Source organism: Oncorhynchus masou, chromosome 12 (assembly GCF_036934945.1).
Source record: "Oncorhynchus masou masou isolate Uvic2021 chromosome 12, UVic_Omas_1.1, whole genome shotgun sequence".
In the NCBI taxonomy this organism is placed as follows: Eukaryota; Metazoa; Chordata; class Actinopteri; order Salmoniformes; family Salmonidae; genus Oncorhynchus; species Oncorhynchus masou.
Genome location: NC_088223.1, coordinates 69,399,724 through 69,543,902, shown reverse-complemented (window position 1 = coordinate 69,543,902; position 144,179 = coordinate 69,399,724). Strand labels below are relative to the sequence as shown.

Here is a 144,179-nt window from a genome sequence, read left to right as displayed (position 1 = left end):
AAGACAGTCTGACTTATGATGCTGATTGTTATAGTATGTGGTTGTTTCTGCCCATTTATTTGACATATTGTAAGACACCCTGGATAAAAAGATTAAAGTTTGTGTGTGTGTTTGTTTTTGTTTTTTCAAACATTGACCAAGTGGATTTCTGGATGTTTATCTATGCCCTGTGCGTGTGTACAGAGATCGACATCACATGCTGGGACACAGACCCTGTAATGGAAGACAGCGACTAGACCGTGGCGAAGTCGTCGGGCCCGGCGGTGTGAAGCAGAAACACATGCTGGGACACAGACCCTGTAATGGAAGACAGCGACTAGACCATGGCGAAGTCGTCGGGCCCGGCGGTGTGAAGCAGAAACAACGCATCATCAACAACGAAACAGACTTTTTTTTAAAGTAGTAACAACAACAAGTCTTGCATTAAAAAAAATTGTAAAATGTTCTAGAAGGGGGAAAAAAAACTGATGTTAGCCACAGAAAAGGTTTTTGAGTTATTGTTAAAGATGCTAATGGGTTAATAAGGAGCTCTTGGTTTTGTGTTTTTTTTTCTTTGATTTCTCCTTTTTTTTCCTATGCGGAGTAAATAGTGGGGAGTGGGGAATACTTTCTTGAGAATGTATGTGTCTTCTACAGCAGACTAAACACCCTGTACCAGACAGGTAGCCCATTAGAATGTATAGCAACCCTCCCCCTAAAATGTGGTGCCTGGTGGGAAGAAGGGAGAGTGGGATCGGAGAGGAGTGGTGCCTGATGGGAAGGAGGGAGAGTGGGATCAGAGAGGAGTGGTGCCTAGTGTAATCCTGTAGTCTTTGATGTTTCAGTTTGTGGGGGGGGCAGATGAAGGCGTGGCGGACATCAGACTACAGGCTGGGATAGCAGTACCGTTGTACTACCCCATAATAAGACCCTGATACACACAAGGGAGGTATAACGAAATACTTGTTTTGTGCTGTACAAGTCACTTTGAAACGGAATATCTATTGTAGTTTGTTATCGTTGTGTTGGTTGGCATCTCTCCCAGCAGAAAGTCTGACATGGGGAAAACAAGTATGATTTTTCTACCAATTAGAAGTGTTCTATAAATTGACATTCAGGATCTTTGAATCATGGCAATAGCGGTAGTCTCTTGTTTTGTCTTCAGTGTTAACTAGGCAATGACTGTATCTAGAGCACTCAGATGGGAATGAGGACGTTCGTCACACATTGTGGCACTATGAACGGAACAGTGTGTCTTGTGCTAAGGTGGTTCTAGAGCTGCGACAGTAGTCTCTGCTTTGTAACACTACACCTTCTTTGCAGTAGATGACACAAATGCACCCTTTTGCTTTCCATGTGTATTTATTTTCCTTGTCCGTCTTTTAAAATGATGTCGTTCACATGCACGTCCCTAGATGGCCTCAGCACCGTTTTGTGTACTATTGTAATTCTACTGTTGGACTAACTCTGTGTTATTTTTACACAGATCTCATTCTCTCACCCAGTTATCTTGGTTCTGATTTCACTGTTAACAATCTAAATGAGAACCATTCCGGTGGATTAGTTTTGCCAGGAGCCCTTCTAAATGCTTTTGATCATCAAGCCTAGTTTTAAACGGTATTATTGCTCTAATGTTTAGAAACAGGTTTGAGCTTCTTTATGTAACCCTCTCCACATGGCTTATAGACCAGTCTTCCTTTATTTGATCTACAGGAGGTTTCATATCATTACTGTTCAAGGTTATAGTTTCATTCCTGAGATGCCACTCCTTAGATCTGATTCTATATCAATCCAGGCATTCTTACCCATAGATATAGAACAGTTCTATAGCAGGTATATGTTGTTATAGCTATGTGCTCTTACCACAGAATTCTGAGTGGGAACCAACAAGCAATAAGAAAATAAACCAATCTAGTATTTTGTCCTGTAAATAGCGTTTGTTTTTTAGAAATACACAACTACAACTAATGAACGTCTCACATTTTGTCATTGTGGCCCTTATGATTATGGCACTTTGAATTTAGGCTTGTTATGGGATTGAATGAGATGTTTAAATAAAGTTTCTTTGAAGCGAAATATGAAATGTGATTCCATATCCCTACCAGCCTTTTTCTGTATATGAGAATCAAATAATGCTTAGTAAGAGCCGACCAACCCGCATCTTTAGCAGTAACTGACACCCTTTCTACATGATTTCAATATATACTTCTTCACCCTGATAACCTCCTGGGTAGTAATTATTATTCTCTCCCGATCACACTACTAGGAGACTACTACTACTATACTACTACTCTACTACTACCCCTCTTTGCCCCAAAGCAAGGCTTAGCTGTTCCTTGTCTTATCTCTCTCTTTTCATTAAAAACATATTTTATTTATCTTCCCTCTTTTCCATCCGCTTCTCACACGCTCTGTTTTTTAAATAAGCACAAGATCTTTTGTGACATGCTAAGTGCTGATGTATGTTAATAAAAGACTTAAAAACCTCCAAATGATGACTTCAGAGTGTTTTTGATTTGACTGTTTTTCTTGTGGCTGTATCACCCCAATCTAATGCATCCTTGAATACTTCAATAGTATCACGAAATGCTAGCATCATGGAATTAAGTAGAACACTAAAATTAGCATTGACATCCCGGCAACATGACTAAAATCACGGCCATCTTGGTCAGAGAATCTCATTATATCATTCATTATATTGTAGGATAGAAGTGCACTTTTTTTATATTGATCATATCATTTATCATCTTGAAGTACTGGATTGCTCCAGGCCGCTCACTGATGCATTTCAAAGCTTTCTCGGCAAACAAATATATCAGTCATTCAAAGCTGAAATGAACACAAAACATCCAACAAAATTAAAAGTCTGTCACTACCACTTGTCATGTTTGTTTTAATCTATATTTTATTCAACTGCATTTTATTCAAGAGATGTTGGCACTGTTGACTTAGTAATAGTCCAGGTGTGGTCCTGTGTGGCTCAGTTGGCAGAGCATGGTGCTTGCAATGCCAGGGTTGTGGGATTGATTCCCACTGGGGACCAGTACAAAAATGTATGCACTCACTACTAAAAATGGCTTTGGATAAGAGCATCCGCTAAAATGTGAAATGTTCTGTAAAGACCCTTTCTCCTCACAGGTAGACATGGAACACATAGGCTGCATCCCAACGGCACCCTGTGCCTGCAGAAAGTATTCACACCCCTTGACTTTATCCACATTTTGTTGTGTTACAGCCTGAATTTAAATGGATTCAATTGAGATGCTGTCACTGGCCTACACTGTCATGCCTTGACCGTAGAGAGCCTTTTAATGTCTCTATTTCCATCACTTCCCTGATTACCTTCCCTATATATGTCACTCCTTTTGGTTCCTTCGCCAGGCTTTGTTTCTGTTTCAGTTTGTGTGCTGTTAGTGTTTCTTGGTTTGTATTACGTTCCATTTATTTGATTAAAACACTCACTCCCTGAACTTGCTTCCCGACTCTCAGTGAACATCGATACAACCTCATACCTACAATTATCTGTAAGGTCACTCAGTCGAGCAGTGACTTTCAAACACAGATTCAGCCACAAAGACCAGGGAGGTTTTTCCAATGCCACGCAAAAAAGGGCACCTATTGGTAGATGGATTTAAAAAAGGCAGACATTGAATATCCCTTTGAGCATGGTGAAGTAGTTAATATCCCAGTCACTACAATGATACAGGCATCCTTCCTAACTCAGTTGCCGGGGAGGAAGGAAACCACTCAGGTATTTCACCATGAGGCCAGTGGTGTCTTTAAAACAGTTACAGAGTTTCATGGCTGTGATAGAAAACTGAGGATGGATCAACAACATTGTAGTTACTCCACAATACCAACCTAAATGACAGACTGAAAAGAAGGAAGCCTGTACAGAATAAAAATATTACAAAATATGCATCCTGTTTGCAAGGCACTAAAGTAAAACAATAAAAATGTGGCAAAGAAATTCACTTTATGTCCTGAATACAAAGCATTATGTTTGGAGCAAATCCAACACAACACACCACTGAGTACCAGTCTTCATATTTTCAAGCATGGTGGTTGCATCATGTTATGGGTATGCTTGTCAATGGCAAGGAATAGGGAGTTTTTCAAAAATAAAAATAAACTAAATAGAGCAAAGCACAGGCAAAATCCTTGCTCAGTCTGCTTTCCAACAGACTGTGGGAGATAAATTCACATTTTAGCAAGACAATAACCTAAAACACAAGGCCAAATATATACCAGAGTTTCTTACCAAGACGACATTGAATGTTCCCGAGTGGCTTAGTTACACCTTTGACTTAAATCGGCTTGAAAATCTATGGAAAGACTTAAAAAAGGCTGTTTAGCAGTGATCAATAACCAACTTGACAGAGCTTGAAGACATGAAGACAAGCTCGGCATTTAACACCATAGTATCCTCCAAGCTCGTCATCAAGCTCGAGACCCCGGGTCTCGACCCCGCCCTGTGCAACTGGGTACTGGACTTCCTGACGGGCCGCCCCCAGGTGGTGAGGGTAGGCAACAACATCTCCATCCCGCTGATCCTCAACACTGGGGCCCCACAAGGGTGCGTTCTGAGCCCTCTCCTGTACTCCCTGTTCACCCACGACTGCGTGGCCACGCACGCCTCCAACTCAATCATCAAGTTTGCGGACGACACAACAGTGGTAGGCTTGATTACCAACAACGACGAGACGGCCTACAGGGAGGAGGTGAGGGCCCTCGGAGTGGGGTGTCAGGAAAATAACCTCACACTCAACGTCAACAAAACTAAGGAGATGATTGTGGACTTCAGGAAACAGCAGAGGGAACACCCCCCTATCCACATCGATGGAACAGTAGTGGAGAGGGTAGTAAGTTTTAAGTTCCTCGGCATACACATCACAGACAAACTGAATTGGTCCACCCACACAGACAGCATCGTGAAGAAGGCGCAGCAGCGCCTCTTCAACCTCAGGAGGCTGAAGAAATTTGGCTTGTCAACAAAAGCACTCACAAACTTCTACAGATGCACAATTGAGAGCATCCTGGCGGGCTGTATCACCGCCTGGTACGGCAACTGCTCCACCCACAACCGTAAGGCTCTCTAGAGGGTAGTGAGGTCTGCACAACGCATCACCGGGGGCAAACTAGTACAGGTGCATCAAAGCTGGGGCCGAGAGACTGAAAAACAGCTTCTATCTCAAGGCCATCAGACTGTTAAACAGCAACCACTAACATTGAGTGGCTGCTGCCAACACACTGACTCAACTCCAGCCACTTTAATAATGGGAATTGATGGGAAATGATGTAAAATATATCACTAGCCACTTTAAACAATGCTACCTAATATAATGTTTACATACCCTACATTATTCATCTCATATGTATACGTATATACTGTACTCTATATCATCTACTGCATCTTTATGTAATACATGTATCACTAGCCACTTTAACTATGCCACTTTGTTTACATACTCATCTCATATGTATATACTGTACTCGATACCATCTACTGTATCTTGCCTATGCTGCTCTGTACCATCACTCATTCATATATATTTATGTACATATTCTTTATCCCCTTACACTTGTGTGTATAAGACAGTAGTTTGGAATTGTTAGTTAGATTACTTGTTGGTTATTACTGCATTGTCAGAACTAGAAGCACAAGCATTTCGCTACACTCGCATTAACATCTGCTAACCATGTGTATGTGACAAATAAAATTTGATTTGATTTGTTTTAATAATAATGTGCAAATAAAGTTGTAACTACTCTGTAGCCTACAGTAGTTACAGCGTTGACTGAAATCGTCTTGAAAATCTTTGGCAAGACTTGAAAATGGCTATCTAGCAATGATTGACATGGATTTTTTAAAGAATAATGTGCAAATATTGTACAATCCAGGTGTGCAAATCTCTTAGATACTTACCCAGAAAGACTCACAGCTGCAATCAATGCCAAATTTGCTTCTACAAAGTTTTGAATACTTATGTAGATTTGATATTTCTGTATCTTATTTTCAATACATTTCGAAAAACATGTTTTCACTTTGTCATTATCATGGGGTATTGTGTGTAGATGTGTGAGATTTATATTTATTTAATCTATTTTGAATTCAGGCTGTAACACAACAAATTGTGGAATAAGTCAAGGGGTATGAATACTTTCGGGAGGCACTGTCATGCCTATATGGGCCCTGATCAAAAGCAGTGCACTATATAGGGAATAGAGTGCAATTATTTACACATCCATACAGTACCGTAGTAGCAGCAGATGTCAGAGTGACTAACAGAGAACAGCTCCTGCAGTCAGATTTATAGAGAATACTTTGCATGCTACATGTTGTATGTACATTCATTCACAGCAAAACAGTTTGTATATTCACAGTATGTGTGGGATGTCAGTCACTGAGAGTCCATAGTATAGCAGGGCCATTTCTTGCTTTAGGTCAAATCAATCTGTAGCCTATCTGGACAGATATGCTCCCTTGGATGGTATTTGGATATATCCTCAAATGATGGATCTCCCACAATGATGTCAATCCAATATTGGAGGAACTCCACTCCATCAGGGCATTTTATCAATTTCCTCAAAATGGCTGTCACATTGACAGCTAGACAGAAAGTTCCAGTTCCAACTGTGTTTAGTGAGCCCTGGGAAGGGAAACCCTGTGGATGTCAGTCGTCAGACACTACTGACAGTCCCAGTCCTACACTAGTAGATAGAAGCCATGTATCCTAGCCATGTGCACCATCCCCAATGTGCTCTGAATGAGTATGCTCTGACTGGCCACACAGCTGATGTTCCCTTGCACTCTAAACAGACTAGCTGGCTAGAGCTCTGGCCTGGTGGTTACCTAGCAACACGTATGCCACTGGAGGATGGAGGACAGAGTCATACACCTCTGTCTTTTCCTTCTCCTGTTGTGGGGGAGAGGAAAGACAGAACATAAAAACAGCACCAACAAAACAAATGTGGTACAATGAAATAAACTGGAATCAATGCATGACAGCTCAGGGAGGCAATTGTCGGTTAATATAGAGTTCTGTATGTGACAAGTTGTGTGATTAAACAGACAAAACCTTTGTCAGAATAATATTCAACATTACTTCAAGCATGGATAGAAACACATCAAATTAAATAGTGTTCATTTTCAGTTACACTTAAAGCATGAATTAGTACATTCAGGAGCCATGATAATCAGCTTCACTTGTTTGTTTTGATTGTTCTGAAAAAGAAAAGCATGTAAGTTCTTCAAATGATTGTCTCAATGCAATTTTCTATATACTGTAGATCAGTGGTTCCCAAACTTTTTATAGTCCTGTACCCCTTCAAACTTTCAACATCCAGCTGCGTACCCCCTCTATAACCAGGGTCAGCACACTCTCAAATGTTGTTTTTTGCCATCATTGTAAGCCTGCCACACACACTATACAATATGTTTAATAAACATAAGAATGAGTGTGAGTTTGTCACAACACGGCTTTTGGGAAGTGACAAAGATCTCTTATAGGACCAGGGCACAAATAATAATATAATAATAATCAATCATTTTGCTCTTTACTTAGCCATCTTACATATAAAACCTTATTTGTTAATCAAAACTTGTGAACAACTCACCACAGGTTAATGAGAAGGGTGTGATTGAAAGGATGCACATAACTCTGCAATATTGGGTTGTATTGGAAAGCGTCTCAGTCTTCTTCCACACACAGTCTGTACCTGTATTTAGTTTTCATGCTAGTGAGGGCCGGAAATCCAGTCTCACATGTACGTGGTTGCAAAGGGCATCTGTGTCTTAACAGTGTGATTTGCCAAGGCAGGATACTCTGAGTGCAGCCCAATCCAGAAATCTGGCAGTGGCTTCCGATTCAATTCCATTATCGATTGCATTTTTGATGAGGCTCTCGTGTTCAGATATCGGTAAGTGGACTGGAGGCAGGGCATGAAAGGGATAACGAATCCAGTTGTTTGTGTCATCCATTTCGGGAAAGTACCTCTGTAATTGTGCACCTAACTCACTCAGGTGATTCACTATATCACATTTGACATTGTCTGTAAACTTGAGTTCATTTGCACACAAAAAATCATACAATGATGGACCTGTGTGTTGTCCTTGTTAATGCAGACAGAGAAGAGCTCCAACTTCTTAATCATAGCCTCAATTTTGTCCCACACATTGATTATAGTTGCAGAAAGTCCCTGTAATCCTAGATTCAGATCATTCAGGCGACCTCACCCAGATAGGCCAGTTCTGTGAGAAACTCGTCATCATGCAAGTGGTCAGACAAGTGAAAATGATGGTCAGTAAAGAAAACTTTAAGTTCGTCTCTCAATTAAAAAAAATGTCAATACTTTGCCCCTTGATAACCAGCGCACTTCTGTATATTGTAAAAGCGTTATATGGCTGATGCCCATACCATTGCATAGTGCAGAAAATACACGAGAGTTCAGGGGCCTTGCTTTAACAAAGTTAACCATTTTCACAGCAGTGTCCAAAACGTATTTCAAGCTGTCAGGCATTCCTTTGGCAGCAAGAGCCTCTCGGTGGATGCTGCATTGTACCCGAGTGGCGTCGGGAGCCACTGCTTGCACGCGCCTTAACACTCCACTATGTCTCCTTGTCTTAGCTTTTGTGCCATCTTTACAGATACCAACACCTCTTGACCACCAAAGTCCATTTGTGTCACAAAGCTGTCCAGTACTTTAAAAATATACTCTCCTGTTGTCCTGATTTCCAGTGGTTTGCAGAAGAGGATGTCTTCCTTTATTGAACCCCCATACCAGGAGCTGACACATACCAGGAGCTGACACATACCAGGAGCTGTGCCAGGCCCGCGTCGGTTGACTCATCCAGCTGTAATGCATAGAATTCACTGGCTTGGATGCAAAGCAGTAATTATTTCAGAACATCTCCTGCCATGTCACTGATGCGTCGTGAAACAGTGTTGTTTGATGAAGACCTTGTCTCTATAGTTTTTTGGGCCTTTTCCCCCAGCATTGTCTCAGCCATATCTGGGGCAGCAGGAATTAAGTCCTCCACAATAGTATGGGGCTTGCCTGTCCTAGTCACTCAGTAGCTCACCATTTAAGATGCTTCTAGACCATTCTTATTAATGGTGTCTGTTGCTTTTATACATGTCTTAATACTTAAAAGTCATCTTAATTCTTGCTCAAAAAAACTCCTGTGGCTTATTTTTAAAATGGCCATGTTTTGTTTCTAAATGTCTGCGCAAGAGTGAAGGTTTCATTGAGTTGTGAGATAGTACTTTTACACATATAACACACTGTGGCTACTCCCAATATAAGTGAACCTCAAATCAATGTAGTTCTCATCTTATTTGTGCCTCTTTGATGGTCCCTGTCTATTGTTTGGTGCTTTCCCGGGTAATGGGGCAGTAGCTCTTCAGCTGCAACAGATTCACAACTGTCAGTGTCCATGCTAGCTGGGCTAACAACAAATGTAGAATTACTGACGCTAGCATTGGATGTGCATGTGGAAGCGGAACAACTTGTCGTCGACAGGTGCAGGTGTAGTACTGCTGGTAGTAGCAGTACTACCAGTAGAGCTGGCACGTGTCTCTATGGACGAGGGCCTTACTTTTTTTAACCATTTATCAATTTTCGAGCAAACGGAATGAGCAGCAGCTACGTTTGGCTACATACGGACCGTTAGTGGAATACCCACGAGAGAGTAATGGTTAATGTGATTGGATGTTAATTATTTGACTAGACTACCTGTATTTGACATTGTGTTGTTATTTCGCTGAACACTAGATGGTTAAAAAAAAGACAGTGTAACGAGGCTACTCAGGCGATAAAAAAAACCTCACCCAAATATATAGCCAAGTTGGAAAATATAAATGGACTGTTTGAAAATGTGAAGAAAATTATATTTTTTAAATGTATTTAAATAAAATGCGGAACACATTTTTTTGGCGTACCCCCGATAGCATTGCCCCAGTTTGGGAATACCTGCTGTAGACTATACTTTTGGTAAAAAATATCTTAAATATCAGCATCTGTCACGCCCTGACCTTAGAGTTCCTTATTATTTTCTATGTTTGGATAGGTCAGGGTGTGACTCGGGTGGGAAAGTCTATGTTTTCTATTTCTTTGTTTTTGGCCGTGTGTGTGTGTGTGTGTGTGTGTGTGTGTGTGTGTGTGTGTGTGTGTGTGTGTGTGTGTGTGTGTGTGTGTGTGTGTGTGTGTGTGGTTCCCAATCAGAGGCAGCTGTCTATCGTTGTCTCTGATTGGGGATCACATATAAGTTGTCATTTTTGTGGGATCTTGTTTTCTGTTTAGTGTTTCTGCCTGACAGAACTGTGCGCTTTCGTTTTCACGTTTGTTATTTTGTTTGTGTGTTTTTTTAAATAAAATAATCATGAACACTTTGCACGCTGTGCTTTGGTCCACTCCTTTCGACGAGAGCTGTTACAGCATCCAAAATAAACTTAATGCTATGTTACACAGAACAACAAACTACCGTAATATGTCAATAGAACCCAGGACAAACTGTGACATTGTCTGTATAGATTCAAACTGAAATACTTTTTACCTCTCAATAATAACATTATCTCATGGCCTCAAGTAGTTCTCTCATTCTCTCCCTCTCCCTCTCATCTCTCTCTCTCCTGGCTTTGGGTACTGTATGTTCCCTATCTCTACATTTATATAAGCTCCTTGAGGACAGCACTTCAGCTTTGCACTGACAAGCTTCCTAATTTGTCCGAGCATCTCAAGGGTACTGCCAAGTAAGCCCAGGCCATCAAATACTCCATTAATTTCAGTGGATTATGTAATGTGATTGAATTGGGTTACATAACAGCTAATAACAAAGCGGTGGACCTTGGTGGTAACACTGTTCCTAACAGGCTTAACAGGGTAGTAAGGGAGGTCAGGATTGGATAGATTCCATTCCCCCTGCAAAAGCATTTCATAGCTGAATAAACCTTTTTTTTTAATCAGGAAAAGGAACAGAAATCCCATCTCTGCAATTGCTTGGTGCATGGTGATAGCTTTGTTTTTCTACCATGACAGATGACATTTTCTGTGATGGTGTCTGCTATATGTACTGTAGCACCCCCATGGCAATGCGAAGGAGAGCGTCTCCCAGCGACATCTAGCCTGATGAGTAGCTTGAGAGTAAGGCAGAGGGATAATGACAGGGAGAGAAAGAAAGAAATGGATTTACAATCACAATCTTGATAAAACACTTCCCTCGTGGACAGATAGCAACCACATACACACACACACACAGACAGACACACGCAGGCACACACTTACGCACACACGCAGTTGCTGTACACTGAGGAGCAACAATCCCCAGCTGGGGGTTATCAAATTGATATTCATAGTCCACTTCAGAACATCTTGAAGATGTTATGACAGTAATGCTGAAGAAGAGCTTTTTCAATCCAAAACAGAGTTTCCATTGCACATTGCAATGCTCCGAGCAGGGCGATAGTTACTTGGGCTGAATGCCCCAACATGTCTTTCTTGGTCCTTCACTGTACATACTATACATCAAGAGAAAAAGCAACACAGAGCTACTGCAGGTCATTAAAGAGTTCCCCCTCTTTCAACCTGCAGTCATACAAAGAAAGGCTATGGAAATGTCTTTAGAAACTCGGCGAGGAGGAGAGGTCGCTAGGGGCCCAAGGTGTCATGGGCAACAGACAGTTCCAGGGAGCTATGGCAACAGCAGACTCATATAATAGCTGCTCTGCATCAGGCTGCGACGCTGCAGAGAATAGAGAGATCAACACAACTACAGAGATATAGAGAATAGAAAGAAATGGAGGGAGAGAGAGAGACAGATAATGGAGGGAGGATGAGAGGAAAGCTGGGAAGAGAGACCATCTTTAGAAAGGGTGTCCCATCTCACTCTGTCAACACCTCTGGCTGCTGGGAGTCTGAAGGACATTTCTCCTCCTCTATCCCCTTCATCATTAGTCCAACTCTACAACCCAGATGCAACTCCTCAAACCCAACCCAACGCCTCTCCACCTCAACCAAGTGTCCTTAGCTCCAGTCTGACCCCCACCTCCAGGAGGGTTAGTCAGGCCTACACGGCTGTGCTGCGACCCAGAAGAGGGAAGGCTGTGGGTAAGCCACAACTCTGCTCTAGCCCCGTGAGCCCCTGGAGCCCATGGATACTTCTCAGCCCTAGCTCTGGGTGTGTGTGAGTCCGGCCCTCGCGGGGCATGGTGACGGTGGCCTGGGCCTGCAGAGAGAGGGGCTCCGTGGGGAGGGTGTTGTGGTTGAGGTCCATTGTGGAGAGCAGGTGACCCAGGGAGTCCCAGCGTCGGGCGGGGGGCAGGCGGATCAAGGAGGAGTAGCCCCGCTCAGAGAACACTGTGACAGGGGCAGTCTTGGAGGTCTCAGGCTCCTGCTGCTGCAGCCTGGAGGCCTGGGGGGTGAGCTTGGTGTAGGTGCCCCCCCGGCTGTCAGCCAGCACTTCACAGTAGGGGGGAGGGGGGTCCTCCATCAGAACAGCCTCCTCGTAGCAGGGGGGCTTCCCAAACACGTCCATCTCTGGAGAGAAACAGACACTTGTATATTAGTTCCCACTTTCCCATCGACACAGTAAGGGTTCCTGTGGACAGGGTTGTGTGAGAGATCATCATTGGTAAACTGACCGGCTATTACATAATGTTAATGTAACTCCTTCGACGCCTCAGTCAGCTCAAATGACTGACTTTACATCTGGAGTTACTGATACCACTGCCAAGTCCTACACTTACAGCTTTGCCTTTAAACTGTGAATCAACATAAGTTGAGCGGTGAGCATTCCATTGATTACTACAGTTGATTACTACAGTTGATTACTACAGGTGATTACTACAGTGGCCTACAGTAAAGGCTTCTTTGATGACTCAATTCTGACAGTTTTTTTATAGTGCTAAATGGCTTCACACACAAGCGTGCATGTGCACACACACACACACACACACACACACACACACACACACACACACACACACACACACACACACACACACACACACACACACACACACACACACACACACACACACACACACACACACACACACAGTGTGAAGAGAGATTAATGGGATATTTGTCTGACAGGAACACTCAAGCACAAGTGGGAGGCTAATTTACTGATGTATTAAAGCACAATCATCTGTCTTCAATCCCTTTACAGCTCACAGAGAGAAAACTCAGAGGAAGAGAAAAGGTGGGAGTAGAGGAGATTAGAAGAGAGCGGGTAGATTTTTTTCCACATTTTGTTATGTTACGGCCTTATTCTAAAATTGATTAAATAAAACATGTCCCTACACACAATACCCCATAATGACAAAGTGAAAACAGGTTTTTAGAAATGTTGGCAAATGTATTACAAATAAAAAACAGAAATACCTTATTTACATAAGTATTCAGACCCTTTGCTTTCAGACTCTAAATTTTGCTCAGGTGCATCCTGTTTCCATTGATCATCCTTGAGCTGTCTCTACAACTTGATCGGAGTCCACCTGTGGTAAATTCAATTGATTGGACATGATATGGAAAGGCACACATCTGTCTATATAAGGTCCCACAATTGACAGTGCATGTTAGAGCAAAAACCAAGCCGCGAGGTTGAAGGAATTGTCCGTAGACAAGCATTTCGCTACACCCGCAATACCATCTGCTAAACACGTGTATGTGACAAATAAAATGTGTTTTGATTTGATTTAGAGCTCTGAGACATGATTGACTCGGAGCCTCTGACCACACCTGGTACTTCCTCTAGTGTCATCATTCCTCTAGTAATGTGTGGAAACCCAGCCTGGTAAAGAGAGAGGTACTTGTGTGCGCTTAGACATGGTCATAACATGGATAACATGGTTAATCATAAACTCCATTTCCCAGCCTCCATTTCTTTCAAAGCACACCCACAGTCTGTCTGTACTACTATTTATTCCAAGCAGTGAGCGATACCACTTTGCACTTCAGAGTGTTTTTCCACTGGAAGAAATGTTGCTGCTCACTAAAAACACAACAACCAATTGATGTTGAGGATATAGAACGTCTGATCTCCACAACATGTGTTGGAAGTGACATCATGGAGACAGTAATGTTTAGATCTGCTGTCTGCGTATGTCTACATCTCCACAACCAATTACACCACTGTTGTTATGATCCCTTTTCCACCACATGTTCATAACGCCCTGCTCTGGCCTCCTTTGTAATATTAGCCCCAGCCTCTATATGTATAAATAAACACTAAGCAAGCTTCGATACAGTAACAACAGAGGCCCAGAGCACTGGAGCTATTTCCACTGGGAGATGAGAGGAATGTTTCATGAACCAGGTGGTCATGTTTGTTTCCCGTGTCAGCAATGCCTCTGGACAAAGAGAGGGCCAACAAGAGCAGAGGGGTGGCAGGGCTGTGGAGGGTGGTGAAAGGGGGGACATGGCTCAGGGACAGCCCAGAGCGGAGCCACCTCCCCTAGGGATATGATTGCTGATCTCAGCCTCAGTGGCCCTGGGGCCCCGGGGCCCACCACTGTCGCCAAGGACATGACGTAAGCACAGCAGCAGCTGCAGGGTGCAGGGTGGGAGGTATTATTGGAACATGCCCTCTCCAATGCTGCAGGCCGATGGATCTCTGCATGAGAAAATTGCAATTAAAAATGTAAATTAAGCTTGTTCAATTACATTTCTGAACACAAGCTGTGCCTTGAATATCAATCATTTTGTGGCCATTTTATTTCTTGGCGCTATGTCATTTGGGGGAGGGGATCGCAAGTGGCAGAGTGGTCTAAGGCACTGCATCTCAGTGCTAAAGGCATCACTAGAGACATCACTAGAGACCCTGGTTTGATTCCAGGCTGTATAACAACCAGCTGTGATTGGGAGTCCCATAGGGCGGCACACAATTGGCCCAGCGTTGTCTGGGTTTGACCGGAGTAGGCCGTCATTGTAAATAACAATTTGTTCCTAACTTACTTGCCTTTATAAATAAAAATCTGAATTTCCTTTCCCTTTATAAGCGGCTGTCTTCCCAATGAGCAGATTCCTCCTACTTTAAGGTGTTCGCCTTAACCACCCTGTCCTGCTGCCCTGGTACTGAGTTCCTCTATCTGGCTTTTGTGCTTGCTCGCTCTCTGTCTATTTCAATGGCTAGTTTACCTTTCACTCCACTGACTGACTGCTATGCTGTTGGCGCCTACTAAATGTTGAGCTGCTAGCAGTCTGTCATTGCGCTGGCTGCTGTGCTGCTAACTCTGTCACCGCTCTGCCCACGCACTGCCTACTCTACAGCGCTAACTGTCACCATGTCACCCACAAAGGAACGCAGAAAGCTATGATGAAAGCCTACAGCAAAATGCCTTTAGAGTCCCTGCTGTCACTGCTGTAGCTTGTAATGTACAGAAAACTGCAGGTGTCTTCTGGGTTATGCTCTTTGTATATTTATGTTGCGTTCATATTGAACTGGAAATGGACAATATGTGAAAGCTGTCAAGAGTTGCATACACTCTTAGAGAAAAAGGTTTCTTATAGAACCAAAAAGGCTTCTATTGCTTGATTAATATATGGAACCCCTAAAAGTTCTATATTGAATCCTTTTATCTTTGATCAGAACCCTAGAGGTTCTTCTTGAGTGAACTAAAATGGTTCCATATTGAACCCTGCATGGTGCCCTTTATGAATGACTACTACTATTGAATAGTTATATTTTGAGCTAAGAATATAATTATATTAATGAAATAGTGGCCAAAAGAGTACCAACATAGTTTTTGGAATTTATTATCATTATATGCTACCATAGTTTGGATATGCACTGGTGGCCAGGGAGGTATCTCTTGTTTGAATGATGGCCCACATCAACTCTGGCTGACTTCTCTACAATACAATGCAATACAATATACTTTGTCCATTAGTTACAGTGAACAACAAAAATGTGTCTTCTGCTCCCATCTCAACTCGAGGTTGACCGATTATGATTTTTCAACGACGATACCGATACCGATTATTGGAGGACCAAAAAAGCCGATACCGATTAATTGGCCAATTTATTTTTTTTGTAATAATGACAATTACAACAATACTGAATGAACACTTATTTTAACTTAATATAATACATCAATAAAATCAATTTAGCCTCAAGTAAATAATGAAACATGTTCAATTTGGTTTAAATAATGCAAAAAAAAAGTGTTGGAGAAGAAAGTAAAATTGCAATATGTGCCATGTAAGAAAGCTAACGTTTCAGCTCCTTGCTCAGAACATATGAAAGCTGGTGGTTACTTTTAACATGAGTCTTCAATATTCCCAGGTAAGAAGTTTTAGGTTGTAGTTATTATAGGAATTATAGGACTATTTCCCTCTATACCATTTGTATTTCATTAACCTTTGACTATTGGATGTTCTTATAGGCACTTTAGTATTGCCAGGGTAACAGTACAGCTATCGTCCCTCTATGGGCTCGAACCAGCAACACAACGACAACAGCCACCATCGAAGCAGCGTTACCCATGCAGAGCAAGGGAAACAACCACCTCAAGGCTCAGAACGAGTGACTTTGAAATGATATTAGCGCGCGCTAACTAGCTAGCCATTTCACTTTGGTTACACCAGCCTCATCTCGGGAGTTGATAGGCTTGAAGTCATAAACAGCGCAATGCTTGACGCACAATGAAGAGCTACTGGCAAAACGCACGAAAGTGCTGTTTGAATTAATGTTTACATGCCTGCTTCTGCCTATCCCCGCTCAGTCAGATACTTAGATACTTGTATGCTTGTATGCTCAGTCAGATTATATGCAATGCAGGACACACTAGATAATATCTAGTAATATCATCAACCATGTGTAGTTAACTAGTGATTATGATTGATTATTTTTTATAAGATAAGTTTAATGCTAGCTAGCAACTTACCTTGGCTTACTGCATCCGCGTAACAGGCAGTCTCCTTGTGGAGTAGTTGCAAGATTGGATCCCCCGAGCTGACAAGGTGAAAATCTGTCGTTCTGCCCCTGAACAAGGCAGTTAACCCACCGTTCCTAGGCCATCATTGAAAATAAGAATGTGTTCTTAACTGACTTGCCTAGTTAAATGAAGGTATAAAAAATACTAATTTAAAAAATACTAATAATCGGCATATCGGCTATGAAAATTGAATTCAGCCCTAATTAATCGGCCATTCCGATAATCGTCGACCTCTAATCTTAACCCCCCTAATTGATCTTCAGTCAATCCTACCCTCCACACCTGTTCCTGTTCAGCGGGCCAGTGTGTGTGTGTGTGTGTGTGTGTGTGTGTGTGTGTGTGTGTGTGTGTGTGTGTGTGTGTGTGTGTGTGTGTGTGTGTGTGTGTGTGTGTGTGTGTGTGTGTGTGTGTGTGTGTGTGTGTGTGTGTGCGTGTTTGTGTGCGTGTGTTCGTGCATGCGTGCGTGTTATAGAACATTCTAGTAAAAAAGTAGTGTTGCAGAATGAGTACCTTACCTTGTTGGGAGGCCCAGCTGCCCTGGGGGAGGGATCGAGGAATGTGCAGCGGTGGGGAGAGGGTCAGCGGGGGGCAGAACTGGAGGGGCTCTCTGGATGGAGGGTACCCAGCCAACCCCGCAGTGCCCAGGCACTCCAGTGACTCCATCTCCAGGGCCCTTAGACACTGCTCCCTCAGCCTCTCCTCCCTCCTCCTCTTCAGACGACGCTGGACAAAGCTACAGAAGCAGCACAGCATGACGATGAGAGCCCACACCAACCAGAACCCAGCGAAACAGGCCAGGAAGGTGTACGTGCCCTGGGACATCACCATGGTGATGAGGAACTAGTTGACTTGGAACTACCGAGGTGCGTGAAATGAGGAGCCAACTAGACTTGGGAAGATACGTTAAATCAAATAGCACTGGCTGCCACTGAGGAGACAAGGGAAAACATTCAAAAGAAAGATAGGGCTCCAGTCTCCTGAGGAGTTTGGTTGAATGTGTAGTCTTCTGTTGAGTTGTAATCCTCTTATATCAGTGTGACAGAACAGCCCTGATTCTGTTAAGAGGACTGGGTGTCTAGTGTGCTTACACACACACACACACAACAACAGCACTGTCTCAGAGGCTCTTCTCTAGTCCAAAGGCCAGGTATTATCAGTTGTTTTCCAGCCTGCAGGTCACTTCAAATCAGATGTCCTGTTGATCTTCAGAGGTAAAACAAGGTGATCTTCTACATTCTCACTCCAGTCTCACTGCAAAACTCAGTCTAAATCACATCCACCGTCCAGGTATCCTGAAAAATCACTGCTTAGGAAACTCTGATCACAAAAAAACACAGAGCACTACTCCTCCTTCCCACTGAGGTTGAGGGCCTGCTCCTCTCCACACCAGGCAGACGGAGTGGGCCCTCTGAGGGGTGAGGCCTGGAGAGGGGGTCAGGCAGAGCAGCGCCACGTGACGTGCCAGTCTGTCCCACAGCTGCCTCCTCCAGGACACAGGGCCAGACCCAGGGGTTCCAAACACTCACGCTGGGTTCTGCGAGGTTCCGAGGCGTTCCGAGTCCCCCCCTCTGATGCGCTGTACCCCAGACGATGGATTTTAGCACCTTTATGGAGTACTACTGACGTTACGCTGCTCAACAAACAGGGAGAGGAAAGAGGGTGGAGGGGACCATCATTATCAATTATGAAATAGGCAATATTTTCAAAACACGACGCTGCAATATCAGAAACATGGACACGGGCCTGTCTAGTAAATTATCTCAGCTGTTCAAACATCATTATGATGGTGACCTCAAAGAGTGAGTATCAGTTTCACACATCAGAGAGGATGGATCAGAACAGTACATAGATCTCTTTGGGAAAACAGGGCCCTTTATATGGGTGCTAAATGGGACCCAATCCTGCTAATCGTTCCCAGATAGCTAGTGCAGAGCGATTAACCAACATGTTGGTTATTTTTGTTTTTTTAAACAACTAATGAACCAATGTCGGTTCAATTATTTGAATTCCATTTCGTTTTGTTTTATTCTGTGAGCTCGATGCGCACATCGCAGTTTTTCTGGAGATAAAGCAGATCCAGCCTGAACTGTGCGATGTAGTAGAGGGTGTTTTAGTTTCCAACAGGCCAATATTCTAGATAGTTTAGTTCATAAAATGTGGTAATTAACTACAATGACCATAATCCATTGCGAATGTACTTGTCCGGTCTGTGTTTCTTTTATGCCTTCTACTGAATAGAGAAGAATGCTTGACCATGAGGTGATATAGAAAGGAGCTGTTGCTTCGCGAGATGCCTCACATGGAAATACATGATCTAAGTGATTGATAGTTGGTATTCAGCAGTCATAAAAGTATGCCTTATTTACTTTGAAGAACTAAAAAATAGTGATATTGTCAGACAGCATTGGCAGCAGCTCTATAGAGATGAGATGATGACTTGGTATGAAATTATAAAGTCATCAAATAAAACAAATGTAAAATACACAACGACTTAAATATTTTATAAAAGTAAAATAATGTGAATAAATGATGGTTAAGTGATAAGCAGTAATGGGCAGTCACTACCATCACGGGACTTTTGTTTTATTCTGTGTTTTTACAGCATTCAAACAACATCATGCATAGTGCACTTAATTTATTTTTTAATAAACGGAATCCGTGATATAAAAAAATACATATATTGAACAGAAACTTAACCGACCGAATCACAAATTGCTAAGCACTTCAGCTAGCACATAACATTCTGAGAACCATATGGGGTTGTCCTATGCTTATTTTGCATACAACCTTCCCAAACCTGTTAGCAATGGGTGTGACTGAAATAGCCAAATCCACTCATTTGAAGGGTTGTATATATAGTGTAGGTTCCCAATCAACCAACCCCATAATTGTTATCAAGCCATTTTGGGCTATCAATCAAGATAGAGTAGCTCATCCTACCAGCTTAGCTAAAATAACCTGTTGAAAAATAGACATAGCTTTTACATAGAATGATTGTGGCTCTAGATGGGAGGAAAAATGTGTTTCATGTGTTTGAAAAATGCAAAATTCTTCTACTTATGTGCCCCCCACACACACCATCTTCATGTAGCCTACTTCAAGCCCCCTCTAAAATAATGGGTGCATGACGCCCCTGAAACAATACTTATTTCGCATGCGCACCTGATGAATGTCAGGTTGTGAGATACAGCTTCCATTTCCATAACATCTGATCATGAAAATGTGAATGCAACTCGTTGTTTACCTTTGTTGCCAGTGCGTCTCCTTGCGTCCTGATAGGTTATCCTGATGAACTGAACTCAGAGACAGTACTCGCTCCGTTCCATTGAAATGGCGTGAAATGGAGCTCACAGATTAGGGAAACAGATGAACCAAGGTGTTTCGGATGTATTTATCAATAAAGTAAATACAGATATCATAAAGTTTTTGATCTGTTGCCTTGAGCGCAAATTGCTTCCTCTCCATCCACACAGCATGCAGCCATTCAGTGAGTGATGCTACGCCTCCGTTCCACGCGAACATCCTCTGGTTCCTTGGTATCGCCTTTCATGAACGACGAGCGGCAATTACGAGCGCTATTTGGTCATCAGGGCTAGAATAACGTAGTCTACATTCACCTTGGCAACCTGTCTCCTCCCTTTCTAGCTATCATATATTCAATCAATCTCCTCATTTCGCTCCATCGTAATCATCGTGACATTCAAGGGGTGTAGTTTATACGGCCACACAATCAATACAGATAGGGGTTTTCCAAGGACGTTACCTGAGAGGAGCGCAAATACTGTAGCCTGCTCTTGAAAAGGTTAGAATTCCTTTGATAGCAGGGCATGATTATCTCTCTTTTTTGCTTTCTCACATTTTCTTGCTGTGTCATTATCCAGACTTGCAAATGGTACACATGATATTATATATATTCGAATAGCATGCATCATAATACTTCAAAATATATCAAATGTAATCGATTTACATCCAGGTTCAACTGATCCTGTAAAAGGCTGACTACACCACCAGCTTTGCAAAATACATTTTGAAATCAATATTATTTAATTAATTGCACCCACACTGCTCGCGGCGCCAACTAGCGTCTGCGTTGCCAAGGGCTAACACGGATCCCAAACCGGCTGCGCGCCTGCGCATCGTGCTCCATCGTGCATAAAATGATTTTGTCCCCCCAAACCAAACGCAGTCACCACAGGCAGGTTAAAATATCAAAACAAACTCTGAACCAATTTTATTAATTTGGGGACAGGTTCGAAAAGCATTAAACATTTATGGCAATTTAGCTAGTTAGCTTGCACTTGCTAGCTAATTTGTCCTGGGATATAAACATTGAGTTGTTATTTTACCTGAAATGCACAAGGTCCTCTACTCTGCCAATTAATCCACACATAAAACAGTCAACCAAATTGTTTCTAGTCATCTCTCTTCCTTCCAGGCTTTTCTTCTCTTGACTTTATATTGCGATTGGCAACTTTTATAAATGAGATGCATTACCGCCACTGTCTTTCAGTCACCCACGTGGGTATAACCAGTGAGGAGATGGCATGTGGGTACCTGCTTCTATAAACCAATGAGGAGATGGGAGAGGCAGGACTTGCAACGCGATCTGCGTCAGAAATAGAACTGATTTCTATTTTAGCCCTTGGCAACGCACATGCTCGTTGGTGCGCACAAGCATTGTGGGTGCAATAATTGAATAACATAGATTTCTACATTTATTTTGCAACATGAGCGGTGTGGTCAGCCTGTAAAATAGAAATCATGCAGATTGTGCTGCAAGTCCTGCATGAAAGATTAATTGGTGGAGTAGAGGACCTTGTGCATTTCAGGTAAAATAACTAGCTTTTTGACCTGTCCCCAAATTAATATAATTGGTTCAGAGTTTGTTTTGATATTTTAACCTGCGTGTCGTGATCGCGTTTGGTGTAGGGGGACAAAATACATTTATGCACATGAGCTGCCGGTTTAGGTTCCATGTAAGACAGCTCAAGGCTGATTGTGTATCTGCTCCAACAAATTAAATATTCAAGATCCGCTTGTTGAGAAGAGAGCAGGAAACCCTTGACAACCAATTAGACATCATTTTTACACACTTTTCACCTCATTAACACCTGGTTTACTTGACAAAAGACATCTCGATGGGGGGTCCAGGTTAGTCATATAGTACAAGTATGTGGAGGGGGCTTGCCTCTTTTGTTCTCTATTGCTCCTCAATTTGTTTTATCAATCAAGGAGGGAGGCCGATGGCATCACAGATTCCCATCAGAACAACTCCTTTTTTATTTAACTTGGCAAGTCAATTAAAAACAAATTGTTATTTACAATGACAGCCTACCCCAGCCAAACCCAGACGACACTGGGCCAATTGTGCGTCACCCTATGGGACTCCCAATCACAGCCGGATGTGATTCAGCCTAGATTCAAACCAGGGACTGTAGTGACACCTCTTGCACTGAGATGCAGTGCCTTGGACCGCTGCACCATTCAGGAGCCCATCCTTGAATGTCCTACTCCTTGAAGTTTGAAATTGTGTCTAAAAAACACTATTTTGCTGAAAGCGTGTGTGTAGGCTACTTTACAGTATTTATACAATAAAAGTACAAATTAATCGCTGGAGGACATTTCCCTATTAGGAAAGAGAACATGCTCTGTCCAATGACTGTATGGCTTTGTTTTAGGATTGTGTACTTTAGGGAGTTTAAAGACAAAGTTGTGAGCCCAATAAAAAAAAACTTGATATTGCCCATCTGCAATAATGGCACTGCTAACCTGTGTAACTTGCCATTGGAGATTTCCACTTTTGCTCACTGACAGAGAGCCAGCCTGTCACATTGCTCACCATATCCACTCTCTCACAGTACAGCTATTGTGTGTTTATTGATCATTGTTTGACAATAGAGGGTTAGATTGAGAGGTAGACCACACAATATATCCTCAATAGCCTCAGAACAATACAAAGAATCATCATTCAATTGTTATTCTTTGTCAATACAAGGGAACTCGTGTTGCCGTAAACTTCTGGCAAAGGGCGGAGGGGAGAGGAGGGTTTGACACGTTGTATGTAGATGGCTCTCTTTCAGAGAGCTGTCTTTTCCTGTGGTCCTGTCAGAAACCAACCTCTGTGGCCTCTTTTCCTTCTCCCCCCTTCCACTCTTGGCAATCCAACATTTGATCTCCTAATAGTCTCCAGCTGTTCTGCAGTCCAAAGAGATACTATACACTAGAACTCTTGGCTTCTCCATCATACGATGCATTTGTTTCCCAAGAAGTGGACTCTTTTCCTAGCTCAATTGGACTATTTTCCTTGCCCCTGGCTCCGTTCATTTGAGAAATGCTCTCCCATATTTCAATGGGTCGTGTAGAGCTGGCTCTGAAACCTACATGTCAGAAAAGTCTCCAAGACTGTGTTACTGGGTAATTCATTATTAAGGTCATGAGAGAGAGATCATTCTACACAGCCTGCTAAACATTTGAGGTTGACTATGATTTAACATTGAATGTCAAACGTTGAATCTTCAAAACTGTGAAAATCTTGACTGAAAACAGCATTTTGTCAGATGGTCTGCTGTGCAAACTCAACTTTAAAAGCCTCTACACTCTTAGAAGAAAAGTTTCCAAAAGGGATCTTCGGTTCTCCAATGGAATTGACAACTGTTGACAATTGACAATTCATTCAGCAAATACAGTGTCCATATAAGGATACCCAGATTATATTTTGTGTAAATGATTTAAAGGATGTAAAGGATTCATGTAAAGCATGTAAAGGATTTATGCATTTCTTACAGGGACAGCTAGGATCTCTCCCCTGTTTAGTGTTCAGTGACTTATGTGTCAGACGCGATCTGTCTGTCACCTAGGCTGCCAAAGCACTGGACGACATATAATGAATATTCATTTACTTAGTGTCCTCTACCACATGTACTGTTGAATGGAATGACTAAGGCCAGAATTCAATCCAGTCATGCTTTGTGGGCAATTCAGCTTTTAAAGGCAATGTCCCCGCGTTCACAGACTGTATTCACAGTAAACGCTGCATATATCGACTCATTTGGAAAATACCTTTATATGGTGTATTGTCGACAAAGCATGATCGTATTGAATCCCTAAATCATTTTGGTCAGAAAGAGACAGGTGTTGTTGTTGTTTGAAATGTACCTGGAGTAGACCGCTAGATTCCATTCCAGAACATTTTATTCCAAAGTTGGGGAAACTGGCTACTATAGCAGTTTTAAACATGGTCAAACAGTTGTCTAGCTCTAGACTAGCTTTCTGTGATTGGGTGACCTATCACTCTATATTTGGAATCTGTACAACATTATCACTATGAAACAATACAGACATTGCTATGACAACACTCACAGCGAAGGGATATTGTAAAAATGTCAAATGTATGCAAATGCAATGAATGTAAAATGTCTGCACGCATGACTAAGTCACTTTGGACAAAAGCATCTGCTAAATGGCGTATAGTATTATATATATTATATATTCCAGTACAAAAGGCTGTGAACGATCTCTATCACTTCGCCTTTGTTTTTGTGCATTAAGAGATAACAAACACATCAGAGATCATGCAGAGCCAAGAGTAAAGATCACTGGCGCCGCGGGACCATGAATACGCTGTACGTTGCCTCATGGTGCTTTAGTAATAGAAACGATATACAACAGTACTGTCGTTCTCTGTTTTTTACTGCATTTGCATTGATTCCTCTCATCACTACAAGGGGAGCTAAATATAAACCCTGGCACACTCACATACTATTGTTCTGTGTTACAGTGTTCATCTGAGAAGAAAGCACTGTCTCTTTTCCAAGTTGTGAAGTAAGCCAAGAGACATCTTGTTTATAACAGTTTCTTCAGACAAGTTGTTCCACATGCGAGCTGACTTTGTGTTTGCGAGCTGACTTTGTGTTTATAGGTCCCATGCCTAATTTGAACACACACACACAGGTGCGTGAACACACATACACACAGTAACATGCACACACACACATGCTCTTACTTAGCTCCTTTGTTGTTCACTTGTGAGGTGCACTGTGCTTGGCGTACATCAATGCCTCTCTTGTTTTTTAGGACCCTGGGCTCCTTGAAATGGTATTTTTGATCTGAGCTGAAAACATGTATTCTTCTTGTCGGCTCTGAGCTTCGCATTGCTGAGAGAAACCAAAGTTCACAGGAGAGACTTGACATTTTCTTATTAGAGGCCTCATTATAGGAGGATACTAAAGCAATATAAGCAGTTCATAGATACTTTTGACAAGGCTTATAATGCATTAGGAACACATCATAATGCTTTTTACTGTAACAGTATGCCTTAAGTCAAGTGTTATCCAGTATTTTGTTAACATAAACATCTAAATCAGTACAGCACGTTCACAAGGAATCACGACCATCAGCTGCTGAGAGCTATAATTTGTTGCTTCATTCCCATGGGTTTGATAAAGGTGGGTAGTAAGCACGAATCATGGTATAGTGCAACCAAGAGAATTCAAAAACACATTTAATCAAAAATAATGATAGTGTCCCATCTCATGTAGAATTACTAGAACGAATCATTAGAAGCTATCATTTGTCCCCTCATCATTCCCTGTGGTGTACTCAAGACCTCGAACAAGATGTCGCCGAAAGACATGGTTGCCTTGTTTCTAGCACCTAGTCAACTTAGGTAGAATGACACACCCCTTTTTCAAAAATGGCCTTTTTCCCTTTATCCAGATTACAACCTCTCAATTTCAGTTAATTGAAATGGTATGTTTTTTAAATATCACCCTTTCTACAACAAGCCTTACAAAGCTGGTTGCAATTCCAGTTTGATCCTCCAGAAAAGACAGAACAAATATTACAACAAATAATGTTTACATTCAAATATACTAATTGATTAAAAAAATAATAACAAAAAATCTTTGTTAATGAAATTCTGAATATGAAAGGTGGAGTTATGTGGTGGAGTTATGCGGTGGAGTAGGTCAGGGCGTGATAGGTTTTTTTTAAATGTACTGATAGCCAAGGGCACACTCCAATTGTAGGTGGGATGGACTGAGAGTAGCTGAGGGGTGGGTTTAAAAGCGCATGTTCTATAATAGTTGTAACTGAAAACACAATGTACAATGTATAAGTACTATCTAGATTTAAAGTATTTTTTCTTTATTTTACTAGGCAAGTCAGTTAAGAAAAAATCCTTATTTTCAATGACAGCCTTGGAACAGTGGGTTAACTGCCTGTTCAGGGGCAGAATGACAGATTTATACCTTGTCAGCTCAGGGATTTGAACTTTCAACCTTTTGGTTACTACTCCAACGGTCTAACCACTAGGTTACCCTGCCGCCCCAGGGCTTTTGGAAAGTATTCAGACCCCTTGACTTTTTCCACATTTTGTAAGTTAAAGCTTTATTCTAAAAATTAATTAAATAGTTTTCTTACCTCAATCTTTTTATTTTATTTCACCTTTATTTAACCAGGTAAGCTTGTTGAGAACAAGTTCTCATTTACAACTGCGACCTGGCCAAGATAAAGCAAAGCAGTGCGACAGAAACAACAACACAAAGTTACAGTTGGAATAAACAACTGTACAGTCAATAACACAATATAAAGAAAAAGAAAGTCCAAATACAGTGTGTCTAAATGGAGTGTGTCCAAATACAGTGTGTCTAAATGGAGTGTGTGCAAATACAGTGTGTCTAAATGGAGTGTGTGCAAATACAGTGTGTCTAAATGGAGTGTGTCCAAATACAGTGTGTCTAAATGGAGTGTGTCCAAATACAGTGTGTCTAAATGGAGTGTGTGTGTCAAATAAAATAGTGTGTCTAAATGGAAAGTGTGTCTAAATAGAAAGTCCAAATACAGTGTGTCTAAATGGAGTGTGTCCAAATGGAGACAGTGTGTCTAAATAGTGTGTCCAAATAGTGTGTCTAAATGGAGTGTGTCCAAATACAGTGTGTCTAAATGGAGTGTGTCCAAATACAGTGTGTCTAAATGGAGTGTGTCCAAATACAGTGTGTCTAAATGGAGTGTGTCCAAATACAGTGTGTCTAAATGGAGTGTGTCCAAATACAGTGTGTCTAAATGGAGTGTGTCCAAATACAGTGTGTCTAAATGGAGTGTGTCCAAATACAGTGTGTCTAAATGGAGTGTGTCCAAATACAGTGTGTCTAAATGGAGTGTGTCCAAATACAGTGTGTCTAAATGGAGTGTGTGCAAATGGAGACAAGGCAATAAATAGGCCATAGTAGCAAAGTGATTACAATGACAAATTAACACTGGAGTGATAGATGAGCAGATGATGGTGTATAAGTAGTGATACTGGTGTGCAAAAGAGCAGCAAAGTAAATAAGAGCAATATGGGGATGAGGTAGGTAAATTGAGTGGGCTATTTACAGATGGACTATACAGCTGCAGCAATCAGTTAGCTGCTCAGATAGCTGATGTTTAAAGTTATTGAGGGAAATGTAAGTCTCCAGCTTCAGCGATTTTTGCAATTCGTTCCAGTCACTGGCAGCAGAGAACTGGAAGGAAAGGGGGCCAAAGGAGGTGTTGGCTTTGGGGATGACCATTGAGATATACATACCATACCCCATAATAACAATGCAAAAACATGTGTTTGGACATTTTTGCTAATTTAAATAAAATAAAAAATTAAAATGTCAGATTTACATAAGTATTCAGACCCTTTACTCAGTACTTTGTTGATGCACCTTTGTCTCCGATTACAGCCACAAGTCTTCTTGGGTATGACGCTACAAGCTTGTCACATCTGTATTTGGGGAGTTTCTCCAATTCTTCTCTGCAGATCTTATCAAGAGCTCATCCCTCAAGGACGCTCAGAGTCCCGAAGCCACTCCTGCGTTGTCTTGGCTGTGTGCTTAAGGTCATTGACCTGTTGGAAGGTAAACCTTCGCCCCAGTCTGAGGTTCTGAGCGCTCTGGAGCAGGTTTTCATCAAGGATCTCTCTGTACTTTGCTCCATTCATCTTTCCCTCGATCCTGGCTAGTCTGACAGTCCCTGCCATTGAAAAACATCCCTGGAGCATGATGCTGCCACCACCATACTTCACTGTAGGGATGGTGCCAGGTTTCTTCCAGATATGACGCTTGGGATTCAGGACAAAGAGTTCAATCTTGGTTTCATCAGACCAGAGAATCTTGATTTGATAGGATCTTGATAGGTTCCTTTTGGCAAATTCCAAACAAATTGTCATGTACCTTTTACTGAGCAATGGCTTCCGTCTGGCCACTCTTCCATAAAGGCCTGATTGGTGGTGTTGCAGAGATGGTTGTCCTTCTGGAAGGCTCTCCCATCTCCACAGAGGAACTCTGGAGCTCTCTGAGTGACCATTGGGTTCTTGGTCACCTCACTGACCAAGGCCCTTCTCCCCTGATTGCACAGTTTGGCTGGTGGCCAGCTCTAGGAAGAGTTTTGGTGGTTCCAAACTTCTTCCATTTAAGAATACTGGAGGCCACTGTGTTCTTGGGGACCTTCAATGCTGCAGAAATGTTTTGGTACTCTTCCCCAGATCTGTGCCTCGACACAATTACGTCTCGGATCTCTACATGAAACTGTCTCAGAGCTCTACGGACAATTTCTTTGACCTCATGGTTTGGTTTTTGCTCTGACATGCACTGTCAACTGTGGGACCTTACACAGACAGGTGTGTGCTTTTCCAAATCATGCCCAATCAATTGAATTTACTACAGGTGGACTCCAATCAAGTTGTAGAAACATCTAAAGGATGATCAATGGGAACAGGATGCAACTGAGCTCAATTTCGAGTCTCATAGCAAAGGATCTGAATACTTATGTAAATAAGGTATTTCTGTTTTTAATTTTTAATACATTTGCAAAAATTTAAAAAAAACTGTTCACTTTGTCAGTGTGGATTATTGTTAGTAGATTGATGAGGAAATGATTTAATCCATGTTAGAATAATTCTGTAATGTAACAACATGTGGAAAAAGTCAAAGGGTCTGAATACTTTCCGAATGCACTGTACATTAAGAATATTTTGGAATATAACAGACCATTTGAGTTCTTAGAATAAAAACCTTACAGTGTTACAACAGTTTTAGTAAGTAACTATCTACGGTCCAGTTACAGCTTCTTCTGAAACAAAAAAAAGTGTACTGTCTTGAGAGTGCGCACAGAACAGAGGAAGAGCAATTCTTTGTCACGTTGTTCGTAATAATGATGGTCGGACCAAGGTGCAGCGTACGTAGAGTTCCACATACTTTTAATGAATAAAGTGAAACTTAAGCAAAATACAAAACTATAAAGAACAAACGAACCGTGACGACAAATACTGTGCTAACAGGCAACTAAACATAAACAATATCCCATCACCCACAGGTGGAAAAAATGATACTTAAGTATGATCCCCAATTAGAGACAACGATAACCAGCTGCCTCTAATTGGGAATCATACAAATGACCAACATAGAAAATCAAACCTAGAAACCCACATAGAAAAAATAAACTAGAACAAAAACCCCTATCACGCCCTGACCTACTCTACCATATAAAATACAGGTTTTCTATGGTCAGGATGTGACATTCTTACATTATTGTTCTACAGTGCCTTGCGAAAGTATTCGGTCCCCTTGAACTTTGCGACCTTTTGCCACATTTCAGGCTTCAAACATAAAGATATAAAACTGTATTTTTTTGTGTAGAATCAACAACAAGTGGGACACAATCATGAAGTGGAACGACATTTATTGGATATTTCAAACTTTTTTAACAAATCAAAAACTGAAAAATTGGGCGTGCAAAATTATTCAGCCCCCTTAAGTTAATACTTTGTAACGCCACCTTTTGCTGCGATTACAGCTGTAAGTCGCTTGGGGTATGTCTCTATAAGTTTTGCACATCGAGAGACTGAAATTTTCCCCCATTCCTCCTTGCAAAACAGCTCGAGCTCAATGAGGTTGGATGGAGAGCATTTGTGAACAGCAGTTTTCAGTTCTTTCCACAGATTCTCAATTGGATTCAGGTCTGGACTTTGACTTGGCCATTCTAACACCTGGATATGTTTATTTTTGAACCATTCCATTGTAGATTTTGCTTTATGTTTTGGATCATTGTCTTGTTGGAAGACAAACCTATGTCCCAGTCTCAATGTCTTTTGAAGACTCCATCAGGTTTTCTTCCAGAATGGTCCTGTATTTGGCTCCATCCATCTTCCCATCAATTTTAACCATCTTCCCTGTCCCTGCTGAAGAAAAGCAGGCCCAAACCATGATGCTGCCACCACCATGTTTGACAGTGGGTATGGTGTGTTCAAGATGATGAGCTGTGTTGCTTTTACGCCAAACATAACATTTTGCATTGTTGCCAAAAAGTTCAATTTTGGTTTCATCTGACCAGAGCACCTTCTTCCACATGTTTGGTGTGTCTCCCAGGTGGCTTGTGGCAAACTTTAAATGACACTTTTTATGGATATCTTTAAGGCCATAAAGGCCAGATTTGTGCAATATACGACTGGCTTGTGGCCTCTTGGCTGCAATCAGTCTTCTCCTTGTATATGAAAGGCATACTTTATGGATATCTTTAAGAAATGGCTTTCTTCTTGCCACTCTTCCATAAAGGCCAGATTTGTGCAATATACAACACTTTTTATCCGGAGGATAATAATTTTGCAGCTGAAAGTCCGTTACAAAGTATTAACTTTTTTTGCAGTTTTTTCAGTTTTTGATTTGTTAAAAAGTTTGAAATATCCAATAAATGTCGTTCCACTTCATGATTGTGTCCCACTTGTTGTTGATTCTTCACAAAAAATACAGTTTTATATCTTTATGTTTGAAGACTGAAATGTGGCAAAAGGTTGCAAAGTTCAAGGGGGCGAATACTTTCGCAAGGCACTGTAAATTCAATCACTCTCTTCTTCTTCATCCTCTTCATTCAGTTCATTAATATTCAATGGTAATATATTTTGTCACTCCCGTTCAACAACTCCAAATCTCTTTTGCATGTGCTGCAAAGGGAACACTTGAAATAACATGATAAAGATTAATTTAATAATCGAAAGGGAAAATGTGATTATTTATTAGCCTAGTGGATGGATATAAGTATTTTAGGCATATCATGTGAATTAGGCCTCATGTGAAATCATTGTCAAAAGCGCAAGAGGTAGTGTTGCATGACAAACAGGTGCAATTATATTTTTCTGCCCGTTTGGAAGTGTGAACAATACTAAATACATTTTAGGTAATGCCAGAGAGTTTGTTCTAATGGATTTTTTTGAAAGCCTTTCATGCAGCATACCAAAGTTTAAAAACAGCCCGATTTGTGAAATTGATTTATCCGACATTTTGCGGTTGCATGAGGCTTGGTGATGACAGAATCTGTAGGATATTAAACATACACTCAAATAAAATGAAATGAAATAAAATAATATTTATCACATGTGCCGAATACAACAGGAACTTACAGTGAAATGTTTACTGACAAGCCCTTACCCAACAATGCAATTCAAGAAATCAAGTTATTTATATTTCGTAAATAAACTAAAGTAAAAAATAAAAAAATTCAATCAAAAAGTAACACAATAAATGTACATAACAATAACGATAATAAATAGCAAGTAGCATCAGTGTAAAAACAAAAGAGTGGCCATTTGATTAGTTGTTCAGCAGTCTTATGGCTTGGTGGTAGAAGCTGTTAAGGAGCCTTTTGATTGTAGACTTGGCGCTCTGGTACCACTTGCTGTACAGTAGCAGAGAGAACAGTCTATGACTTGGGTGAAAATTTGACAATTATTTGGGTCTTCCTCTGAAACCGTCTAGTATATACGTGTAGGTACTGGATGTCAGGAAGCTTTGCCCCAGCCTTATGGTCAGATGCCGAGCAGTTGCCATACCAGGCATTGATGCAACCGGTCAGGATGCTCTCGATAGTGCAGATGTAGAACTTTTTGAGAATCTGGGGACCCATGTCAAATCTTTCCGTCTCCCGAGGGGGAAAAGTGTTGTCATGCCCTCTTCACAACTGTCTTGGTGTGTTTGGATCATGATAGTTTGTTGGTGATGTGGACACCAAGGAACTTGAAACCTTCGACCCGCTCCACTTCAGTCCCATCAATGTTAATGGGGGCCTGTTCGGCCCTCCTTTTCCTATAGTCCACGATCAGTTCCTTTGTCTTGCTAACATTGAGGGAGAGGTTGTTGTCCTGGCACTACACTGCCAGGTCTCTGACCTCCTCCCTATAGACTGTCTCATCATTGTTGGGGATCTGACCTACCACTGTTGTGTCATCAGTGGTGTTGGAGTCATTCTTGGACACACAGTCATGGGTGAACAGGGAGTACAGGAGGGACCCCCGAGGGGCCCCAGTCTTGAGGATCAGCGTGGCAGATGTGTTGTTGCACTTCATGGCTACCGATGTGAGTGCTACGGGGCTGAAATCATTTAGGTAATAATTTAGGCAGGTTACCTTCACACAGGGACTATGGTGGTCTCTGTGAAACATGTAGGTATTACAGTGTCGGCCAGGGAGAGGTAGAAAATGTCCGTGAAGACACTTGCCAGTTGATCCGCGCATGCTTTGAGTACATGTCCTGGTAATCCGTCTGGCCCCGCGGCTTTGTGAATGTTGACCTGTTTAAAGGTCTTGATCACATCGGCTACGCAGAGTGTGATCATACAGTCGTCCGGAACAGCTGGTGCTCTCATGGATGCTTCAGTGTTGCTTGCCTCGAAGTGAGCATAAAAGACATTTTGCTCGTTTGGTAGGCTTGCGTCACTGAGCAGCTCACTGCTGGGTTTCCCTTTGTAGTCTGTAATAGTTTTCAAGCCCTGCCACATCCGAAGAGCGTCAGAGCCGGTGTAGTAGGATTCAATCTTAGTCTTCTTTTGACGCTTTGCCTGTCTAATGGTTCGTCTGAGGGCATAGCAGGATTTCTTATAAGAGTCTGGATTAGTGTCCTGCTCCTTGAAAGCGGCAGCTCTAGCCTTTAGCTCAGTGCAGATGTTGCCAGTAATCCATGGCTTTTGATTGGGAAATGTACTTACAGTCACTGTGGGGATGAAGTTGTCGATGCACTTATTGATGAAGCCAGTGACTGAGGTGGTATACTCCTCAATGCCATTTGATGAATCCCGGAACATATTCCAGTCTGTGCTAGCAAAACAGTCCTTAGCATATAATCTGTGTCATCTGATCACTTCCGTATTGAGCGAGTCACTTGTACTTCCTGCTTTAGTTTTTGCTTGTCAGGAGGATAGAATTATGGTCAGATTTGCCAAATGGAGGGCGAGGTAGAGCTTTGTATGCGTCTCTGTGTGTGGAGTAAAGGTGGTCTAGAGTTTTTTTTTCTGGTTGCATGTGACATTCTGGCAAAAAATTAGGTAAAATGGATTCAAGTTTTCCTACATTAAATTCCCCAGCCACTTGGAATGCCGCTTCTGGATGAGCATTTTCTTGTTTGCTTATGGCCTTATACAGCTCATTGAGTGCGGTCTTAGTGCCTGCATCGGTTTGTGATGGTAAATAGACTGCTACGAATAATATAGATGAGAACTTTCTTGGTAGATATTGTGGTCTGCAGCTTATCATGAGGAATTCTACCTCAGTCGAGCAATACCTTGAGACTTCATTAATATTAGACATCCCGCACCAGCAGTTGTACAAATGGACACACAACCCCGCTCCTCTTACCAGACGTAGCTGCTCTGTCCTGCTGAAACACGGAGAAGCCAGCCAGCTCTATATTATCCATGTCGTCGTTCAGCCAAGTCTTGGTGAAACATATATTACAGTTTTTAATATCCCGTTGGTAGGATAGTCTTAATCACAGGTTATCCAGTTTGTTTTCCAATAATACCAAGTGTAGTGGTGGTTTACCTTCTCGTCTGCAAATTCTTACAACACACTACGCCCTCCACCCCCTTTTTCTCCGTATTTTCTTTACGTTGATGATGGGGATTTGGGTCTTGTCTCGCCAAAGCAGTATACCCTTCGCGTCAGACTCATTAAAGAAAAAATCTTCATCCAGTTCGAGGTGAGTAATGTTCTGTTCTGATGTCCAGAAGCTCTTTTTGGTCAAAAGAGATGGTAGTAGCAACATTAGGTACAAAATGAGTTACAAACAATGCAAAAAAACTAGCAAAATAGCACAGTTGGTTAGGAGCCAGTAAAATGGCAGTCTCCCCATTACATCTGCATTGAAGGAGCGCCGCTTCTGGATGAGAATTTTGTTGGCCTATGGCCAAATACAGCTCACTTATGGCCTTATACAGCTTTTTTGCTTATGGCCTCAGCGAGTTGTATAAGGCCATAAGCAAACAAGAAAATGCTCATCCATAAGCGGCGCTCCTAGTGGCCGGGGTCTTTAATCCGGGCGCTTATAAGACTACAGGCAACAGAAGCAAGAACAGAAGTATAAGGCTGAGTGACTCACTCATTCCTGGCTTTCATTCAAAATAAGTTATATTATAATGCAGGGTTAAAGACACATTCTTTCTGAATGTCTTTAGCATGCAGTCTCTCCTCTCGCTACAGCTAATGTTATTTGAATAATTATGTAGATTAATATATTTGTAAGGGTTGATGCATTTTTTGTTAGGGCAAATCTGGTCTGTGATATTGAGTAAGAAATGTAAAACTTAAGCCTAGAGTACTTAAGCCTTGAATACATTGCAAGTTTGCTCTTTTTTGACCATTAGGCTACAATAGGACTCAACTCTGACTGACCGCAGCATCTATCAGTAGTCAAACTATGGCACAAATTGTGGGATTTTAGGATCCTAGGAAAAATAGGATACTTGTGCCTTACAGTCAATTACATAAACGAAGAGTGGATGTTATCCATCACACAGTGGGACAGTGCAGCTCAAAACTACAGATAACAGACAACAGCTGTTGTGAAACAATACTTGTGGTTCTTCCTCTATCGCTTCAAGAGGCCTACTGTCCTCCTGGTAATTGTGTGGTTTCAAATGATAAAGCATCACCTACAGATGGATGTGTGGTTTCAGAGAGAAGCCAGCTGCAAGCCTACAAAAAAATATAAAATCCTGTTTTTGTTTTGTCATTATGGGGTATTGTGTGTAGATTGAAGAGGGAATAAAATAAAAAAATCTGAATAAGGATGTAACGTAACAAAATGTCGAAAAAGTAAAGCGGTCTGAATACTTTCTGAATGCACTGTAAATGAATATCACCCAGTAGCACTCACTCCTGAGCAAGGCAGTTAACCCACTGTTCCCCGGGCGCCAAAGACATGGATGTCGATTAAGGCAGCCCTCTGCACCTCTATGATTCAGAGGAGTTGGGTTAAATATGAAAGACGCATTTCAGTTCAAGGCATTCAGTTGTACAACTAACTATCTCTTACATCTTACCCGATAACTTAGACCCACTACAATTTGCATACCGCCCCAACAGATCAACGGATGAAGCAGACGTAATCGCCATCGCCCTGTGCACTGCCCTATCCCATCTGGAGAAGAGGAATACCTATCATAGTGCCCTCCAAGCTCATCACTTAGCTTGGGGCCCTGGTTCTGAACGGCGCCCTGTGAAACTGGGTCCTGGACTTCCTGACGGGCCGACCCCAAGTGGTGAAGGTAGGCAATAACACCACCGCCACACTGAACCTCAACACAGGAGCCCCACAAGGGTGCGTGTACAGCCCCCTCCTGTACTCCCTGTCCACCCATTACTGTGTGGCCACGCACGTCTCCAACTCAATCATCAAGATTGCAGACGACACAACAGTGGTAGGTCTGATTACCTGCAACGACGAGACAACCTATAGGGAGGAGGTGAGGGACCTGGTGGAGTGGTGCCAGGAAAATAGCCAGTCACTCAATGTCAACAAAATGAAGGAGCTGATCGTGGACTTCAGTAGACAGCAGAGAGAGCACGCCCCCATCCACATCGATGGGGCCGCAGTGGATAGGGTGAAAAGCTTCAAGATCCTCGGTGTGCACATCACTGACAACCTGAAATGGTCCATTCACACAGACAGTGTGGTGAAGAAAGGGAAAGGGGGATATCTAGTCAGTTGTACAACTGAATGCCTTCAACTGAAATGTGTCTTCGGCATTTAACCCAACCCCTCTGAATCAAAAAGGCGCAATAGCGCCACTTCAACCACAGGAGGCTGAATTTTTTGGGGCTTGGCCCCTAAGACCATCATCAAGGACCTCAGCCACCCGAGCCACGGCCTGTTCACCCCGCTACCATCTAGAAGATTATCAAGGACCTCAGCCACCCAAGGCATGGCCTGTTCACCCTGCTACCATCTAGAAGGAGGAGACAGTACTGGTGCATCAAAGCCTGGGACAGAGAGACTGAAAAATAGCTTCCATCTCCAGGCCATCAGACTATTAAATAGTCACCACTAGCCTGCCTCTGCCCAGTACCCTACCCTGAACCTTAGTCACTGTTTCTAGCCGGCTACCATCCAGTACTCTACCCTGCACTTTATAGACTTTAGTAATGTTTGCATACTGTTTAACCCACTTCATATGTATATGCTGTATACCTCTAGTCAAGGCTGATCCTATATAATTACTGCTGTACACACCTTCTCTATTCATATACTGTCCATACTGTCTATTTCACACCATTATACACATATGTTGCATATTTATATTCCAGACTCTGACATAGCTCATTCTGATATTTCTGATATTTGTGTGTAATGTTTTGTATTGTTAGGTTTTACTGCACTGTTTGAGCTAGAAACATAAGCATTTCGCTGCACCTGCGATAACATCTACAAGATATGTGTATACGACCAATACAACTTGATTTCGGTCTATTATTGAGGGGACCCCCCCCCCCCCACATGGATTGTGTTTTGCTAGGCTGACTTACACTGTGGCCTCAGTGGTCGGATGCAGTGTCAGGCTGAGATGAAGGAAACCCATTTCCCACATATTGAGGAGGAGTGATATTTTCATTTCACAGCAGGGGTTAACCATTATGTGTGTGGGAAATCACAGTGCTATGTGACCTTCGCCTGACTAAACATCCATAAAGTGTCCACGCAGCAAACTAGCGACACAGGATATTTCCAGTATCGTCCTATGAGGAATAGGAGAATGTGGCTTGTATGTGTGTGTCTGTGTGTGTGTGTGTGTGACTAACGTGACCTAGTGAGTGAGAGCAATAAAAAGTGTAACTTCCCAGTCAGAGACGCTGATCATGTGCTCACTGGTGTGACATCAAAGTCATTATAACTGTCCATTGTGATTGGTTGTTGTGACTGAGTGTGACTGTGACACGTGGCACATGGAGGTGTAATTCAGATAGATACTATCAATGACACAGCAGCATCAGGGAGGACAGGCCGGGGCACAATGGAAAGCATTGTGTCGTGACGTTGGGTCCTGCTCACTCTCTCTCCTCCTGCACTTTATTCATGGGTATTTCCCTGGAAGTTGACTCAGGTGAGGTTCTAATTTCCCAGTAAATGGAGAATACCTCAGGGTACAACATGCGGTCTTCCCGAATGTCACCCTATTATCTATTTAGTGCATTACTTTTGACCAGGGCCCACAGGGTAGGGGCCACTTGGGACGCAGTCATAGAGAGTGACTCAGAAGGCTAATGAAATGTAGTGTCTCTTCCATAGACATGAAACGCTCAGTGGTTTAAATTTCTTATTATTTATTGGTTGCAAAGAGACTTGATGCACACTAAGTGAATCACACTAAGTGACATAGTCTGAAGAAGAGTCGCCACCGAGATACATAGGTCTCTAAGACAATCCCTAGCCTTGCCCCATCCACATGATGGAACACTGTTGGTTTCGGCAGCCCTCCATGGCCTTGGTTAACGCACAGACACCAAATATCAGTGTGAGCCATAACCAGCTCTCTTATCACCCTGATAGGAGGGTGATAAGGGAATGTGTTTCTCATGCGTTGTTGTACCTACAATAACAATGTGGACATATCCCAATCAAAAACACTGGATCAACAGAGATATCCGTACAGCGCTGTGAGCCCGTACCGCAGCGGTCAATGTCAGCAGAACAAACTCTGATGACTCGGTGTAATACTATCGCTGCACCATCAAGAGTGACTGGTTGCATCACGGACTGGTACGGGAAATAGTTCCATCCACAACCACAAGGTCCTCCAGAGGGTGGTGAAGTACATCACTGGGACCGTGCTACCACCCATCCAGGAAGGCACGCAGCATCTTCAAGGACCCCACACACCCGAGCCATGAGATGTTTTCTCCCTTATTGTAGGGCAGACGGTATTGGAGAAGTCTGCTACCAACAGGCTCAGAGACCATTTCTATATACAAGCCATCAGACTGCTGAAAACTTGAACTGGACTGACCACCTGCTTGGATTCTGTGCACCTTAGCACACATGCACTCACTCAAGCACTCACCCACACAGACATAGATATATACAATACATGATCAAAAGTATGTGGACACCTGCTCGTCGAACATCTCATTCCAGTTGCAGATAGCACAATGCAGATTAATGAAACATTTAAGTGTGACAAATGTGCAAAAAATTAAGAAATCAGGAAGGGGGCAAATAATTTTTCACAGCACTGTAGGTGATACAGATGAACGTGATTGAATGGAGACAAACATTTGAATTAAAAGGGTTTGTTCAAAAACGTTGTTCAAATGCTGTAAAATCTTTAAGGTCTCTATACCTGAAGGGACCGCAGCTGTGCCTAAATATGGGTTTTGCTGCGCTCTACATCACCATAGTCATCTGCTCTAATCACTAACTGACTGACTTCACACATAAACATTCAACGTTGAGAGGGGAGGAGAGTTGGGAGACGGGATAGATAGGGTGGTTCTGGTGTTATACTGTATGCTTCAGGGTTGTTGTGGAGAGAGAAATAGAGAGACTAAGAGAGAGAGAGTGATTAAGTGGAGTAAAAACAATACATTCAACGTCCTTGATGATCCACAACTGGGAGAGAAAAAGACAAAAACATTGTATTGCATAGGCTCTCTCTCTCTCTCTCTCTCTCTCTTTCTTTCTTTCTCTCCTGATGGGTACAACACGAGCAACACCCCAGCCTACCCTGATGATACATTCATGCCATAAAGACAGTCTGCACCAGGCCTCCTTTCAATATTAAAAAACAGAAGTCTATTTCAAGCATTTATTTATTTTAGATCCCTCTTACAGAGGGTTGCCTGGCAACAGTGGGGAGGCTGGTGAGGAGTGAGAGAGAGGAGAAAGAGAGAGGTGTGAGGGTGGGAGGGGCACAGATGATGGTTTGGAGAAGAGGAGAGCCAGACAGATGAAGGCTTTATCAGTACTGTATTGGTGAAAATAAGTGCTGGGACAGAGAGGCTCTCTGGTGGAATAGCATGCAGTGATGTGGGAGCTACACAATATACATCATGATCCTACGGGGAGAAATGGTTCAAATGGACGGTGCGTACCAACACCTGAGCAGCCTGACGCTTATAATGTCAGGTGATGCACCTGCGGCACCAATGAAGTGCAGCTTTACTCCAAATGAATTATCCCTCCAACTTTTCTCGAAAATCTGATGCCCAAATGAATGCAGGTGCAGCGGAGGTCATTTGCAATCACGCTCTTGTGATTGGTAGCCCTACCTGAGATTCATAAGCCCAATAGCTGCCCTCAGATCAGAGGGATTTTCCTTTGGTCTAATGGTTAAAACTTAATTTTGGTTCTCGAGCGAGAGCTACCGGTTACAAATCCCACCTGTTACACAGGCAACTGTCATCTACACTGAACAAAAATATAAACGAGACATGTAAAGTGTTGGTCCCATGTTTCATGTGTTGAAATAAAAGATCCCAGAAATTGTCCATATGCACAAAAAGCTTATTACTTTCAAATGTTGTGCAGAAATGTGTTTACATCACTGTTAGTGAGCATTTCTCCTTTGCCAAGATAATCCATCCACCTGACAGATGTGGCATATTAAGAAGCTGATTAAACAGCATGATCATTACACAGGTGCACCTTGTGCTGGGGACAATATAAGGCCACTCTACAATGCGCTGTTTTGTCATACAACAGTGCCTCAGATGTCTGAAGTTTTGAGGAAGCATGCAATTGGCATGCTGACTGCAGGAATTTCTGTCTGTAATAAAGCACTTATGTAGGGAAAAATGTATTCTGAATGGCTGGACCTGGTTCCCCAGTGGGTGGGCCTATGCACTCCCACTGGGGAGCCAGGTCCAGCAATGATTGCGCCCCTGCCCAGTCATGTGAAATCCATAGATTAGGGCCTAATGAATGTATTTGAATTGACTGATTTCCTTATATGAACTGTAACTGAGTAAAATCGTTGAAATTGTTGCATGTTGGATTAATATTTTTGTTCGTTTGCAAGATTGAATTACACAAGACACGCCAAAGCTAAAGAAAAAATGTTTTATTGAAGTAAAATACTTTGTTACATGGAGGTCCAGTTTGACTGGCCATGACTAATGTACATTTTCACAGGCACCTACGGAGACAGGTTAGAGGCAGACAGTATGAGTTGATAGAAGGGAAAGAGAGAGAGAACAAAAGAGCTCAAACAAACATCACATCAGAGTGATACATAGTATGTACATGGCACATGTTCACATCTTCCTCATTATTATCGTCAACAAGTCCACTTTCATCATTATCAATATATGATCTTGATCATCATCATTATCCTCTCGGCTGCTTCCATTTGGCATGTAAACACAGTAGGACAACAGAGACCTACGTACTGGTCTCTAGTGACACACAGTACGACATTTGGCCTTGCAGAAGACAGTGTGGGAAGGCAATGGAGTCAGAGGAAGTTAACACGAATAAAGTCTCCAACCTTCCTGAGCTCAGGGAGGTATCACACATGCAACGTTACAAAAGTGGGGAAGTGGACTTAGATACAATAGATCAGACAAAGAATACTAAGTGCTTGATTTAATATGGTATTTAAAGGATATACAGTGGGGCAAAAAAGTATTTAGTCAGTCACCAATTGTGCAAGTTCTCCCACTTAAAAAGATGAGAGAGGCCTGTAATTTTCATCATAGGTACACTTCAACTATGTCAGACAAAATGAGAAGAAACTTCAGATGGGCCTGGACATGTACTGGCTTAAGCAGGGGGACACGTCTGGCACTGCAGGATTTGAGTCCCTGGCGGCGTGGTTGTGTTACTGATGGTAGGCTTTGTTACTTTGGTCCCAGCTCTCTGCAGGTCATTCACTAGGTCCCCCCGTGTGGTTCTGGGATTTTTGCTCACTGTTCTTGTGATCATTTTGACCCCACGGGGTGAGATCTTACGTGGAGCCCCGGATCGAGGGAGATTATCAGTGGTCTTGAATGTCTTCCATTTCGTTATAATTGCTCCCACAATTGATTTCTTCAAACCAAGCTGCTTACATATTGCAGATTCAGTCTTCCCAGCCTGGTGCAGGTCTACAATTTTGTTTCTGGTGTCCTTTGACAGCTCTTTGGTCTTGGCCATAGTGGAGTTTGGAGTGTGACTGTTTGAGGTTGTGGACAGGTGTCTTTTATACTGATAACAAGTTCAAACAAGTGCCATTAATACAGGTAACGAGTGGAGGACAGAGGAGCCTCTTAAAGAAGAAGTTACAGGTCTGTGAGAGCCAGAAATCTTGCTTGTTTGTAGGTGACCAAATACTTATTTTCCACCATAATTTGCAAATAAATTCATAAAAAATCCTACAATGTGATTTTCTGGATTTCTTTTTCTCATTTTGTCTGTCATAGTTGAGGTGTACCTATGATGAAAATTACAGGCCTCTCGTCTTTTTAAGTGGGAGAACTTGCACAATTGGTGGCTGACTAAATACTTTTTTGCCCCACTGTATGGACTTTCAGATACTTTTTCCCCCTCCACCTCATACTCAAACATGTTCTCCAAGTGAAGTGTAACACAAAGTGTGCCTCCAAGGTGTGAGGGCTTAGTGCAGTCTGAACATAGTTGGCAAAATGTCAAGCGTATGGCAACACACCAAAAACATTTACAGAACACAGAATACTGAAAGCAGTTTGGAAGCGAACACATAGGTAAAAACATTGAGCACATGATAAAAAAATAAATAACTGAAATAAAATGTAGAGGTATTATACAGGTAGATAAAGATGGCAGGATAATGTTAGGAAGGAAGCACCTTACTAAAGACACGACCAGTTTTACTGCCTAGCATTAGCATAGCCTAGCATTTCAGTTCAGCAAATGGTGCACCAAATAGCTTTTTACAGCTGCTGTAGCTCACCAGAAAGGCTTGTAGAATCATAGAAGGTGTGTAACACAATATAACAAACACACAGATAAATATTAAAAGCGTAAGTAAATGTCCCTGAACCCTTTGAAGTCAAAGTAAGGTATGTGACACACGAACTGGACAAGGCCATGACTTGACTGTCTGGCACTAACAGACGTTAACTGCCATTTTCACTTCACAGATAGTCTTTTCACATAGGGAACAGCACTATAGTATTTAACTGACATTCCAAACATTGAACAAGCATATCTCCTGTCCCGTTTGAGCTTGAATTGTTGTTACTAATTGGCCCAAGGGGGTGCAGCATCATTAGTGGGGACAACATGTTTACTGTTGCCTTGTTTTGATTTACATTTGATTGAGTTGTCAAATAATATGAATTCAATGAGAAATCAACAAAAAATGTCACCATGTCATTGGATTTAGATTAAAAAAGTTTGGGGGAAAAAAATACAGAATTCCCTGACGTTGCTGACTTCTTGCAAATCCAATCAGTTTCCACGTTGATTCAACGTCATCACATAGATTTCTTTGTTGTTGTTGAATTCAGTTATTGCCCAGTGGGTCTATTCCATTCTTTACAGAGTTAAAAATCAAGTATATGTTTGGTAAATTGAACTGTTCTCATACCCACTGTCAAAACCTGTTGCCTTGTGCTCTCCTGTTGGAATACTAACAGAGATTTAGACATCCTCTTGACGTTCCCGAGAACGCTCCAAGAACTCCCTTGTACAGTAGCACGTTCACTCATCATGACCAGGACAGAGCCTAGTACAGGGTTTCTCAAACTAGGTCCTGGGGATCCCAAGACAATCTCGTATGGGGTTTTGCCCTTTTTGCCCTACACAGCTGATTCAAATAATCAACAAATCATCAAGCTTTGATTATTTGAATCAGCTGTGTAATGCTAGAGCAAAAACCAAAACATGTAACCCCGCTGGTCCCCAGGACAGAGTTTGTGAAACACTGGTGTAGTGGTTATGGTAAAATATGGACACACACAAAACATCAGTGCATTGCAAGAAGAAAGTGTCAGAGGTGTGACATGGATGCAGACAGAGGCACTCCCTCCTCTCTCAACGTGTAAGCCTGACTCAGGATCACATTGTAAAGAAAAGTCATAATAATCGGACTAGGAGTCCTGCCCTCGTATCACGGTGGAGCTGTTGTTGTTGTGGTTTTAACTTTACACCGGTTAAAAAAAGTCATATTGCTAAACAAAGCATAACTTTACACAGTACAGTACGGTATTGACTGGAATGTAGGCAAGTTCATCTGAGAATCACACACAATAAAACACAATTCAATGAGAGATGGGGATGGTAAGAGGAGTTTTGGACGTCTCTTTCACTTCCGTTGGGAGTGCCGAGGTTTCCATGGAGATGGCTTAACCTCTCCGTAACCTATCCCTTCCCCTTTGACCCCTCTTCCTCAGTCTGATAGAGTCTCTGGTCAGGAGGGTTCAGCGGGGGATACCATAGTCTGTCAGGGAGCTCAGTCCTATTATAGTCCCACATCCACAAGGAGAATCCCACTGAGTGACATAATGCACAGACACACATCAGCATGGCAAAGAAACACATGAGGTACAACAGCGGCAGAGGAGACAGGAGAGAGAGAGAGAGAGAGAGAGAGAGAGAGAGAGAGAGAGAGAGAGAGAGAGAGAGAGAGAGAGAGAGAGAGAGAGAGAGAGAGAGAGGCAGCATGGTCTGAAGCACCTTAAATGGGAAGGACTTAATTATTCAAATATTTTGAGGATTAAAACAAACCAGTTTGGTCATAAGTGCACCGCTAAATTAAACTCAGGAGCTCTGTGACAAAAGTGTAGCAATCTAGAGGATGCCATGGTAGAGGAAACTCCAAGGCCATTCTCGGCTATCCACGTGTAACGAAAAGGTCCCTTTTGGCAATTGAATTACTGTACTATTACTGTACTATAACGCAGGGCGTTTTTAGAAAAGACCCTTCTCTAATGTGGTTGGGAACTAACATGCTTTTCCCCTAAACTCAGATTCTTAGGAAGACGCATTTAGGACTTTAGAGGTCACATATATGGTACACTTCTTTGCACTTGTGCACTTACATATGCATCGTTCAGTCATATCTATTTGGCTTACATCAAATGTCTCTAGATAGAACCCTAAAATGTACATATCACCTCATACTAAGAGTTCAGTCTTCAATTTCCTTTTAAGCCTACGCTTCACACAAATATCCTAATTTGATTGTCTAGAATTGCACGAAGTACATATTAATAATATATATTTTGAATATACATTTCAAATAAAATAGAAATGGTTCGCAATCTGAGCCCAGTCGACACTTTTTATAAGACAAAGAAAAGGAGAAAGAAAAAGAAAAGAGGCTGAGAACATCAACAAATGAGATGTGGGGGTGACAGTATGGTCACAGCTGTTGTTGCCATGCATGAAAATGTGGACGGATTCTGAATCATGATTACTTTTAAATAACATGGACTTTATGGCTATATACTGAAAAGATACATGCCAATATTTATATAGAACTATCTTAAAAATACAAATGTGCAAAATTTGTAAACAAATGAGATCCTCGGTGAGGCTGGGATGAGGGAGCTCAGTCACAGCCTGGTGGGCTCCTCATCACTGTCGCTGCAGTTTCCACAGCAGTCCTGACAGAGGGCGACAGAGAGCAGGCAATTATCAGGAGGCCCAACGATAAGTTTATGAGGACAAGTATTGATAGGAGACAGGAAACCATAATGTAAGCTTCAGGAGCATGATCTGACAATTCATCTCGATGGTTGTACAGTCGTCTCAAATAAAACTGTTACTCTGGACCCTGATCACTCTTGACGAACATATCAAGAATATTTCCATATTCCTAACATTGCAAAAATCTTTTTGTCCAAAAATAATGCAGATAAGCTAAGCCATGCTTCTGTCACTTATAGGTTAGACTACTGCAATGCTCTACTCTCCGGGCTACCCGGATGAAGCACTAAATAAACTTCAGTTAGTGCAAAACACAGATACTAGAATCTTGACTAGAACCAAATATTAGCTCATGCTAGCTTCTCTACACTGGCTTCCTGTTAAGGCAAGGGCTGATTTCAAGGTTTTACTGCTAACCTACAAAGCTTTACATGGACTGGCTCCTACCCATCTCTCCAATTTGGTCCTGCCGTACATACCTACACGTACGCTACGGTCACAAGACGCAGGCCTCATTGTCCCTAGGATTTCTAAGCAACCACCTGAAGGCAGGGTTTTCTCCTATAGAGCTATTGTTATGGAATGATCTGCCTATCCATGTGAGACCGAGACTGGTTCTCGACCTTTCAGTCTTTACTGAATACTCATCTCTTCAGTGGGTCATATGATTGAGTGTAATCTGTCCCAGGTCTGCAGAGGTGAACGGCAAGGCTCTGGAGTGACGAACCACCCTGCTGTCCCTGCCTTGCCAGCTCCCCTCTCTCCACTGCGATTCTCTGCCTCTGACCTATTACAGGGGCTGCGTCACTGGTTTACGAGTGCTCTTCCATGCCGTCCCTAGGAGGGGTGCATCACGTCGTGCCAGGCTTTTTTCGCTATACTCGACTTGAGTGGTTGAGTCACTGACGTGATCTTCCCGTCGGGTTTTGCGCCCCCTCGGGCTCGTGCGGTTGTGGAGATCTTCGTGGGCTATTCTCAGCCTTGTCTCAGGGTAATAAGATGGTGATCTGTTGATATCCCTCTATTGGTGTGGGGGCTGTGCTTTGGCAAAGTTGGTGGGGTTATATCCTGCCTGGTTGGCCTTGTCCGAAGGTATCTTCGGACAGGGACACAGTGACAGCCTCCAGTATCTATACTGCAATAGTCTATGTGCTGGGGGGCTAGGGTCAGTCTGTCCTATTTGGTGAAATGCTCCTGTCTTATCTGGTGTCCTGTGTGAATGTATGTACGCTCTCTCCCTCTTCTCTTCTGCTGCCCTCCACCCCAACTGACATATACTCCTGAGGTGCTGAGCTGTTGCACCCTCCACAACCACTGGGATTATTATTTGACCCTGCTGGTCATCTATGAATGTTTGAACGTCTTGAAGAAGAATCTGGCCTTAATGGCCATGTACTCTTATAATTTCCACCCGGCACAGCCAGAAGAGGACTGGCCAACCCACAGAGCCTGGTTCCTCTCAGAGCCTGGTTCCTCTCAGAGCCTGGTTCCTCTCAGAGCCTGGTTCCTCTCAGAGCCTGGTTCCTCTCAGAGCCTGGTTCCTCTCAGAGCCTGGTTCCTCTCAGAGCCTGGTTCCTCTCAGAGCCTGGTTCCTCTCAGAGCCTGGTTCCTCTCAGAGCCTGGTTCCTCTCAGAGCCTGGTTCCTCTCAGAGCCTGGTTCCTCTCAGAGCCTGGTTCCTCTCAGAGCCTGGTTCCTCTCAGAGCTTGGTTCCTCCTAGGTTCCTGCCTTTCTAGGGAGTTTTTCCGAGCCACTGTGCTTCTATATCTGCATTGCTGCTGTTTGGGGTTTTAGGTTGGTTTTCTGTATAAGCACTTTGTGACATCTGCTGATGTAAAACGGGCTATATTTGATATGATGTACTACAGTACCCATACTGCTCGTTGTGATATCTTACACAGAGCATTATGGGTGATGTAGTACATCGTGCTACAAAAGGTGTATTCTGGTTTATCAAAAAATACCCATAGTCAATAAGAATCCATACACCTACAGCCCAAAACATACAGAGACCTAACAAATCAAGTATAAAATATAATGTAGAATCGATGACACACACAACGCTGATGTTCTAGGTTTAATAAGGTTGAGGATCTAACCTGTCTCCCAAAAAGCCTCTGTAGCAGCCCCTGTTTAGGAGCAGGCGAGGGCTGTCCTCTCCAGTCCAGGTCCGGGGGAACTGTCCCATCCGTATGAAACACGTTGAGCTCCTGAAAGCACTCGGACTCAATCATCTGGAACCAGAAAAAACAATCTGATCACAACCTCAAACTCCAAATGCATAGTTTAACAGCTTCACTGGTAAAGGGAAATGTCAAGGTAAATAACAGCTTCATTGATAAAGGGACATGTCAGGGTAAATAACAGCTTCACTGATAAAGGGACATGTCAGGGTAAATAACAGCTTCACTGATAAAGGGACAAGTCAGGGTAAATAAAAGCTTCACTGATAAAGGGACATGTCAGGGTAAATAACAGCTTCACTGATAAAGGGACATGTCAGGGTAAATAACAGCTTCACTGATAAAGGGACATGTCAGGGTAAATAACAGCTTCACTGATAAAGGGACAAGTCAGGGTAAATAAAAGCTTCACTGATAAAGGGACATGTCAGGGTAAATAACAGCTTCACTGATAAAGGGACATGTCAGGGTAAATAACAGCTTCACTGATAAAGGGACATGTCAAGGTAAATAACAGCTTCACTGATAAAGGGGACATGTCAAGGTAAATAACAGCTTCACTGATAAAGGGACATGTCAGGGTAAATAACAGCTTCACTGATAAAGGGACATGTCAAGGTAAATAACAGCTTCACTGATAAAGGGACATGTCAGGGTAAATAACAGCTTCACTGATAAAGGGACATGTCAAGGTAAATAACAGCTTCACTGATAAAGGGACATGTCGGGATAAATAACAGCTTCACTGATAAAGGGACATGTCAGGGTAAATAACAGCTTCACTGATAAAGGGGACATGTCAAGGTAAATAACAGCTTCACTGATAAAGGGGACATGTCAAGGTAAATAACAGCTTCACTGATAAAGGGACATGTCCAGGATAAAGGGACATCTCAGGGTAAATAACAGCTTCACTGATAAAGGGACATGTCCAGGTAAATAACAGCTTCACTGATAAAGGGACATGTCAAGGTAAATAACAGCTTCACTGATAAAGGACATGTCCAGGATAAAGGGACATGTCAGGGTAAATAACAGCTTCACTGATAAAGGGACATGTCAGGGTAAATAACAGCTTCACTGATAAAGGGACTTGTCAAGGTAAATAACAGCTTCACTGATAAAGGGACATGTCAGGGTAAATAACAGCTTCACTGATAAAGGGACATCTCAGGGTAAATAACAGCTTCACTGATAAAGGGACATGTCAGGGTAAATAACAGCTTCACTGATAAAGGGACATCTCAGGGTAAATAACAGCTTCACTGATAAAGGGACATCTCAGGGTAAATAACAGGGTAAAGGGACATGTCAATAAATAACAGCTTCACTGATAAAGGGACATGTCAGGGTAAATAACAGCTTCACTGATAAAGGGACATGTCAAGGTAAATAACAGCTTCACTGATAAAGGGACATGTCAGGGTAAATAACAGCTTCACTGATAAAGGGACATGTCAGGGTAAATAACAGCTTCACTGATAAAGGGACATGTCAAGGTAAATAACAGCTTCACTGATAAAGGGACATGTCAAGGTAAATAACAGCTTCACTGATAAAGGGACATGTCAGGGAAAATAACAGCTTCACTGATAAAGGGACATGTCAAGGTAAATAACAGCTTCACTGATAAAGGGACATGTCAGGGTAAAATGCTTTGAGACGGCGTACTAAACGGCACCCTATTACCTACATAGTGCACTACTTGGGCCCTGGTCAAAAGTACTGGACTACATAGGGAATAGGGAGCTTTTTGGGATGCACCTGAGTGTTTTTTGCCAGGATATTGATCAGAGCATCAGTATGATGAAAGTGAAGGCCATCTTGATAGGATGGGGAAGAAAAATCACTAAAATAGGAGTCATTTGGCCAGTGTCTCTGTCGGCCATAGCTGATGGCAAAATAACTGACTGACACTCTTTGTCTTTGAAATGACTCAAAGTAAATGTGTTTTTTTTAAAACAGGCTGATGTCAAATCTAACCACATCAGTGATTCAGAAGACTTAATTTGATACTTTCTAAGGTTTTGTCCCAAATGGCAGCCTATTCCCTACACAGTGCACTACTTTTAACCAGAGCCCTGTGTCTTATTGGTGCCAAAGCAGCTGTTTTTGATACAAATCACAAGTTACTTTTATAACCCACTGCTATCTCAATTGGCCCAGTGTCCGTCTGAACTGCTACAGACAGTAGCCTGCAGTATTCTCTGGACTACGACCCCATTAGCCTACAAAAACATATTTTCTGACCTCCTTAGTAAATATGGGTCTTTGTGGCTTAACCTAGTGCCTCTATATTGGACCTTTCCTAAATATTGCTTGGTTGTATACCTGGGGGATAGTGTCTAGCGTCTGCATATGAGAGTCTTCATACTGCATGAGACAAGTTACAATTAACTGACTTGTTCAGGACGTTACGTGATGTGAAACAGGTTCATAGATGAAAAGATTGAGTACAGGTTGCTTCCTTTTGGTGCGGTGTTATTGTGTGACCTCTGACCTCCATTTGCCAGGGGATGGACACGCTGCCTGTGGACACTTTACAGTAGAATGAGTCATCTTTGGGCTCCAACTCCACCCCCTTGACCGTGGAGAACTGCTCAATGTCCAGCACGTCCTTACAGTAAATGGCCTGGGGCTGGGGAAGCAAACAACAATGTATGTCTGCTGAACATCATGTGTTGCATGCACTGTACATTTATGTAATCATGTGCTTGTGCTCTGACAATGCCTTCTTAACTACTCTCGAGGGGATTAATAAGGACATATGGCATATAAACACATCCGTGCACATACACTATAACATCAACAAGTGGAGGCAGCTGATTCATCCTATACGAGAAGACTACCATGATGTTTCCTTACATCAGGGGTGAAGGGGGCCTTCAGCCTGCCAGCTTTCAGCCTCTTGAAGTTGATGGATCGGAAGATGGGGTGGGCCTTCACCTCCGTAGCCCCCTCCCCCTGGCAGCCCAGCCTCTCACTGGGCTCTTTAGCCAGCAGCTGGGCAGAGACATGAGAGAGTGACAGCAGTGTTACTAAGCAACAAAGTTTTATTGTTATACTGTTGAATTATGCACTGATCTGCTGTATGTGTTTGGAGTTTTAAAATCATGACAGACAACCTTCTTTGCTTATGATATTAGAAGACATAGAAAACCTGAATAAAAGCGTCCTTCATGCATGTACGTCATGAATGAAAATCTGTTGAAAACATGACGCTGCCTTCACAAATAAATTATTACCCTAAAGATATATTTTGATATGCAAAGCAAATTCCTGTGCCAACCGACAACAAAGCATGATCCCATGTTGTTGACAATACGAGGAGGTACTGTAGTCAGGTACCATTTTGCAGAGGGACTTGGCGTCCTCTGAGAACTTGTCTGAGTACTCCTCCTCCACGTCTCTGACCAGCCTCTCCACGTCCTCACGTTTGATCTTCTTCTTGCGCTGCTGGAAGGGAGACTGGCCCTCGATCATCTCATACAGCAGACAGCCCAGCGCCCACCAGTCTGGGCTGAATGTGTAGCGCTCATTCTTCACCACCTCTGGAGCTGACACACACAGACACACAGACACACACACACACACATTAGGATGATCGGCCCACAGGCACGCATGCACGTGTATACACACGTAGACACACATACACCCAGAGACATGATTACAGATAATGAAAGTACCATTTACATTTGTACTGTTCATTATACAGTACAGTAACAGTATTTGAAAAAAGGGTTGAATATCTTTTGCTGAATGGTGTTGAATGTTGCTTACCCATGTACCCTACAGTGCCCACCCGACCCTTGATGGTCTCTTCCTCGGGAACGTGGACTGCCAAGCCCAGGTCTGATATCCGGATATGACCTAAAGGAACACGGCACAACACGCACTGTTACAGTACACCACCTAATGCTGAAACAGTTACCCTTATGTCATATCACATGCGATCCCCAAAAAAGGCACATCTCAATCGAGATTTCTGAATATGACAACATACATACAGTATTTTTTTATTTTTTATTTTACTAGGCAAGTCAGTTAAGAACAAATTCTTATTTTCAATGACGGCCAGTGGGTTAACTGCCTGTTCAGGGGCAGAACAACAGATTTGTACCTTGTCAGCTCGGGGGTTTGAACTTGCAACCTTCCGGTTACTAGACCAACGCTCTAACCACTAGGCTACACTGTCACCCCACTGCTGTATCACAGACACATTACATAATACACCTCAACGCTGTGACACTTAACCTTATGTCATATGACATGCTATCCCCACAGATTATGCATATCAATGGATATGGCCAATCACGATGCAACAAAACAAGACATACGGTCTTACATATAACACACCTCAACACTGTGACATTCAACCATATGTCATATAACATGCTATCTCCAGTCTGGAGTCTGGACCACAGACTATGTATATCAGGGCATCCTGGAGTAGAGCAGATCTTATGAAAGCCATGTACCTTGGAAACCTTATGTTGTTTGCTAAAGAGCACTACTCAGTGGCTGCAGGCTTCAATGACAACCTTGAAAGAAAGCAGGAGCCCTCCGGTCTTGAGAGAGGTCTTTTGATAGACAATGTACTCCCTCTATTGGTGAATTACAGAACGACAGCCTCGGTTCACACATGCAGTAAGGCAGAAGTTACTGTACCAACTCTGGTTACAGAGAGCTATAGTGTGTGTAGGCTTTTGTTCCAGCCCATCACTAACACACCTGATATATTATTCAATTAATCATCAAGAACTTGATTAGTTTAATCAAGTGCTTTAAAGTAGTGCTCGGCTGGACCAATAGCATTGTTCCAGGACCATGGGGTGGTCTCCAGGACCATGGGGTGGTCTCCAGGACCAGGGATGGTCCATAAAACATGTATTTACTTGTATAGTGGGCATTCATATTATTTCCATCTCTATCTTTACTCACCATGGTCATCCAATAGTATGTTTTCAGGCTTCAGGTCCCTGGAAAAAGACAGCAATATCAGGAGTTATAAAACCAATAACTCACTTCTCTCTCTTCCATCAGCCTTGTGAGCAGCTGACAGACAGATTTACAAAACTTTGAAAGCTCTCTGCTCTTTGTCTTCCTTTGTCTCTCTTTCCCTCTCCCAACGTCTTGCCATCTATCGTTCTCCCAATCTCTCGCTCCCTCCTATCTATCTCTCTCTCCATCCACTCTTGTAAGCTGATAGTTGTGTAAACACTAAATATGCTCCATAAAGTTCCTGTAGCCTTGTACGCAGGAAGTCGAGTACCCGCTGAACCATTCTATCAGAACAGCCTTGTGTGTGTGTATTTCTGTGTGTGTATGTCTGTTCCTGTGTGTGAGTGTGCCTGTGTGTAGCCTCACCTGTAGACGATCCTCTCTCTGTGCAGGTCCTCCAGGCCACAGGCCAGCTCTGCAGAGTAGAACACAGCCCTCTTCTCCTCGAAGCCGGCCTCTCCCATGTGATAGATGTGGAACTTGAGGTCTCCCCCGTTCATCAGAGTCAGCACTAGACACAGAGCGTCCTTTGTCTCATACGCGTACGCTAGACTCACCTTCAAGACACACAGACAACATGGCCGTATTCATTAGGCACCAAACAGATGAAAACAAAACAAAACTGACTAAAATGTGGAGGGATTACCTGAACTTGTTCAATAAGAATTGTTTTTTTTGTTGCATTTTGTTGCAAAACATTTCTCTCCTTCTGCTATGGTGTGCCCTAATGAATAGGACAGTTTGAAAATCATATTTCTACTACTTCTAATATACACAATTAACAAAGCTATGATGTAGGAGAAGGAGGGTAGCATTTGTGCCACTTTTGGCTAGCACATTGGACCATTTATTTTGGACAATAAAATATGTTGAAATTATGTGTGGGGTCACTTGAAATGAAAACAAACCCAACTGAATCAAACACTGATGTTATCTTTAAATTAATAGTGTTATTCTTCTTCTTATTATTATTATGATCTGAGTTATTAGACAGTAGTCTGGAAGAGCCATCTAGACTCAAATGGTCAACATTTTTAATGTTGCTGTCAAAAGCTGAGTTGGGTCAACAGTTTAGCTGCGGTCAACAGTTTAGTTGTGGTCGACAGTTGAATTCATTGAGGTCAGTCAACTTGACATCTATATAAGGAAAAATGAGTAAGTGGTGCATCATATATGAATGTAGTTCAGTTGAATTACAATACAAAACATTAATAACACCTGCTCTTTCCAAGACAGACTGACCAGGTGAATCTAGGGAAAAGCTATGATCCCTTATTGATGTCACTTGTTAAATCTACTTCAGTCAGTGTAGACGAAGGGGAGGAGACAGGTTAAAGAAAGATTTTTAAGCCTTGAGACAATTGAGACATGGATTGTGTGTGTGCCATCCAATGGATGACTGGGCAAGGCAAAAGATTTTAAGTGCCTTTGAACAGGTTATGGTAGCAACTCAATATTAGGAAGGTGTTCTTAATGTTTTGTACACTCAGTGTATATTACATTCAGTACCAGTCAAAAGTTTGGACATACAGTGGGGCAAAAAAGTATTTTGTCAGCCACCAATTGTGCAGGTTCTCCCACTTAAAAATTGAACATATTCAATCAGGTTGTGCTTTTGAATCTCAATTACTGCTTATGTGTTCAGATGTTTTTATAAAGTCCTTGAATCTTCTTAAACTCTGAACAAAGACATTGCCAATAACAGAAGAGACATTAAGTATTTATATGAATAAGGTAAACCATTTCCTGAGATAACCATTTATTGAATAACATTATTTAATGGCAATGCCACAACTAATAAAAGAGATGTGAAATGAACTGATGCAACCTTGGCCATGTACCGGCTGTTGTCAACAGCGCATTATGCACTTCATAGGTGCAAGTTGGGAAACATTATGCAGAGTTGACTTTCTGTATGACACTTTATAGACGTCCAAGTAAGAAAAACTGTCTTGTGACCCTTCAGTAAATGTGTCACTCAGCCGAATATGTGGTCAATGAGCGACTGGCTGGCTGTGTGGAGAGAGTGGAGCTTGAGACGGAGCAGAGTAGAGTGGAGCTCCTCTTAGCAGAAGCACACCACTGAGGATATTAGTGTGGCTGCATGGGCACTATAGAGCAGGAGGCAGCAGCAGCAGCAACAGCAACAGCAGCAGCAGCAGCAGCAGCAGCAGCAGCAGCAGCAGCAGCAGCAGCAGCTTCCCTGCAGTATCATGAAACTCTGCACATAGCCCTTTGGCGAATATGGTCTTTCGGATGACCTTTCGGGTGTATTGTCGTTGCCCTCCTATATAACTTCACATTTGGAAAATTGAATACAGTGATATTCAATATAGCCTTTATGGCGGGTGCAGTTGATTTTTATTTTGCCATGGTAGGGTGATTCCTGCTCTGTGGTTTGAGGTTAGCAGAGCTTTAAACCAGAGTAGTTTTGGATGCCAAATTCGTCTACAGAAATGAATGCTTGGAACATTGGCTGCAGTGAATAGAAGGGTATTGGGCTTTATCTCCACTTAAAATACATCCAGGTGACCCCTAAGGGTTGCAGCAGCCACCGTCACTGTAGAATTTGAGCAGATAAATGTTTAAAATGCTGACAAAATGTTATTTGTTGACATTTACCCACAGAAGGTCCCAGAAGCTTCAAGCATGACATGATACTATTCACAAGGTTTCTTACTGGTGCCAGTGCAAAGCGATTAAACATTGTCTACATAAAGGACACAGCCCGTTCTAAACCTGCTATACAGCAAATAATTTCCTTTTTCCTCTCTGCCAATATGGGCTTATGTTAAAAAGAAACGAGCCCAAAACAGACAGAAGTCAAGAGCAACTATGAAAGATAGACAAAGTACAGAAATTTAAGGAAGACAGGGAGAGTGAAAGAACAGTGACACAGTCAGTTTGATCAGTCTAAAACCCCTTCGTATTAGCAAGATAGAGAAAGTACAGTGGGGCAAAAAAGTATTTAGTCAGCCACCAATTGTGCAAGTTCTCCCACTTAAAAAGACGAGAGAGGCCTGTAATTTTCATCATAGGTATACACTTCAACTATGACAGACAAAATGAGAAGAAAAATCCTGAAAAATCACATTGTAGGATTTTTAATGAATTTATTTGCAAATTTTGGTGGAAAATAAGTATTTTGTCACTAACAAAAGTTTATCTCAATACTTTGTTATATACCCTTTGTTGGCAATGACAGAGGTCAAACGTTTTCTGTAAGTCTTCACAAGGTTTTCACACACTGTTGCTGGTATTTTGGCCCATTCCTCCATGCAGATCTCCTCTAGAGCAGTGATGTTTTGGTGCTGTTGCTGGGCAACACGGACTTTCAACTCCCTCCAAAGATTTTCTATGGGGTTGAGATCTGGAGACTGGCTAGGCCACTCCAGGACCTTGAAATGCTTCTTACGAAGCCACTCCTTCGTTGCTGTGTGGTCCCATGGTGGTTATACTTGCGTACTATTGTTTGTACAGATGAACGTGGTGCCTTCAGACATTTGGAAATTGCTCCCAAGGATGAACCAGACTTGTGGAGGTCTACAATTTTTTAAACGTGTTGGCTGATTTCTTTTGATTTTCCCATGATGTCAAGCAAAGAGGCCCTGAGTTTGAAGGTAGGCCTTGAAATACGTCCTCAGGTACACCTCCAATTGACTGAATTGATCAGAAGCTTTTAAAGCCATAACATCATTTTCTGGAATTTTCCAAGCTGTTTAAAGGCACAGTTAACTTAGCGTATGTAAACTTCTGACCCACTAGAATTGTGATACAGTGAATTATAAGCTAAATAATCTGTCTGTAAACAATTGTTGGAAAAATTACTTGTGTCATGCACAAAGTAGATGTCCTAACCAACTTGCCAAAACTATAGTTTGTTAACAAGAAATGTATGCGGCGTTGAAAAACGAGTTTTAATGACTTCAACCTAAGTGTAAACTTCCGACTTCAACAGTACATATATTATACATCATGTGACACATAGTAGGAGGTAAGTGGGTAGCTCATATACTTACTACAAACCTACTGTTGACTTTCTCTAGAATCTGCTTCTCATTCAAGGCCATGGACTCCCCTTTCCTCTTCTTGATCCTCTTCTTCTCCAACTTCTTACATGCGTACATCTTCCCTGTGGCACGCACCTGGCACGCACACACCTGACATGAAGAGTGGATGAAAGAGAGACAGAGAGAGGGGGGAGAAGATAAATAGAGAAGGCAAGTTAACTGCATATTGTAGGTTTTACATAGATGAACACCACAATGTCTTACTCTCGCGCAGTAAATACACTGTCATGGAGGCATGACCATGGCTCAGGCCATTTCACACGAGGAGAGCTCAAGAGGACACCAGTTAATGGCACTTGTATCCCAAAAACACACAAAGACACAGTTGATAATTACGTTATGGGCCCATCAAATCACATTCACACTGAGGTCTTTGTTGGTCCTCGTTGATCATTTATAAATTCATCCCTTTGAGGGTCTGATGATGAAGATTATAAGAGACCACTATCTTTATTTCTTATTATCCAGTTGTAAAATATAATTCTAAATGAAAGGAAGCTTTAGTTAAGGAGACATAGAGACAGAGGCAGACCTTACCTCACCGAAGCCTCCCTTCCCTAATACCCTGTACTGTCGGAATGTGTTCTTAGTGACTGGCTGCCTGTGAGAACACAGAAAAAGGGTCAACACAATACAAAACAACAACTTTATTGTCCCTTGTGGGAAAATTTGCTCAACTTTATCGACATACATTGACTGTACAGCAGCAATGCATCTGAACATACACATTTGACTTTGTAAGTCACTTTTACAAAAGGTTTGCTTTAAAAACACTATTCTGTCAAAGGACAGCAATAGGGGAATAAAAGCCTCTTGTTTAATACGTTCTGTCTTATCTTGTAAATGGACTTGACTTCGGCCCAACACCAAAGACCAGATAGGACTACTTTCTTAAGGCTTTAACAAAGTGTTGGCTTATTTACTGTGAGTCAAAAGATGCATCCCAAATGGGACACTATTCCCTATATAGTGCACTTCGTTTGACTAGTGCCCTATGGGCCCTGGTCAAACGTTGTGCACTATAAAAAGGGAATAGGGTGCCATTTGGGATACACACCGTGATGAAAGAGTAAGGTTAAACTTATCTCTTTAGTCACACCGATGACTCTTATAAGAAGACCATTGCAGAAGCCTTGCCTCTGCTAGGCTGGGGACTGGAGACATGTTCTGTTTGCTAATGTATTAAATATAGAGACCAGGACTCATGTATTTACATAAATAAATCTGTTCCCCAAAATACTTATTTGCATCCCATGCATGACTGGCCTGCTGGGATAAAGGTCTTTAAATGACCCATATAGGACAAGCATGAGGATGGATATGAACAAAACCAAAACTGGAATGTGCAATAATGACTGTATAAAATAAATAATTGAAATACTGAGCTATATTGTATGCTCAAAACAATTGGGATGTTATGATAGTTTATAATAATACAAATTGCTCAGAAAAATAGATTTGGTTTAATTAGTAATATTTTTCTTTCTCAAAGGTAGGGTTAAAAATGATTGACACCCATAAAGATTCTTATCAATAAAGTAGTCAAAAGTTTAGTATTTGTTCCCATATTCCAAGCACACAATAACTACATAAAGGTTGCGACTCTACAATCTTGCTGAATGCATTTGCAGTTTGTTTTGGTTGTGTTTCTGATTATTTTGTGCCCCATAGAAATGAATGGTAAATAATGTACTGTCATTTTTGGAGTCACTTTTATTGTAAATAAGAATAGAATATGCTTCTCAACACTTGACAATAAGGTGGACACTGCCATGATTACGGACATCATGATCAAAGATCATAGCCCCAAGGCATTCTAACCTCACGGTTATTGGTAAGCATTGGCGTCAACATGGCCCAGCATCCCTATGGAACGCTTTTGACACCTTGTAGAGTCCATGCCCCAACAAATGTCTTAATGTTTTGTACACTAAGCCGAGTGACAAAAGACACAGCCCCACTAAGTGGTAGAGGGTACAGTGCCTTCGGAAAGTATTCAGACCCCTTGACTTTTTCCACATTTTGCTACGTTACAGCCTTATACTAAAATGGATTCAATATTATTTTCTCAGCAAATCAAATGTTATTTGTCACATACCCCGAATACAACCTTACAGTGAAATGCTTACTTACAAGCCCTTAACCAACAATGTTGTTTTAAGAAAAATAAGTGTTAAGAAAGTATTTACAAAAATAAACAGAAGTAATTAAAAAATAATAATAATAATAATTAAAGAGCAACAATAATGCTAATAATTCGGGCAGCCATTTGATTAGCCGTTCAGGAGTCTTATGGCTTGGGGTAGAAGCTGTTAAGAGGCCTTTTGGACCTCAACTTGGCGCTCCGGTACCACTTGCCGTGCGGTAGCAGAGAGAATAGTCTATTACTAGGGTGGCTGGAGTATTTGACCATTTTTAGGGCCTTTCTCTGACACCACCTGGTATAGAGGTCCTGGATGGCAGGAAGCTTGGCCCCAGTGATGTACTGGGCCGTAAGCACTACCCTCTGTAGTGCCTTGCGGTCGGAGGCCGAGCAGTTGCCATATCAGGCGGTGATGCAAGCAGTCAGGATGCTCTCGATGGTGCAGCTGAAGAACTGTTTGAGGATCTGAGGACCCATGCTAAATCGTTTCAGTCTCCCGAGGGGGAATAGGCATTGTCGTGCCCTCTTCACAACTGTCTTGGTGTGTGTGGACCATGATAATTAATTGGGGATGTGGAAACCAAGGAACTCGAAGCTCTCAACCTGCTTCACAACAGCCCCGTCGATGAGAATGGGGGCGTGCTCGGCCCTCATTATCCTGTAGTCCACAATCATCTCCTTTGTCTTGTTCACATTGAGGGAGAGGTTGTTATCCTGGCACCACACTGCCAGGTCTCTGATCTCCTCCCTATAGGCTGGCTCATCGTTGCCGTGACCAGGCCTACCACTGTTGTGTTGTTGGCAAACTTAATGATGGTGTTGGAGTCATGCTTGACCATGCAGTCATGGGTGAACAGGGAGTACAGGAGGGGACTGAGCATGAACCCCTGAGGGGCCCCCATGTTGAGGATCAACGTGGCATATTTGTTGTTACCTACCCTTATCACCTGGAGACAGCCCGTCAGGAAGTCCAGGATCCAGTTGCAGAGGGAGGTGTTTAGTCCCAGGGTCCTTAGCTTGGCGATGAGCTTTGAGGGCACTATGATGTTGAACGCTGAGCTGTAGTCAATGAAAAGCATTCTCACGTAGGTGTTCCTTTTGTCCAGGTGTGAAAGGGCAGTGTGGAGTGCAATACAGATTGCATTGTCTGTGGATCTGTTGGGGTGGTATGCAAATTGGAGCGGGTCTAGGGTTTCTGGGATAATGGTGTTGTGAGCCATGAACTGCCTTTGAAAGCACTTCATGGCTACAGACGTGAGTGCTACAGGTCAGGAGTCCTTTAGGCAGGTTACCTTAGTGTTCTTGGGCACAGGGACTAAGGTGATCTGCTTGAAACATGCTGGTTTAAGACACTTGCCAGTTGCTCACAGTCGTCTGGAACATATTCCAGTCTGTGCGAGCAAAACAGTTCTGTAGCTTAGAATCTGCATCATCTGACCACTTCCGTATTGAGCGGAATCTACACACAATGACAAAGCGACAGGTTTTTTGAAATGTTTGCAAATATATAAAAAACAAAAACAGAAATAGCTTATTTACATAAGTATTCAGACCCTTTGCTATGAGACTTGAAATTGAGCTCAGGTGCATCCTGTTTCCATTGATCATCCTTGAGATATTTCTAGAACTTGATTGGAGTCCACCTGTGGTAAATTCAATTGATTGGACATGATTTGCAAAGGCTCACACCTGTTCATATAAGGTCCCACAGGTGACAGTGCATCTCGGAGCAAAAACCAAGCCATGAGATCAAAGGAATTGTCTGTAGAGCTCTGAGACATGATTTTGTCGAGGCACAGATCTGAGGAAGGGTAGCAAGACATTTCTGCAACATTGAAGGTCCCCAAGACACAGTGGCCTCCATCATTCTGAAATGGAAGAAGTTTGGAACCACCAAGACTCTTCCTAGAGCTGGGCGCATGGGCAAACTGAGCAATCGGGGGAGAAGGGCCTTGGTCAGGGAGGTGACCAAGAAGCCCATGGTTACTCTGATAAAGCTATAGAGTTACTCTGTGGAGATGGGAGAGTCTTCCAGAATGATAACCATCTCTGCAGCACTCCACCAATAAGGCCTTTATGGTAGAGCGGCAAGATGGAAGCCACTCCTCAGAAAGGCACATGGCAGCCCGCTTGGAGTTTGCCAAAAGGCACCTAACGACTCTCAGACCATGAGAAACAGATTCTGTGGTCTGATGAAACCAAGATTGAACTCTTTGGTCTGAATGCCAAGCATCACATCTGGAGGAAACCTGGCACGGTGAAGCATGGTGGTGGAAGCATCATGCTGTGGGAATGCTTTTCAGCGGCAGGGACTGGGAGATTAGTCAGGATCGAGGGAAAGATGAATGGAGCAAAGTACAGAGAGATCCTTGATGAAAACCTGCTCCAGAGCACTCAGGACCTCAGACTGGGGCGAAGGTCAACCTTCCAACAGGACAAGGACCCTAAGCACACAGCCAATACAACACAGGAGTGGCTTCGGGGTAAGTCTCTGAATGTCCTTGAATGGCCCAGCCAGAGCTCGGACTTGCACCTGATCGAACATCTCTGGAGAGACCTGAAAATAGCTGTTCAGAAACGCTCCCCATCTAACCTGAAATAGCTTGAGAGGATCTGTAGAGAAGAATGGGAGAAACTCCCCAAATACAGGTGTGCCAAGCTTGTAGCGTCATACCCAAGGGTATTGTGTGTAGATTGATGAGGGGAAAAAACAATTTAGTCAATTTTAGAATAAGACTAACATAACAAAATGTGGAAAAAATCAAGTGGTCTGACTACTTTCTGAAGGCACTGTATATGGAGGCGGTGTGAAGTAACAGTGACATTTAATCACTCGCGTTGTGTAGGGGTTTTCTCAGTCTTATAAGTCTGTCTGTCTGTCTGTCTGTCTGTCTGTCTGTCTGTCTGTCTGTCTGTCTGTCTGTACCTCTCCAGCCACTTCCACTGCAGGAATCGGTTATAGTACATGCTGTCGATGTAGTCTGCGAAGGGAGCCACACTCAGGTAGTCATGGATCAGTCTAAAACAGAGGACAGAGAGACAGAAGGCAGTCAGAAAACAGACAGCCCACTAACTGGGCCTTAGGTCCCTCCTAAGGCCCAGAGTTCTTCCTGGTCAGGTCACATGGTCAAGAAGACCCCCATGCCCTACACATATACCATGCTGCTCCGCCATGGGCCCATCTCTCTGACTACTATACCCCAAACATCAGTTCACATCTAAACATTCATTAACCACAACCAGAGGCAGCAATGACACAAAAGGTCTGTTCAGGGTCGTAGTGTTGTTGGAACAGTTGTGAGAATGTTCAAAAATAGAAACAATGCTGAGTGGAATGGCGGGTGATTGAAGTGGCTAAGGGTGATTAATTAGAACAATATTCATCAGCAGCCACATACCCTCAACATGCTATTGACACGCCCAGTGTGGACAACTGTTCAGAGGATGTTGCACAATGCAGTAGACAGTTTATAGGAAAACTCACTGAAAATTACCCTTTATTCTTAACTGACTTCCTTTGTTGAATAATGGAGAAATTATCTTAAAATATCTACCTTTTCTGATCTTGAATACATCCCATATGCTGAGTAACTATTATATGTTAGTGTATTCTCTGTTACTGTGTTTCTGTGTTGAGACAGACTCACCTGGTGCACTCATTGAAGAGTTCTTTACAGGGCTCCTGCTCCAGCCTCTCTGTAAACTGACCCACCATGTCCTCCCCCAACTCAGGAATGTGATCCTCTGACTACAGGGCGATGGAACAAAATACAACGTGAATTACGTATATATGACATCATAGGCCCAGATTAAGCCCACTCCTGGATTAAAAAGCATGCTCGATGGAGTATCTCAATTGAAAGTGATTTTTAGTCCAGGAATAGGTTTAGTCTGGTTCTGGGAAACCACACATCAACATTATTGACTATTTGACATGAAATCACTCATTGCCTGAGAATAGGTTATTCTACTGTACCTTTGGGCTGAAGTACTTGTCTAGGAGCTCCTGAGCACACTCCCTCCTCTTCTCATCTGGACTGACCTCATACTCTGCCTGGTGGGGGGAAGAAACAGTAACATCCATTATTCAAACAGATGCACAAGCACACACCTGTACAGTGACATCTGCTCCAATAGGTCAGTTCTACCTTTTCCACTATAGCTCGTAGCCTACAATCACAGTACTTTCTGTACAACCTCTAATGGTACTAGAACCACGTTACCAAATCACTGTAGTAGGCATGAAATAGAAAAATACTTTTTGAATGGAAAGAGGTATTACCAATATGAACATTGTTTATTTCATCATAAAATGTTTTGGTTTCATGCCTACTGAACACGACCCAGGCCTACTGTAAGTACCTCCCTAGTACACTACAGCACAGTTCTACAGAGTCACGAACCTGGGTCCCACTCCTAACCACCATTTTGATTCATAGTTCTCTCTGGGTTGTTGATTCCTAAATCCCGCCAAATACAACAGCATCAGGCCCTTGTGTCATGCCATCCTCCACCCTCCGTCCAGCAGCATGATTTACAGTACGCTAAGAGCCTCACTTTAAAGTGCGTCCGCTGGACTCACAACTTGTCCATAATGGTTAGTGACAGTTCAGACGGTTCAAATCTCATTTGCTCTCTCTCATGTAGCCCAGGCTCTGTGAGAGGCAGGAAGGAGACTGTGCAGTAAAAGGACGTGCTCACTACTTATGAAGTCGGAGAAGACTGTCTGCTATCTCTTATTTCACAAAGTCAGCCATCTATTCATCATTCATCATATATCATTCATCATATATGAGAAAAATGCCACGGGGGTCAGCCAGGGTGGAGATAGGAAGTTCAGGTTTATCATTGAGCCATTAGGAGGGGGATCTGAACAACAAACAACCCCCCCCCCCAGGGACTGGTGGGAAGAACACCACAAATGTGACCTAAACATTCTTCCACAAGAGCGTAGCGCGGGGCACAGTCACTGAGAAAGAAGAGGAGGGGGAGGGGCAGCGGAGGGTGGTATAATGACTTTTCTCCCAGAAGTCACGAGTTCCTGTATTCCATTAGCTACTAACCTCCCCTCCGACCCTTTCCTCCCCTCCGACCCTTCCCCTCCTCTCCTACCCTTCCCTCCTCTCCTACCCTTCCCTCCTCTCCTCTCCTCTCCTCTCCTACCCTTCCCTTCCATCCTAGCCTTCCCTCCCCTACCCTCCTACCCTTCCCTCCTCTCCTCTCCTACCCATCTCTCCTCCCTCTCCTCCCTACCCTTCCCTCCTCTCCTACCCTTCCCTCCCTCCCATCCTCTCCTACCCTTCCCTCCTCTCCTCTTCTACCCTCCCTCCCTCCTCTTCTATTCCCTCCTCTCCTACCCTCCTCTCCTACCCTCCCTCCTCTCCTACCCTATCCTCTCCCCTCCTACCCTCCCTCCCTCCTACCCTTCCCTCCTCTCCTACCCATCCCCCTTCCCTCCTCTCCTCTTCTACCCTTCCCTCCTCCCTCTTCTACCCTTCCCTCCTCTCCTACCCTCCTCTCCTACCCTTCCCTCCTCTCCTACCCTTACCTCCTCTCCCCTCCTACCCTTCCCTCCTCTCCTACCCTTCCCTCCTCTCCTACCCTTCCCTCCCTCACCTCTCCTACCCTTCCCTCCTCTCCTACCCTTCCCTCCCATCCCTTCCCTCCCCTACTATCCTCCTACCCATCCCTCCCCTACTATCCTCCTACCCATCCCTCCCCTACTATCCTCCTACCCATCCCTCCCCTACTATCCTCCTACCCATCCCTCCCCTACTATCCTCCTACCCATCCCTCCCCTACTATCCTCCTACCCTTCCCTCCCCTACTATCCTCCTACCCATCCCTCCCCTACTATCCTCCTACCCATCCCTCCCCTACTATCCTCCTACCCATCCCTCCTATCCTCCTACCCATCCTCCCCTACTATCCTCCTACCCATCCCTCCCATCCCTCCCCTACTATCCTCCCTCTACCCATCCCTCCCCTACTATCCTCCTACCCATCCCTCCCCTACTATCCTCCTACCCTTCCCTCCCCTACTATCCTCCTACCCATCCCTCCCCTACTATCCTCCTACCCATCCCTCCCCTACTATCCTCCTACCCATCCCTCCCCTACTATCCTCCTACCCATCCCTCCCCTACTATCCTCCTACCCATCCCTCCCTACTATCCTCCTACCCATCCCTCCCCTACTATCCTCCTACCCTTCCCTCCCCTACTATCCTTCTACCCATCCCTCCCCTACTATCCTCCTACCCTTATCCTCCCCTCCCTCCTACCCATCCCTCCCCTACTATCCTCCTACCCATCCCTCCCCTACTATCCTCCTACCCATCCCTCCCCTACTATCCTCCTACCCATCCCTCCCCTACTATCCTCCTACCCATCCCTCCCCTACTATCCTCCTACCCATCCCTCCCCTACTATCCTCCTACCCATCCCTCCCCTACTATCCTCCTACCCATCCCTCCCCTACTATCCTCCTACCCATCCCTCCCCTACTATCCTCCTACCCATCCCTCCCCTACTATCCTCCTACCCATCCCTCCCCTACTATCCTCCTACCCATCCCTCCCCTACTATCCTCCTACCCATCCCTCCCCTACTATCCTCCTACCCATCCCTCCCCCTACTATCCTCCTACCCATCCCTCCCCTACTATCCTCCTACCCATCCCTCCCCTACTATCCTCCTACCCATCCCTCCCCTACTATCCTCCTACCCATCCCTCCCCTACTATCCTCCTACCCATCCCTCCCCTACTATCCATCCCTCCCCTACTATCCTCCCCACCCATCCCTCCCCTACTATCCTCCTACCCATCCCTCCCCTCCCTACCCATCCCTCCCCTACTATCCTCCTACCCATCCTCCCCTACTATCCTCCTACCCTCCTACCCATCCCTCCCCTACTATCCTCCTACCCATCCCTCCCCTACTCCCTCCCATCCCTCCCTACTATCCTCCTACCCATCCCTCCCCTACTATCCTCCTACCCTATCCTCCTACCCATCCCTCCCCTACTATCCTTCTACCCATCCCTCCCCTACTATCCTCCTACCCATCCCTCCCCTACTATCCTCCTACCCATCCCTCCCCTACTATCCTCCTACCCATCCCTCCCCTACTATCCTCCTACCCATCCCTCCCCTACTATCTATCCTCCCCTACTATCCTCCTATCCCTCCCCTACTATCCTCCTACCCATCCCTCCCCTACTATCCTCCTACCCTTCCCTCCCCTACTATCCTCCTACCCATCCCTCCCCTACTATCCTCCTACCCATCCCTCCCCTACTATCCTCCTACCCATCCCTCCCCCCTCCCCCTACTATCCTCCTACCCATCCCTCCCCTACCCTCCTACCCATCCCTCCCCTACTATCCTCCTACCCATCCCTCCCCTACTATCCTCCTACCCATCCCTCCCTACTATCCTCCTACCCATCCCTCCCCTACTATCCTCCTACCCATCCCTCCCCTACTATCCTCCTACCCATCCCTCCCCTACTATCCTCCCATATCCCTCCCCTACTATCCTCCTACCCATCCCTCCCCTACTATCCTCCTACCCATCCCTCCCCTACTATCCTCCTACCCATCCCTCCCCTACTATCCTCCTACCCATCCCTCCTATCCTCCTACCCATCCCTCCCCTACTATCCTCCTACCCATCCCTCCCCTACTATCCTCCTACCCATCCCTCCCCTACTATCCTTCTACCCATCCCTCCCCTACTATCCTCCTACCCATCCCTCCCCTACTATCCTCCTACCCATCCCTCCCCTACTCCCTCCCATCCCTCCCCTCCTACTATCCTCCTACCCATCCCTCCCCTACTATCCTCCTACCCATCCCTCCCCTACTATCCTCCTACCCATCCCTCCCCTACTATCCTCCTACCCATCCCTCCCCTACTACTATCCTCCTACCCATCCCTCCCCTACTATCCTCCTACCCATCCCTCCCCCTACTATCCTCCTCCCTCCCTCCCCTACTATCCTCCTACCCATCCCTCCCCTACTATCCTCCTACCCATCCCTCCCCTACTATCCTCCTACCCATCCCTCCCCTACTATCCTCCTACCCATCCCTCCCCTACTATCCTCCTACCCATCCCTCCCCTACCTCCTACCCATCCTCCCCCTACTATCCCTCCCTCCCTCCCCTACTATCCTCCTACCCATCCCTCCCCTACTATCCTCCTACCCATCCCTCCCCTACTATCCTCCTACCCTCCTCCCTCCCCTACTATCCTCCTACCCATCCCTCCCCTACTATCCTCCTACCCATCCCTCCCCTACTATCCTCCTACCCATCCCTCCCCTACTATCCTCCTATCCCTCCCCCATCCTCCTACCCATCCCTCCCCTACTATCCTCCTACCCATCCCTCCCCTACTATCCTCCTACCCATCCCTCCCCTACTATCCTCCTACCCATCCCTCCCCTACTATCCTCCTACCCATCCCTCCCCTACTATCCTCCTACCCATCCCTCCCCTACTATCCTCCTACCCATCCCTCCCCTACTATCCTCCTACCCATCCCTCCCCTACTATCCTCCTACCCATCCCTCCCCTACTATCCTCCTACCCATCCCTCCCCTACTATCCTCCTACCCATCCCTCCCCTACTATCCTCCTACCCATCCCTCCCCTACTATCCTCCTACCCATCCCTCCCCTACTATCCTCCTACCCATCCCTCCCCTACTATCCTCCTACCCATCCCTCCCCTACTATCCTCCTACCCATCCCTCCCCCTACTATCCTCCCCCTTCCCTCCCCCTACTATCCTCCTACCCATCCCTCCCCTACTATCCTCCTACCCATCCCTCCCCTACTATCCTCCTACCCTTCCCTCCCCTACCTCTATCCTCCTACCCTTCCCTCCCCTATCCTCCTATCCCCCTACCCATCCCTCCCCTACTATCCTCCTACCCATCCCTCCCCTACTATCCTCCTACCCATCCCTCCCCTACTATCCTCCTACCCATCCCTCCCCTACTATCCTCCTACCCTTCCCTCCCCTACTATCCTCCTACCCATCCCTCCCCTACTATCCTCCTACCCATCCCTCCCCTACTATCCTCCTACCCATCCCTCCCCTACTATCCTCCTACCCATCCCTCCCCTACTATCCTCCTACCCATCCCTCCCCTACTATCCTCCTCCCCTACCCATCCCTCCCTAATATCCTCCTACCCATCCCTCCCCTACTATCCTCCTACCCATCCCTCCCCTACTATCCTTCTACCCATCCCTCCCCTACTATCCTCCTACCCTCCCTCCCCTACTATCCTCCTACCCATCCCTCCCCTCCTCCTACCCATCCCTCCCCTACTATCCTCCTACCCTTCCCTCCCCACTATCCTCCTCCCATCCCTCCCCTCCTCCTATCCCATCCCTCCCCACTCCTCCTACCCATCCCTCCCCTACTATCCTCCTACCCATCCCTCCCCTACTATCCTCCTCCCATCCCTCCCCTACCCATCTACCCATCCCTCCCCTACTATCCTCCTACCCATCCCTCCCCTACTATCCTCCTACCCATCCCTCCCCTACTATCCTCCTACCCATCCCTCCCCTACTATCCTCCTACCCATCCCTCCCCTATCCTCCTACCCTTCCCTCCCCTACTATCCTCCCCTCCCCCCCCTACTATCCTCCTACCCATCCCTCCCCTACTATCCTCCTACCCATCCCTCCCCTACTATCCTCCTACCCATCCCTCCCCTACTATCCTCCTACCCATCCCTCCCCCTATCCTCCTCCCTCCCCCTACTATCCTCCCTACCCTTCCCTCCCCTACTATCCTCCTACCCATCCCTCCCCTACTATCCTCCTACCCATCCCTCCCCTACTATCCTCCTACCCATCCCTCCCCTACTATCCTCCTACCCATCCCTCCCCTACTATCCTCCTACCCATCCCTCCCTCCCCCTACTATCCTCCTACCCATCCCTCCCCTACTATCCTCCTACCCCCCTCCCTCCCCTACTATCCTCCCTACCCTCCTCCCTCCCCCCCTACTATCCTCCCTACCCATCCCTCCCCTACTATCCTCCTACCCATCCCTCCCCCTACTATCCTCCTACCCATCCCTCCCCTACTATCCTCCTACCCATCCCTCCCCTACTATCCTCCTACCCATCCCTCCCCTACTATCCTCCTACCCATCCCTCCCCTACTATCCTCCTACCCATCCCTCCCCTACTATCCTCCTACCCATCCCTCCCCTACTATCCTCCTACCCATCCCTCCCCTACTATCCTCCTACCCATCCCTCCCCCTACTATCCCTCCTACCCATCCCTCCCCTACTATCCTCCCTCCCCTCCTCCCCTACCTCCCCCCCCTACTATCCTCCCTCCCCTATCCCTCCCATCCCTCCTATCCTCCTACCCATCCCTCCCCTACTATCCTCCTACCCATCCCTCCCCTACTATCCTCCTACCCATCCTCCCCTACTATCCTCCTACCCATCCCTCCCCTCCTATCCTCCTACCCATCCCTCCCCTACTATCCTCCTACCCATCCCTCCCCTACTATCCTCCCCCTACCCCTCCCTCCCCCCTACTATCCTCCTACCCATCCCTCCCCTACTATCCTCCTACCCTCCTCCCATCCCTCCCTACTATCCTCCTACCCTTCCTCCCCTACTATCCTCCTACCCATCCCTCCCCCTACTATCCTCCTACCCATCCCTCCCCTACTATCCTCCTACCCATCCCTCCCCTACTATCCTCCTACCCATCCCTCCCCTACTATCCTCCTACCCATCCCTCCCCTACTATCCTCCTACCCATCCCTCCCTACTATCCTCCTACCCTTCCCTCCCCTACTATCCTCCTACCCATCCCTCCCCTACTATCCTCCTACCCATCCCTCCCCCCTCCTACTATCCCTCCCCTACTATCCCCTACCCATCCCTCCCCTACTATCCTCCTACCCATCCCTCCCCTACTATCCTCCTACCCATCCCTCCCCTACTATCCTCCTACCCTCCCCCTATCCTCCCTCCTACCCATCCCTCCCCCTATCCTCCTACCCATCCCTCCCCTACTATCCTCCTACCCATCCCTCCCCTACTATCCTCCTACCCATCCCTCCCCTACTATCCTCCTACCCATCCCTCCCCCTATCCTCCTACCCATCCCTCCCCTACTATCCTCCTACCCATCCCTCCCCTATCCTATCCCCCCCTACTATCCTCCTACCCATCCCTCCCCTACTATCCTCCTACCCATCCCTCCCCTACTATCCTCCTACCCATCCCTCCCCTACTATCCTCCTCCTACCCATCCCTCCCCTACTATCCTCCTACCCATCCCTCCCCTACTATCCTCCTACCCATCCCTCCCCTCTATCCTCCTACCCATCCCTCCCCCCATCCCTCCCTCCTCCTACCCATCCCTCCCCTACTATCCTCCTACCCATCCCTCCCCTACTATCCTCCTACCCATCCCTCCCCCTACTATCCTCCTACCCATCCCTCCCCTACCCATCCTCCCCTACCCATCCCTCCCCTACTATCCTCCTACCCATCCCTCCCCTACTATCCTCCTACCCATCCCTCCCCCTACTATCCTCCTACCCATCCCTCCCCTACTATCCTCCTACCCATCCCTCCCCTACTATCCTCCTACCCATCCCTCCCCTACTATCCTCCTACCCATCCCTCCCCTACTATCCTCCTACCCATCCCTCCCTCCCTCCTACCCTTCCTCCCCTATCCCTCCCTCCCCCCTACTATCCTCCCCCTACCCATCCCTCCCCTACTATCCTCCTACCCATCCCTCCCCCCTACTATCCTCCTACCCATCCCTCCCCTACTATCCTCCTACCCATCCCTCCCCCTACTATCCTCCTACCCATCCCTCCCCTACTATCCTCCTACCCATCCCTCCCCTACTATCCTCCTACCCATCCCTCCCCCCCTACTATCCTCCTACCCATCCCTCCCCTACTATCCTCCTACCCATCCCTCCCCTACTATCCTCCCTCCCCTACCCTCCTACCCATCCCTCCCCTACTATCCTCCTACCCATCCCTCCCCTACTATCCTCCTACCCATCCCTCCCCTACTATCCTCCTACCCATCCCTCCCCTACTATCCTCCTACCCATCCCTCCCCTACTATCCTCCTACCCATCCCTCCCCTACTATCCTCCTACCCATCCCTCCCCTACTATCCTCCTACCCATCCCTCCCCTACTATCCTCCTACCCATCCCTCCCCTACTATCCTCCTACCCATCCCTCCCCTACTATCCTCCCCTACCCTCCCCCTCCCTCCCCTACTATCCTCCTACCCATCCCTCCCCTACTATCCTCCTACCCATCCCTCCCCTACTATCCTCCTACCCTTCCCTCCCCTACTATCCTCCTACCCATCCCTCCCCTACTATCCTCCTACCCTTCCCTCCCCCTACTATCCTCCTACCCATCCCTCCCCTACTATCCTCCTACCCATCCCTCCCCTACTATCCTCCTACCCATCCCTCCCCTACTATCCTCCTACCCATCCCTCCCCTACTATCCTCCTACCCATCCCTCCCCTACTATCCTCCTACCCATCCCTCCCCACTATCCTCCTACCCATCCCTCCCCTATCTCCTATCCTCCCCTACCCTCCCCCATCCCCCCCTACTATCCTCCTACCCATCCCTCCCCTACTATCCTCCTACCCATCCCTCCCATCCCTCCCCTACTATCCTCCTACCCATCCCTCCCCTACTATCCTCCTACCCATCCTCTCCCCCTCCCCTACTATCCTCCTACCCATCCCTCCCCTCCTACCCTTCCCTCCCTATCCTCCTACCCATCCCTCCCCTACTATCCTCCTACCCATCCCTCCCTACTATCCTCCTACCCTTCCCTCCTCTCCTCTCCTCTCCTCTCCTTCCCTTCCCTCCTACACGTTCCTCTAATACATCTAGAAAAGCCAATTCAGAGTCCTTCTGAAGATGTGCATTCCGAGGAAAAACAAACACAAGAGTTTTAATCCTGCCTGTCTGTCTTTCTTACCACAGCGTCCAGAAATTTGACACAACGTCTCAGCTCAGCCCGGGTTTCACAGAACTGCCGAAAGAGCGTGCGTCCGATTGGCTGCCGCTCACAAAGGCTGATGTAGTCTTTCTCTGTTGAAGGACACAAGACAAGACAGAGAGGGAGTCAATGAGGGCCTCTCTCAGGGTAGAATGAAGACACTCAAGCACAAAAACACATAGAAGTCGGGCTGATGTATACAAATATATACTGTGCATAATACACGTGCTCACGCCTACTCAAATGCATTTGTGCACTTAAACACGTTGTAGATATACACACACACACACACACACACACACACACACACACACACACACACACACACACACACACACACACACACACACACACACATTAGCAAATGTATGAGTACTATGGTATCAAACTACCAAACCATTGCCGGAGGAAATTGGCGATTTGCATCTGTGGCTTAGGTAAACACAAAGGATATCCAGGAGGCTGTATGATGGATCCAGGAGGACGTGTGCAGGTAGCCGTTATTGATAGCAACCGTGACTAAATACATTGAGAGCTACTCCAAGCTCGTCTCCGTAACCAGAGAGCAGCTGTAGACACATACCAGCACACGTGCACATGCACACCGCTATAGCTAGCTGTTCATAAAGACAAACGGCAGAGTGTTCCTTTTCCATTCTCTGAATATGCAAAAGGAGAACATCCTTTGGTATTTTCCAGGAGCATTGTTTTGGAAGCGTTAGGCCTATATGTGCAGTAAGTTACCTTACATGCTCTCAACTCAAACACAAAAGCTCTACTGTGCCTTAATGAAATTCATTTAAGTTTATTTATAACTTAATTCATTTAGTTTTGTTAGAAGTTAATTCTGTTATGAGATAATACTGTAGAGATGTCCAGTGATGCACCCTAAGGTTTAAATCATGTTGCAGACTAATTTAGCAACACACTTTTCCTATTTGGGTCGACAATGTCTCATTTGTCATCAATCAAATTACAGATTTGCCCTTTAATGAACTACAAAAATAGAACTACCCATGTCTTTCCACTAAATTATTTTGATACATGTTCATCATCTGTCAGTTGTTGTGGTTCTGTTGTGTATCTATATGTGTTCTGTCAGTGTATGTGGTCTCTGATTGGGTTCTGCAATGGAACGGTGAGAAGGACAAAACAAGATTTGACCCCCAAATGGCTGTTTCATAGAGATAATCGCATTAGCCACAATGCAATTTCATTTAGTCCTTGACAGAGGCTCTATTGACAGTAAGATAGTTGGAAGAGATCATGCAGATCCCCCTCTGAGCCCTGTCCTTTCTCACAACTATTGTTGCTTTCAATGGATGGATGGTTTTTGGCCCTGTTACAAGACCACCTGACTCGACCAAAATGTGAGTCAGAAGATTGAGAGGAGAATTGAAGTCGTACAATAAATCACTGCATTTGATGACATTTAATACATTCAACGACTATACACTTGATTCCACAGGCTTGATGTTTACATCAATGATGGGCTCTTAAAAACCGTTTAGTGATGTTCCAATTGTGAAATTCATCCCACAAGATTACAGCCATTAAAACAGTAAGCTATTTGGATTCTGCGACATATTGCATTGGGGCTAATAGCCTGATACTGCACTCTGCCTTGATCCATCTTCTCTCTCTGCATGCTGCTCTGACTATCAATAGGGGCAATTCTCTGATAACAGAGTCAACTGTATGGAGAGAGGAGGGAGGCAGAGAATGTGAGCGGCAGTGTGGTAAACCTGAAGCCAGTGCTCATTAACAGCTACAGAGAGTGTGAGCGGCAGTGTGGTAAACCTGAAGCCAGTGCTCATTAACAGCTACAGAGAGTGTGAGCGGCAGTGTGGTAAACCTGAAGCCAGTGCTCATTAACAGCTACAGAGAGTGTGAGCGGCAGTGTGGTAAACCTGAAGCCAGTGCTCATTAACAGCTACAGAGAGTGTGAGCGGCAGTGTGGTAAACCTGAAGCCAGTGCTCATTAACAGCTACAGAGAGTGTGAGCGGCAGTGTGGTAAACCTGAAGCCAGTGCTCATTAACAGCTACAGAGAGTGTGAGCGGCAGTGTGGTAAACCTGAAGCCAGTGCTCATTAACAGCTACAGAGAGTGTGAGCGGCAGTGTGGTAAACCTGAAGCCAGTGCTCATTAACAGCTACAGAGAGTGTGAGCGGCAGTGTGGTAAACCTGAAGCCAGTGCTCATTAACAGCTACAGAGAGTGTGAGCGGCAGTGTGTAAACCTGAAGCCAGTGCTCATTAACAGCTACAGAGAGTGTGAGCGGCAGTGTGGTAAACCTGAAGCCAGTGCTCATTAACAGCTACAGAGAGTGTGAGCGGCAGTGTGGTAAACCTGAAGCCAGTGCTCATTAACAGCTACAGAGAGTGTGAGCGGCAGTGTGGTAAACCTGAAGCCAGTGCTCATTAACAGCTACAGAGAGTGTGAGCGGCAGTGTGGTAAACCTGAAGCCAGTGCTCATTAACAGCTACAGTGAGTGTGAGCGGCAGTGTGGTAAACCTGAAGCCAGTGCTCATTAACAGCTACAGAGAGTGTGAGCGGCAGTGTGGTAAACCTGAAGCCAGTGCTCATTAACAGCTACAGAGAGTGTGAGCGGCAGTGTGGTAAACCTGAAGCCAGTGCTCATTAACAGCTACAGAGAGTGTGAGCGGCAGTGTGGTAAACCTGAAGCCAGTGCTCATTAACAGCTACAGAGAGTGTGAGCGGCAGTGTGGTAAACCTGAAGCCAGTGCTCATTAACAGCTACAGAGAGTGTGAGCGGCAGTGTGGTAAACCTGAAGCCAGTGCTCATTAACAGCTACAGAGAGTGTGAGCGGCAGTGTGGTAAACCTGAAGCCAGTGCTCATTAACAGCTACAGAGAGTGTGAGCAGCAGTGTGGTAAACCTGAAGCCAGTTCTCATTAACAGCTACAGAGAGTGTGAGCGGCAGTGTGGTAAACCTGAAGCCAGTGCTCATTAACAGCTACAGAGAGTGTGAGCGGCAGTGTGGTAAACCTGAAGCCAGTTCTCATTAACAGCTACAGAGAGTGTGAGCGGCAGTGTGGTAAACCTGAAGCCAGTTCTCATTAACAGCTACAGAGAGTGCACAAAGCTTTATTGACTGCCGGACGATTGGATGGCTACTCCAGGCCACCCCTGGGTCCCTTATTAGGAAGAGGAGCGGAAATGATAAACGTAATTTCAGTCCGTGTCTCTCGTGTCTCTCTGCCCCGTTGGGTGGTAAAGTGACGTTAGTTTCCTGGGAGAGTAGAAGGACACAAAAGTAAACTGGAGGTGTGCGTGTTTTCTCCTGAGCGCATCAGACTCTTTTTCTCTGTCAAGCCTCGCCGGTAAACATGGAAGTTGAGGGTTTCCTGAGCCCTTCTCTCGCTCTCTTTCTCGACACTCTGTGGAAACTGCATGCAGAAGAAAAGCTATGAGTTGGTAATCGGCAGCCTGTCTGTGTTTATCCCGCACAATCTCAGGGGGAGGTGGCTCTCTCTCTGTGGCTGTGTATCAGACAGCATCTGGTGAGGGTAAACACCAGGGAACAAGGAGAGAAATCCACATGTCATCCACTCAGGCCTGTAATTATGCCCTGTGATGTACTGTATGTACAGCCTGAATTTTAAATGGATTAAATTGAGATTTTGTGTTACTGGCCTACATACTAAACCCCATAATGTCAAAGTGGAATTATGTAGATTACTTATTTTTTTACCAATTTATTCTAAATGAAAAGCTGAAATGTTTTGAGTCAATAAGTATTCAACCCCTTTGTTATGGCAAGCCTAAATACGTTCAGGAGTAACAATGTGCTTAACAATTCACAGAAGAAGCTGCATGGACTCACTCCGTGCGCAATAATAGTGTCTAACTGTACCCCACATATACAATTATCTGTAAGGTCTCTCAGTTGAGCAGTGAATTTCAAACAAGATTCAACCACAAAGACCACAGAGGTTTTCCAATGCCTCGCATAGAAGGGCCCCTATTGGTATATAGGTAACATGTTTTCAATTTGTCATTATGGGATATTTGGGTGAGAGAAAAAATATATTTAATCCATCTTGAATTCAGGCCTTAACAACTAAATGTGAAATAAGTCAAGGGGTATGAATATTTTCTGAGGGCACTGTATGCCCGCAAAGCAACAGTAAATACTATAGTATTCAGTGTAGTGTTTTTGCAGACTTCAGCTTGCAAAAACAATATAGTGAATTATACAGTAAAGTCTAGAAAAACACTACAGTAAATACTATAGTATTTAACCATAGTATATAATAGTATTTTTTCATGTGGGTAATCTCTACATTAAAATGGATACTTTGCGATTTTGGCAATGAATCTACTTTCCCAGAGTCAGATGAACTTGTGGATACCATTATTACGTCTCTGCGTGCAGTTTGAAGGAAGTTGCTAACTAGCGTCAGCGCAATTGCTAATTAACCTTAGTGCAATGACTGGAAGTCTATGGTGACTGCTAGCAAGCTGAAAACGACCTCCAACTTCATACTAGATGCAGAGACATAAAAGTGGTATCCATGAATTCATCTGACTCTGGGGAGGTAGATAAAGGGATTTAAGTGAAAACAAATATTCAGAAATATCCTAAATGCACCATAGAAGAACTTGCATGAAGTGCTGTTTTTACTTCCTGATTGAAGAAAGTTGAGCGTCAGCTGAAATGTTGTACTACTGTAGTCCAGTGGAGCACCAAGAGCGTAAGTGAACAATACACCACTACAGAGTCAAGACTACTTCACCCGCATGTTTTCTACCACCACCATTCCCTCAATTCAGCACAGCATGGCAAAACTGTCTGACAGCGTTGAGATGTAGACCTAGAAGCCAGCTTGGCCCTGTAGATCGAGCTGCTGTGGCTTGACAGCCCAGCAAAAAAAATACATAACAATAATAATTGTTCAGGGTGACAATATATTTTTTTTAAGCATTGAGAACGGCAGGGTAGCCTAGTGGTTAGAGTGTTGGACTAGTAACCGGAAGGTTGCAAGTTCAAACCCCTGAGCTGACAAGGTACAAATCTGTTGTTCTGCCCCTGAACAGGCAGTTAACCTACTGTTCCTAGGCTGTCATTGAAAATAAGAATTTGTTCTTAACTGGCTTGCCTAGTTAAATAAAGAAAAACTAAAAGCAATCAATGTGTCTATTGTATGTATGGAAGGCCACAATAACCCAAAAGGCCCTTGGCCAGGAGCCTCAGCCTAGTGATATGCATCTCAACCTAATCTCCTGACTTATGGAGATAAATTACAATAATGACAAAATCATATGACTTGCTTTAACCTTAATATTTGTTTTCTTTCTTTGTTCACCACTACCTCCCAACCTACTGTTTGACCCTGACCAATGGAGGAAAGTAGCCTATATTCAGAAATTGGGCTCAAATCCATACAATTGTTCTACTCTTATGAACAAAATAGGTAAGGAAGAGGAGAGGAGGAGCCACAATCCCACTGTTTGCAAAATCTCACTATGTCAAACTAGGGGCAATGAGTCAGTAGTGTCAACCTGGTGTTGTAAAAATGTCCCAGACTGGGTGTAGGCTAAATACTGTAACGACAGCCTTGAAAACAGCCATCTCATCCGAAAGTTTGGGCTTTGAGCTTCCACTTATATTTAATTGTGTTACTTTGATTTAGACTGCATTAGTTTCATACAAAACACAATCTCTTAGAACTGCTGCAGAACAAACACTCAAATATGCAACACTTTTTTTCTCTACCATTTACATATTGTAAGACATGTCAATTATCGTTAGTGAGATCTCACAGCAAAACTGTGTGTGTTCTGTGTCTACTTTGTGTTCCAAACCAGTGACCTATAATCATTTGCCACCATTTTCTTTTTGAGCGGCAGAGTGAATTAAAACAAACATGCGAGTCATCTTCCTCTTTCTGCCCAGCTTCCTCTGTGGTAAAATTGAAGCATGGTTACATTATGTCTGCCACTGCTTCATGGCTGTAGTCAATGATAAAATGCACTCAGCATTTACAAGTTAAACAGGATTCACTTCATAATCATCCATCTGAAAGAGCGATGGATGAGAGGGATTTATAAACCCTCTCTGTGCCTCTTTAGAGAAGCTGCCGACAATGCCTCTAAACTATCGGAAAAGAGAAAAACAAAAGTTACCACAGCAGCCTATCTTCATCATTCACGTGTTCCACAGGATACAATGCAAGCCCCATGATTACAAAATACTGTGCAGTTAGCTGATCTGTGTTGGTGTGAATCCATGTTCAACAACTCCTGACCACCACCAACAGCACCAGCCACAAATATAAGATTGTCAATCGCCATAAACACAACGCCAATATACTGTATGTTTCTTTGTGCACAAAATAGCCAATAACTAATGTACTTCCTAACAAAATAATGGGATGATTGAATAATGACTCCTGATTAGATAATCCGATAACTGATGCATATTATACAGGCCTGCATTCCAACTGTACTAAATTATACATACAGTATGCTTCTTGTCTTGAGGGGATGAGGTGGGGATTTCCTCCACCATTGAAAGCCCTGTATGGCCACGTGCCATCAGACTACTTCATAACATAACACAGTCCGTCATCACCAACCCCAACTTGACTTATGTCAGACCCAGTGTCTGGGCGGCAGGTCTCCCAGGCATTGTAGGGAGGTCATACAGGCACGTGGAGGCCACACACACTACTGAGCCTCATTTTGACTTGTTTTAATTACATCAAAGTTGGATCAGCCTGTAGTGTGGTTTTCCACTTTAATTTTGAGTGTGACTCCAAATCCAGACCTCCATGGGTTGATAAATTTGATTTCCATTGATAATTTTTGTGTGATTTTGTTGTCAGCACATTCAACTATGTAATGAAAAAAGAATTCAATAAGAATATTTCATTCATTCAGATCTAGGATGTGTTATTTTAGTGTTCCCTTTATTTTTTTGAGCAGTGTATAAACGCAATATGTAAAGTGTTGATCCCATGTTTCATGAGCTGAAATAAAAGATCCCGGAAATTTTCCAAACACAAAAAAAGTTGTGCATTAATTTGTTTACATCCCTGTTAGCAAGCATTTCTCCATTGCCAATATATTCCATCCACCTGACAGGTGTGGCGTATCAAGAAGCTGATGAAACAGCACGGTCATTACACAGGTGCACCGCACCTTGTGCTTGGGACAATAAAATAATAAAAAGGCCACTCTAAAATGTTCAGTGTTGTCACAAAACACAATGCAACAGTTGTCTCAAGTTGAGGGAGCGTGCAAGTTTGTATTTGTATTTATTAGGGGTCCCCATTAGCTGTTGCCAAGGCAGCAGCTACTCTTCCTGAGGTCCAAACACATTAAGGCACTTACATCACACATAAAACAAAAAATAAAACAGTACATCATTTAAAATCAAATCTTAATTGTCACATGCACAGAATACAACAGGTGTGTATATACCAGTACAGAGTCAATGTGCAGGGGTACTGGTTAGTCGAGGTAATTGAGGTGATATGTACATGTAGGTAGAGTTAAAGTGACTATGCATAGCAGCAGCGTAAAAAGAGTAGCAGCAGCGTAAAAGAGGGATCTGGGTAACCCTTTGATTAGCTGTTCAGGAGTCTTAAAGCTTGGGGGTAGAAGCTGTTAAGAACCTCGACTTGGCACTCCGGTACTGTTTGCCGTGTGGTAGCAGAGAGAACAGTCTATGACTAGGGTGGCTGGAGTCTTTGACAATAATTTTTAGGGCCTTCCTCTGACACCACCTGATATAGAGGTCCTGGACGGAGGACAAGCAGTTGCATTACCAGGCAGTGATGCAACCAGTCAGGATGCTCTCAATGGTGCAGCTGTAGAACCTTTTGAGGATCTGAGGACCCATGCTAAATCAATTCAGTCTCCTGAGGGGGAATAGGCTTTGTCGTGCCCTCTTCACTACTGTCTTAGTGTGTTCGGAACATGATGGTTTGTTGGTGATGTGGACACCAAGGAACTTGAAGCTCTCAACCTGTTCCACTACAGCCCTGTCGCTGAGAATGGGGGCGTGCTCGGTCCTCCTTTTCCTGTAGTCCACAATCATCTCCTTTGTCATTATCACGTTGAGGGAGAGGTTGTTGTCCTGGCACCACACGACCAGGTCTCTGACCTCCTCCCTATAGGCTGTATCATCGTTGTCGGTGATCACTGTTGTGTGATTGGCAAACTTGATGGTGTTGGAGTCGTGCCATGCAGTCATGAGTGAACAGGGAGTATAGGAGGGGACTGAGCACGCACCCCTGAGGGGCCCCTGTGTTAAGGATCAGTGTAGGGGATGTATTGTTCCCTACCCTTACCACCTGGGGGCAGCCCGTCAGGAAGTCCACATCTATAATGCAAAATAATACAAAAGGGCCTGTAGGACCTGGCTTGTTGATAGTGTTGATAAGAAGGCAGAGCAGCGCTTTACTATGGACATACTTCTCCCCATCTTAGCTACTGTTAAATCAATATGTTTTGACCATGACAGTTTACAATCCAGGGTTCCCCCAAACAGTTTAGTCACCTCAACTTGCTCAATTTCCACATTCATTACAAGATTTAGTTGAGGTTTAGTGAATTATTTGTCCCAAATACCAATGCGTTCAGTTTTTGAAACATTTAGGACTAACTTATTCCTTGCCACCCATTCTGAAACTAAGTGCAGCTCTTTGTTAAGTGTTGCAGTCATTTCAGTTGCATACTGACTGCAGGAATGTCCACCAGAGCTGTTGCATTTCTTTACCATAAGCCGCCTCCAATGTCTTTTTAGAGAACTTGGCTGAATGTTCAACAGACCTCACAACCGCAGACCATGTGCATCGCGTTGTTTGGGCGAGTGGTTTGCTGATGTCAATGCTGTGAACAGTGAGTACTATGGTGGTGGCGGGGTTATGGTATGGGCAGGCATAAGCTCCGGGCAAGGAACAAAATTGCAATTTATTGATGGCAATTTGTATGCACAGAGATACCGTGACGAGATCCTGAGGCCTACGTGACGAGATCCTCCGCCATCACCTCTTGTTTTAGCATGATAATGCACAGCCCCATGTCGCAAGGATTTGTACACAATTTCTAGAAGCTGAAAATGTTGCAGTTCTTCCATAGCATGCACACTCACCAGACATGTCTCCCATTGAGCAAGTTTGGGATGCTCTCAATTGGTGTGTATGACAGCGTGTTCCAGTTCCCGCCAACACCCAGCAACTTCGCACAGCCATTAAAGAGTGGGACAACATTCCACATATCACAATCAACAGCCTGATCAACTCTATGTGAAGGAGATGTGTTGCGCTGCATGAGGCAAATGGTGGTCACACCACTGCGGGAAGGATGGCCAAGGCTGCAGTGGGCAAGTCTGCTGGCCCTGTTCCTCTCTGGGAATGCCCAAAAGGCGTATTGGGACCTGAACGACAAACGGGTGGATAACTATGACGGACTTAAACGGGAGATACTCAGCCGCTACGGATACAGCCTGGCCCATCGGGCTCAACGTTTCCACGACTGGAGGTTCGTACCCGACACCTCCCCCCGAGCCCAGATGAGCGACCTACTGCGCGTCACCAGGCCTTGGAGGGCCTCCTGAAAGCAGTGGGGACGCTCAAGCACTGATGAGTGGGAGCCGGGACGAGTCGGCGACCCGTCCAAAGGGACGGAAGGACAGCCCCACCGCAGTGTACCCCGAACCGACAGTCGGCAGGGCCAAAGGATGGCGGTTGTAGGGCCGACCCAACACCGACGACCCCAGGTAGAGGGAGACCAAAGGAGGTGTTTTGAGTGTGGCGCCCGGGGGCAAATTGCCTGAAATTGCCCTGCTCGAGAGGAGTTGATGCCATCAGCTAGCCCCGCAGGTGAGGTGGGTCACGCCGTGAACTATGTCACCTCAACTGCACCCATGGTCCCGGTGAAGGTTGACAGACATGACACAGAAGAGCTATTAGACTCTGGAAGCATGGTTACGCTCGTAACCAAGAGCCTGCTGAACCAGGAGACCGAATGGGGTAGGGAGATGTCCATTTTCTCTGTTCACGGTGACACAAAACGGTATCCCACCGTATGGACCAACATCGTGAAGCCACAAGGGAGCTGTCAAATGATGGTGGGTGCAGTACCAGAGCTGCCGGTACCTCTCCTAGTGTGACGGGATTGTCCACTGTTCGCGGCCCTATGGGGGCACGAGTTGAGGAAGAAAGTATGAGCTGGCCGAAGAAGAGAGCGGGGACAACCCATCGCCTGTGCGGCCCGGAAGCCGCCGGTTAACCAACCTGACTCTACGGGTCCGGCATCGGAGGGGGAGCCAGAACCTAGACCTCCTGGGGAACCACTGGAAGAGCCCAGTCTCCCATTCCTTGATTCCGAGGGGCCAGTCGAGACCCCCGTGGCGGCCAACTGAGGGGACAATTCGGGATGGCCCAGTGGGAGGATCCGAATTTGAAAGCTGCCGCCGCCGAAGTGGTAGCGGTGGATGGACAGCTACTTCCGGGGGTTGAGTGACTGGCGATACCCCCATTTCCAAATTAAGAATAACCTTTGTTCCAGGTGTCGCACCAACAGGGGGAACATCGAGGGGTATTGTTGCTGCCCCGACGGTACGTAGGAACCGTTCTTCAGCTGGCCCACACCCACCTGTTGGGGCACCTGGGAAAGGAGAATACCCGGGAACGGATCGCCGCCTGGTTCCACTGGCTCTCGATGAGGAGGGCCGTGGAAGACTACTGTCACAGCTTCCCGGAGTATCAACTCACTGCCCTGAAAGCACACTTCAGAAACCCTCTGGTCCCCCTGCCAATAATCGGGGTGCCCTTTGAAAGCATGGCCATAGACATAGTGGGACCCCTGGTAAAGACTGCACGAGGACACGGGTACATCTTGGTAATAGTGGACTATGCCACCCGGTATCCCGAGGCATTCCCCTATGGGCGGCGGTGTCCAGGGGAATCGCCCGGGAGCTCTTCCACCTCTTTAACCGGGTGGGCATCCTGAACGAGATCCTGACAGACCAAGGTACGGCATTTATGTCCCGCCTCATGAAAGAGTTTGTGTGCCCTCCTGCAGATCAAGCAGATCCGGACCTCCGTTTTTCACCCGCAGATGGATGGGTTCGTCGAGCACTTTAATAAAATGCTAAAACTGATGCTGCGGAAGGTCATCGAGCAGGACGGGAGGAACTGGGACCAGCTACTACCCCACCTAATGTTCTCAATCCGAGAAGTATCCCAATCATCCACTGGGTTTTCCCCGTTCAAACTCCTCTACAGGAGGAGGCCACGCGGCCTACAGGACCTCGCCAAGGAGGTTTAGGAAGTCCAACTGACCCCCTTATGCAGCGTGGTAGAGCACATGGAGATGATGCGGGAGTGGATGACAGCCATATGGCCAGTCGTGAGGGAACATATGGAGAAGGCCCAGCGTGCCCAAGCCAAGGTCTACAATCGGGGAGCCCAGCCCTGAGAATTCCAGGTGGGAGACAGGGTGTTGGTCTTGATCCCCACGGCCGAAAGTAAGTTCCTGGCAACATGGCTCGGACCATACTAGATGATCAAGAAGCTGGGAAATTACCACATACAGCAACCGGGGAGGCGGAAACCCCAACAGATTTACCACGTGAACCTGTTGAAGAAGTGGCACGAGAGGACAGCCTTGGACGTGTTATGGTCGGGACCCAGGACGCCAATGGTACCAGTGGAGGTCCCGAGCAATGAAGACCTCGACCCGGCCCAGAAGCAAGAGCTCAGGGAGCTTGTCGATCGGAATACGGCGGTTTTCTCCGAGAAGCTGGGCCAACCCTCATTGAACAACACATTCGTACCCGCCCGGGGAAACAGTATGAAAGAGGCCATATCGGATTCCGGAGGCCTGAGGGAGGCCGTGAAACAGGAAGTGGAGGCTATGCTGAGGATGGGGGTCGTGGAAGAGTTCCACAGTGCATGGTGCAGCCCCATCGTGTTGGTGCCCAAACCGGACTGTAGCCTCCGCTTCTGTAGCGATTTGCGGGGGGTGAATGGCATCAGCTTGTTCGACGCATATCCCATGCCGAGGGTGGACGAGCTCATCGACCGATTGGGAAAGGCCCGGTACATCAGCACCCTTGACCTGACCAAAGATTATTGGCAGGTACCGTTGGCAGCCTCCTCCCAGGAAAAGATGGCGTTTTCGACACCAGACGGGTTGTATCAGTACCGGGTGCTTCCGTTCGGTCTCCACGGAGCCTGGCCCACATTCCAACGGCTGATGAACAGAGTGCTTCGACCCCACCAGCAGTACGCAGCGGCATATCATCATCCACAGCCAAAGTTGAGAAGAGCACCTGAGGCCTTGCTGGATGCGCTCAGACAAGCCGGGTTGACCGCAAACCCCAAGAAATGCAAGCTAGGGTTCGAGGAGGTGGAGTACCTGGGGTATTTGATCGGACGGGGGGACGTCAAGCCCCAGGAGGTTCATGCGGTGCGTAACTGGCCCGTTCCCCGCACCAAGACAAAGGTCAAGTCCTTCCTGGGACTGGCAGGAAACTATAGCCGGCTATAGGCTCCATCTGCTGGACGTGCCAGGTCTCGTCGGGCTCTCCGGACAGGACTAATTGGGGCTGATTGGGAGCTGGTGAGTAATCAAGGGCGGCTTGCTCACCAGCTGTGCGAGGCCCATAAAGCTGCCAGCTTAAAGGGGCAGCACCAGGGAGAGGACTAGGGGAAGTGAGGTGACTTCCATGTGGTTGGATACGGTTACCCGAGCTAAGCCGAGGGAGTTGAGTTTGTGTGCCCCACAGGATACAGGAAGACCCGGAGCCCAGGAGACGGTAACCCGGAGAGGGTCTCATGGGGGAGACCTGTTCTTTTCTTTTTGATTTAATATTTAATAAAACACCCTTGAAACCGAGCTAATCATACTCTGTCCGTGTCTGATCTATGTCAACGCCTTAACCAAACCCCCTGGTCTGCCACACTATCAATGGGCTAGCAAGTAGAGGAGAGGAAACGTACCTGTAGTTTCCCGGAGCTCCTCACACAGGCTGATGTGGGGAAACTGAAGCATCTGTTTCCATTTCTTGCTTTTTCCTTTTCTGTTTCCACCACCTCCTGCAAAAGAACAGTGGTTGATTAATCAAGCAAAGGAAAAATATAACACATGGGAAAACACTAAGTAGCCTTGAGTGGCCCATAAAGATACATACAGTCCCTAAAAACACAAAAGTGCTCTTGTAAATTCGTCAAATAAAGAAGAGGGTCAGGGTGATTAATATAATGGCTGTCCTGGAGTGTTTGTCAAGAAGACCAAGAGGTTGTAGACATATAAAAAGCCATTTTACTGTATTTTAGTCTACCTCTTTAAATCAAATCAAATTGTATTGGTCGTGTACACATATTATGCATTTGTTATCGTGGGTTTAGAGAAATGCTTATGTTCCTAGCTCCAACAGTGCAGTAATATCTAACAATACAAAACAATACACGGAAATCCAAAGAATTTGAAGAAAGGAACTACTTTTGTCACCAAAGCCCAATACACTACCCACCATTGCGACCTGTACGCTCTCGTTGGTTGGCCCTCGCTTCATACTCGTCGCCAAACCCTCTGGCTACAGGTTATCTACAAGTCTCTGCTAGGTAAAGCCCTGCCTTATCTCAGCTCACTGGTCACCATAGCAGCACCCACTCGTAGCACGCGCTCCAGCAGGTATATCTCACTGGTCACCCCCAAAGCCAATTCCTCTTTTGGTCGCCTTTCCTTCCAGTTCTCTGCTACTCCTGACTGGTACGAACTGCAAAAATCTCTGAAGCTGGCGACTCACATCTCCCTCACTAGCTTTAAGCACCAGCTGTCAGAGCAGCTTGCAGATCACTGCACCTGTACATAGAACCATCTGTAAACAGCCCATCTATCTACCTACCTCATCCCCATACTGGTATTTATTTATTTTGCTCCATTGCACCCCAGTATCTTTACCTGCACATTCACCTTCTGCCGATCTACCATTCCAGTGTTTAATTGCCACCATGGCCTATTTATTTCCTAAATTTACCTCATTTGCACTCACTGTATATAGACTTTTTGTTTTCTTTTGTTCTACTGTATTATTGACTATATGTTTTGTTTATTCCATGTGTAACTTTGTGTTATTGTATGTGTGCAATTGCTACGCTTTATCTTGGCCCGGTCGCAGTTGCAAATGAGAACTTGTTCTCAACTAGCCTACCTGTTTAAATAAAGGTGAAATAAAAAAATTAAATAAGAAATATAGAAATACTAGAACGTGCAGTGTCAAAGTCCAGAATATAAATATATATATATGTATATGATGGTGTGTATAGACATTATGGACAGTATATTAATATAAAAGGTGTGTACAACAGTAGATATATAGGATGAGCCTTGACTAGAATACAGTATATACATATGAAGTGGATAAAACAGTATGTAAACATTATTAAAGTGAACAGTGTTCAATGATAATGTACATAGGACAGCAGTGTCTAAGGTGCAGGGTTGAGTAACCGGGTGGTAGCCGGCTTGTAACAGTGACTAAAGTTCAGGGCAGGGCACTGAGCGGAGGCTGGCTAGTGGTGACTATTTAACAGTCTGATGGCCTGGAGATAGACACTGCTTTTCAGTGTCTCGGTTCCAGCTTTGATACACCTATACTGTCTCCGCTTTCTAGATGGCAGTGGGATGAACAGGCTGTGGCTTGGGTGGCTGAGGTCTTTGATTATCTTTTTGGCCTTCCTGTGACACTGTGTGCTGTAGATGTCCTGGAGGGTTTGTGAGGGCTTTAGAGGCCAAGCCTCTTGAGGTTGAAGAGGCACTGTTGTGCCTTTTCACCACACTTCCTGTGTGGATGGACCATTTCAGGTTGTCAGTAATGTGGCCTCCGAAGAATTTGAGGATTTTCACCTTCTCCACTGCGTGTGGATGGGGGCGTGCTCCTTCTGCTGTCTCCTGAAGTCCACAATCAGCTCCTTCATTTTGTTTTTGACGTTGAGGGAAAGGTTATTTTTCTGGCACCACTCTGCAAGGGCCCTCACCTCCTCCTTGTAGGCAAGTGTTTCCCAAACCCAGTCCTGGGAATCACATGGGGTGCACGTTTTGTTTTTTGCCATTGCACTACACAGCTGATTCAAACATCAAAGCTTAACGATGAGTTTATTATTTGAATCAACTGTGTAGTGCTATACATAACGTGCCCCCCTTGGGGTCCCCAGGACCGAGTTTGGGAAACACTGCTGTGGGCTGTCTCGTCGTTGATGGTAATCAGGCCTACCATTGTTGTGTCATCTGCAAACTTGATGACTGAGTTGGAGATGTGTGGCAACACAGTATTGGGTGAACAGGGAGCAGAGGAGGGGACTGAGAACGCACCCTTGGGCCTCAGGATCTCATAATGGTATTTCTGTGCATTCAAATTGCCACTGATAAAATGCAATTGTGTTTGTTGTAAGTCGCTCTGGATAAGAGCGTCTGCTAAATGACTTAAATGTAAATGTTGTCCATAGCTTATGCCTGCCCATACATTAACCCCACCGCCACCATGGGGCACTCTGTTCACAATGTTAACATCAGCAAACCACTCGCACACACGACACCATTCACACTGTCTGCCATCTGCCCAGTAAATTTGAAACCAGGATTCATCTGTGAAGACCACACTTCTCCAGCGTGCTAATCAAATCAAAGTTTATTTGTCACATGTGCCGAATACAACAGGTGTAGACCTTACAGTGAAATGCTTATTTACAGGCCCTAACCAATAGTGCAAAAAAGGTATTAAGTGAACAATAGGTAGGTAAAGAAATAAAAACAACAGTAAAAAGAGAGCGGTAGTAGAGAGTCACAGTCTATGACTGAAGTGGCTGGGGTGTTTGACAATTTTTAGGGCATTCCTCTGACACCGCCTGGTGTAGAGGACCTGGATGGCAGGCAGCTTAGCCCCAGTGATGTACTGGGTCGTACACACTACCCTCTGTAGTGCCTTGCGGTCGGAGGTCGAGCAATTGCCGTACCAGGCAGTGATGCAACCAGTCAGGATGTTCTCGATGTTGCAGCAGTAGAACCTTTTGAGGATCTCAGGACACACGCCAAATCTTTTTAGTTTCCTGAGGGGGAATAGGCTTTGTCGTGCCCTCTTCACAGCTGTCTTGGTGTGTTTGGACTAGAGGTCGACCGATTATGATTTTTCAACGCCGATACCGATACCAGTTACTGGAGGATCAAAAAAAGCTGATACCGATTAATCGGCGGATTTATATTTATTTATTTTTAATAATGACAATTACGACAATACTGAATGAACACTTTTATTTTAACTTAATATAATACATCAATAAAATCAAAGGACTATTTCTCTCTATACCATTTGTATTTCATATACTTTTGACTATTGGATGTTCTTATAGGCACTATAGTATTGCCAGTGTAACAATATAGCTTCTGTCCCTCTCCTCGCCCCTACCTGGGATCGAACTAGGAACACATTGACAACAGCCACCCTCGAAGCATCGTTACCCATCGCTCCACAAAAGCCGCGGCCCTTGCAGAGCAAGGGGAACAACTACTCCAAGTCTGAGAGTGAGTGACGTCACCGATTGAAACGCTATTAGCGCGCACCACACTAACTAGCTAGCCATTTCACATCAGTTACACCAGCCTGATCTCGGAGTTGATAGGCTTGAAGTCATAAACAGCTCAATGCTTGAAGCATTGCGAAGAGCTGTTGGTAAACGCACAAAAGTGCTGTTTGAATGAATGCTTACGAGCCTGCTGCTGCCTACCGTCGCTCAGTCAGACTGCTCTATCAAATATCAAATCATAGACTTAACTATAACATAATAACACACAGAAATACGAGCCTTTGGTCTTTGATATGGTTGAATCCAGAAACTATTATTTCGAAAACAAAACGTTTATTCTTTCAGTGAAATACGGAACCGTTACGTATTTTATCTAACGGGTAGCATCCATAAGTCTAAATATTGCTGTTACATTGTACAACCTTCAATGTTATGTCCTAATTATGTACAATTCTGGCAAATTATTTACGGTCTTTGTTAGGAAGCAATGGACTTCACACAGTTCGCAACAAGCCAGGCGGCCCAAACTGCTGCATATACCCTGACTGCTTGCACGGAACGCAAGAGAAGTGACACAATTTCCCTAGTTATAAGAAATTCATGTTAGCAGGCAATATTAACTAAATACAGTGCCTTGCGAAAGTATTCGGCCCCCTTGAACTTTGCAACCTTTTGCCACATTTCAGGCTTCAAACATAAATATATAAAACTGTATTTTTTTGTGAAGAATCAACAACAAGTGGGACACAATCATGAAGTGGAACGACATTTATTGGATATTTCAAACTTTTTATCAAATCAAAAACGGAAAAATTGGGCGTGCAAAATTATTCAGCCCCCTTAAGTTAATACTTTGTAGCGCCACCTTTTGCTGTGATTACAGCTGTAAGTCGCTTGGGGTATGTCTCTATAAGTTTTGCACATCGAGAGACTGAAATTTTTTCCCATTCCTCCTTGCAAAACAGCTCGAGCTCAGTGAGGTTGGATGGAGAGCATTTGTGAACAGCAGTTTTCAGTTCTTTCCACAGATTCTCGATTGAATTCAGGTCTGGACTTTGACTTGGCCATTCTAACACCTGGATATGTTTATTTTTGAACCATTCCATTGTAGATTTTGCTTTATGTTTTGGATCATTGTCTTGTTGGAAGAGTGCTACGGGTCTGTAGTCATTTAGGCATGTTGCCTTTGTGTTCTTGGGCAGAGACTATGGTGGTCTGCTTGAAACATGTTGCTATTACAGACTCAAATCAGAGACATGTTGAAAATGTCAGTGAAGACACCTGCCAGTTGGTCAGCACATGCCAGGAGCACATGACCTGTTTAAAGGTCTTACTCAGGTCGGCTAAGGAGAGCGTGATCACACAGTCGTCCGGAACAGCTGATGCTCTCATGCATGCCTCAGTGTTGCTTGCCTCGAAGCGAGCATAGAAGTGATTTAGCTTGTCTGGTAGGCTCGTGTCACTGGGCAGCTCACGGCTGGGCTTCCCTTTGTAGTCTGTAATGGTTTGCAAGCCCTGCCACATAAGACGAGCATCGGAGCCGGTGTAGTATGATTCAATCTTAGCCCTGTATTGACACTTTGCTTGTTTAATGGTTCGTTGCAGGGCATAGCAGGATTTCTTGTAAGCCTCTGGGTTAGAGTCCCGCGACTTGAAAGTGGCAGCTTTGGGTTGGGGTATGTACGTACAGTCACCGTGGGGACGACGTCCTCGATGCACTTATTGATAAAGCCAGTGACTGATGTGGTGTACTTCTCAATGCCATCGGAAGAATACCAGAACATGTTCCAGTCTGTGAAAGCAAAACAGTCCTGTAGTTTAACATCTGCTTCATCTGACCACTTTTCTATACACCGAGTCACTGGTGGTTCCTGCTTTCATTTTGGCTTGTAAGCAGGAATCAGGAGGATAGAGTTGTGGTCGGATTTACCAAATAGTGGGCGAGGGAGAGCTTTGTACGCGTCTCTGTGTGTGGAGTACAGGTGATTTAGATTTTTTTTCCCTATGGTTGCACATTTAACATGTTGATAGAAATTTGGTAGAACTGATTTAAGTTTCCCTGCATTAAAGTCTCCGGCCACTAGGGGTCCCGCCTTTGGTTGAGTGGTTTCCGGTTTGCTTATTTCCTTATACAGCTGACTGAGTGTTCTTAGTGCCAGCATCTGTCTGTGTTGGTAAATAAACAGCCACGAAAAGTATAGCTGAAAACTCACTAAGCAAGTAGTGTGGCCTGCAATTTATCACAATATACTCTACTTCTGGCGAGCAAAATCTAGAGACTTCCTTAGAGTTCGTGCACCAGCTGTTGTTTACAAATATGCACAGACCCCCCCCCCCCCCCCATCTGAATATCCATGTTGTCATTCAGCCACGAATTCCTTGAAACATAGGATATTACAATGATTGCACATCGGCGAGTAATATTGACGGTAACGGCAGCTTTCCCACTCGCCTTCTGCGGGTCCTCACGAGGCATCCTGCTCTGTGTCCCCTGTACCTGCATTTCTTCCTCTTGAAAATAACGGGGATGTTGGCCCTGTCGGGTGTTTGGAGAGTGTCCTGTGCCTCCTGCTTGTTGAAGAAAAAATCTTTGTCTTATCCGAGGTGAGTGATTGCTGTCCTGATATCCAGAAGCATTTTTTTGCCGTATGATATGGTTGCAGAAACATTATGTACAAAATAAGTTACAAATAACGCGGGAAAAAAAACACATTATAGCACAATCCGCCACCATTCGAATTTTAATAATGGTGGCCATTGAAGGGGAGCATTTGCTCACTGAAGTCGGTTATGACGCTGAAATGCAGTCAGGTCAAGACCCTGGTGAGGACTACAAGCATGCAGATGAACTTCCCTGAGATGGTTTATGACAGTGTAAACTAGAGGTCGACCGATTAATCGGAATGGCCGATTAATTAGGGCCGATTACAATCGTAAATTGGTATTTTTGGGTGCAGATTTTTTATTTATTTTTTATATATCTTTATTTAACTAGGCAAGTCAGTTAAGAACACATTCTTATTTTCAATGACGGCCTAGGAACGGTGAGTTAACTGCCTTGTTCAGGGGCAGAACGAAAGATTTTCACCTTGTCAGCTCGGGGGATTCAATCTTGCAACCTTAGAGTTAACTAGTCCAACTCTCTAACCACCTGCCTTTCATTGTACTCCACGAGGAGACTGCCTGTTACGCAAATGCAGAAGAAGCCACGGTAAGTTGCTAGCTAGCATTAAACTTATCTTATAAAAAACAATCAATCAATCATAATCACTAGTTATAACTACACATGGTTGATGATATTACCAATTTATCTAGCGTGTCCTGCGTTGCATATAATCGATGGAACGCTGGGGGATGATTTAACAAAATCGCATTTGCGAAAAAAGCACAATCGTTGGACGACTGTACCTAACCATAAACACCAATGCCTTTCTTAAATTCAATACACAGAAGTATATATTTTTAAACCTGCATATTTAGCTAAAAGAAATCCAGGTTAGCAGGCAATATTAACCAGATGAAATTGTGTCACTTCTCTTGCGTTCATTGCACGCAGAGTCAGGGTATATGCAACAGTTTGGGCAGCCTGGCTCATTGCGAACTAATTTGCCAGAATTTTACGTAATTATGACATAACATTGAAGGTTGTGCAATGTAACAAGAATATTTAGACTTAGGGATGCCATCCGTTAGATAAAATACGGAACGGTTCCGTATTTCACTGAAATAATAAACGTTTTGTTATCGAAATTATAGTTTCCGGATTCGACCATATTAATGACCAAAGGCTCGTATTTCTGTGTGATATGTTATAATTAAGTCTATGATTTGATAGAGCAGTCTGACTGAGCGATGGTAGGCAGCAGCAGGCTCATAAGCATTCATTCAAACAGCACTTTCGTGCGTTTTGCCAGCAGCTCTTAGCAAGCACAGCGCTGTTTATGACTTCAAGCCTATCAGCCTAATGGCTGGTGTAACCGATGTGAAATGGCTAGCTAGTTAGCGGGGTGCGCGCTAATAGCATTTCAAACGTCACTCGCTCTGAGACTTGGAGTAGTTATTACCCTTGCTCTGCAAGGGCCGCGGCTTTTGTGGAGCGATGGGTAACGCTGCTTCGAGTGTGGCTGTTGTCGATGTGTTCCTGTTTCGAACCCAGGTCGGGGCGAGGAGTAGGGACGGAAGCTATACTGTTACACTGGCAATACTATAGTGCCTATAAGAACATCCAATAGTCAAAAGTATATGAAATACAAATGGTATAGAGAGAAATAGTCCTATAAATACAATATTAACTACAACCTAAAACCTCTTACCTTAGAATATTGAAGTCTCATGTTAAAAGGAACCACCAGCTGTCATATGTTCTCATGTTCTGAGCAAGGAACTCAAACGTTAGCTTTTTTACAAGGCACATATTGCACTTTTACTTCTCCAACACTTTGTTTTTGCATTATTTAAACCAAATTGATGTTTCATTATTTATTTGAGGCTAAATAGATTTTTATTGATGTATTATATTAAGTTAAAATAAGTGTTCATTCAGTATTGTTGTAATTGTCATTATTACAAATAAATAAACAATAAAAATCGTCCGATTAATCGGTATCGGCTTTTTTTTGGTCCTCCAATAATCGGTATCGGTATATAAAAATCATAATCGGTCAACCTCGAGTGTAAACCCACAGTTTCATCAGCTGTCCTGGTGGCTGGTCTCAGACGATCCCGCAGGTGAAGAAGCCGGATGTGGAGGTCCTGGGCTGGCATGGTTACACGTGGTCTGCGGTTGTGAGGGCAGTTTGTCGTACTGCCAAATTCTCTAAAATAACGTTGGAGGCAGTATATGGTAGCAAAATTAACAGTAAATTCTCTGGCAACAGCTCTGGTGGACATTCCTGCAGTCCGTATGCCAATTGCACACTCCCTCAAAACTTGAGACATCTGTGGCATTGTGTTGTGTGACAAAACTGTACATTTTAAAGTGGCCTTTTATTGTCCCCAGCACAAGATCCACCTGTGTAATGATCATGCTGTTTAATCAGCATCTTCATATGCCACACCTGTCAGGTGGATGGATTATCTTGGTAAAGGAGAAATGCTCACTAACAGGGATATAAACAAATTTGTGCACAACATTTTTAGAGAAATAAGCTTTTTGTGTGTATGGAACATTTCTGGGATCTTTTATTTCAGCTCATGAAACATGGGACCAACACCTTAGATGTTGCATTGATATTTTTGTTCAGTATAGTTACAGTACGTCAACAAACAAATTGGCAAGCAGAATAGGTCTCGGCCTGCTACCTACGCTGTAAAGTTGCCCATCTTGGTTGGGTGGTGAAACCAACTCTTTAAGTGGCATTTGCATGAACTGGATGCCATGCCCAGGAACATTTGCTATTCAAATAGTGGTTGGAAGTGAACATATTGACAGTATGTCTGGCTAACAATGTTTTATCACAATGGGAAGTGAACAAGATGCAAATGAGACACTGAGCACATTGTTTATGCCTGGCAAAGAGATGTACAAGTATGACAAATGACCAATGAGATATATATATATATATATATCTCATTGGTCATTTGTCATACTTGTATATAGAACTTGTACTAGAAGACTAACTTGTGTTGAAGCCACTGTGCCTCAATCTTGACAATCCCACACTATTGTAAAAAATACTTTGGAAGCTATAGAACATCATTTATTAATGTCTAGATTTGTTTTTGCCACATGCATTCTATTACAAACACCTTTAATGCATACTTTTAAATTATATTATGTGAGCTAAACATAAAAATAAAAAAATATATAAAAACATGTTCCTGAAAGTATAATTTTACTAATAATTGTACTAATAAGAAAATAATTAAATACATGTAATTTTGTCTTTGAAACATCGAATTACATTCATTCCTATGGAGGACTGCTTCTACTGGGGAGTACCAATATGACCGACCCGTGGCTTAAAAGCCTCTCAAATGACATATATGTAGCATCAGCAATCCAGGATTTATATACTGTACATCACTGCAAATGACAGTGTTACCACTAATTTAGTATTGTTCGATGGAGATATACTCACTGGTGTTGAAAGAATGAGATTACGTCCTGCATTAGTGCAAATGCAAAGATAGACAAACCATATGGAAATAATAGCGCAAATCAGAGAAAGGGACAGCCTTATTCTTTCACTCTGCCACCGTTTTCCATCTTGAACTGTTGTTTGTGAGAGAAAGTATTAATGCATTATTACTATTTGATAATAACAGTTATTACCACCAACAACAACAAGAGTGGAAACAAATTAGAGGTGCTTCTACTAGAACATTGATTTGCAGTAATAAGTAGACTATTATTATGTGGATTTGATCATACCACTTCACCTGGCTACCGAGTAGGGTTTGGTCTCTCAGATATATTATTTGATCATTTAAAATTAATTGGTTCCTTTTTTTCACATTTTCCTGCAAAACACAGCCTCTTTTGTGCCTGATAAATGTAATAAGACCGGCACTCTGAAGAGATTGTAAATTGAACTTAGGGTTGACATGTCCTACATCCAAATATAATAACACTTCACAGTGGTATTTAATGTGGATTTCAATGGCAAACAATGTGACCAGAGAGAGGCGACGTGAAAATAGAAGGCTGTGTAATGTCTATGGCAGATTCAGTACTTCTCCTCTATCAAAAAAACAGAGATACTACAGAGACTAGATAGAGAGTACAGTATTGATCCTAGCAGAGATGACAATACCATTTTGAACACTGTGTTTTGCTGTAGGCTACCTCTGACATACAGTACAATGGTTTTGGTTAGTTTTCCATTACAACGCATTTCACAAATAAACATCTGATTGGTTGATTGAAAATATACATATTTACAGATCAGTATGACGTTATTTGATGGTGATACCGATGTTCCCTCTGGGAAAAATAGAAGTTGTTCTATACTATTCTCTTTTACTGTATATGTCCAAAATATGCCATGTGACTGATATGGCCAGAGTGGGGTTCATCAGACTGGGGTCAACCACCCTGTGAATGGAATGAGTTTGTAAACAGGAAAAACATTCCTGAGTTTTAAAACAAGACCTTTGTTCATTGTGTTAGCACTAATTGATTTAGTATGAAAGAGGTATAACAAATAGATCGATCAAATGTCTTACTTTTGTCCCCCATGATAGGCGACTTTTACTGTAGTTAGTTCATTACTGTCATTGCTTCCAAAGTATCTGATAGTAAAACCACTATCAGATAATCTGTGACTGGGGCATAAAATTATATATACCGTGATGCCATTTGTGTTTCAGATGGATACATTACAGTAATTAGAAACAAATATCTCGGCTTGTTACATTATCTGCAACAGCTAGATACACCAGCTATAGTCTATAGCGCTGCTTACTCAGTGATCTTTATGTTGTTATTTCACAAATTGACATAGGCCTAATGTTAACACCCTTCCAACATCACTACAATCTGCTAACATGGAGCGCACTGACATACGCTGTCATTGCCAACTAAAAGTCCAAAAATTAATGTCTACTGGCGTTAATTTTGTATGTGTGTTGCTAGCTCTTCATTGCAAATTGAATACGGAATTCTGTTCAACATGTAGTTTCGACAACGACAGAAGGATGCTGTAGAATAGAAAGCCGGAAAATCTAATGTCACGCAATTTTATTGACAGTCGCATCTTTTCTGTAGCCTACCAATGTCCAAGGTTAAGCTCGAGTGAATATTATGTATTTAGAGAGCATATGGGATGTTAATATAGTTATCTTAACGCTTTGCAAATAATAAAGAGGTGCAGCAATCATCCAGCTCCTATCTCTACGGCCTGCGCTTCCTGGGGGAATCCCCAGGTTCTGAGCTAGTTCTGGCGGTGAAGAGAGAGGAGCTGTCAAGCTTGTCATCCGTCCCTGCGCTCCGACATCTCTTACCTTCTCTTGCTTTCAACAGGACGGTGTTGGCCACGATATTTTCGAGCTCCATGTTTTGCTGGGTTGCAGGCACCACAGGCCCAATCTCGTCGCCGGCTTGGCAATAGTATGTCCTCCCCCACCCCCCCACCCCCAAGGCAGAATATTTTAACCCTGATGACTCTCCGTACGGTCGTTCGCTCCCGCTCTCCGCCCCGAAGGTTGAGCTGCGTCGATTCTAACCCCACCCGCACGTCAACTATTGATGTATTCTGACATTGCAGGATGGTTTTAGTTTTGTCTTCACCATAACCACGACCCTTTAACACAAATATGGATCAACATTATTATTCACATTCAATTAGTTATTCAAAATTATGACATAATTTGGCTGTTCACGTAAAAGAGCCAGTATATTTGGTTCCCAAACGGTTCGTCGTTCAAAATTCTTAAAGCTCTCCCATGTAAAGACCAAAATGTAGGCTGCCATTATGACCGATCGTGAAATCCGCGTTCAAATACATTTTTACCTAGACAAATTATTAGACGGCCTGAAAAAAAATATAGTTATTTTCTTACGCACTAAAAAAAAATCAGCGTGGACCAGATTCACGTGCTCTCCCCACTTTTTATTTTTACTGCAGTGACGATTCATGAGGCATTAGACGGGTCTATTGCCCGATTGTAAAATGTAATACTAAACTAACAACTGATAACTCAATGCCGCAGTGGAGCTATTATTGGAAGACTCGAACTGCTCAAGCACCAATAACCGGAAGTGACGACTGCTAAGGGGAGTGGTCGATTGTAAATGCAAATTTAATTTCAAACTTCTTTGGGAGATTCTTGTGGAGTTCAACTTCATCTGGAAAAATCGTACACATTATATTAGGAAATCTGTCGTTATGAACTCATATGAATATGGTGTTCTCAATTTTTTTGATTTTCCTACTTTGAATAATACTTTTAAGATAAATTGGGCTTAACATTTTTTTAAAGAATCCAACTTCAATTTGGAATTTCATCCCTCATTATATCTTCTCCCGTTTTGGTGGCCTCAATTTCATGTTACTCTGTAACTATAACATTGATAAGATTCCTGCAAAATTATCTGCTTTTCATAGACAAGTATTCATAGCGTGGTCGTTAATTTTTTCCCTGCATATGTATTTCATTTGGAACAACAAGGACATTGTGTATAAAAACAAGTCTTTATTTTTTAAGAACTGGTTCAATTATCATATCCTGCTCATGAGTCAACTTTTTAATGCAGAAGGACTGTTACTCAATTATGAGGAATTTTTATCTCGTTACAATATTAATGTAACACCTAGAGAGTTCGCCATAGTCTTTGATGCTATTCCATCTGGAACTCTCATGTTATTTAGAGGTGTAGCCAGACCTCACCTTCTTGACCTACCCTCGCTATATCCAGTTGACTCTCCAATAGGGAAAATATGTTTCTCCTTGCTCCCATGTCACAAGTTACTGGAATACATTGGTCACTAATATCTGTTGGGAAAAAGTCTGGTTATTACCACACAAATACTTGCTTGTTAACAAGGTCAAAGAGGTCTCTTTAAGAATGATCCATAAGTATTACACTGCGAATCATTACCTGAAGAAAAAAGACATTAACATTGATTGTACTTTTTGTGTTGAGCATCCAGAAACAGTTTTGCATTTATTTTGGCATTGTCTACATGTAAAACAATTATGGAAAGGTAGTCACAGTTTTATAATTGTTAATATTCTTGATGACTTTTGTTTGTTATGGAAGAATGTGCTGCTCGGTTTCCTTAACCATAATAAAGATAAAGAAAAACAATTTTACCTCATAAATCTAATTGTGCTAATGGGAAAATTTCATATTCATAAATGTAAATTCACTAATACAAAACCACTCTTCAGTGTTTTCTATAAGGAATTTGAGCAGTACATTAAGACCATTCTACATTATTCTAATAAGAAAGCTGTTAAAACAATCAATGTGTGTTTCTTTTAAAGTCGTTGTGTAATCTGTAATTTGTTCTACCCCCTAGCATATGTTATCATTGTCTATCTATGTACTTATTGTATGTATACAGACTTTTATTGGTAATAAAAATAAAAATAAATCAATAAAAAAGAGATTCTTGTGGAGTTACAGAATCTGTGTAAACACACACACACAGTGCAGCATTTGATGGATGCCAAGTATAGAAAGAGGCTAGAGAGGCCAAATTACATGATGTTGAAGTCGGAAGTTTACATACACGAAGGTTGGAGTCCTTAAAACTCGTTTTTCAACCACTCCACAAACTATAGTTTTGGCAAGTCGGTTAGGGCATCTACTTTATGCATGACACAAGTAATTTTTCCAACAATTGTTTACAGACAGATTATTTCACTTATAATTCACTATATCACAATTCCAGTGGGTCAGAAGTATTCATACTGTCACATTCTGACCATAGTTCTGTTATTTTATTCTTTGTTTTAGTATGGTCAGGGCATGAGTTGGGGTGGGCAGTCTATGTTGGTTTTTCTATGTTGGTTTTTGTGTTCGGCCTCGTATGGTTCTCATTCAGAGACAGGTGTCGTTAGTTGTCTCTGATTGAGAATGATACTTAGGTAGCCTGGGTTTCACTTTTGGTTGGTGGGTGTTTGTTTCCGTGTGAGTGTTTGTTAACACACGATACTGTTTCGGTTTCGTTTGTTCACATCGTTAATTGTTCTGTAGTGTTCAGTTTATGTCTTTAAATAAACATTATGGACCCTTACCACTCTGCACATTGGTCCTCCAATCCTTCTCGCTACTCCTCCTCAGAAGAGGAGGAAGAATGCAGTTACACATACACTAAGTTGACTGTGCCTTTAAACAGCTTGGGAAATTCCAGAACATTATGTCATGGCTTTAGAAGCTTCTGATAGGCTAATTGACATAATTTGAGTCAATTGGAGGTATACCTGTGGATGTATTTCAAGGCCTACCTTCAAACAGTGCCTCTTTGCTTGGCATCATGGGAAACTCAAAGGAAATCAGCCTAGACCTCATAAAAATAATTGTAGACCTCCACAAGTCTGGTTAATCCTTGGAAGCTATTCCAAACGCCTGAAGGTACTACGTTCATCTGTACAAATAATAGTACGCAAGTATAAACACCATGGGACAACGCAGCCGTCATACCGCTCAGGAAGGAGATGCGTTCTGTCTCCAAGAGATGAACAAACTTTGGTGCGAAAAGTGCAAATCAATCCCAGAACAACAGCAAAGGACCTTGCGAAGATGCTGGAGGAAATAGGTAGAAATGTATATATATCCACAGTAAAACGAGTCCTATATCGACATAACCTGAAAGTCCGCTCAGCAAGGAAGGAGCCACTGCCTCAAAACCGCCATAAAAAAAGCCAGACTACGGTTTGCAACTGCACATGGGGACACAGATCGTGCTTTTTGGAGAAATGCTGATGAAACAAATATAGAACTGTTTGGCCATAATGACCATTGTTATGTTTGGAGGGAAAAGGGGGAGGCTTGCAAGCCGAAGAACACCATCCAAACCGTGAAGCACGGGAGTGGCAACATCATGTTGTGGAGGTGCTTTGCTGCAGGAGGGACTGGTGCACTTTACAAAATAGATGGCATCATGAAAAAGGACAGTTATGTGGATATATTGAAGCAACATCTCAAGACATCAGTCAGGAAGTTAAAGCTTGGTCGCAAATGGGTCTTCCAAATGGACAATGACCCCAAGCATACTTCCAAAGTTGTGGCAAAATGGCTTAAGGATAACAAAGTCAAGGTATTGGAGTGGCCATCACAAAGCCCTGGCCTCAATCCCATAGAAAATTTGTGGGCAGAACTGAAAAAGCGTGTGTGAGCAAGGAGGCTTCAAACCTGACTCAGTTACACCAGCTCTGTCGGGAGGAAGGGGCCAAAATTCAACTTAATGTGGGAAGCTTGTGGAAGGCAACCTGAAACGTTTGACCCAAGTGAAACAATTTAAAGGCAATGCTACCAAATACTAATTGAGTGTATGTAAACTTCTGACCCACTGGTAATGTGAAGAAAGAAATAAAGCTGAAATAAATAATTCTCTCTACTATTATTCTGACATTTCACATTCTCAAAATAAAGTGGTGATCCTAAATATATATACATCCATTTAGCAAAAAAATAAACGTCCCTTTTTCAGGACCCTGTCTTTCAAAGATAATTCGTAAAAATCCAAATAACTTCACAGATCTTCATTGTAAAGGGTTTAAACACTGTTTCCCATGCTTGTTCAATGAACCATAAACAATTGATGAACATGCACCAGTGGAACGGTCGTTAAGACACTAACAGCTTACAGACGGTAGGCAATTAAGGTCACAGTTATGAAAACTTAGGACACTAAAGAGGCCTTTATAGTGACTCTGAAAAACACCATAAGAAAGATTCCCAGAGTCCCTGCTCATCTGCGTGAACGTGCCTTAGGCATGCTGCAAGGAGGCTTGAGGACTGCAGATGTGGCCAGGGCAATAAATTGCAATGTCCGTACTGTGAGACGCCTAAGACAGAGCTACAGGGAGACAGGACGGACAGCTGTACGTCCTCGCAGTGGCAGACCATGTGTAACAACACAGCACATGATCGGTACATTCGAACATCACATCTGCGGGACAGGTACAGGATGGCAACAACAACTGCCCAAGTTACACCAGGAACGCACAATCCCTCCATCAGTGCTCAGACTGTCTGCAATAGGCTGAGAGAGGCTGAACATTGGGTTTGTAGGCCTGTTGTAAGGCAGGTCCTCACCAGACATCACCGGCAACAATGTCGCCTATGGGCAGAAACCCACCATTGCTGGACCAGTCAGGACTGGCAAAAAGGGCTCTTCACTAACGAGTCAAGGTTTTATCTCTCCAAGGGTGATGGTCGGATTCACATTCATTGTCAAAGGAATGAGCGTTACACCGAGACCTGTACTCTGATGCGGGATCGATTTGGAGGTGGAGGGTTCGTCATGGTCTGGGGCGATGTGGCACAGCATCATCGGACTGAGCTTGTTGTCATTGCAGGCAATCCCAAAGCTGTGCGCTACAGGGAAGATATCCTCCTCCCTCATGTGGTACCCTACCTGCAGGCTCATCCAGACATTACCCTCTAGCATGACTATTCCACCAGCTATACTGCTCGTCCCTGCAAGACAGGAATGACAGTGTTCTGCCGTGGCCAGCAAAGAGCCCGGATCTCAATCCCATTGAGCATGTCTGGGACCTGTTGGATTGGAGGGTGAGGTCTAGGGCCATTCCCCACAGAAAAGTCTGGGAACTCGCAGGTGCCTTGGTGGAAGAGTGGCGTAACATCTCACAGCAAGAACTAGCAAATCTGGTGCAGTCCTTGAGGAGGAGATGCACTGCAGTACTTAATGCATCTGGTGGCCACACCAGATGCTGACTGTTACTTTTGATTTTGATCCCCCCTTTGTTCAGGGACACATTATTCCATTTGTGTTAGTCACATGTCTTTGGAACTTGTTCCGTTTATGTCTCAGTTGTTGAATCTTGTTACGTTCATACAAATATTTACACATGTTAAGTTTGCTGAAAATAAACGCAGTTGACAGTGAGATGACGTTTCTTTTTTTGCTGAGTTGAATGTATTCATCTAGCTAACAAGTTAGTTCAACTAGCTGCTGTTAGCATACGGCTAGCCTGCTAAAGTTAGCTCGTTAGCTAGCTGTCTAGCAATACCAACAAATTACAATGCTGAACCAATCAACCAAAACATTTAAGCATTTTTAACAGCAATAATCACTCTATTGCGGAATTTACTTATCAGTTGTTAGTTTTATATGTTTCATTATTAGTTTTATATGTTTCATTTGTATTAACCAAGCATAAGAGATCACTTGATGTGGATAAACTGGAAGTGAGAGTGTAGATCGGGAAGGATGTCTCAGTGGAGTTCTATCTGGACCAAATGGGGTCTCTGACTCCTTGGCAGTCAAGGACTATGAGCCATTATGGAAGATATCTGTGCAGGTCCCCGTGTAGTTCATGGAAACAGGTCGTAGCTCACACCGAGAGAGAGGGCTACATAAGTCCACATACCCAGTATGGAAGAAGATGGAGTGGAGTGAAAGTGAGGGTTTTTGACTGTAATCCTGATCAGGGGAAATACTGCGTAAAGGTACGAATTACCATTAAAAACATAAAGGAAGAGGATCTCGTGTTATGGTGTGTTGGATTTCATCAGGTTTCAGTTGATACCCTAGTGCCATTCCGGGTAGAAGAGGTTTGGGCAGGTGATAGCTCTATAGTCAGCCAGAATACAAGCAAAGCCCCTGACAAAACAGATACTGACCGTGGAGTCGTCCAGAGCCAAGGGCCGGTGCGGATAGTGCAGATGAAAGATCTTAAAGAAGTGATTGAGGTGGAAACTGGTTATGGGGATTCTAACCTATGGTTAGAATGGATTCAGTATACAGCCAGATCAGTACCGAAAGAAGAATGTTATACCTGCGCCACAGCAAAACCTCAGTTGACAACCATTCCCTTTCCATTTGATGGAATTGATTCACCCAGGGGAATGGTCTGTATGGTAAAGCTGTTCATGAAGGCAGGGAAGCCATACAATGACAGTTACATTGATCTGCATTATCTGTATCCCCATGTGCCCATTACATCCAGACTTCCCCCTTTCACAGTTACAGGAGGACACTATTATTGTATAGCTCGCTACATCACACACGGATGGGGACGTAGGGGAAGTAAGAACATGCAATAGGACAGAGAACGTTACAACCGACAAGCCAATGAGGGACCTGGGTGGTTGAGTTCCGAGGACTTTAGTAAGATAAAAAGGCCTAGAGCGGATGTCTGGTGGTTGTGTGGCGGTATGAAGCTGTGGCCCAACCTGCCTACCAATTGGACCGGTATTTGTACACTAGTGCAGTTAGGCATGCCCTTCACCCTTATCCAACACAAAGACTTAGTGCCAGGTAGAAGAGTAAGAAGGAGTGCTCCGTCAGGATCTGACCCTAGAGTTTACATTGATAGCATTGGAGTTCAAAGCTAGGAATCAGATATGGGCTGGCTTGGAATCAAGAATCTTCTGGTGGTCAACTCTCAATACAAATGTAGATTGGATTAATTATATCTACTATAACCAACTGTGTTTCATCAACTATACTAGAGACGCGATAATAGGTTTAGCACAACAAATCGCGGTGACGAGTTTGAGAGAACTCTGGGGTAGATAATGCTCTATCAAATTGGTTTGATAGTGTGTTTGGGAAATGGAACAATGTCATGATCACTGTGTGCTGGGCAACCTTCACCTGTGTGACTGTGTTGGTTTTGTGCGGATGCTGTTTGATTCTGTGTGGGAGAGGTCTCATTTCCAGGACTCTGGAGAAATGGGTGACGCAACAGATGGAGAGATACGGACTGATTCCGAGCTCTGACCAGTGGAATGATGAATACATGCCCCCAGACCTAATAGATGGACCCAGCTCCTTCACTTACGAGGAGCCTATGTTAGATGAGACCATTTTTAATGTTTAGGTTCCTTCTTGTTTTGATGTTTAGACTGTTTTTTGATGAAGATTATAACAAGAATCCTGACAAGAAGAGTTATGATTCTGATGCCTAGAACTGTCATGCCCTGGCCTTAGTATTTTGAGTTTTCTTTATTATTTTGGTCAGGCCAGGGTGTGACATGGGTATTTATGTGGTGTGTTTTGTCTAGGTTTTTTTGTAGGTTATGGGATTGTGGTTTAGTGAAGTAGTCTAGGTAAGTCTATGGTTGCCTAGAGTGGTTCTCAATCAGGGGCAGGTGTTTATCGTTGTCTCTGATTGGGAACCATATTTAGGCAGCCATATTCTTTGAGTGTTTTGTGGGTGAATGTTTCTGTCTCCGTGTTTGTTGCACCAGATAGGGCTATTTCGGTTTTTCACGTTTCTTGTTTTGTATATTGTTCGTATTTTTTTATCTTTATTAAAGATGTTTATAAATAACCACGCTGCGTTTTGGTCCGCCTCTCTTTCACTGCAAGAAAACTGTAACAAGAACAGTCATTGTAAATACATATATTGTTTTTTTGTGTGTTTGATTTTGGGTATAATAGATATTTAAAAAAAAAAAAGATGTGTGATTGTGTGTATAATATTTTGTCAAAGGGTGGGATTGTTATGAATTGCATGAATAATGGCTAAATTATGTATACATTTAATGTAGGACTATAATTAACAGTATTCCACCCTGTCACTGTATGATTGTATGGAATTGATTAGAATGTATAAAAGTATAATCAATAACGTACCATTGGCTTTGTAAAACAAACCGGAATTAGTGCCAACAAAAATACGTCATTACTATTGCTCTCTATTGCTGAATGTGGTTGAAATGGAACAAAAAAATTGCTAAGGATCATGGTGAAATTTTCTGTAACTAGCAAAGGATCATGGTTGATGTAATTTTCATCCTGTATGAGATAGTCACCGGGGAGCCTCTTCCTAGCCCAATTTGGTCGACAAATTAATACATACCATACGAAACGAGACATATCATACTGAATTAGTATCCCGGTTTACGTACAGAATAATACGAAATGCTCGGAGACCAGGATGTGTACCGTACAGGCCCGTGATTGGTCTGTATCGGCACATGGTTCTGTATGATGACAAAAAGTGTAGTTAGAATCGATCACTATTTAATTAAATATCTCGATTTGCAACGAACTTTAAAATTATTCACTGTGGGGATCGAATCATAATAACCTAATTTTAAAGCCCAAAACGACCGTCACATTTATTCAGTTTTGGAGATCGTAATGTATTCTAGCGCAGATGGCACCACTAGGTTGCTACAAAGTAGCCGACCAGCAGAGCTCGTTACCTCAAGCTCCAGACCAGACACTGTAGCTTCCCCTTGAGCACTTGTCTCTTAGATTCTGGCAAGAAATACTACTTCTTTGAGATTAAAATATGATTGCAAAATGTGTAAAAAGAATACAAGAGAGACACTAGATGTGTAAAATCACAAATCATGTATATATGTGTAATATCATAGATGGCTTACTCGGTTTCACTGTTATCTTAGCTTTTATCCCCTGTCTAGTTCACTCCCCTGGTTAGTCTGTTATCATGTTTTGTGTTTCCCTGGTTAGTCTGTCCATATGTATAGTGTATGTTTTTTTGTACATAATTTCTTATCTTCCAATGGAAAATAACAAAAACAACCAATTTCAACCTAATTGTTGCTAAAAGTTATTATTGCTATGTTTGTCATTGTCAATCTACAGAAATGTACCGTTTATGTTTTCATGCAATTCTGGGCTCATGGTTTATAAGGCTTTCAGATTGTTTTTATTTTTAAGACAAATCATTGCAGCCAGGGATTCCTTGACTCATCATCATCCTCGTTCTCATAATCATCATCATCATCATCATCATCATCATCATCACTAGAACCAGAATAAGTGATTATCACACCTTCCCTGTTATCAAAAGATGACCCATAATTTAATGTATTTTAATTAGTTCATGATAGTAATGTTATCTGTGATAATTTTACGCTACTACTATAATAATAATTTAAAAAAATACTACATAAAGGTCAAAGGTAAATGGGCGTTTATTTAACCCACGTGATACCAACACATGCGTCCCCACCGAAATACTGCATACGTTCCACACGTTTTTCAGAAATAAAAGTCAGATCGATTTTCAAACAATGCCGAAAGCCAAAAAGAAAAGTAAAAGAAACACGTTTGATTACAGTAAAGATAGAAAGAAACTGAAAAAGCAGTTTAAGAAAAGGGAAGCCCCGAGAATTGAGTGGTAAGTCGAATATTGATTATGAATAGCAGTCGATGTTAGCAATGCTAACTCCACGTTCTAGTAAGCTGTGATGCTAACGTTAGCTCATGTATGCAGTTTTGTCTGTGATTGAACTAGCTAGCCAACCTAACTTTACAAGAAAATATCTGGTCTATTCCCGGGTTTATTATCAATGGTTGTCAAACTGGTGAAATAACAAACTAGTTTGATAGCTAACATTACTTGTTCTGGTCCAACCAGGGCGTCGTTTGGCTGAACAGCTTTGCTTCGTAACATTAATTATTCGGCTTAGTGACAGGCAGCTTCAATATCAAATCAAATTTTATTTGTCACACATACACATGGTTAGCAGATGTTAATGCGAGTGTAGCGAAATGCTTGTGCTTCTAGTTCCGACAATGCAGTAATAACCAACAAGTAATCTAACTAACAATTCCAAAACTACTGTCTTATACACAAGTGTAAGGGGATAAAGAATATCTACATACAGATATATGAATGAGTGATGGTACAGAGCAGCATAGGCAAGATACAGTAGATGGTATCGAGTACAGTATATACATATGAGATGAGTATGTAAACAAAGTGGCATAGTTAAAGTTGCTAGTGATACACGTATTGCATAAAGATGCAGTGGATGATATAGAGTACAGTATATACGTATACATATGAGATGAATAATGTAGGGTATGTAAACATTATATTAGGTAGCATTGTTTAAAGTGGCTAGTGATATATTTTACATAATTTCCCATCAATTCCCATTGTTAAAGTGGCTGGAGTTGAGTCAGTGTGTTGGCAGCAGCCACTCAATGTTAGTGGTTGCTGTTTAACAGTTTGATGGCCTTGAGATAGAAGCTGTTTTTCAGTCTCGGTCCCAGCTTTGATGCACCTGTACTGACCTTGCCTTCTGGATGATAGCGGGGTGAACAGGCAGTGGCTCGGGTGGTTGTTGTCCTTGATGATCTTTATGGCCTTCCTGTAACATCGGGTGGTGTAGGTGTCCTGGAGGGCAGGTAGTTTCTCACCAAAGCAAACCTATTGGTAGAGACAGTATTGAAGACCATTTGTCTGTATATGCAAGTTGGCATTTTTTACGAAATACGACTTTTTTGAAAATTGTTTACCGCCAGACTAGTTATGTTTGAATTTCTATTTTACCAGGTAAGTTGACTGAAAACATTCTCCTTTACAACAACGACCTGGGGAATAGTTAAAGGGAGAGGCAGGGGGATGCGCATGCATCTTGGCTGAGAATGTTGCCAGAAGATACCAACCCTACCTTTACACTGAGCTGCACTCGGGTCAAAACGCAATCATGGTTACATTCATATTTCATATTTCTCTGATAGAAATCCATGATCACATTTATATGGGATGTCATGGCGAAGTTGTCTAGCAAAGCTCATGCGTAGACCCATCAGCGTGTTTCTAACGCTGACCTGCACATGTGCAGACCGACACTCCTTTAATATAATGTTGTTTGACATTTAAACGTGTCACTTTCATGAGACTGCCTTAATCGACATCCATGCCATCGGCGCCTGTGTAACCGGTGCTGTACTGCACCGCTGTAACTCTGCGTTGTGTGTGGTTGATTGAGACTATAGACGTGGACTTTGGAGATCAGGTAGTTTTAATTAAACAGAATTCACTCCCCGCATCCAAAAGAAAATAAAACATTCATAGAGCACATATGTTCTGCCAATTGTCACCTCTTTCTCTCATAGTGCATCAAAATGATTTTTTAAATACAAAATTAGTACAACCTCTCCTTATTATACATAAAATATTTTACATAGATAAAACCACATACCTGCATCCAAAAGAAAATAAAACATTTGTAGAGCACATGTTCTGTGACTTGTTGCCTCGTTCTACAACAGATGCACAATACAAGGGACTGGGATCATTCGAGGAGCTAGCCAACGTTCACACATACAATAGCCTGCTAATATTGTAGCTAACTATTAATCACATGTTGAATTCAGAATGTTGATATCATCGTAAAAAGTACAATTACAAGTGCATCTTAACAATACCATCCACTTATGAGTAACCTCTAAATATACAACATTATTAATGAACAAAACACTGTATGACTTTGTGCTTTAAAAGAGTCAAACTTTTCTGAAGACGACAGGAAAAGTGTGCCTACCTCTCATGGGCTAAAATCATTTTGATGCACTGAACACGCAGGGCAAAACGGAAGTACACACTCCCCTTACTCCTAAGATGCAGGCATGCATAATAACAAATCAACATGCCATATTAATATATGAACCTGGTGAAATTCACACAGTACTTTAACAATTGTTACACTCGGGAAACAGTGGGTTAACTACCTTGATCAGGGGCAGAATGGCTTATTGTTTAACCTTGTCAGCTCAGGAATTCGATCCAGCAACCTTTCGGTTACTGGTCCAACACTCCTATCTGCCAGACTACCTGCCGTCCCTTTGGAGCATTGTGGATAAGTTACATTTTGGAGTACAGTGTAGAGGTCGACCGATTATGATTTTTCAACACCGATACCGATTATTGGAGGACCAAAGAAAGCCAATACCAATTAATCGGCAGATTCATATTTGTAATAATGACAAATACGACAATATTTTAACTTAATATAATACATCAATAAAATCTATTTAGCCTCAAATAATGAAACGTGTTCAATTTGGTTTAAATAATGCAAAAACAAAGTGTTGGAGAAGAAAGTAAAAGTGCAATATGTGCCATGTAAAAAAGCTAACATTTAAGTTCCTTGCTCAGAACATGAGAAAGCTGGTGGTTCCTTTTAACATGAGTCTTCAATATACCCAGGTAAGAAGTTTTAGGTTGTAGTTAATATAGGACTATTTCTCTCTATACCATTTGTATTTCATATAACTTTGACTATTGGATGTTCTTATAGGCACTATAGTATTGCCAGTGTAACAGTATAGCTTCCGTCCCTCTCCTCGCCCCTACCTGGTCTCGAACCAGTGACACATCGACAACAGCCACCCTCGAAGCATCGTTACCCAAAGTGCTAATGGCATACTTAATACATACAACACCCACTTATCAGAAATGTATGATCTAGCATGAGTGAATGCCTATAGTTGTGTAACTGTTTATTTCAAGTCCTCAGATCCGAAATGCCTGGAGTGACAAGAAGTCTGTGGCAAGGAACTTGCGAGACATGGGTCTGGCATTTGACCCTAACCGTGCCCTCCCAATTAAGACACTGACCGTGAGTTTATCCTGTCCATCATGATGATATACTATACATTCACAAGTCATGGCCTAATCACTTAGAGTGAATTGTGATGTATAATTGACATGTCTGCAGTTTGCTGCTGTGGAGAGAACTGAAGAAGCTCCCACCCTCAAATTTGTAAGGAAGCCATACGTTCTCAATGGTAAGGAACCATTAATCATTTCTTGTTGGACCTAAATCAACATTTGTTCTTTGTAATTTATAAATCCTTTTTTTATTGAACCTTTTATTTTACAAGGCAAGTCAGTTAAGAACAAATTCTTATTTTACAATGACTGCCTTACCTGGGCGACGCTGGGCCAATTGTGCGCCACCCTATGGGACTCCTGATCGCGGCCGGTTGTGATACAGCCCGGGATAGAACCAGGGTCTGTAGTGATGCCTCTGAGATGCAGTGCCTTAGACCATTGTGCAACTCAGGTGCCCCTATTAGATTTTATTAGAAGATCTTATCACTTAGACTCATGCATGATGATTTGTTTTCAACAGAACTTGTAGCAGAGGCCAATCTCCCAGAGAAAGACACAAAGACTTTATCCACAGACTTGATAGAGTATGTGCAGTACATGATCAGGGAACACAGTGAGAACTACAAGGTAAGTACAGCTGATGAGGAATTTCACCTCGCCTAACTTGATTCTCTCTGTACAGTAGTATTTCACAAAGGATGGGCTCGTATTCCTGTAGTTGCAGTTTATTGCCTTTGGGTCATAGCAATAACTACTGTATGTTCTTATGGGTATTGTGAGACCTCATTTTTTATTTGTATTTTTTATCCCAACCTAATTTTTGCTTCTGTAGGCTATGGCCAGAGATGAGAAGAACTATTACCAGGACACGCCCTCACAGATCAGGAGGAAAGTGGACCAGTATAAACGCTGCCATCCAGAGGAATACAACATCTTTGTGGAGTTTCTCAAAGGTGGGAAACCTGTTTCCACATAACTGGGCCTGTCTGTGGTGGTCAAAGATCTTCAATGTAGAGAGGGATCATTACTCTTCATCAGTGGAGGCAGTCTGGGAGTGCTGACTCGCAATTATTTTGTTACTTTGATGGACAGAGGGAGTCATGGTGCATTCAGCAACTCTCCTTCAATCAGAATGTAAACATTTTAGAAAAATACCAGACATTTTCAACATGCATAAAATCAAACTTTATTATATTTGTTCATACTTTCCATATGTATCCCAAAAATACAGTTACACAAATTCCATACAGCAAGAACATTTAAGACTGCTTTTGTAATGAAGTGAAAATGTATATTTGTAATGGCAAATTCCACAGTTAGTGGTGAGACAAAGATTTTTTAATTTAAAAGTGCATGCCAAACGTAAACCAATGATTGAAAAGTTAAACAAACCATACAACTGGGAATTGTTAGATACTTTGGGATTTGGGAAATGAGGCCTGTCATACTTCCCCTGAGTCGGATGAACTCTTGGATACCATTGGTATCTCTGCGTGTGGTTTAAAGGAAGTTGCTAACCATTGCTTCCATTGTGCTAACGCGAGTTAGCATTGGCTTGTGAAACTACCTCAAATCAAAGTTTATTTGTCACGTGTGCCGAATACAAGCGGTGTAGACCTTAGAGTGAAATGCTTACTTATAGGCTCTAACCAATAGTGCAAAAAAGGTATTAGGTGAACAATAGGTAGACACAGATACATAAATGGTATCAACAAGTTCATTTAACTCTGGGGAAGTATATAACGGGCCTCACTGCCTAAATCCCTAAATATCTCTAACAATTCACTAGGAATTTTATAAAAACACATTTACTTGAACAGTGCAGATGCAAAGTTTGATTGACGTTTTTGTTCACTTGTCTGGAAATTGTTTAAAGTAGTCCTTGTGTATGTACGGTTTAACTTTGCAGTCATTTTTGTTTGGCATACATTTTAAAGTGGACAACCTTAGTCTCGGCATCACTCTTAATGTGGAATTTTGCTAAGCCGTTATCAATGCATTTCCTTTTTTGAATAACATAAGATATAAACATAACATCGTTTGTGCAAAAGGTTAGAATGTCACTGCAAAACGAAAAATAAGACATTGGAGTTTGTTAAATCTTTGAAGCAGCATAAATATTACAACTGAACACAACAGAAATATGAAACATGCTCTAGATTATCAAGAAACAATGGCGATATCAAGGAGTAGGGATGGACACGGTTAATTGAATACCAGAACGGAAGTTAGAATACTATTTGTGTACATTTTTGAAGAGGGGGAAAATTACATTAAAAAACTTTGTCTAAATGCAATTATCCATGTGACATTGTTACACCATGACATTTGAATTTTTTAAATTTAATATAACAGTGTGAGCTACTGCTGCTTCAAACATATTGTGGCTGACAGAACATGGTAGCTTATAGTTTGTTGTGCAGTGTAAACGTACCCAACAGTTGATGCACAAAGTAATTGTTTAATTTAAGCTCATTTCCTCATGATGCATTTGACATGAAAAAGCATTTTATTTTCATAGCGCATTTTGCCTTCCAGTCAGCCATGACATCGGTAGCCTATGCTATTTTCCCCACTTCAAATAGTGATAACAGGTATGCACCTCCTTGAAGTTCCACAAGGCCTGACACAGATCAATGCAAAACACTCACCATAACCTTTTTTTGAACAATCTATTCTATCATGTTGAACATCACTTACAGTGGGGCAAAAAGGTATTTAGTCAGCCACCAATTGTGCAAGTTTTCCCACTTAAAAAGACGAGGCCTGTAATTTTCATCATAGGTACACTTCAACTATGACAGACAAAATGAGGGAAAAAAATCCAGAAATCACATTGTAGGATTTTTAATGAATTTATTTGCAAATTATGGTGGAAAATAAGTATTTGGTCAATAACAAAAGTTTATCTCAATACTTTGTTATATACCCGTTGTTGGCAATGACAGAGGTCAAAAGTTTTCTGTAAGTCTTCACAAGCTTTTCACACACTGTTGCTGGTATTTTGGCCCATTCCTCCATGCAGATCTCCTCTAGAGCAGTGATGTTTTGGGGCTGTTGCTGGGCAACACAGACTTTCAACTCCCTCCAAAGATTTTCTATGGGGTTGAGATCTGGAGACTGGCTAGGCCACTCCAGGACCTTGAAATGCTTCTTACGAAGCCACTCCTTTGTTGCCCGGGCGGTGTGTTTGGGATCATTGTCATGCTGAAAGACCGAGCCACGTTTCATCTTCAATGCCCTTGCTGATGGTAGGCTTTGTTACTTTGGTCCCAGCTCTCTGCAGGTCATTCACTAGGTCCCCCCCGTGTGGTTCTGGGATTTTTGCTCACCGTTCTTGTGATAATTTTGACCCCATGGGGTGAGATCTTGCGTGGAGCCCCAGATCGAGGGAGATTATCAGTGGTCTTGTATGTCTTCCATTTCCTAATAATTGCTCCCACAGTTGATTTCTTCAAACCAAGCTGCTTACCTATTGCAGATTCAGTCTTCCCAGCCTGGTGCAGGTCTACAATTTTGTTTCTGGTGTCCTTTGACAGCTCTTTGGTCTTGGCCATAGTGGAGTTTGGAGTGTGACTGTTTGAGGTTGTGGACAGGTGTCTTTTATACTGATAACAAGTTCAAACAGGTGCCATTAATACAGGTAACGAGTGGAGGACAGAGGAGCCTCTTAAAGAAGTTACAGATCTGTGAGAGCCAGAACTCTTGCTTGTTTGTAGGTGACCAAATACTTATTTTCCACCATAATTTGCAAATAAATTAAATCCTACAATGTGATTTTCTGGATTTATTTCTCATTTTTTCTGTCATAGTTGAAGTGTACCTATGATAAATTACAGGCCTCATCTTTTTAAGTGGGAGAACTTGCACAATTGGTGGCTGACTAAATACTTTTTTGCCCCACTGTATTTCACTGTTGCTGACTGCTAGCCAAAAAACAACAGACCACTGCCAGTTGTTGTGGTACCTGCATTTGCTTCATTCTGATTGGTCCAGAGATTCAAGAGCAACTTTTTGGGGTGAGGGGAATTGACAATCTGGAGATCTGGAAAAAAATGCATGATTATTCATAGTGCAATAATGTCATATGCCCATCCCTATCAAGGAGGGGTTTTCCTCATCTAAATATGTTTATGTGCACATCAGGTTTGATTAGACAAGTTGGAAATATCACACATCCACAAGATTATACAGTGTACAATATTTTGTATAGTGACTAGTTTTACTGTCTCGGAAAACACAATGTTTTCAATTAATGGGAAATGTCTCCAATAAATCTAGCACTTGGTACATTGGATAAATTTGGTGAGATGTTGGACATGATATTCCATTAGGCTGACCAATAACCCCGAGCATTGCAGTTAAGAACCTTTTTAAAATTGGTGTTTTATCAAGACGGTCAGGAAACTGCATTCAGATGTCTGGAGTTTGCTTGTAGTGAAAATACCAACACATTAGCTGACCTATTTCAGTATGCTAGTCCTATCTGTTCTCGTCAATTATTTACAATCTCATTTCGGGGAGCAACCAAGTGCTTAATTGATCACTATTAAAGCATCTGGAATACCTCACGGAGTACATACTATTGCCACTATTACGTTACTGTATCTGCTAAACTGAGCAGGTTGTGTTCAAACTAACCTACATTGGCACCGAGTTGGAAAAAAACAAGTCCGCAAAGTCAATTCTACATGTCAGATAAGGACTGCTCAGCAAAACGGCTTCCTGTTTAACCACAATACAAGGTTATATAAGCCTATCTAAAGATTTGTTTCCTCCTTAGTAGTTTATGTATTGATTTGATGGGTCAGAGAAGGCAACGAAAATTGTCCTTCCCCCAACTGGGTCCTTAAAGGGCCTGATTTCTTTAAATCGTGGGTAACGTTATAATTTTAACAACCACATTTCAGTTTAACAGTCAAACAAAACATCAGGTGGTGCCACTGCAGTAGAAACATGGAATTACTGGTCATTGATAAGAAGGTTGAAGATAAGATTTAAAGGTATGTTTTGAATAAAAGCGGGCTACAACACTGCCTCCAATAAGTGAAAACATGCACATTTAAAAAAAATTCCAACGTAGAGCATGAATTTATCAAAGAACAAGTCATCTTAACTGCACTGTTTACACCTATTTACATGGACTTGACTGCATCTTACCTACAATGAAATGTAACACTCAATCAAACGTCTCCTTTAAAGAGGATAAAATGCCATTTCATTATTGACTGAATTGACACTAGCTGACATGACATTGCCACAATAAGGAGCATTGAAACTGTATTGTATTGACACTTATGCTACAATAAATGTAACAAGCTTCATGATGTGTAGCTAGACGCATGATCTACACTGAGTATACAAACCATTAAGAAAACCTTTTTCCATGTCACCTGTTAAATCCACTTCAGTGTAGATGAAGGGGAGGAGACGGGTTGAATGATTTTTAAGCCTCGAGACAGATTGTGTATGTGTGCCATTCAGAGGATGAATGGGCAAGACAAAATATTTAAGAGCCTTTTGAATGGAGTATAGTAGTAGGTACCAGACGCACCGGTTTGAGTGTCAAGAACTGCAACATTGGGTTTTTCACGCTCAAGTTTGCCATGTTGATGGTGTTCCTAATGTTTGGTATACTTTGTGTATATTGTTACTATGTAAGTGATTTAATGAAGTCCCTGACTCCCAGAGGGCCCTGAAGGATCTTCTCTAGTTCAAAAGTATTCACACGCAGTCATTGCTACTTGTACTTACACACGGGCTCACCCATGGGCAACTCCCCATCCCACCTGCATGGTCAACACCCAGTTCAACTCATCCTGTCCTAGGGAATCAAACGAGCTGTAGGATCAAGTCTTGGAAGGCCTGCAGATTGCGGGAGACAATCAGGCCGTCTGAGCCCAGCTGGGCAGCCAGGAGGAACAGCCGCCTATCGTCAGCCACCGCCCCCAGAGACAGGGCCTCATGGAGCTCCGACACACTCATGGCGTTGTGCTTGTCCTGGGGGTGAAGAAGACACACAGGACGGACAGTGAAGTCTACTGCCGAGTCACTCTGGGCTTAATGAGCCTCTGTTGAAATGACTAAATTGTAAATAAGAGTTTGACAATCTAAGCATTGATGTATTACAACACTGGTCATGACAGGCGTAATATCACATTTATAACAGTATTACAAATTCTTTATAAACATAGCTCAAGTGATGTGTTACTAACATGTACACACGAGAGAACATACATTTATCCATGTCCAAGACACGTTGCCCACAGTAGGAACAACAAACGTGTTTCTATAGCAATGGAATTAGATTCCATTCGTTAGGTTGTCTGCCCAAAGACGGTATACGACAGCTCAATAGTCAAGGTCACCTGTTTGTTTCCCAGGACCACCACAGGAAGTTGTGAATCCAGTCTGAGAAGGCGATGCAGCTCAGCCTTGGCCTGTGGGAGACGTTTTCTGTCAGAGGAGTCAACCACGTACACCAAGACATGCGTCTTCCTCAGGTACTCGGTCCAGTACGTACGCAAATCCTCACCCCCTCCAACTAGAATACAGCAGACAGAGGTAGGCTGGTTACTTGAGTGTTGCTAGGCAAAAAGGTAGATGTATGAACTTGTGTTGTATACCTTGTTTGTCACACTACAAAAGGGCTAAATTAATTATTCCACTGAAGAAAAGGTAAATGGTGTGTGTTGTCCAAACGTATGACTGAGTCTAAGCAAAGGCACATGATTATAATGCTTTTGGTAAGGCCACTGGTATTTCAAGGGCCAAACTGATAGCTTAAAATGTGACGTATTTTAAGGTCATAGAACCACCTTAAAGCACTCTGCATGGAGTCTTACAGGCCAGTTGAATTGCACTGCAAGCATATGCAGAATTCTGGTGGTGTGCAAACTGCACAGCTTACTCTCAAGGAAATCCAGCTGACAGGCAGGGGCACTGAGGCTCATAAAGTTGAAGCCCCTGGTGGGGCGGCAGTGCCCTTTCTTGCCTCCGTCTCCAGCTGTCAGCCCCTGCAGGATACTGCTCTTCCCAGCACCGTCTAGGCCAAGGACAAGCACCTGGCGCTTTCCATGCTCCTCGTGCTCCTGCTCAACACACACAGTGGGAGGTCATCAAAACACCTGTTCTCAACATCAGCAACATGAAGTTACCTTATCCCATTTTACTTTTTTCTCAAGTTACAGGTATAGATAATTGTTACTCCTGTAAAGTGACGGACTGCAATATGTTTTGTTTACACACAACAGCATTTTCACCATCTATCCCTGTAGGATTAACGGTGCACTATAGATAATGCTGCAATCACTTGCATTTGTGTGTGCAAAGCAGCTAGCAGCCTCTGTGACCCCCAAATCCCCAATAAGCTGTCTACTTGGCCCACAATAACTGCATAAGCTCTTTGACCACTATGTAATGTTGTAATGAACCATAATCGTAGTTTCTACAAATGTTAGTTAAATCAGCTCAAAACCATCATTGGTTTGTGAGTAGCACTCTGTAGGCGAGTGACACATTAACTGTTGCCTTATCTTGTCTCTTTGATTTAATTAATACCTTTGAAGCTCCTGAAAATCTTATTTGACAATTTCAGGTAATGTCCTATATCCCTATAGGCTATATTCAGAGGAAATGTTTCTATAGGCAATTATTATTATGATAGTGATACTACTTTGGAATGATTTGAATATATAAAACAACAATTTCCTTCAACATGAAAATGACTATATTTTCTTGTTGCTCTCTTGGACCCTAAACCTGAATGATTCCCATTATGTGCGTCAATCGTTATCACAACCCATCATCATCATCACCACCACCATGCAGTCAGATTGTCAGTTTGTGATCAACATGATCTGGGATGAAGGCTCAGCATTCATATCATATGTATTGTATGGGCTGGAAGACCACATCCACGTCCAGACAGAAGTGATTCGTGAAGTCCTCTCTTTGTGTTCGATGCCACTGGCGCCTATAGAACTTTCACTGCTCTGGCACATAAAGAATCCGGCGATAAACCTTGAAAACTGTGCGTCTGGCCCACCGATTGCAACAGAGTCATACACTTATGCCGACTGAACATTCCTAGATGGCAGAGAATAACAGTGTACCTCTTTTATCATGTAATATTCCGCTTCGGGAGACCATATTCGCCTTCTGTAGAAATAATTCAAGGCGATAAACAGCGCGGACCCGAAGGCAGCCACCGCGGCGGTTAGGGCGATGGATATGTGCCGAAGCAGAACCATGTGGCACTGCTTGAACGCCGTATAATGTCGTCTTCCTGGACACAGCAACCAAGAGCCAACGATGAACTGACCGAATGATTTCCACTGTAACCAGTGCACGTGATATCTCTTCCTTGTTTGTGTTGAAAAGAGCCCCGCCAGCGCCTTGTACCCTTCAATCCGTTGGATTCGTGACGGCAGTGTATGGGCTGGGCAACTGCTACTTGTGTGATGTGGATGAAGCCTCTGAGTTTTAATAATGTAATTGCAAAAGGGTATGTCGGTTCCCGTAAAAAACAATGTTGCTATATAATTGTGCCAAAATATTTCACATAAAGTGCAATGTACTACACATATTTTGTTTAACTTCGGACTGGAATTTATAATATTTAACGGCCTATAATGAATAAGACATTTCCAGTTGTATTTGAAATGATTAAAATAAATATTTGTAACGTAGTGAACAGTGTCAAAAACTGTCCATGGGAGGGCGTCGTGCACTTGTCTCAGAAGTTTGCCTCATGAAGTAGAACTAACAAACACAGAGCAACATTTATCACCAAGCAAAGTATTTAATTGTCTCGTGTGTGTCCGTCATTTATGACGTAAGCGTTACACATTATTCCACATTTAAAACCAGAAAAAAATATTCATATTGTAGGAAACATTTGGTAGAATAAAATGTATGGCACAGGGCAGAGAAACACCTGTATGACGTCATTCAACAGCATCGCGAGCCTTCACGACCGACCGCGGCAAGCAGTACTCTGGAGGAGAGACTGCTGCCCCTTTAAGTAACAAACGATTACAAGTAAACAACTTCAATGAGGATTTATTGGAATTTTGCAGGAACATTTACCGTGAATGTGAAGATAACTGCATCTCAGTTCTGTGGAACGGGGTAATTTTTGGGTAGCGCACGAGAGGGTTACTTGCTAGCTGACTGGTTAGCATCGTTCTCGCTAACTAAACATGGTGGCCAGTGAACGAAAAGAGCTCTAAAATATTTAAGAAAAGCTTATTGTTGAATGGTGAGACATTGTTGTAACCTTTTTACACATACTAAAAATCTTGGCTGGATTTGCAGACTTCAAATGCACTTTTCGGTTAATCTGAATATCCCAAAAGGAGTCAAACTGCCCCGACACAATTGCCATGCATTGGACAACCCGTTTGAAAAGTTATAATTAACGTTACGTTTTCGTTATGTTCTACAATGTATTATATATAGACGAACACAAACCTTGAACAACGATTTCAAATGCACATTAGGATTTCTCTCGTGGAACACCACTCTCTCAATTCCAATGTGACCATGGTTGTAACATTGTTACTGAGCTGAGATAACGGCTACAAAATAACATTTTTATTCTACAGAGAAATAATTTGCTCATCTGTACTGGAAATATTGTTTCATTAAGGAAATTACCACTGTTTGGCAAACATTTCTACTCGTACTGAGAACATGCACTGCGAGACGTTATGGATTATCACGTAGTCCGACACGCACACAATCCAGAATTTGGGAATTGGAACCAAGTGATGGTTTTCAGATTTGGGATTTTAAGATGCTTCACACAAGACATTGTTTACCTTCAATAGAATTTAGAGGACTTGCAGAGAAAATTACATGGAGACTCGTCTGACATGCCAAGGAAGGAGTTACCACTACCAGAGGGTTGGGAAGAAGCCCGGGATTTTGACGGGAAAGTCTACTTCATCGACCACATCAAACACGCTACTAGTTGGATTGATCCAAGAGACAGGTATGGTATTATATTTGGGGGGGGGGGGGGCATATTTTACAGTTTATTTCTCATACCTTTGATGTACACGTATTTTGGTTACATGTTTTTGAACTAAGTCTTTCAATTACTTTAGAGTATTTTGTGTAATTTGTATTTCACTGGCCTGAATGCAATGCATTTTGTATTAAGTTACACAATTTCAAAATACTTTTCTATACCATTTTTATAGCAGCTATCACCCCAAATGCACTCCATTGGTGTCAAGTGTGATGGCACTATGTTGTGATAAAAGCATCTGCTATATGACAAATGTTATGTGAAAATGAACACTTGCAAAGCACACTGGGTATTATTCTAATGATCTTTGTCCCCAAACAAGGCCAAATTTTATTACAATACAAATTTGTGCCAATTTTGATTACATTTGGTTCAGTGGGTATTAATGGAACATAGGGTGGACCTCATTTACAGTACAAAGCATGCAGTGCTTAGAAGGGCGTCATGAGAGGGAAATTAATTTGTACACTGTCACTAATATCATTTTACCAGTTACTTGAGTCCCCCCAGACTTTGACACAAAATCTCTTTAAAAGCTTAATTCTGGAATGCTTGAGATTAGGGGAGTTTTTATAGTTTTATTCTGCTTTGTTTTAGGATAAGGATAGGCTTTAATATTATATTGCAAGATTTGAAAATAGGCTTTGTGTCAAAAGCCAGTCCTGTTTTCCCTTGGTGGCTGTCATTATTGCAGTCCTCATTATAAGACCAAGAACATGACAGACACAAGGCCACCAATCTGCCGACCTCCCTGGTGAATTGTCACAGGTTGGCTTGGTAGAATCAAGAACATGATGGCAAGAACAAACCTTAACAGACATTCCTAAAACGCACAGCTGAGGAGGGTTGAGCACAGAGGCTGGTAAATTAAAGACTGATGATTTAAAATCCCTTTCACTGCTTGCCAAGGTGCACAGGGTCAAAATGCAGCATGAGGCCCTGAAAACTTGCAACTAGCATGTGGAAACCAGTGTCAGTACCGGAATGGATTCATGTATAACCTCTCCATTTCTGGAGTCATGCATGCATTTCTTTACAACAACGACAACAATGGGAGGTGAGGGGTTAAGTCAAGTGAGGAACATAGACCCTTTACAGTGACAGGCTGTCTACTGTACTTCATAGGCCCATCTCCTAAACTGTTCACTGGTCTGTTGGGGCACAGTAGAATGAAGCCAGCCCAGAATACTAAAACTGAGATTAGCCAGTCATTCTCAAATTAGTGGACTCGGACTGAAATAACCTGACATCCATTACTGGCCCAAAACTGTCATTGGACTTTGACATCTCTTTCCACTGCAGTTAAGCACTAGGACATTACTGTAGCCTTGCTAAGAAACAGCTGATGCAGAGTTATGTTTTTATGTTTACCTTTATTTAACTAGGCAAGTCAGTTAAGAACACATTCTTATTTTCAATGATGGCCTAGGATCCACAGCCTAGGAAGACAGCCTAGCATCCTAGGAACAGTGGGTTAACTGCCTTGTTCAGAGGCAGAACAACATTTGCTGCTGCCTCCTGATCATGATAATGAATTCCCATTAGACTGGGCAGCCCTATTGGTGGAAAATGTGCTGCCTCAAACTCATGTTTATTGGCTGGGCCTAGCTACCCAGTGGGTGGGCCTGGCTCCCAATATACTAATTTCCTTATATGAACTGTAACTCAGTGAAATCTTTCTAAATGTTGTATGTTGCGTTTTATACATTTTTTCAGTATGCATGCATACATGCATCTAATGAGCCCCTGCCATGTCAGTATCTCTTGGCTGCATTCGCATACCTCAGCCAGCCATATTGTTTATCCACCCTCATGGTGACGCACCCAACCCATTCTGTCAGGTGAATGGAATGTTATCTCCCAGATACTGAGCCGTTGCCAGGGGGGAGCTGAAGCAACTATCCGCTTTACTTTATTGTTGGACCTTGAGCGCTATGAAATGTAGGTTGGAGCCTCATAAATTTGACTTGAGGAATGTATAGTGCTTTGACTGAAAGTCTCTGACTCAGTTATGCTCCCGCATGTTTGCATTCGGCTGCACGCTTTGTCGCTTTGCGTTAGGGCATGGGCCAGGGTGTTTGACTTTGTTTGCGAACTTGCCTATTGTTTTTCACCACCGACATTCACTCAACTGACTTATAATACTGCTGCTCACCAGGAAATGCCAGACCCCCGGTCTTTGTGTGAAACACTTAGCTAGAGGTTAAACCTGTAGAATCATCAACTAGGGCCTCAGAAAGCCGCTCTCGCTATATAGGCCCACAACCAGTATTGTAAGGATCTCACACAGTTCAACAAAAATAGAATGTTGATCAACCCTGCCCTCCAGGGGAGTGCTTTCCTAATGTGTGGTTATGGCTGGTCTTTCCTGGATCACACAGTTTATGGATAACGCTGTAAAGAAACAGAATTTATTTTATGTTGTGGGTAACAAAAGACAATTATAGTAGTCTTAGGTGTGTCACTCACTACCCAAAAATGTGTTATTTAAGATTCTTCACCGTCTGAAGAGATGAAGAGATGTCTAGCCTGGTGTCGTCCTCTTCAGACAGACTGGAAGAGGTCTTGCATTCCAATGAACAACCAGTGAGTGCCTCACGCTATGCTCTGGGCCTATTTAAAGCCCTCTGGTTGGTCGAATGAGACAGTGAGTCAGCTCTACTCGGAGGGAAATGATGATGAGTTGGGCCATCAGCTCAGAGTGATTTAAGGGTTGGATTTGCAGGGGTGAGAGGACAGCTTCAGTGGAATTAATCAAATAATATGATGCACACCCGGTCACTCAAAGGACCCTGCAGCAGCAGCCAGCTTTTGGGGGATATGTGTTTGTTTTCAACAAAGCCTTTTCCTCTGAGAGATACATTTAGAACGGGGCTAAGGGGGTCTTTGCAGGCCCTTTTTAATTATTCATAAAGTGAAAAAGGAACCTGTTCAGTTTCACCCTGAACAAAAGGCTCTGTGAGGATGGTAATATCTTCAGTCTGCAGAAAAGAGTTTGAGCAAGACAAGTTTTCCTATACTCTTAGAAAAAAGGCTTCCAAAAGGGTTTTTCGGATGTCCCCATAGGAGAACACTTTTGGGTTCCAGGGAGAACCCTCTGTGGAAGGGTTCTACCTGGAACCAAAAGGGTTCTACCTAAGGGGACAGCCGAATAACCCCTTTAGGTTCTAGATAACACCTATTTTCCTAAAAGTGTACATGCCGGCTTTGCCGCTGATAACTCTGTCAAACATTTTAACATTAGCATAATTTGTATTCTGTCCTTGAGCACAGTGTTTTATATTATAGGAGCTATGCGAAGAATTAGGATTCAATTGTGATCCTGGTTGTGCCAAGTTAGAGCAGCATGGAAAAGACAACCGTAGCCTATCCAAATCAGCTAATGTAAAGACCCAGAGGCTGATTTTTGGACCGTTACTCAGCAAATAGGCCCCTTCACTTTTTTCGTTAGCACATTGGTCCTGTTGGTGAGTGCTTTGAGGTGCTTTGTGTGTGGTGGCCACTGAGGTCCTCCTGGGTCTCCTGTGATCCAGAACTCTGGCCTTGTGTTGGAAGGCCTGGATTGGTTCCCTCAGAAACCTCCAGGCGATGTGTTAACGCTACTTGTGGAATGCCAGGCCCCAGCTTCCGGCTATTGTGCTTTGCAAGCCAGAGGTGAATAGCGACCCATTCTAACTAGACCCCCCCCCCCTATTAGAGAGAGAGAGAGAGACACACACACAGTAATGGTGGTAGCCCCCCTGTGACAACCAAATTATCTATCTTGACATACACTCTGGATGGCCCACTATCTTGGCATGGTCATCCTGATTTTACTTTTGCTGTGACACCTCTCTAATTTTTACCATCAGTTGACTGTTTCTTGTGTGTGATTTTTCAGGCAGACTAAACCTCTGACATTTGCTGACTGCATTGGAGATGAGCTGCCTGTGGGTTGGGAGGAGGCCTACGACCCCAATGTCGGGGCCTACTATGTGGATCATAACACAAGTGAGTTCATATATACAATACTCCATAACTAAAGCTTCCTGCACCCATATTCATCACACATTTGTGGGAAAAACATGACCGGTCAAATCATGATCCAAAATTGTGATTAGCAAAAAATATTATCTCATCCATTCCTGTTTCTTATGTTCTGTCTCCCTGTCCTCTCCAATTGATCTGTCTTTCCTCATCCCCTTCTCTTCCCCCATCAGAGAGCACTCAGCTGGAGGACCCGCGGGCCCAGTGGCAGCGGGAGCAGGAGGTCATGCTGCGGGAGTACCTGGACGTGGCCAAGGACGCGCTGAGTGCCCAGAAGGAGATTTACCAGGTGAAGGAGCAGCGCCTGCGCCTGGCCCAGCAAGAGTACCTCCAGCTCAACAACGCCTGGAGGGACAGGTCCACCTCCCAGACCAGCTGTAAGGACCGGGACAAGCCAGGGGAGACAGGGTTATTTGGTGACCGAAGGGGCTAGGTGGCAATGGGGAAGAGAACTAGAGTGATAGGGGTAGTCTTTTATAAGACCAGTCTTTTAGTCTTCTGAGTGATGCAAAGCGTTTGACATCTCTGTTGGGTAGGTGCAAATAAATTTGATCATAGAATTGCAGCTCATCATAGTTTACTCAAGTTGTCAGTTATAAAACATTTAAAATAAAGTTTTAATACACGCTACAATACTTAACTTGACTCCATTCCTAAGCGTAATCCTCTGTTGTTCCTCAGACTTGAAGTGGTGATTTAAAGTACTTTGATAATACGTAGGGAATTGATGAGAAGGTCCTTGAAGTTGAATAAAGCGATGTAGTGGATTAGATAACGCCCCGTCTCACCCTCTCATCTTATCTCCCGCAGTGAATTCCAGATCATCCTCCAGTAGTAAATATGACCCAGAAATCCTTAAAGCCGAGATTGTCACTTCCAAAAGTAGGGTAAGAAACCACTCTTTCAAGTTTGTCACGTTCACAAGTACAATGAAATGCCTTTGTTGCATGCGCTTTCCCAACAATGCAGTTATCAATATCGGTAGTACTATAAAACATTTTTGTAAGTAGTACAAAAACACTGTTTTTTACACCGTCTCTGTACTTTATTTATGGCCTGCATTACTTGTGTTCAGTCACATTAGGAATGGATGTGTATACCCATATGTTCTTAAGTCTTCTGTTGGGGCTTAATTCTCATCCCTAAGCAGACATTAGTGCATGAAATAGGCTTAGTCCAACGGGCTGTTGCTAAGTGACTGAGTGTCCAACTCTCTTTCTCATTGTAAAGGAGGAATGTGTGTAAGTGACATCTTTGTCCGAGAACTGCACCCAGCCTGCGTCCCAAATGGTACCTTATTCCCTATATAGTGTACTACTTTTGACCAGGGACCAGGACTCTGGTCAAAAGCAGTGTACGACATAGGGTACAATTTTGGGACACTTCCCAGAGCTGCCAGTTGGTGTTGCGTAACAGTAATACACTGTTGGGTTATTTGTCGATTCCCCCCCCCCCCCCCACACACATTTAATAAAAGTACAATAAGCAAATGTTTTGTTTTAATCATATCATATTTAATCATATTAGATACGATCAGGTGCATTATCAGTTATATCCTAATTATTTTTCTGTAAGGAACAAACACGATAGGTTCTATTTGAATCAGCTGTTCGCAAATATAGCCAAATAATCAATTGTATTGCAACTGGATATTTTTTATTTCAGTAAATGTATACTGTGTGTTTCTCTCAGGTGAATATGCTGAATATTATCATATTCCCAGTAATCAATAGTATTTTGACCTGGACATTTTTCATTTCAGTGAAATAACTATAGTCCTGTGTGTTTGTCTCTTTAGGTGAATAAGCTGAAGAGAGACCTAGCCTGCATGAAACAAGAGTTGCAGTACAAAGAGCAGGGCTTTGAAACGCTAAAAGAGTAAGTGTATAACCAGGTTGGGTTGCAATCACACTTCATAGTAGTAGGCTTCTGCTTTTTCCATACAGTTGCAGAAAGATTCCAGTTGTCAACACATCAACAACCTCAAGGCCCTCACATCTCACTATAGTCGAAATGGCAACTTGCTGCCATTTACATAGACTGTGATTCCAATTGTAATTTCAAGCATGACCTTCAAAAGGGTCAAATATCCCTATTTTTCCCTGCGAAACACAATTCTCTTGGAGTGCCTGATGTGCTGCTTCTACAATGTGTGTTGTGGAAAAAGCTGTGTCCTGGCTCATTTCTGTGATGTTTGTTTTTGTAAATGAACGACAAGATACATAGTGGTTCTATTGGATTCCGATCCATTCTTCCGTGACCTTCATTTGATATCAAAGACATTTACCAACCCTTATGAAACAACAATAATATACTAACACACTAACATCCTATGTCAGTCCTAAACTCTCCTTTCCCAAAGAAAATACCCAAAGAAATGGAATAAGAGGATCTATTCTAACAGCCAGGTGGAAAAGGCTTACAGAGGCTTCATTTGTTCTAGTTCTCCTTGGCCTGTAATGGAGGAGTGCTGCTTCCCTCCCTCGCATGCACCCTCCCGCCCTCCTTTGCTCTTGTAAGAATGTGGAAAGACCTGTTGTTCTGCTGCACACATGACTTGCTGATGACTGGCTTTACATATATGCTGCTGCCGCCACTAATGGATGGTCTCTCTCCCTGTGTTGCTGACGGGCTCTTTCCTCTCTCTCTACACCTGTGGCCCTTTAAATCCAGTTTGACTCCTGTAATGGATCCATAGTTTCTTATTGGTCACTCCTGTCTAGATTAGATCAGGATGGTTTGAAATTGGCACAGTAGGATTATCATAGTGAAAATGAAATGTGTTTTTGTAAACATCATCCCTCTTCAACAAACTATAGAATAATAATCTGAGAGCAAAAATGTACAACTCTGATAGTACACCTGAAGATGTGCTATTTCAAGACTGTTTAATAACTCACTCTGATTTGTTTCCACCGTGTGCCTCCCTCCAGGATCGACCACAAGGTGTCCAGCGTGCCTTACGGTGTCAAGCTTCACGATGAGCAGGCCACCCTGAACGAGGTCAAGTCCATCCGGGACGCCATCAGCTCCGGGGAGAAGGAGAAACAGGAGCTCATGCAGGTAAGCAGGGACGGTACCACCTGTATATAGCCACCGCTACTGTTATTTTCACTCATTTCTTTCTTTACCTATCTATTGTTTACCTAATACCTTAAAAAAAACAACTTAAATTGCACTGTTGGTTAGGGCTTGTAAGTAAGCATTTCACTGTAAGTTCTTCACGTGTTGTATTTGCCGCACGTGACAAATAAACATTGATTTGATGGGATGAGGGAGAGGGGTTGGTGAATGGATAAGATGGGATGTCGGTCAGGTGTTGTGTGCAGAGAGAAACTCAGCAAAAAAAGAAATGCCCCCTTTTCAGGACCCTGGCCAAAGATAATTCGTAAAGATCCAAATAACTTCACAGTTTCCCATGCTTGTTCAATGAACCATAAACAATGAATGAACATGCACCTGTGGAACGGTCGTTAAGACACAAACAGCTTACAGACGGTAGGCAATTAAGGTCACAGTTATGAAAACTTAGGACACTAAAGAGGCCTTTCTACTGACTCTGAAAAACATCAAAAGAAAGATGCCCAGGGTCCCTGCTCATCTGCGTGAACGTGCCTTAGGCATGCTGCAAGGAAGCATGAGGACTGCAGATGTGGCCGGGGCAATAAATTACAATGTCCGTACTGTGAGACACCTAAGACGGCACTACAGGACGGACAGCTGATCATCCTCGCTGTGGCAGAACACGTGTAACAACACCTGAACAGGATCGGTACATCTAAACATCACACCTGCGGGACGGGTACAGGATGGCTGCAATGACTGCCCGAGTTACACCAGGAACGCACAATCTCTCAGTCTCTGGTAGACGGATACCTCTTCGTCTCACACTGCTCAGTTTTCCCTCCGCTGGGGCATCACCCTCCCTCTTTTCCTCTGTCCCCTGCAACTTCTCCGTCTCTCCTCATGTTCCTGCATCCCCTCGGCAGACGAACAGACTCATACATATTCCTACCATGACTTTGCTGCTCAGTCAATGATGCACCAGCAGGCTGCGACTTAGAAGCTGAAACAGAGGAGTGCGTGGGTGGTATTCGGCTGCCTACTTCATGCTCCCAACTCCGCTTAGGAAATGTGGGGTGAGACGTGTGTGTGTGTGTGTGTGTATATATATATATATATATCGCACACACACACACACACACACACATGCCCCATTTTTAATCTTGGTGGCAGCAGCTGTAGAAAACAACAAAGTGTTTGTTAGTAGGGGTTGGGTTGTGTTTAATAATGCATAGCCCCCATGATTCTCTCTCCCCCCCCACTGGGATGCCTCACCTCCCCAGCCTTCTGCCACTGACAGTTCAGTTGTATGTGTGTTGGCTTTGCAGTGTCTGTCTGACTGCAGTGTGTGAGTACGTTTACATGATCATATAATTAGATATAAAACTGATTGTGGCAGTAGACGAATTATGGCATTAGTCATGTAAACACCTTACTTTGCTTATCTTAATCGGCGTAAAGTCATATTTTAAGTAAGCATATGCAGATTGCTCAGAAAATCAGGTGTTTTAATCTTTCAAACGCCTTAATCAGCGTGAAAGCGGTGTATTTGATCCGCACATGTTCTAGCACGAACTTAATCCTTTTGCGCGACCGAAGTGATTTCAGAAGAACAGTGTGCATCTATAGAAATTGGTTTCACATATAAACTTTACATACATGGCCTAAAGTATGTGGAAACCCCTTCAAATTATTGTATTCTGTTATTTCAGCCACATCCCTTACTGACAAGTGTAAAAAAAAAAAAAAAAAAAAAAAAATCGAGCACACAGCCATGCAATCCTCATAGACAAACATTGTCAGTAGAATGGCCTGTACCGAAGAGCTCAGTGGCTTTCAACGTGGCATCGTCATAGGATGCCACCTTTCCAACAAGTCATTTGGTCAAATTTCTGCCCAGCTAGAGCTACCCTGGTCAACTGTAAGTGCTGTTATTGTGAAGTGGAAACGGCTAGGAGTGGGACCTCCGAGTGCTGAAGCGCAAAGCGCGTACAAATCCTTCTGTCCTCTGCAACAACTCCCTACTGAGTTCCAAACTGCATCTGGAAGCAACGTCAGCAGAAGAACTGTTCATCGGGAGCTTCATGAAATGGGTTTCCATGCGGAATGCCAAGTGTCGGCTGGAATTGTGTAAAGCTCCATTGGCCTCTGGAGCAGTGGAAACCCGTTCTCTGAAGTGATTAATTACGCTCTACCATCTGCCAGTCCGACGGACGAATCTGGGTTTGGCGGATGCCAGGAGAACACTACCTGCCCGAAATGCATAGTCCCAACTGTAAAGTTTGGTGGAGGAGGAATAATGCTCTGGGGCTGTTTTTCATGCTTTGGGCTAGGCCCCTTAGTTCCAGTGAAGGGAAATCTAGACGATTCTGTGCTTCCAACTTTGTGGCAATAGTTTGGGGAAGGCCCTTTCCTGTTTCAGCATGACCGTGCACCTGTGCACAAAGCGAGGCAAATAAAGAAATGGTTTGTCGAGATCTGTGTGGAAGAACTTGACTGGCTTGCACAGAGCCCTGGCCTCAACCCCATCAAACACCTTTGGGATGAAATGGAGTTTCGACTGCGAGCCTGGCCTAATCGCCCAACATCAGTGCCCGACCTCACTATGCTTATGTGGCTGTGTGGAAGCAAGTCCCCACAGCAATGTTCCAATATCTAGTGGAAAGCCTTCCTAGAAGAGTGAAGGCTGTTACGCAGCAAATGGGGGACCAACTACATATTCATGTCCATGATTTTGGATTGAGATGTTTGTCGAGCAGGTGTCCACATACTTCTGGTGATGTAGAGTATACGTTACCTTCGGAAAGTATTCAGACCCCTTTACTTTTTCAACATTTTGTTTATGTTACAGCCTTATTCTAAAATGGATTTAAATGTTTTTCCTCAGCAATCTACACACAATACCCTATAATGACTAAGCAAAAACTGGTTTGTAGATATTTTGCAAATGTATAAAAAAAATAAACATACCTTATTTATATATGTATTCAGACCCTTTGCTATGAAACTCAAAATTGAACTCCGGTGAATCCTGTTTCCATTGATCATCCTTGATGTTTCTACAACTTGATTGGAGTCCACCTGTGCTAAATTCAATTGATTGGACATGATTTAGAAAGGCACACACCTCTCTATGTAAGGTCCTACAGTTGACAGTGCATGTCAGAGCAAAAACCAAGCCATGAGGTCAAAGGAATTGTCCGTAGAGCTCTGAGAAACGATTGTGTCGAGGCACAGATCTGGGGAAGGGTACCAAAACATGTCTGCAGCGTTGAAGGTCCCCAAGAACACAGTGGCCTCCATCATTCATAAATGAAACTAATTTGGAACCACCAAGACTCTTCCTAGAGCTGGCCGCCTGGCCAAACTGAGCAATCGGGGGAGAAAGATATTGATCAGGCAGGTGACCAAGAATCTGATGGTCACTGACAGAGCTCTAGAGTTCCTCCTGTGGAGATGGTTGTCCTTCTGGAAGTTTCTCCCATCTCTGCAGCACTCTACCAATCAGGCCTTTTAAGGTAGAGTGGCCAGATGGAAGCCACCTCTTCAGTAAAAGACAGCCCGCTTGGAGTTTGCCAAAAGGCACCTAAAGACTCTCAGACCATGAGAAACAAGATTCTCTGGTCTGATGAAACCAGTATTGAACTCTTTTGCCTGTATTCCAAGCTTCACATCTGGAGGAAACCAGGCACCATCCCTACGGTGAAGCATGGTGGTAGCAGCATCATGCTCTTGAGATGTTTTTCATTGGCAGGGACTGGGAGACTAGTCCAAGATCGAGGGTAAGTTGAACTGCGCAAAGGATTCTTGATGAAAACCTGCTCCAGAGCGCTCAGGACCTCTGACTGGAGCGACGGTTCACGTTCAAACAGGACAACGACCCGAAGCACACAGCCAAGACCACACACTCAAGGACATTCAGTCTCTGAATGTCCTTGAGTGGCCCAACCAGGGCCCGGACTTGAACCCTGAAAAGTGCTTCAACAAAGTACTGAGTAAAGGGTCTGTATACTTATGTAAATGTGTTATTTCAGTTTTAAATTTGTAATAAATTATCAACATTTTCAAAAATCTGTTTTTGCTTGTCATTATGGAGTATTGTGTAGATTTGATGAGGGGGAAAAAAACAATGCATTTTAGAATAAGGCTGTTACAAAATGTGGAAAAAGTTAAGAGGTCTGAGTACATTCCAATGGCACTGTATGTCCGAACTCGGAATCAAATAGGCGCCACAAAGAAAACATGGTCACTGTGGTAGAACATTTATTTTGATTGGCTATTTTCGGCATTTATCAAAGTCCCATAAGGTAGACTGATGAACGTTGTGTGTGTATAAATCGATCTTTGTGGAACAAAAATGCAACATGCAACAATTTGGAATGATTTTACTGAGTTACAGTTCATATAAGGAAATCGGGTAATTGAAATAAATTTCACATGATTGGCTGGTCTCAGACAATGTTGCAGGTGAAGAAGCCGGCTGTGGAGGTCCTGGGCTGGCGAGGTGGTCTGCGGTTGTGATGCCGGTTGGACTTTATGCCAAATTCTCTTAACGACAGAGGCAGCTTATGGTAGTGAAATTAACATTACATTCCCTGGCAACAGCTCTAGTGGACATTCCTGCAGTCAGCATGCCAATTTCACGCTCCCTCAACTTGAGTTGTCTGTGGCATTGTGTTGTGTGACACATCTGTACATTTTAGAGTGGCCTTTTCTCAAGGTTCACCTGTGTAATGATCATGCTGTTTAATCAGCTTCTTGATATGCCACACCTGTCAGGTGGCTGGATTATTTTGACAAGAAGAAATGCTCACTAAAAGGGATGTAAACAAATTTGTGCACGTTTTTTTGAGAAATAAGCAATTTGTGAGTATGGACAAGTTCTGGGATCTTTAATTTCAGCTCATGAGACAAACACTTTACATGTTGCTTATATTTCAGTGTATTATTCTGACCATTCACCATTATATCATTGTGCATGTAACTGTACTCTATGAAGCCTGCCCTACTCAGTCAGTATTGTGTCCAAGGGGAGCCTCGGTGGCCGTCTTCTTTGCTGTTTCTACTTGTATACAATAGTCAAGATAAGGTTTATTCCACTCCATGCTTCAGTGCTGAGCCATGTATGAAATCTATCAACAACCTTAAAGACCAGCACAGATTTAAAAGTAGGTTACTGTTTTTGGCCACTGTTGCGAAAAGGTTTCCCATTTCAAAAACACATCTTTATGCAATGTACAGTACTCGTCTACAAGTATCTGCCAAAATATTGAAACGCATGAGTATTTGGGGGAAACAAAGTATATTGAAAGCAGGTGCTTCCACACAGGTGCGGTCCTTGAAATAATTTAGAAATGAATATCCCATCATGCTTATGGTCATGTATAAAAATCTAGGGCAGGCCATTATTTTGGGTACCATGGTTATGCCCCCATAGCATGACAATGCCCCCATCCACAGGGCACTGAATGGTTTGATAAATATGAAAATGATGTATGCCATGTCAGTCACCAGGCTTCAACCCAATTGAACATTTAGAAGTGGCGACTGAGACAGTGTTTTGTTAATGGTGGTGCAAAACACTAAGTTATGGAATGTATTGTGGAAGAATGGTGTCGCATCCCTACAATAGAGTTCCAGACCCTTGTAGAATCTAAACCACGGTGCATTGAAACTGTTCTGGTTCATGGTGGCCCAAGACTATATTAAGACACTTTATGTTGGTGTTTCCTTTTAGACAGAGATAAAGGTAACTGCCTATCTCTATGATGATGATACGTGTTATAGATTTATACCATAGGATAGGAGCTTTGTGAATGTAAGACACGCAGCAAAGGACATAAAACATACTATTCCATTTTGATTTCACTATCTCTGATTTTGTTAAGCCTGTATGTGTCGGTCTCCTCTCCCTGTAGAAACTAGCAGTACTTAAGGATGGCTTCCAGTTGGACTCGGTGGGTTCTCAGTCTGACCTGTGGGGCAGCAGCCCCTCCCTGGCCAACTCTGAGCTGTACATCCCCCGCCTCTACTCCGAAGCCGGATCCCAGACCAACATACCTGCTGAGGTGAGCAGGGGGGAGGGTCTGTTCAGTTGGCACGGAAGACAATAGACTGAAATTGTGAGGGAATACCTGGACATGTCCAATAGGAAATGCTTTGTTTTAATTTTCTGTCTCAAAATGTTTCCCTTTGGTGTGCCCTAATGAACAGGAACAAGGTTATAATGCACTGGTTGCGTCACTAATTGATCAGAATGTAGCTTTGTCACACACACCTTGATTTTTGTTTGATATAGTTTGTGACCAACACCAACAACTTGGCAGAGAAGGTGCGACTGAGCCTGAAGTATGAAGAAGCAAATAGAAGGTAACTTGTGTAACCCAGATGACTCATTCTCAACACAACCCATCAGTCTATATATAAACTCAGCAAAAAAAGTAACGTCCTCTTACTGTCAACTGTGTTTATTTTCAGCAAACTTAACATGTGTAAATATTTGTATGAACATAAGATTCAAACAACTGAGACAAATGGAACAATTTCCAAAGACATGTGACTAACAGAAATGGAATAATGTGTCCCTGAACAAAGGGGGGTCAAAATCGAAAGTAACAGTCAGTATCTGGTGTGGCCACCAGCTACATTAAGTACTGCAGCGCATCTCCTCCTCAAGGACTGCACCAGATTTGCCAGTTCTTGCTGTGAGATGTTACCCCACTTTTCCACCAAGGCACCTGCAAGTTCCCAGACATTTCTGGGTGGAATGGCCCTAGCCCTTACCCTCCGATCCAACAGGTCCCAGACGTGCTCAATGGGGATTGAGATCCGGGCTCTTCGCTGGCCATGGCAGAACACTGACATTCCTGTCTTACAGGAAATCACGCACCGAACGAGCAGGATGGCTGGTGGCATTGTCATGCTGGAGGGTCATGTCAGGATGAGCCTGCAGGAAGGGTACCACATGAGGGAGGTGGATGGAACTTCCCTGCAACGCACAGCTTTGAGATTGCCTGCAATGACAACAAGCTCAGTCCGATGATGCTGTGCCACATCACCCCAGACCGTCACAGACCATCTACCTCCAAATCGTTCAGGCCTCGGTGTAACGCTCATTCCTTCGACGATAAACACGAATCCGACCATCACCCCTCGTGAGACAAAACCGCACTTCGTCAGTAAAGAGCACTTTTTGCCAGTCCTGACTGGTCCAGCGACGGTCGGTTTGTGCCCATAGGCGACGTTGTTGCCAGTGATGTCTGATGAGGACCTGCCTTGCAACAGGCCTACAAGCCCTCAGTCCACCCTCTCTCAGCCTATTGCGGACAGTCTGGGCATTGATGAAGGGATTGTGCGTGCCTGGTGTAACTTGTGCAGTTGTTGTTGCCATCCTGTACCTGTCCCGCAGGTGTGATGTTTGGATGTACTGATCCTGTGCAGATGTTGTTACATGTGGTCTGCCACTGCGAGGAAGATCAGCTGTCCATCCTGTCTCCCTGTAGTGCTGTCTTAGGCGTTTCACAGTATGGACATTGCAAGGTATTGCCCTGGCCACATCTGCAGTCCTCATGCCTCCTTGCAGCATGCCTAAGGCACGTTCACACAGATGAGCAGGGACCCTGGGCTTCTTTCTTTTGGTGTTTTTCAGAGTCAGTAGAAAGGCCTCTTCAGTGTCCTAAGTTTTCATATCTGTTTAAAAATTTTTTTTTGACCTTTTATTTAAACAGGTAGGCTAGTTGAGAAGTTCTCATTTACAACTGTGACCTAGTCGAGATAAAGCAAAGCAGTGCGACACAAACAACAACAGAGTTACACATGGAATAAACAAACATTTAGTCAATAACACAATAGAAAAGTCTATACAGTGTGTGCAAATTAGGTAAGATAAGGGAGGTAAGGCAATAAATATGCCATAGTGTGGAAATAATTACAATTTAGCAATTAAACACTGGGGTGATAGATGTGCAGAAGATGAAGTAGAGATACTGGAGTGCAAAGGAGCAAAAAAATAAATAACTGTATGGGGATGAGGTAGTTGGATGGGCTATTTATAGATGGGCTATGTGAAGTGATCTGTGAGCTGCTCTGACAGCTGGTGCTTAAAGTTAGTGGGAGATATGAGTCTCCAGCTTCAGTGATTTTCGCAATTTGTTCCAGTCATTGGCAGCAGAGAACTGGAAGGAAAGGTGGCCAAAGGAGGAATTGGCTTTGGGGGTGACCAGTGAAAGATACTTGCTGGAGTGTGTGCTATGAGTGGGTGCTGCTATGGTGACCAATGAGCTGAGGTAAGGTGGGGCTTTACCTAGCAAAGACTTATAGATGACCTGGAGCCAGTGGGTTTGGCAACGAATATGAAGCGAGGGTCAGCAAACGAGAGCATACAGGTCGCAGTGGTGGGTAGTATATGGGGCTTTGGTGACAAAACGGATGGCACTGTGATGAACTGCATCCAATTTGCTGAGTAGAATGTTGGAGGCTATTTTGTGAATGACATCGCCGAAGTCAAGGATCGGTAGGATAGTCAGTTTTACAAGGGTATGTTTGGCAGCATGTGTGAAGGAGGCTTTGTTGCGAAAAAGGAAGCCGATTCTTGATTTCATTTTGGATTGGAGATGCTTAATGTGAGTCTGGAAGGAGAGTTTACAATCTAACCAAACACCTAGATATTTGTCGTTGTCCACATATTCTTAGTCAGATGCTGGACGGACGGGCAGGTGCGGGCAGCGATCGGTTGAAGAGCATGCATTTAGATTTACTTGCATTTAAGAGCAGTTGGAGGCCACAGAAGGAGAGTTGTATGGCGTTGAAGTTCGTCTGGAGGTTAGTTAACACAGTGTCCAAAGAAGGGCCAGAAGTATACAGAATGTTATCGGCTGCATAGAGGTGGATCAGAGAATCACCAGCAGCAAGAGTGACATCATTGATGTATACAGAGAAAGGAGTTGGCCCGAGAATCGAACCCTATACCACCCCCATAGAGACTGCCAAAGGTCCGGACAACAGGCCCTCCGGATTGACACAAGGAACTCTGTCGGAGAAGTAGTTGGTGAACCAGGCGAGGCAGTAATTTGAGAAACCAAGGCTGTTAAGTCTCCCGATAAGAATATGGTGATTGACAGAGTCAAGCCTTGGCCAGTTCGATGAATACGGCTGCACAGTATTGTCTCTTATCGATGGCGGTTTTGATATTGTTTAGGACCTTGAGTGTGGCTGAGGTGCACCTATGACCAGCTCTGAAACCAGATTGTATAGTGGCGAAGGTACGGTGGGATTCGAAATGGTTGGTGATCTATTTGTTAACTTGGCTTTCGAAGACCTTAGTAAGGCAGGGTAGGATGGATATAGGTCTGTAACAGTTTGGGTCTAGATTGTCACCTCCTTTGAAGAGGGGGAGGACCGCGGCAGCTTTCCAATATTTGGGTATCTCAGACGATACGAAAGCGAGGTTGAACAGGCTAGTAATAGGGGTTGCAACAATTGTGGTAGATTATTTTAGGAAGAGAGGGTCCAGATTGTCTAGCCCTGCTGATTTGTAGGGGTCCAGATTTTGCAGCTCTTACAGAACATCGGCTCTCTGGATTTGGGAGAAGGAGAAATGGGGAAGGCTTGGGCGAGTTGCTGTGGGGGGTGCAGGGCTATTGACCGGGGTAGGGTTAGTCAGGTGGAAAGCACGGCCAGCCGTAGAAAAATGCTTATTGAAATTCTCAATTATCGTAGATTTATCAGTGGTGACAGTGTTTCCTAGCCTCAGTGTGGTGGGCAGCTGGGAGGAGGTGCTCTTATTCTCCATGGACATTAGTGTCCCAGAACTTTTTGGAATTTGTGCTACAGGATGCAAATTTCTGTTTGAAAAAGCTAGCCTTTGTTTTCCTAACTGCCTGTGTATATTGGTTCGTAACTTCCCTGAAAAGTGTGACCTTAATTGCCTACCGTCTGTAAGCTGTTATTGTCTTCAAGACCGTTCCACAGGTGCATGTTCATGAATTGTTTATGGTTCATTGAACAAGCATAGGAAACAGTGTTGAAACCCTTTACAATGAAGATCTGTGAAGTTATTTGGATTTTTACAAATATTCTTTGAAAGACAGGGACCTGAAAAGGGGACATTTTCTTTTTTTGCTGAGTTATATAAGTAACAAGTAATAAAGAGCAGCAGTAAAATAACAATAGCAAGACTATGTACAATGCTGCGGGGCACCGGTTAGTCAAGGTAATGTGTACATGTAGGTAGAGTTATTAAAGTGACTATGCATAGATAATAACAGAGTTGCAGTGGTGTAAAAGAGGGAGCAGGGTGGGGGGGGGGGGGGCAAAGCAAATAGTGTGGGTAGCCATTTGATTAGCTCATGAGCACTTATGACTTAGAAGTCATATCTCTTTTAAACCTTCTCTCCTCCACACGATTAAATAGAACTTAAGTAGCCTTAGAAGAACCCTTGGCTTGTGTGAGCCGGAACTGCTCGTAGGAACCTGTTTACTTTTTTTAGTAGCATCAGGCTGCTTGATGTACAAGTACACCCCCTGGACTCTAGTCTATTGCAGGGCCTTAGAAAAGGAGAACATATAAATACAACATAATAGAACATTAAATATACACTCTCTATGCTCACCTCTCTCCACCTCCAGGATTGCCACCATCGAGGTGCAGATAGCCAAGCTGGACAGTGAGGCGTGGCCAGGGCTGCTGGACCCAGAGCGTGACCGCCTTATCCTCATCAATGAGAAGGAGGAGCTACTCAAGGAGCTGCAATACATCAAGCCCTGCAAGAAAGTACCCAATGACCAGGATAAGATAGAAACACAAAAGAAAAGGCTTGAGAGAGACCTGCAGGCTGCCAGGGACAACCAGAGCAAGGCCCTGACCGAGAGGTGAGGGGAGAGGATTTATAGCTACTTGGCGGGGTGCAAAGTCATTGCAAACATTGTGGGCAGCAAACACAAAATTGTTTAATTAGAACAGTGTGAGGCTAAATTGTTTGGGCAGTAAAGGTGGGGGAAACCTTGGTCAGCATGGGGCTTATAGACAATGAGTGATCACTCCTTCCCTGGGTAAAGTCACGGCCAGGGAAAGAGGGATAAATGAGAGAGGGAACAGAGCTGCACACCAGGAAAGCATCATGGTCACATACAATAATACAGGAGATGAAATTAGTCACTCTCTTCTCAGTGAACTTTTGCCACTTTTTGGAGTTTGTGTTCCATTAGTCAGCACCTCACAAAAAGAGTGCATTTTAAAATTTGTTTTATACAGCACCTGTTAATGCTAGCGAGGGAACAGGTCAGCGGGGCTGTTGCATTAAGGAGAGAGGAGGACATTGGAACCCCGCTGGAACTAGGCTACAGTATATTCACTGACAGGGAATAGATAGGCAGAGCAAGGCCCACTGCCCTGCTGATAACAACCTACTGTACTGTGCTTTAACTGCAGTGAAAAGACATGGTGTAAGTAATATGACTGTTACATAAACCCAGAAGGTGTACTCCCTAATGGGGACCTGGTGTAAGAGTTACTCCAAGACACACAACACTGCTCTTTATGTTGTGTTGGATGCTTTGATCCGCATAGCCTTTTTTCATGACATTCCTGGTTCATGGTTGTGATTGGATCATAGACATTGATAGTGTAGTGTAGAAGCCCCTCCCCCTAGCCTCTTACTTGGAACTAGCCTTCTCTAAGGTCCATACTTACTGTTTAGTGGTTGGAAATCTGCACTCTGGATGAGGTAACCAAGGAGAATATTCCAATTAGGCCTATTTTTGCTCTTTCTCTTCTATTTCTCTTACTTTCCCATATATCCTCTTTCCTTTAATTTTCTTTAAAAAAAATCTCACTCTCCCCCACTCATCACTCTCTCCCATATGTAACTCGAGCATCACAAACAGGGGATGTAGGGTGGACGCAAAATAGCCTTTTTTAAAACAAGCTCGTTTAATATTTGAATTCAGAAGTATCTGCTCGTTGAGGAAGAAAATAACCTTTAGCTCTTATAACTGTTTATAATGCTGTAATTACTCTAGTTTGTAAGAACATTGTATTAAGTTGTAATTATGTAATTATATGGTCATGTAGTTGATTGTTTTTTCTGATTACCCAAGTAGAATAGGGCCTGTTTCTGCTGCTTGCATTATCATTTTTTTTTACCTTTCTGGTGTTTTGTCTTTTCTATCAGATTAAGATTGCACTGTAAGAGGAACAAGCTGGTGAGAGAGCTGGAGGAGATGGTTCGCCTGGCCTCATCATTACACACTCAGCTCAAGAGGTACATTTACTCACCTAAAAAACACATTCAGCAACTGCCACCCAGCTGTAACACAGCACTACCATGCTGCCAGTTCAGGAGGCACAATCGCTTAAATGTATCGACTTAAAATGTAAACTCCTATTGCACGACTGAATGTGCACATTCCAAATGAAAAATTAATCAGAAGACCTTGGAGACATGGGCAATGTTTTAACTGTGGAGGGCTTGGAATTTTAGATTTACCTCACAACCTGCCTGGTGCCTTGAGCTTACCCACAACCCTTTGAGGGGAAGGAGTCAAACTTCAATCCAGGGTCTTCAAAGGTCTACATCCACCTCATCTTAAAGGAGCGTCTTTCATGTATAGAGCTCCATAAATTCACATAAGATTCTAGACTACAGTATTTTATCTTCTGAGTGGCTCGTATGATTCATTCAGTTCTATGAGGGACTGTTGGTCTTAAAAGAGAATGAGAGAGGGATAGGACATTGCGTATTTAACCTTTACTCTAAAAGCTCAAGATTTGTCCTATACTTTAGTCACTGTTTTTGTAAAGTCAATTTGAATTTCAGCTCTGAAACAGGAGTGTGCGTTTCAGAAATGGACTCTGAAACTGAAGCTGTGTTTTATAAGATGTGATGTCTCTGTAAGATAGTCATATATATTAAAGCTATTTTCAAAAGGCGCTCTCCATATTCTTGTTTAATCAAACAAATAACTTCAACAATAGTGTTAGTCTCTTTCTCTCTGTTTTTGTTCTTATCATGCATAATTCATCCTGTTTCTAGCTGATATACATCAAAGGGCTGAGATGCAGAGAAACTCCCCTGTGTCTTTCCTAATGAGCTTGCCTAGCTTTAATTACTATGTTTTCTGTCGAGTAGACACTGCATTGGAAGTTACTGAGGGCCAAAAGATGGGGGAACATAGAAGAAAATGAGGAAAATTTGGTTGGAGTAACCTCCTAGCTCTTCTAACACTGTGGTCCTCTCTCTCCCTCTCCCTTTATCCCCGTTCACTCCGCTTTTCGCTACATCCTTTTTGCTGCCCCCAATTTTCTCTCTCTCTCTGCCCTCTTTCTGTATTGTTCTCTTCTCCTCCCCATCCTGTCCTGATTTTCTCTCTCTTCTCTCCATCTCCCCTCTCTGCCTTCTTTATGTCCAAATGTTCTTTCCATCTCCCTCCCTCCCTCCCTCCCTCCCTCCCTCCCTCCCTCCCTCCCTCCCTCCCCCTCCCTCCCTCCCTCCCTCCCTCCCTCCCCCTCCCTCCCTCCCTCCCTCCCTCCCTCCCTCCCTCCCTCCCTCCCTCCCTCCCTCCCTCCCTCCCAATCCAACCCTCTCCTCTCTGCCTCTCTCTCCTCCCTTCTCCCCGTCTCTCTTCCTGCAGTCTTTCGGCCAGCACACTGTCGTGTTCATCAGGCAGCAGCCGTGGCTCTCTGACCTCCAGCCGGGGCTCTTTGGCCACCACGTCATCCCTGGGCTCCACCTCCTCCCTGAGCTTCACAGATATTTACCTGGAGCAGCCTGAGCTGGGAGACCCAGACTTCCAGAACAAATTGGACTCCCTACTGCAGGACGGTGGCCCGGGGGTCAGCTACCGGCCCTCCAGCTCCATCACCACCATCCACGAACACGAAGTGGTCGCTGGGGGAGAGGGAGCGGGCGACAAGGGGGGTGTTGTCGGTGGGGGAGCAGAGGCCAGAACCAGGCTACAGGCGCTGAGACTATCAGAGACGCCAAGGTCGATCAGTTCACTGTCGCCGAGGTCTTCGATGTCGTCACTCTCGCCGCCCTGCTCGCCGCTGGTCACGGACTCTATATTCCTCTCCGGGGAGAGGTTTGCGGGAACAGGGGGCCCAGGTGGGGGACTGGACATGGAGCTGCATAGCAGGCTGACTGAGCTGGGGCTGGACAAGGAGGAGCAGCAGCACCCTGGAGGGGTGGAGCAGGATGCCACTACCATAGCTGGAGAGATGTTTAAAGGTACAGTCACTTTCTGTCTATCTGATATTATTTAAGCTCTCTTAATATCAGGAGAGTGACTGTATTACCTGCTACTGTAGACTTGTGTAGTGTTGGTGTATAGTGGACCTCATGTCCATTGTGAACCGTAAAGAATGAATATGTTTAAGATCCACACAAAACGCATTACAAGTTATAGAAATATCAAGTGTTAGCAACACACTAAGATATGAACGTAAATATACACTGAGTGTACAGAACATGCTCTTTCCAAGACATAAACTGACCAGGTGAATCCAGGTGAAAGCTATGATTCCTTATTAACGTCACCTATTACATCCACTTCAATCAGTGTAGACGAAGAGGAGGAGACGGGTTCAAAAATTATTTTTAAGCCTTGACAGTTGAAACATGGATTGTGTATGTGTGCCATTCAGAGGGTGAATGGGCAAGACAAAATATATAAGTGCCTTTGAACGGGGTATAGTAGTAAGTGCCAGGCGCACCAATTTGAGTGTCAAGAACTGCAACTCTGCTGGGTTTTTCACACTCAACAGTTTCCCATGTGTATCAAGAATGGTCCACCACCCAAAGGACATCCAGCCAACTTGACACAACTGTGGGAAGCATTGGAGTCAGCATCCCTGTTGAATACTTTTGACACCTTGCAGAGTCCATGCCCCGACTAATTAAGACTTCTCTGAGGCAAACGGGAGTGCAACTCAATATTAGGAAGGTGTCCCTAATGTTTTGTATACTCAGTGTATATGGGTGATGTAGTAGGAGATGTTTAGTTGCATAATGACAAGCCTGCACAGTGTGACCTAGAGAGAGAGACAGGGCTGTATTAGCCTGCACAGTGTGACCTAGAGAGAGAGACAGGGCTGTATTAGCCTGCACAGTGTGACCTAGAGAGAGAGACAGGGCTGTATTAACCTGCACAGTGTGACCTAGAGAGAGAGACAGGGCTGTATTAGCCTGCACAGTGTGACCTAGAGAGAGAGACAGGGCTGTATTAGCCTGCACAGTGTGACCTAGAGAGAGGGAGAGAGAGACAGGGCTGTATTAGCCTGCACAGTGTGATCGAGAGAGAGACGGGGCTGTATTAGCCTGCACAGTGTGACCTAGAGAGAGAGATGGGGCTGTATTAGCCTGCACAGTGTGACCTAGAGAGAGAGACAGAGGAGAGGAAGAGAAGAGCTGTATTAGCAGGCGCTTGTGATGTATTGGACTGAAAGGTCAGGCTTCCACCTCATCCACTGTAGTAGGTGTGTGTGTGCACCTCGTGAGGAATTCAAGGATTGCACCTGAAACCTGATTGCCAGTGGGGGCACACCGGGGTGAGGAGGGAGAGAGAGGGGGTTAAGTTACAGCCCACTGTTAACTGTATGGCTTACTCCAGCTATGCAACTCTGCACAGGTTCCCATGACCGCCATGGGGGAAAGGTTGTGACAAGGTGTTTCTCTACACTCCTCTTCTCCTCCCTGTTTTCCTCTCCTCTTCCAACCCCCTCTTCCCCTAGATGCCATAGTGCAAGCCAGAGGGACGGTGGGGGCGGGGCCTAAGAAGATGGGCGTGATGTCAGCAGTGTCTGATGAGTCGGTGGCGGGTGACAGCGGGGTGTATGAGCCCTCAGAGACGAGGTGGGTATAGTAGAAGGCCATTGGGTCACCTGGAGGAGAGGTGTCTACCTAATTGCTTTATTCTGGAGCAAGACTTAAGACCATGTTCAGTAGCCTGAACCTTCACGGATAGTAATGGAAAGATGGTGCTTCATTAACACCCCTATCCTAACTAATGTTAGAAGGGTGTGCAGTATATACAGTAATTAAGGTCAAACACGATATTGTAATTTTTGGGGGATTAGGTCAGGATACCCAGTAACTTCTAGATGTGTATGTAAATCAAGTTTTTCAGAAAGGTAGAACTCAAATTGGAGAGGTTTGATCTGATGGTTTATCTATTCATGTATCTATTACTATTAGAAAGAGACAAGCTGTCTGCAGTACTATGTTTTGTTTGAACTGTTTGACCCTAGAACCTGAGGGCCATAACTGATGGCAACATACATGTCCCTGTCATAACTTACTGTGGTGTTTGAAGTCTGGTAACCAGATCTGTTCAGACTGATGTCCCCAGTAGAATATCAGTGATATGACTTCAAATGGAAGGTTGGTGGCTAAAGCACAAACCAAGTTTTGCTTCCTGGTACTGTATTTGATAGCAGCTTTGTGGATCTAACCCTGTACGTGTCACTTTTCCCAGGTCAGTCCTCCCTGCAGAGCTGCTGCTGGGCTATGAGGAGAGGGGAGGACCACTAGGCTGTGCCCAGGTCAGACTGGGCCTGAAGTACGAGGTGAAAGACAAGCGCTTCACCATGTTCGTCATGCAGCTCTCCAAGTGCAGCGTCCTCGTACTGCCACCAGACCACAAAATGTATATAGCAAAGTTGCCTTTTCTCTTTGCTTTAGAAGTGAATGACTGTCATTACTTGGCTATTCGAAACACCTTTTCAATGACTGTGTGCATATGCTGTGTGTGGATGTCTTTGTTCCCACTTCTCATCAATTAGGTTTGTTTGTATTGAAAGTACTGTATGTTTCCTCTGTCCTCAACTGTATACGCATTTGTGTGTACATTGTCTTGAGGTGTTTAACTGTGTGTGTCTCCTCCATAGATACATCCGTGTGGCGGTGCTCCCGTGCTCAGAGTCCACCTGCTGCCTCTTCCGGACGCGCGGCTCTCTACCCCAGGACATTGTGGAGGTCAACGAAGTCTTCGGTGTCCAGATGGCCCACAATGCCCTGCGGCAGAAGACCCTGAGGGTGGACATATGCCACACCAGCCTGTCTGGCCGTGAGGAGTGTCTTGTGAGTGTAACGACTGTCCCTGGTCTGTCACTCATCTCTCAATTCAGCATCAACATAACAAACAGTCCACACCCAGACAGTGCAAACACTTGTACGTGGTGTATTTGCTAAGTGTACATTGAAATTCCAATGTATACCTTTTAGCTTTCCATTGTGTTGTCATCGTGTCATATGACAATGGTTTATTGCTGTTAGTGGATAAGAGCTTTTTGTCCTTCCTAACACTCCGTACTGTCTCAAGCATGAAAGTTGGTTACAACAGTGTGTAACATTGTTCTGTAGACTGCCTTTTAACTATTGTATGGCTTTCTGTCCTCTGGGCAGGCTGTTGCTCAGATAAGCCTGGCTGATGTCAACACCTCTGGGGAGAGATGTGTCAAGAGCTACAACCTCCTCAGCTACTCCTTCATGCCCCAGATCAATAACAAGGACAAGACTGGGACGGCTCGGCAGTCTGAAAGGGTAACATAGACATTCATTCATCTATAGCAATGGCCTGCATTTCAAAAGGACATTGATCTGTTAAGGTGAATCTGTATGGAAGTGTTATGAATGTGTAAACATACTGTATGTAATGAATGCATGTAACAGATGAGTAACAACGTGTGTTCCAGAGCTCTGTCCCCACCACAGAGAGAGTAGCAGGCAGTCTGGAGGGTGACCCAGAGGAGGATGAATGGTGAGCTCTCCCTTCACTAACAGAACCTTTATCCTGTTATTCTCCTCCCCATTATAACCTCTACAGAGGACAGGCCCTTCTTCCGTACTCGTCACGGTCAATGAGGGAGATCTTGTGTCTCACACACTCACCTCCCCCAGTTGAATAATTGTTCCCTCCCTTCCCCCTCTCCCATGAGAAGAAGCTCAGACATTGAGTGTAGTTTTTGAAAGCCCAGAGGCACACTAACCACCCCTCCTCCCCCACAGCCCCTCTCATGTAGAATGGGCAAGGTGAATAACTGACAGGTTGCTCTCTCTCTCTCTCTCTCTCTCTCCTTACCTCCCTCCCTCTGTCGGTCTGATAGTGTTTCAACCCTGTACAGGCACAGTGAAGAGCTGGAAGGTGAAGTGTTTGAAGACCAAGAAGATGACCACATAGAGGGGGCAGGACCTCTAGAGGAAGAGGAGGGGCTATATCCTGACAGCAGCCATTGGGAGGGAGAGGAAGTGACAACCAAACCGACTGGAATAGGA

General features: G+C 43.7%; 6 protein-coding genes across 12 annotated transcripts in view; 3 read left to right on the top strand and 3 right to left on the bottom strand.

Moving 5' to 3' along the window:
• The window catches only part of LOC135550729 (drebrin-like), a 128,332-nt gene extending 125,861 nt beyond the window's left edge, over positions 1-2,471 (top strand). Inside the window, exon 14 of the mRNA XM_064981786.1 lies at positions 184-2,471. Coding sequence (XP_064837858.1) covers positions 184-236 — 53 coding nt within the window. The 3' untranslated portion in view covers positions 237-2,471. The remainder of the gene's footprint in view (positions 1-183) is intronic.
• A 6,868-nt stretch (positions 2,472-9,339) lies between these two features.
• On the bottom strand, positions 9,340-20,589 carry LOC135550728 (proline-rich protein 7-like). Its single transcript, XM_064981785.1, has 3 exons — positions 20,161-20,589; positions 17,432-18,546; positions 9,340-12,513 (listed from the first exon to the last, which is right to left on the bottom strand). The coding sequence occupies exons 2-3, from the start codon at positions 17,742-17,744 to the stop codon at positions 12,044-12,046; spliced, it is 783 nt and encodes a 260-aa protein (XP_064837857.1). The 5' UTR covers positions 17,745-18,546; positions 20,161-20,589; the 3' UTR covers positions 9,340-12,043.
• Positions 20,590-40,244: 19,655 nt separating this feature from the next.
• On the bottom strand, positions 40,245-95,897 carry LOC135550727 (G protein-coupled receptor kinase 6-like). 2 transcript variants are annotated; one of them, XM_064981783.1, is made up of 16 exons: positions 95,760-95,897; positions 84,234-84,329; positions 71,233-71,345; positions 62,181-62,258; positions 61,852-61,952; positions 61,131-61,223; positions 56,599-56,662; positions 56,011-56,151; positions 52,358-52,548; positions 51,932-51,969; positions 50,771-50,860; positions 50,339-50,547; positions 49,856-49,993; positions 49,491-49,628; positions 46,907-47,041; positions 40,245-44,766 (listed from the first exon to the last, which is right to left on the bottom strand). In XM_064981783.1, the coding sequence occupies exons 1-16, from the start codon at positions 95,809-95,811 to the stop codon at positions 44,716-44,718; spliced, it is 1,728 nt and encodes a 575-aa protein (XP_064837855.1). In that variant the 5' UTR covers positions 95,812-95,897; the 3' UTR covers positions 40,245-44,715. The 2 variants fall into 2 exon arrangements, with proteins under 2 accessions (XP_064837855.1, XP_064837856.1); XM_064981784.1 differs by lacking the exon at positions 61,131-61,223.
• A 9,474-nt stretch (positions 95,898-105,371) lies between these two features.
• Positions 105,372-109,917, top strand: LOC135550726 (nucleolar protein 16-like). The gene is made up of 5 exons (XM_064981782.1): positions 105,372-105,554; positions 108,681-108,789; positions 108,889-108,958; positions 109,306-109,412; positions 109,618-109,917. The coding sequence occupies exons 1-5, from the start codon at positions 105,448-105,450 to the stop codon at positions 109,759-109,761; spliced, it is 537 nt and encodes a 178-aa protein (XP_064837854.1). The 5' UTR covers positions 105,372-105,447; the 3' UTR covers positions 109,762-109,917.
• A 38-nt stretch (positions 109,918-109,955) lies between these two features.
• LOC135550725 (ADP-ribosylation factor-like protein 9) lies at positions 109,956-117,234 on the bottom strand. 2 transcript variants are annotated; one of them, XR_010457136.1, is made up of 5 exons: positions 116,900-117,234; positions 115,696-115,876; positions 115,154-115,329; positions 114,540-114,785; positions 109,956-112,830 (listed from the first exon to the last, which is right to left on the bottom strand). XR_010457136.1 is itself a non-coding variant. In XM_064981781.1 (4 exons), the coding sequence occupies exons 1-4, from the start codon at positions 117,035-117,037 to the stop codon at positions 114,618-114,620; spliced, it is 663 nt and encodes a 220-aa protein (XP_064837853.1). In that variant the 5' UTR covers positions 117,038-117,234; the 3' UTR covers positions 109,956-114,617. The 2 variants fall into 2 exon arrangements, 1 of the variants encoding a protein (XP_064837853.1); XM_064981781.1 differs by having other exon boundaries at positions 109,956-114,785.
• A 518-nt stretch (positions 117,235-117,752) lies between these two features.
• Positions 117,753-144,179, top strand: part of LOC135550721 (protein KIBRA-like) — a 35,017-nt gene continuing 8,590 nt past the window's right edge. Inside the window, exons 1-19 of one of the 5 annotated variants that reach the window (XM_064981774.1) lie at positions 117,753-118,047; positions 118,619-118,782; positions 121,314-121,407; positions 122,702-122,811; positions 123,021-123,224; positions 123,658-123,734; positions 124,646-124,725; positions 125,781-125,910; positions 131,829-131,978; positions 132,209-132,279; positions 136,537-136,779; positions 138,081-138,170; positions 139,540-140,135; positions 141,638-141,758; positions 142,381-142,551; positions 142,793-142,985; positions 143,310-143,447; positions 143,600-143,664; positions 144,011-144,179. The exon at positions 144,011-144,179 is cut by the window's right edge and continues 15 nt beyond it. In XM_064981774.1, coding sequence (XP_064837846.1) covers positions 118,647-118,782; positions 121,314-121,407; positions 122,702-122,811; positions 123,021-123,224; positions 123,658-123,734; positions 124,646-124,725; positions 125,781-125,910; positions 131,829-131,978; positions 132,209-132,279; positions 136,537-136,779; positions 138,081-138,170; positions 139,540-140,135; positions 141,638-141,758; positions 142,381-142,551; positions 142,793-142,985; positions 143,310-143,447; positions 143,600-143,664; positions 144,011-144,179 — 2,838 coding nt within the window. In that variant the 5' untranslated portion in view covers positions 117,753-118,047; positions 118,619-118,646. Of the gene's footprint in view, positions 118,783-121,313; positions 121,408-122,701; positions 122,812-123,020; positions 123,225-123,657; positions 123,735-124,645; positions 124,726-125,780; positions 125,911-131,828; positions 131,979-132,208; positions 132,280-136,536; positions 136,780-138,080; positions 138,171-139,539; positions 140,136-141,637; positions 141,759-142,380; positions 142,552-142,792; positions 142,986-143,309; positions 143,448-143,599; positions 143,665-144,010 lie in introns of all 5 variants that reach the window. The other 4 variants (XM_064981775.1, XM_064981773.1, XM_064981777.1 and 1 more) reach the window with 4 other exon arrangements.

What these genes read in the sequence shown, in the direction of transcription:
- LOC135550726 (XM_064981782.1), top strand. Translation starts at nt 105,448, where the DNA reads ATGCCGAAAGCCAAAAAGAAAAGTAAAAGAAACACGTTTGATTACAGT. An exon ending in TCCCAATTAAGACACTGACC is followed by an intron (nt 108,790 to 108,888) that starts GTGAGTTTATCC and finishes ACATGTCTGCAG; the next exon opens with TTTGCTGCTGTGGAGAGAAC. An exon ending in GAAGCCATACGTTCTCAATG is followed by an intron (nt 108,959 to 109,305) that starts GTAAGGAACCAT and finishes TGTTTTCAACAG; the next exon opens with AACTTGTAGCAGAGGCCAAT.
- LOC135550725 (XM_064981781.1), bottom strand. Translation starts at nt 117,037, where the DNA reads ATGGTTCTGCTTCGGCACATATCCATCGCCCTAACCGCCGCGGTGGCT. An exon ending in AATATTACATGATAAAAGAG is followed by an intron (nt 115,877 to 116,899) that starts GTACACTGTTAT and finishes TGTGTTGAGCAG; the next exon opens with GAGCACGAGGAGCATGGAAA. An exon ending in TGGTCCTGGGAAACAAACAG is followed by an intron (nt 114,786 to 115,153) that starts GTGACCTTGACT and finishes CTTCACCCCCAG; the next exon opens with GACAAGCACAACGCCATGAG.
- LOC135550728 (XM_064981785.1), bottom strand. Translation starts at nt 17,744, where the DNA reads ATGGTGATGTCCCAGGGCACGTACACCTTCCTGGCCTGTTTCGCTGGG. An exon ending in CAGCTGGGCCTCCCAACAAG is followed by an intron (nt 12,514 to 17,431) that starts GTAAGGTACTCA and finishes GTTTCTCTCCAG; the next exon opens with AGATGGACGTGTTTGGGAAG.
- LOC135550727 (XM_064981783.1), bottom strand. Translation starts at nt 95,811, where the DNA reads ATGGAGCTCGAAAATATCGTGGCCAACACCGTCCTGTTGAAAGCAAGA. An exon ending in CCTGTTGAAAGCAAGAGAAG is followed by an intron (nt 84,330 to 95,759) that starts GTAAGAGATGTC and finishes GTTCTTTTGCAG; the next exon opens with GAGGTGGTGGAAACAGAAAA. An exon ending in GGGCACTGTAGGGTACATGG is followed by an intron (nt 50,548 to 50,770) that starts GTAAGCAACATT and finishes TGTGTGTGTCAG; the next exon opens with CTCCAGAGGTGGTGAAGAAT.